Here is a 137291-nt window from a genome sequence, read left to right on the forward strand (position 1 = left end):
CCTGGGCCCCCTGCCAACTTCCCCGCCCTGTGTCACTCTGGACCCCTCAAAACTGGGCTCCTTGATAATGAAACCTGTTGGGCATCCACAGTTGCCGCTTGTCGTTAAATAGACCCCTTAATCCGGAGAGAGGTTCCAGAGGAAGGGGACACATGTACACCTACGGCTGATTCATGTTGATGTTTGGCAGAAACCAACACAATACTGTAAAGCAATTATCCTTCAATTAAAAATAACTAAAGTTTTTTCTTTTTTAACTTAAAAAAGATAGATTCCTCCTTAATCCCTTAGTTCAGTCCAAGTCCTTAAAAGTGAGGAGGGACAATTTTCAGAGCCTGTTTATAGAAACAAAAGTGAAAATTTGGGGGACTTCCCTGGTGGGTTAATGGCTAAGACTCCAAGCTCCCGATGCAGAGGGCCTGACTTCGATTACTTGTCAGGGAACTAAAACCTGCATTCTAAAAAGATCTCGCATGTTGCAAAGATCCTGCATGCTGAAACTAAGACCTAACATAGCCAAGTTTATTTGTTTGTTTTTTTTAAATGAAATTTTGGTCTGATAAGTACTTGGATCTATTTCTTTCAGAGTACAGGATGCATCCTTTTGGGGGACCAAGGTATATAAAAGCACCACTTCTCCCTTGGGTATGACATTCGGGAGGCAGTGTGGTGCAATGGTTATGGGCCTAGGCTTTGGCATCCAACAGACCTGGGTCAACTTCTCAGTTGAAAGTTCAAAGTTTCCTTTTCTTATATGTAAAAATCAAGACATGCTAATAGTGTTCACCTCAGAGGGTTGGTTTGGAGAGTCACAGGGAGCGTCTGAATTAGCAGTTGACATTTTTATTATTGTAACTTACAGGCTTGTTGACCACAAAGCACATACAAAACCTGGACCTGAAGATTACCTCTAATTGTATTCACAGGTCTTAGCGAATAACAGAAGCTCAAATAAATGCTTGTTGAATGAATGACCCAGAGAGTGAATTGGAGGCCTTGACCCAGGGGCACTAGTAGTAAAGAACAAGTCTTCCAGTGCAGGTAGATGTAAGAGACAAGGTTGTCCCTCACCATGTGCTCACTGTACTTCAGTCGACACCCACCACACACACGTTACTGTCATTTAGCTTCTTTGCTTTCTGGTCAGACACACCTGAGTTGCCCTCCGGACCAGCTGTTCTGCACATGGTGAGGGACAACCTATTCAGAGAAGAAATAATCTCTGCCTACCCACCTCGGTGTGTCCAGCTAGGCTATATGCCACTTTAGGGCAGACTGTCTTGTTCTTCTAGGTCCCCTGGCATTGCCCCCCTCAGGCCAGGTACAGCTCTGGCTTCACCAATGTGTCCAGAGTGGAGGAGAGCAGGGGTGTTGGTCACCACCACCACCTCTTCCTCCAAATTCTCACTTGCCCACTTTGCATAGGACCCCAGGGGTTGATGTGGCAATGATCATGTTTACACCCGTGGATCTGGGTGTGGATAAGGTTGTGGATGAGTCTTTTCTCCCCCTGGAGCCTCCTGTGTGTCCTCGTCAGTAGGATGGCATTAGAGTCGTCACAGTCTCTGCCTGCTTCCTGCCTCGGGCTGAGTGTGGATCCAGTGAGATGATGCAGGCCAAACTCTCAGCATAGGTCTGGCACGTCCAAGGCCCTCAGCTGCCACCACTGCTCAACTCCACGAGGCTGGAGTGTGGCTTTCTCAGTGACTAGGGAGCCCTGGTGTTAGGGGAGTGTGATTTCCTCGGTTCTGTCTCATCACAACAAAAATTTGAAGCAACGGACATTAAAGCCCTCGGTGCGTCACAGCTCTCAGACAGTGTTACAGCTCAGTTTTATTTAGAAAATGAAAATACATCCTCAAGGCGTGAGGGCCTGCTGACCCAAAAGACCCAAAGAGAGAGAGAGAGAGAGCATGCACGGGAGAGAGACCCCAGGCCCTTTGGCTCCTCTTTTTATATGTTTTTTCCTCTCCCTGGGCCTGCCCTATGTAAATTGGGCTAGCCAGAAGTACTGAGGTCCTCACCCTGGTCCTCAGACCTTCCTTTGTTCTATTTTCGCGGGCTTTTCCCTTCCTTGTCTTTTAGCCACCACCATTCTGGACTCCTTTTTACTATTCTAACTACCTAACGCTGGCATTCGGCAAACACTTAGAAGGCCTTGATGACATGATTGAAGACTAGTGGGGATTGTACACCAGGCTACATGAGGAGAAGAGGACCATGTAGTGGGAAAAGTAACTGGAAAACCCTGGTGTGCTAGGCTGAGGTGGTTATACTGGGGCAGTGAAGAGCTACTGAAGGTTTTTATATATTTTTAAAAATATTTATCTATTTAGGCTGTGCCAGGACTTAGTGGCAACACACAGGATCTTTAGTTGTGGCATGCAATCGCTTAGTTGTAGCATGTGGGATCTCGTTCCCTGACTGGGGATCGAACCCAGGTCCCCTGCATTGGGAGTTCAAAGTTTTAACCAATGGACCACCAGGGAAGTTCTGGGGGGTTCTTAAGAAGGGCAAGCTGGATGCTGTGGTTTGCAAGACCTGCTGAACTGAGGCTGATCTCACAGCGGGCTCCTTTTCACTGACGTGGCCCCCTATCTGCCCTGCGTTGGGGAACTAACATCAGCACTTAAATCTCCAGACTTAACAGAGATGGACATAAGAACTCATGTGAAGGAATGAAACCTCCCCTGGGGGCTGGAGTGGTTTGCCCTCTGCACAGCCGAGGTGCTTACCCCATAGATGTTCAGCTGTATTTGGCATTAGGACCTCGGAGCTGTGTTAAGTCCTCCTACTTGGAGTGTGTGCAAAATACCTGTGGCTGGACTGTGGACACAGTGACTTCAGAGGAGGCCTTGAAGGGCCTTCATGGGAAATAACAGCTTCCACATGCTAAATTCTTACTCTGTGCTAAAGTATTACACTTGCACGATGGTCCTGTTGTGGGATAGGTCTGTATTCTCCCCATTTTACAGATGAGAAAAACAGAGGCTCAAAGGGTGATGTGATTACTACAAGGGTGCAGGGCTGGTTGGTGCCAGGGCCAGATCTGTCTTAAGAGCCTGTGCCCCCCAAACACAGATGGAGGGAAAGGGAGCTTCCCCTTGGCTATTGGGAGAAGACACAGGGCCTGCACATCCCAGGACAGGCTCCATCACACCCCAGCCATGTGACCCTAGTGCAACTCTGTAGCCTGCCAGGCTCCTGTGTCCATGAGATTTTTCCAGGCAAGAATAGTGGAGTGGGTTGCCATTTCTTCCTCCAGGAGATCTTCCCAACCCAGGGAGCAAACCCGTGTTTCTTAAGTCTCCTGCATTGGCAAATGGATTCTTTACCACTGTGCCACCTAGGAAGCCTCGAATTTGAGAACAGTAAAACATATACTTCTGCTTCATTTACTGTGTAAAAAGCCTTTGTGTGGATCACAACAAATTATGGAAAATTCTTAAAGAGATGAGAATACCAGACTACCTTACCTATCTCTTGAGAAACCTGTATGCCAGTCAAGAAGCAACAGTTAGAACCTTACATGGAACAATACACTGGTTCAAAATTGGGAAAGGAGTACAACAAGGCTGTATATTGTCCTCCTGTTTATTTAACTTATATGCAGAGTAGATCATTCAAAATGCCGGGCTGCACTCTCACCACTACTATTCAACATAGTTTTGGAAGTTTTGACCACAACAATCAGAGCAGAAAGAGAAATAAAAGAAATCCAGATAGGAAAAGAAGTAAAACTTTCACTGTTTGCAGATGACATGATCCTCTACATAGAAAACCCTAAAGACTCTACCAGAAAATTACTAGAGCTAATCAATGAATATAGTAAAGTTGCAGGATATAAAATTAACACACAGAAATTCCTTGCATTCCTATACACTAACAATGAGAAAACAGAAAGAGAAATTAAGGAAACAATACCATCCACCATTGCAACAAAAAGAATAAAATACTTAGGAGTATATCTACCTAAAGAAACAAAAGACCTATATATAGAAAACTATAAAACACTGATGAAAGAAATCAAAGAGGACACAAATAGATGGATAAATATACCATGTTCATGAATTGAAAGAATCAATATTGTGAAAATGACTATACTACCCAAAGCAATCTATAGATTCAATGCAATCCCTATCAAGCTACCAACGGTATTTTTCACAGAACTAGAACAAATAATTTCACAATTTGTATGGAAATACAAAAAACCTCAAATAGCCAAAGTAATCTTGAGAAAGAAGAATGGAACTGGAGGAATCAACCTGCCTGACTTCAGACTATACTACAAAGCCACAGTCATCAAGACAGTATGGTACTGGCACAAAGACAGAAATATAGATCAGTGGAACAGAATAGAAAGCCCAGAGATAAATCCACGTACCTATGGACACCTTATCTTCAACAAAGGAGGCAAGAATATACAATGGAAAAAAGACAACCTCTTTAACAAGTGGTGCTGGGAAAACTGGTCAACCACTTGTAAAAGAATGAAACTAGAATACTTTCTAACACCATACACAAAAATAAACTCAAAATGGACTAAAGATCTAAATGTAAGACCAGAAACTATAAAACTCCTAGAGGAGAATATAGGCAAAACACTCTCCGACATAAATCACAGCAAGATCCTGTATGACCCATCTCCCAGAATATTAGAAATAAAAGCAAAAATAAACAAATGGGACCTAATGAAACTTAAAAGATTTTGCACAACAAAGGAAACTATAAGCAAGGTGAAAAGACAGCCTTCAGAATGGGAGAAAATAATAGCAAATGAAGCAACAAAGGATTAATCTCAAAAATATACAAGCAACTCCTGCAGCTCAAGAAAAATAAATGACCCAATCAAAAAATGGACCAAAGATCTAAACAGACATTTCTCCAAAGAAGACATACAGATGGCTAACAAACACATGAAAAGATGCTCAACATCACTCAATATCAGAGAAATGCAAATCAAAACCACAATGAGGTACCATTACACACCAGTCAGGATGGCTGCTATACAAACGTCTACAAGCAATAAATGCTGGAGAGGGTGTGGAGAAAAGGGAACCCTCTTACACTGTTGGTGGGAATGCAAACTAGTACAGCCACTATGGAGAACAGTGTGGAGATTCCTTAAAAAACTGGAACTAGAACTGCCATATGACCCAGCAATCCCACTCCTGGGCATACACACCGAGGAAACCAGATCTGAAAGACACATGCACCCCAATGTTCATCGCAGCACTGTTTATAATAGCCAGGACATGGAAGCAACCTAGATGCCCATCAGCAGACGAATGGATAAGAAAGCTATGGTACATATACATAATGGAATATTACTCAGCCATTAAAAAGAATACATTTGAAAAAAGTAAAAATACATTTGAATCAGTTCTAATGAGATGGATGAACCTGGAACCCATTATACAGAGTGAAGTAAGCCAGAAAGATAAACACCAATACAGTATACTAACACATATATATGGAATTTAGAAAGATGGTAATGATAAACCTATATGCAAGACAGAAAAAGAGACACAGATGTAAAGAACAGACTTTTGGACTCTATGGGAGAAGTTGAGGGTGGGATGATCTGAGAGAATAACATTGAAACATGTATATTATCAAGTGTGAAACAGATCACCAGTCAGGTTGGATACATGAGACAAGTGCTCAGGGCTGGTGCACTGGGATGACCCAGAGGGATGGGATGGGGAGAGAGGTGGGAGGGGGGTTCAGGATGGGGAACACATGTAACTCCATAGTTGATTCATGTCAATGTATGGCGAAAACCACTACAATATTGTAAAGTAATTAGCCTCCAACTAATAAAAATAAATGAAAGAAAAAAAAAAACTAACATCTTGAAAGTTAAAAAAAAAAAAAATGCTGGGCTGGATGAATCACAAGCTGGAATCAAGATTGCTGGGAGAAATATAAAGAACCTCAGATATGCAGATGACACCACCCTTATGGCAGAAAGCGAAGAGGAACTAGAGCCTCTTGATGAGGGTCAAAGAGGAAAGTGAAAAAGCTGGCTTAAAACTCAACATTCTAAAAACTAAGATCATGGCATGTGGTTCCATCACTTCTTAGCAAACAGATGGGGGAAAACTGGAAGCAATGAGATTTTACTTTCTGGAGCTCAAAAACCACTGTGGACAGTGACTGCAGCCATGAAATTAAAAGACACTTGCTCCTTGGAAGGTTTGTCTGTGACAAACCTAGACAGCGTATTAGAAAGCAAAGATATCACTTTGCCGATAGAAGTCCTTATAGTCAAAACTATGGTTTTTCCAGTAGTCATGTATGAATGTGAGAGTTGGACCATAAAGAAGGCTGAGCACCAAAGAGCAGATGCTTTTGAATTATGGTGCTGGCAAAGACTGTTGAGAGTCCCTTGGACAGCAAGGAGATCAAACCAGTCAATCCTAAGGGAAATCAACCCTGAATACTCATTGGAAGGACTGGTGCTAAACCTGAAGCTCCAATACTTTGGCTGCCTGATGCGAAGAGCCAACTCATTAGAAAAAGACCCTGATGCTGGGAAAGACTAATGGCAAAAGAAGGGGGAAGCAGAGGATGAAATGGTTAGATAGCATCACTGACTCAATAGACATGAATTTGAGCAAACTCTGGGAGACAGTGAAGGACAGGGAAGCCTGGCGTGCTGCAGTCCATGGAGTCCCAAAGTGTTGGACACAACTTAGCAACTGAACAGCAAGAAGAGGTAAAATCCCATTGGCAAGCTATATCATTTCAAAAGCTTTACACACTCAAAATTTTGATAGTTACTGCCAAACTGCTGCTCAAAAAGATAACACTGATTATACTTCTAAGAAGTTTCCATTATTTTACATTATAGGCAACTGTAAATATTCCATTATTTACATTATAGGCAACTGAGAACATTTTTCACATTGGTTACTAATAAAAACATACAAATAAACCACTCACCAGAAAATCTTCAAATCTCCCAGAAAAATAAAACACCCATAATCATGGAAAGTCTGTTGTGTGTGACCCTAGGGTGCTCCCCAGACCTGAGACCATCACTGCAAAATGCGGTTGTTGTGGGGACTGAATGAAATCTTGCCGGCAGGGTGCTCAGCACCATTACTTCAACCACGAAGCAGCAAGCCCCGACTGCCAGCCAGGCGGTGGTTCCCAACAGTGAAGGGAAAGGTCACTGCCCTCCGGGAGCACCCAGCTCCTAACAAACGCGGTCATCCCAGGGTGTGGTGAGCACTGTAAAGAAAACCCCGGATGAGACGGCTTCAGACAGGGTGGTCTGGGAAGTACCCTTGGAGGTGATGTTTGAGTACAAGTGTGAATGACAAGGAGCTGACCACGTTAGGACCTAGGACGTGGTGTTCTCAAAGGTAGGAAGAAGGCCGCCGTGGTTTATTCAGACGAAGGAGGGAAGATTCTGGGCCTCCGAGGCTGCGGTAAGTGCTCAGTAAGTGGTAGCTATTGCCACTGTCATTTTTTTCCCACCATGAGCTGGAGACCAGGCCCCCTCGCCAGCTCATCCTGACGCCCGGGGCCCATCTCTTGAGGGTCATAAAGGCCCAGGGTCATCAGGCATGGAGCGGCTGGAGCAGGTGAGCTTGCCAGCTGGGCAGAGAAGACCACCTGAGGGTCTGACCTTCCCCCACAACTGTCAACGTTTCCAGACCTCAGGGTGGAGGTGCTCGGGGCCCGGGGCAGCAGCTGGTAGGTCTGGAAAGGTGGCCTGTACTGCGAGGATGAATGAAGTACAGGGAGCTCGCCCCGACCTGCTCCTCGTCCTGCAGAAGTTCAAAGTGCTTAGGACGAGGCTTCCCTCTTGAAAAGGCCATGGTTTCAACATAGGCCTCCAGCCTCCCACTCTCCCTCTGCCACTGGGAGTGCTGGACTGGGTACATGGTGGGTGTGAGGAAGGCTGAGGCGCCAAGGTGGCTGTGCCAGCCAGGTCTTCGGACAGTCCCTGATTCCAGCCCTATCTCCGCTCCTACTGCCTCAATGAAATACAGGTGATGGTACCACCTCTGTCCTTGCGTTGTTGGAGGTGATGTGGTAATGCACCTGGGGTACAGCCGTAAACTCCAGCCCTTATTATCCACAGGGAGGCTGCGGCACAACCAGCCAGGCTGTGTGGCCTGTGTTCTTTCTCCAGACACCTCCTTGCTTACGTCTGGGACTTCCATCGCCCTGCCCACACAATGAGGGGCTAGCCTCCAAAACTTCTAAAGGTTCTGCCACCCTGGGAGTCTTTCTGGCTGTAAATCCCAAGACAGGGCCGCCCACCCTTCTGACAACGCTCTTCACCCTGCCTGTCCACAATTCTTGGCTCTGACTCGAGGAAAATGCCTGGGTGCTACTCCAAAGGGAGCCTGCAGCCTCACAGTCACCTCCTCCCACTGAGAACACAGCAAGAATAGAACAGCTCCTACTTGGGCCCCTTCTCTGGGCATCACCTCACGAACCCCCAGAGCAACCCTGGGAGGTGGGGGCCACTTCAATCCCTTCTACTGATGATGCAACAGATCCACAGAGCAGAAGAGATCTGCCCTAAGTCCCTCTGCTAGAAGGTGGAGGAGAAGTGGGGAATTTGAATCCCAGAGCAGCAAGGAAAAGCAGCAGAAGCTCTGGCTGGAGGGAGTGTCTGCCCTCAGCGCTCGATGGTCCAAGCCTGCCAGGGTCATGGGCAGCACTGGGCAGAGACGGGAGAAGCAGACTCGGGACCTGATGGGAGCCTTTATTCAGACAGCAGAGACCCACCTGCCCCTCTGCCTCCCTCTTCGTCAGGCCTTGGGAATCAAGGGCAGCCCTTCCCCCTGTGAGGACCCCCCAGCCTGGCACCCAGAGAACACTGGCAGGCAGGGAGGGCTCGGGCACATGCGCTGTGGACCTGAGCAATCCCTGAGCACACGGGGTTCGCTCCTGGCTCCCCTTGGAGCCCCACTGGCTGCTCCCTCCCAGGTTGGCCTTCGAAGCCGCTCTGCGGCGGTTATGATAAATTATAATGAGTGACGTCCAAGGGTCAGAGTTCACAGTGGAGGAACCCAGGTACTGGCAGAGGCGTGTTCCACTCCTGGCAGAAGAGGGGGGTGGGGTGGGGTGGGGTGGGGCCTCAGGTGCTCAGGGCCTACACCAGGCCCTCCACACGCAGGGGTGGCTCCGTGATGCCCAGCTCCTGCCGCAGGGCCTGCAGGGGCTGTTCCCAGCGCCGCTCATAGTACACGTTGAGGACACATGGGGCTCTGCGGCCATTCTCAACTGCCCATGGGATCAGCTCCGAGATCAGCAATCTCAGGCTCCTGTGGGGCCACAGAGGAGAGAGAAGACAGAGGACCCGGGGCCCTAAGCGCCGGGCACGCCACCTGCCTGGAGCCAACGTGTGTGTCCTCAGTTAATCCACACACAGACCCAAGAGGAGGCAGTTCCCAGCCCCACTTCAGATGAGGAAACAAAAGCTCAGTGAGGTAAAAGCCCTATGCTCAAAGCCACACATTCTGAACACACCAAAGCCCAGTTTTAAATCTAGGGCTCGCCCCACCTCCAGAAACTAATGCCAGACTGTGTCCCCAGGGACCCGCACCCCCACCCCACCAGCCCCAGGTTTCCTGACCCAACTGTTCTCACTCGATACTGGGGCCTGGCCCGTGAAACCCTCAAGTCCTATGAAGCGTCCAAGCTTCACACCTCATCCTGGAGCCCCTGCGCTAGGCCAGGTTCACGCTCTGCCCCAGCCTTCCCATCCTGGCTTCCTGAGATCCACTGGGGCTGCTCAGAAAGGCTGTGGGCTCTTCCCATTTCCTGGAGCCCTGAACCTTCCCCTGACCCCTCAGCCCTTGAGAACTTACTGGGCACTGAGTTGGATCGGTCCGAAGAGTGCACTCAGGACGCACATGGGCAGGCCGGTCTGGACAGCCTCAAACCATTTCACCACGATCTCTCCTGGCAGGCAGGGTGAGGAAGTGGGTGAGAAGTGAGGACGGGCCGGGGGAGGAGAGGCCAGTGATGCTCAGGGCAGGACACGGCGAGGTGTCTGCTCCACTCTGATCTCTACCGGGGGTCGGCAGTGCCCAGTCCTGGCCTGTGCTGGGCCTTGGGGCACTTGGTTTGGGGTGGGGGAAGAGGGTCCAAGAAAGAGCAGAAGGAGGTAAGGGCTGGAAAGGAAGCTTGGGGTCAGGGTGCGGGACTCCAAAAGCCAGGCTGAGGAGTCCAGGCCCCCGGGAACCGCTGAGGGTTTCAGAGCGTGGGGAGCCCAGGTGTCTGGACGCTGCCACGTCAGTGTAGGAGCCATCAGAGGCACTGGGGGTGGAGATGGGGATGTGTGGCCCAGATACACCACGATGTTCCGGTAAAGCGAAAAATGAGGCACTGGGTCAGCTAACTGGTGAGTGGCTGAAACAGGTGTGCCCTGACCTGGCCCTGCAGATAGATCGGGAGACAGGCTGAATGGAGGGCCCGGCCCCAGCCAGGCCCCTCACGGGGTATGCTCCACCCCACCCCCACTCTGGAAGCATCCAGGGGCTGCTGGCTGGCCAACACTCACCCAGGATGTTGGTGGGCATGCCCAGCAAGGTGTGGAGCATGTCGTGGATCTCCCGGTACCGCTGGATCACGTATGCCAGCTCCTCATCGTCCACGAAGCGGGTGGGTGCGCGGGTGTCTGGGGAGACCCTCTGAGGATCATGAAAGTGAAATCAGTCGTGTCCGACTCTGCGACCCCATGGCCTGTAGCCTGCCAGGATTCTCCATCCATGGGATTTTCCAGGCCAAGAGTACTTGGCCTGGAGTGGGTTGCCATTTCCTTCTCCAGGGGAATTTTTCAGACCTAGGGATTGAACCTGGGTCACCTGCATTGCAGGCAGATTCTTTACTGTCTGAGCCACTGGGGAAGCCCCCTGACAACCATGAGCCCTCCCTAGACCCCTTCCTCGTGGTTCCCGAGGTCCAACTTCCCAGCCTCCCCTCGACTCTCAACCATGCCACCAAATTCACACTGCACCAGAACTATCTCAGGACTTTAGGTCTGTCCGCACCTGCTGACAGGGGAGTCTACAGGCAGGGAATATAGGGGGCGGCCCCGTGGCCTACCCCAACTCACACAGGATGTACACCCCCTGCTGGAATCTCAGAAACCCCTGGCGGGGAGGGGGAAACAGAGGTGTTTACTGATATTGAGTTTCAGTTTTTACAAGATGAAAGAGCTCCGGTGATTGGTTTCACAACAATGTGACTATATTTAACACACTACTGAACTGCCCATTTAGAGATGACTAAGATATAAATCTTATGGGTTTTTTTTTTTTTTGAACCACCATTGGAAATAAAATGAGGGGGGGGGAGAAAAGATGCACCCAAGGCCCCCCCTTCTTCAGATGAGCTGCTCCCGGCCTAGGGTGCTCTTTCCCTTTGACAATTCCTACCTGTCCCTTACATGCGGGCTTAAGTGTCCCTTCTGCAGGAGGCTACCCCTGACCTCCAGACAGATCAGGTCCACGTTATGGTCTCTTATAGCACCCGGTACTTTTCTGTGGCATCTGACATGACTGTATCATGATGTCTGGTGCACGTGATCGTCAATGTCTCTTGTTCACACCAGCACTGTCGGGTACAGCAGCCAACTGTGGCAGCCACCAAGCCTTGAAATGAAACAAGTGCTAACTGAGATGTGCTGTATGTGCGAAATACACACTGGAGTTCCAAGACTTGGCATGACAAGAATAATGTGAAATCTCAATAATTTTATAGTATCAATTACATACTGAAATGGTATTTTAGTACACCAAAACAAGATATGTTATTAAAAGTAATACTACCTGTTTCTATTTTGTTTTTGTTTATCTGATAGCAGCAGATTTTAAATTCCCTTCATGGTAAGCCTGCTATCGCCGTGAACAGTGCTGCAGTAGCCTGTCATCAGCCCAAGATCGGGCTCTCTGTTCTGTCTCCAAGGCCTGGGAATCAATTCTTGTAAATGCAGGAGTAAAAGGCCAGCCCCAGGCACTTTCTGACCCCAGGCAGGGATAGCAACTGTCCTTCTTTACCTGCCCACCAGCAGAGATGGCAACTGTCCTTCTATACCTGCCCACTGCCTCTCTGAGTTCTCAGCGGCACCATGCAGAGTAGGTCTTCCTAGTTTCAGAGCATGAGCTCAGCCTGTCCAGAGGTCAAGGGATTTGGTGCCTCTATTTTGGGGGCTGCTAGCCCAGTGCCATGGTCTGTGTTTGTGACTTCATTGGGTCCCTGGTTCTAATTTCTTCTATAGAGTTCTATCTGCCGTGTGAAGCTGAAGGTGGTCAGTGAAGGCCGACATCTACTATGTGCCAGCACTGTATGAAGTCCTCCATACATATTGTCATGCCACGTCCTGAGAACACCTGGGGGTAGATATTGCTATCAGCCTCAGATACAGACAAGAAAAAAAGGAGAGATAAAGTAACTTTGTCAGAGATCACACAGCTAATCAAGTGGCTGAGTCAGGATTCCGAACACAGCCTGCTGGATTCCAAAGCCTTAACATCCATTATTAATCAGCCATATAAGTGCCTTGGAAGATAAACATGAGGTTTCCTAACCTCAGATAAAGAGTCTGAGGCTCAGAGGTCAAGTGATTTGCCCAGGGCTTTAAAGATGGAAAGAAAGGCTAGTAGTCAGTCTCAGGGGAGGTGGCCTCACCTTGACCTTTGAGCTAAACCTCCACTGGGACAAAGGTGTTCCCTTACATTTTGTAGGCTGCCGGGTTTCTATACTCTACAAGTATCACAATCTCCAGGGCTGTTACTTAAGGCTGTGGCTAAGCAAGGTGCCCAGGGAGGCCTTGGCAGTCCCGTCCTGTCTACAACAACAGGACAAAAGGCTCTGGGGGACTTCAGAAGGAGAATATCCTTTTCTGGGTGGTACCTGGAGCCAACTTCCCATTGATGAAATAAACTTGCATCTTGGTGAAATTTCTGGGTGACAGTATAAGATGGGCACGGGCAATAGGGAACAGTATAGGAGAGGATAGGAAGATGATTATTCTCTCAAGGACAATAATCTAAAGCAGATGTTCTCAACCGTCTACCTGAGGATAGCCGCAGTGTCTGGAGACATTTAAGGTTGTCACAACTTACTGGGGCAAGTGCTACTGGAATCTAGTATGTAGAAGCCAGGGATGTTTCCTACAATGCACAGCGCTGCCCTACAACAGAGAACTCTCCAGCCCCAAAAGTCAACAGTGGCAAGGCTGAGAAACCTTGCTCAAGAGCAACCGTGGCTCACTCTTTCACCTCCTCCAGGCTGGTTGGCTCCTGCAGCTGGACTGGATGGCAACTTGACAGAGGTGCTCTAATGGGATGTGTATGTGCTGGGGGGGCAGGGAAGGGTAGGAACAGAGATTCTGCTCTGCTATAGCCTAAGGTCCTTTTATAAAGCAGAACATGTTACTATCTGGTTCGAAACCTCAATGGCTTCCTATTGCTTCTATTACAAAATACAGACTTTGTCTCTAAGCAGATAGGGTAGGGGGCCCATGGAGAAAGAGAACCAGGCATGACATTCTTGAGATTAGAGAAGCCATTATAAAGCCTAAGTCAACTTGTGATCTAAACCTGGACACAATGCTTGCCCTTCAACATGTCTCAGTAATTAATGATCTTAAAGGAATAAAGGGATGTAGGAACTGAGGAAAAGCAGTTAAGAAACAATGAAAGAGAAGTGAAAGTGTTAGTTGCTCAGTCATGTCTGACCCTTTGTGACCCCGTGGACTGCAGCCCGCCAGGCTCCTCTGTCCATGGGATTCTCCAGGCAAGAATACTGGAGTGGGTTGCCATTTCCTTCTCCAGGGGATCTTCCCAACCCAGGGATCGAATCTGGGTCTCCAGGACTGCAGGAAGACTCCTTACCGTCTGAGCCATCAAGAAATAATAGTTCAAATATAAAAGAGTCCCAGCTCCTCCTCAAAGAATATACATTAACAATCTGATATGTATCTTTACACTTTTCTATAGGAACTAAGGTCCCCATCCAGGTGGAGAGTGATATCTACATGCTAAGATCCCAGACTAGTTAAGAAATGATGATGTTGACCTGACTCTCCTGACATCAATCAACTAAGACTTGGACCCTGTCGACCTTTGCTCCAATTCTATGCTGAATTCTCTGCTCAAGATCTGATAGAATGCCTGAAGAACTATGGACGCAGGTTCGTGACATAGTACAGGGGGCAGTGATCAAAACCATCCCCAAGGAAAAGAAATGCAAATAGGCAAAATAGTTGTCTGAGGAGGCCTTACAAACAGCTGAGAAAAAAAGAGACACGAAAGGCAAAGGGGAAAAGGAAAGATATACCCATCTGAATGCAGAGTTCCAGAGAACAGCAAGGAGATAAGAAAGCCTTCCTAAGTGAACAATGCAAAGGAATAGAGGAAAATAATACAATGAGAAAAACTAGAGATCTCGTCAAGAAAATCAGAGATACCAAGGGAACATTTCATGCAAAGATGGGCATAATACAGGACAGAAACCATATGGAACTAAAAGAAGTAGATGATATCAAGAAGAGGTGGCAAGAATACACAGAAGAACTACACAAAAAAATCTTAATGACCCAGATAACTACCATGGTATGATCACTCACCTAGAGCCAGACATCCTAGAATGCGAAGTCAAGTGGGCCTTAGGAAGCATCACTATGAACAAAGCTAGTGGAGGTGATGGAATTCCAGCTGAGCTATTTCAAATCCTGAAAGATGATGCTGTGAAAGTGCTGCACTCAATATGCCAGCAAATTTGGAAAACTCAGCAGTGGCCACAGGACTAGAAAAGGTCAGTTTTCATTCCAACCCCAAAGAAAGGCAATGCCAAAGGATGTTCAAACTACCGCACAATTGCACTCATTTCACACGCTAGCAAAGTAATGCTCAAAATTCTCCAAGCTAGGCTTCAGTAGTATGTGAACTGACAACTTCCAGATGTTCAAGCTGGATTTAGAAAAGGCAGAGGAAACAGAGGTCAAATTGCTAACATCGGTTGGATCATAGAAAAAGCAAGAGAGGTCCAGAAAAACATCTACTTCTGTTTCACTGACTATGCTAAAGCCTTTGACCGTGTAGAGCAGAAGAAATGAAAATTCTTCAAGAGATGGGAATACCAGATCACCTTACCTGCCTCCAGAGAAACCTATATGCAGGTCAAGAAACAACAGTTAGAACTGGACATGGAACAACAAAATTGGGAAAGGAGTATGTCAAGGCTGTATATTGTCACCCTGCTTATTTAACTTATATGCAGAGTTCAGTTGCTCATTCATGTTCGACTCAGCAATCCCATGGACTACAGCACGCCAGGCTTCCCTGTCCATCGCCAACTCCCAGAGTTTGCAAGAGTATATGCAGAGTTCATCATGCAAAATGCCAGCCTGGATGAAGCAGAAGCTGGAATCAAGACTGCCAGGAGAAATATCAATAACCTCAGATATGCAGATGACACCACCCTCATGGCAGAAAGCAAAGAGGAACTAAAGAGCCTCTTGATGAAGGTGAAAGAGGAGAGTGAAAAAGCTGGCTTGAAACTCAACATTTAGAAAAGTAAGATCATGGCACCTGGTCCCATCACCTCAAGGCAAATAGATGGGGAAACAATGGAAAAAGTGAGAGACTTTTATTTTCTTGGGCTCCAAAATCACTGCAGATGGTGACTGCAGCCATGAAATTAAAAGATGCTTGCTCTTTGGAAGAAAAGCTATGATAAATCTAGATAGCATTATTTAAAAGCAGAGACGTTACTTTGCCAACAAAGGCCCATCTAGTCAAAGCTATGGTTTTTCCAGTGATCATGTATGCATGTGAGAGCTGAACCATAAAGAAAGCTGAGTGCAGAAGAATTGATGATCTTGAACTGTGGTGTTGGAGAAGACTCTTGAGAGTCCCTTGGACTGCAAGGAAATCAAACTGGTCAATCCTTAAATAAATCAGTCCTGAATATTCATTGGAAGGACTGATGCTAAAGCTGAAGCTCCAGTACTTTGGCCACCTGATGCCAAGAGGTGACTCATTAGAAAAGACCCTGTTGCTGGGAAAGATTGAAGGCAGGAGGAGAAAGGGATGACAGAGGACAAGATGGTTGGATGACATCACCAACTTGAATGAAATAAGTTTGAGCAAGCTCTGGGAGATGGTGATGAACAGGGAAGCCTGGCGTGTCGCAGTCCATGGAGTTGCAAAGAGTCGGACACAACTGAGTGGCTGAACTGAACTGGACTGTAGCCTGCCAGGCTCCTCTGCTTACGGAATTCTGAACAACAAGCCCCTTCATGAATATGAATATACTGTCAGCTTAAAGTTTCCCCCAATTTTGCTGTTAACAGACAATGCTTTGGGAAAGATCCCTGGTGTTCTCCATACACACTGCAAGTAATAAATCCTTCCTTCTCCTGATCTTTGGTTTGGTTGTATCTTTAGGCTCAACACCCACCAAGAGTGGCTTTGGGGGTAACCCAGTTTCGGGGTGACACTTCCTGTGGCGTGCAGGGCCTGGCTGAGCTAGGCCGACCTTCCAGCCCACTGGCGGCCTCCCCACAACTCATTCCCCTGAAGCTATACTGGCCACATGGATCAGTTTTCCTTTTCCTAAACACACATAGCCTCGCACTTGACAGTTCCTCTGCTCAGAATGCTCTTCCCCAGCTCTCCTCAGAAGTGACTCCTCCTTAGCCTCCTGGAAATCTCCACCCCTTGCCCAAAATAGTTGGAATAATCCTCCCACTCATTAGCCTATGAAATTACCCAGCCCATAAAAAAACAAACCCTGCCACATTTCGAGGCCACCACTCTCAGCTTCTGCGGTGGCCCACACTCTGTCTGAAGTGTGTTTCTCTCTGAATAAACTCACTTCTTACTTATCACTTTGTCTCTCAATTGTCTGTGATGAGACATCAAGAACCTGAGCTTCAAGACCGTGGGTTTTGGCTGGGTTCGAGTCCCAGTCTGAGGTACACAGTGTTTCAGCAGGGCCTCCTATGACCACCCTGTTGGAAGTGGCCACCAGCCACCCCGACCCCACCCTTGCCCTCTATCAAGTAGACTGTTGTCCTCACAGCACCACCCGCGAGGACAGAAGCCCCACAAGGACAGGCGCTTTCCTAGTTTGATGCAGTGTGTCCCAGCTGAGGACATTGGTGTGATTTTTCTTCTTCTGGTTGCACCGTGAGGCATGCGGGATCAGTTCCCTCACCGGGGTCTGAACCTGCGCCCCTGAACTGGAAGGCAGATCTTAACCAAACCACAGGAAAAGTCCCATCTGGTATGTTTTAAGTACTAAATAAATATTTTGCCTGAATTTTCACATAAAAGTTTTCTTCTTTTACTACTTTACGGTCTACCTGTTTCCTCACTAGAATATTAGTTCCATGAGGGCAAGACCTTGTCTGTCTAAGTTGCCACTATATCCCCACACTTGGATCAGCGGATGGCACATGACTGATTCTGAAGAAATGAATGAGTTCCTCGGTAGTTGGGGGTCCTGCCCACCTACTCCCTGTCCTCTCTGGCTGGGGTTGGAGAGTGTCACAACTTGTCACACCCAAGGGGCACACTGTCTCTACAACAGGGGACACAATGTGATAGTTAAGAGCATAATCCTGATTTGAATATTGCCTCCAATAATACAGGCCTGTGAAATCAACAAGTTGCTTAACCTCTCTGAGCCTTAGTTTCCTCATCTTGGCAGAGTTGTTGGGGGGAATTCAGTGAGATCACATGTGAACCTGCCATGTGGCACACAGCAGAGGTTAGTAACTGCAGGGCAGTGTAATTGCTTGGAGCGATGCTCCTGGCCCACATGCCTGCACCACAGAAAATGACAATGCCTTGGCACGAGAGACTGCAAGGCAGTCCTGCCTATGGTGGAGGCGCAGGCCCCTCCTTCCTCAGGACATTACTCATGAGCCATTCATCTGCCCTCCCTGGTGACTGCCAAACGCACAGAAGCTAGAGACTCACATTCACATCCAGGAAACGGAGATACGCGCAGCCAAAGGAGCCCTCAGGAAGACCCCGGAGCTTGCCCATGTCAAGGGTGGACAGCGAGATCCGGGGACGCTCCCTGTGAAGCAGAAGGCAGGACTCAGATACTGGGAAGGCACCAGCAAAGGCAGGTGAAAGGTCCAGCTAGATCAAGGGTGTGAGAGGTGAAGGGGCAGAGGGCAGCAATGGGGTCAAGTCCTAATGGAGACCCTATTACTGGCCAGGCCGGTGGCAGGGACTGAAGAGACTACCACAAGCTAAGGCTGTGGTTTGTGCCTTAGGTAAATAGAACTCAGATGTGATCTGGGTAGTCACACAGGGCACTGCAGGGGTGGGAGTTACAGGCAGCCTATGTTATGGGAGGCACAAGAGCCCTGTTGTTGGAACTGGGCTGAGGCCACCATACTGCACTGTCCAGAGGTCATCAGAGTTGTCTATGTGAATGATACCTATGGAGTTGAGCAGTGCCCAGCCTGTGCAACCATCCACGGCCATGGTATCAAGAGAAGTTTCCTAGAGGAACACCATGTGATTCCAGAGAAATCAGAATCCCCAAAGAATGCCCTCAATCCCCCAGGCAGAGCTGGGACCTACTGCAGGATCTGGGCACCCTCTGGATCCCTCTTCATCTGGTCCCTGAGGACCTTCAGGGTACGGTGTCCTGTGGTCTCTCCCAGAACTGCAACCATGTCTGAAAGGAAAAAAAAATGGGGACAAATGGAGGCTGTGATCTTAGGTAAATTATCTGACTTGGTCTAAACCTTAATTTCATACATGGTAAAACAGAGTATCTAGCTCTTAGTTAGGAAGATTCAGGTTAAACAGTGAATCACCGGGCACACAATAAAGCTATAGTTACTATTGTCATCAGTCTAACGGGGTGAGGTGGCCCTGGCTAGCACAATGCTCCAAAGAGTTAATAAATCACTTTCACATCCATCATCAGGACAGAATGTCGCGTCTCTGTGGATGGGCAGACTGGCATCAGACAGCGCTGGGTTCGAGCCCCATGTGGATCACTATGTAGGTGACTGGGTGCAAACTGCTTCACGTTTCCAATCTTCAGTGTCCTAATATGTGAAGTGCAGGTAATACCTTTCTTTTAGGGTCAATGTTAAAAGTCAAGAAGGTTACGCATATAAAACACTTAGTATAGTGAGCACGTAAAATAAGGGTTCAGTGAGCAGTCAGCATTATCATTTTTACCGGAAAGAAGAATAGTGCTTTCAGGCCTAAGAATCCTAGAGGGGATGAGAAAAACACTGCAGGATCCCAAAGTGTCCTATTAAAACATCCAGCAAACATTTATTGAACGTTTATTATGAGCCATGCACGATCCCAAATGCTAACAGGATGCTATCATTTGATGGGTGCTCATAAATTGTCTAGTCCAGAGGTTCTCAGTGTGTCTGGGTAACAGAATCTCCCAGGAAGCAGTTTAAAAAGGCAGAAGCTCAGATCCCACTTCCCTTGCATTCTCCCCTACTCACTCCTGCTGCTGCTGCTAAGTTGCTTTAATGTGTCTGACTCTGTGTGACCCCATAGAGGGCAGCCCACCAGGCTCCCCCTTCCCTGGGATTCTCCAGGGGAGAACACTGGAGTGGGTTACCATTTCCTTCTCCAATGCATGAAAGTGAAAAGTGAAAGTGAAGTCGCTCAGTCGTGTCTGACCCTTAGAGACCCCATGGACTGCAGCCCACCAGGCTCCTCTGTCCATGGGATTTTCCAGGCAGGAGTCCTGGAGTGGGGTGCCATTGCCTTCTCCGCTACCCACTCCTGGCAGATTCCGATTGTGTAAATTTAGGGTGGGACCCTGGTATCTAAATTTTTATGAATGTTTCAGATGATTATGACTTGCAGCCAGGTTTGGGTATCCTGGTCTAGTCTAATCTACAGTTAACCAAGCAAACGGGGAGGCTTTGACAATGGCCGGGACCTGCCAGGCTTTAAAGGCAAGGGCGCATCGGGCCCTGGATCCCCGTGGTTGTTGTTCAGTCGCTCAGTCCTGTCCGACTCCTTGCGACTCCATGAACTGCAGCAGGCCAGGCTTCTCTGTCCTTCACTATCTTCTGCAGTTTGCTCAAACTCATGTCCATTGAGTCGGTGATGCCATCCAACCATCTCATCCTCTGTGACCCGCTTATCCTCCTGCCCTCAATCTTTCCCAGCATCGGGGTCTTTTCCAATGAGTCGGCTCTTCGCATCAGGTGGCCAAAGCATTGGAGCTTCAGCATCACTCCGGATCCCTAGTTGCCCCAGTAAAGCGCCGGCGGGGCGGGCTGCCTTACCGTGGCGATAGGGATCGTAGAGCGCCATCCCAGCAGAGCCGGCAGCCAGCAGCACCTTCTGCAGCGGGGAAGTGGGAATGTGTTCGGGGTAGAGCAGGCCGGCGCCATGGCTCACGGCTCTGAGGGGAACACCTGCGGGGCAAGAAAACAGCCGCGCGGTCAAAGGAGCGGAGCGAGTCACGTCCCCGGCCCTCCTTCCCGCACCCCCGCCGCTTGCCTGTAGAAGAGCCGGGACTGCCTCGGAAGGCGCAGAGCGGGCGCAGAAGCCCGTGCAGCAGCGTCGCCATGGCAGCGGGCACCGTCGGACGTCCTGGGGGGATAAGCGGGGCAAGGCCGACTTCGCCCCACCAAACTTCTCTGGAGACGGCGCGCCGGAGAAGTCAAATGGACTCGAGCCCTACTGCGCTGAGTGGGGAGGGCCTTTTGGGCGGGAAAAATAGCACGGACAGGAAAAGTCTCTCGCTAAGCATGAGAAAACCTAGGCAACCCCTTTGTAACCTACACCCACGGATATAAAATCCTCCTCATTTCACCTCACCCCCAAGAGAGGTCTCCAAGTAAGCCTCGCCAGGTTTGAGGTTCAGCACCGGACCCTACGTCCTTCTCCGTAGCATGTTTTCCCCCCGAGGACAATAAGAAAAGAACCTCTTCCGGCCGTGAAACATGGCGGCGGCCATTGGTAGTACAATTATGGGGGGCGGGACCATACAGCACTTCCGCCCGAGTTCCGCTGTTCGGCGAACTGGGGCCGCGCGGGCTTCAGGCATGGGGTCAGCAGGCCTGGCTCGGCTGCAGGGGCTCTTCGCCGTCTACAAGCCCCCAGGGCTAAAATGGAACCATCTACGGGATACTGTGGAGCTGCAGCTTCTGAAAGGTGAGTGCCTCGAGCCAGACCTAGGATCCCGCTCCCGTTCCCCAGGAGTCCATCTCAGCTTCTGATCCTTGTTGCAAAATAAGATCGTGTGACCCAGTCGTCTGGGCAGAGCGATTTCCTTGTCTGTTCGGTTCACAGTACCTCGCTTTCTCCCGTGTTCAAATGGGTATACAGATTCAGTACTGCCCGTGGTCATAAGTAATTAATAAGTGGTAAAGTCAAGATTTGAACCCAAGTCTGTTTCTTAACTTTTGCTCTTCTCTGCACCGTGGGCTTTCAAGCTGTCTTCTACAACAGAATCGATGAAATGTTCTTTACGTGTATTCAGGTCTAAATGCTGGGAAGCCTCCTGCCCCTAAACAGCGTGTTCGCTTCCTGTTGGGCCCCGTGGAAGGCAGCGAAGAGAAGGAGCTGACCCTCACAGCCACCCGTGTGCCCACACTCATCGACCATCCCCTGGGTAATGCGCATTCAGGAAAGGGGCTGGGTGTCGCTTCCCCGGGAAATCCCTGCCCAAAGTCCGTGTGTCCCAACCAGACTCCTCTTGTCCCAGACCAATGTAGGACCACAGTGGCAATGAAGTGTTTGACCAGAGATTGGCAGAATTTCCTGGAAAGGACCAGATAGTCAATATTTTAGGCTTTACAGTTTTCTGTCATTGTAGTGCAGAAGCAGCTGTAGACAGTGTGTAATGAGCCTGGCTGTGTTCCAGTGACACTTTACCTGTGGATTTGTTGTTGTTCAGTCACTAAGTTGTGTTCTCTAAGTTGTGTTTGATTCTTTTGGGACCTTGTGGATTGTAGCCTGCCAGGATTTCCCAGGCAAGAATCCTGGAATGCGTTGCCATTTCCTTCTCAAGGAGATTGAACCCACATCTCCTGCATTGAGCCACCAGGGAAACCAGGCATCACCGACTGAGTGGACTTGAGTTTGAGTAAACTCCAGGAGTTGGCGATGGACAGGGAGGCCTGGCATGCTGGAGTCCATGGGGTTGCAAAGAGTCGGACACGACTGAGCGACTGAACTGACTGTGGAGGCCCCTTACTTGTGGATACTGACATTTGAATTTCATGTATTTATCATATATCATGAAATAATATTATTTTCATTTTTTTAAAACCACTTAGTAACATAAGAATCATTTTAACTGTGGGCCATAAAAAAGCAAAACTTAAGGATTTGACCTGTGGACTGTAGTTTGCTGACCCCTTTATTATTCTGGGATTCCAGGTAAAAATTGAGACCCTCAGGTAGAAGTCCTAAGGACAGAATTTGGAGCTCCTGTGAAAGAGTGACTTAAAAATTTTTTTTTTATTTTATTGAGGTATAATTGATTTACAGTATTGTGTTAATTTCTGCTGTACAGCAAAGTGATTCAGTTATATGTAAGTATACATTCTATTTCACATTCTTTAACATTATGGTTTATCACAGGATATTGAATATAGTTTCCTATGCTATACAGTAGGACCTGGTTGTTTATCGTTTCTACATATATGTGTGTGTGTGTATGTGCTCAGTCACCCACTTGTGTCCGACTCTTTGCAACCCTGTGGACTGTAGCCAGGCTTCTCTGTCCATGGAATTTTCCAGGCAAGAATACTGGACTGGACTGCCATTTCCTTCTCCAGGGAGTCTTCCGGGCCCAGGGATCAAATGTGAATCTCTTGTGTCTCCTGCATTAGCAGGTGGATTCTTTCCCACTGTGCCACCTGGGAAGCCCATTCTATATAAAATAGTTTGCATCTGCTAATCCCAAACTCCCAATTCATCCTTCCCCTACTTCCCTTCCCCTTTGACAACCACAAATCTGTTGTCTGTGTCTGTGAAGAGTGACATTTTATAGTTGACGAAGCTAAACAACAGTGAAACTAGTTTTGATAATGAGCCCCCATCATTAGATATAATTAAAATATATGTTTGGGAGGCTATGGGAAGGCTAAGGAGCTTAGAGGCCAGGAACCTCTAAAACCCCTTGGACAGAAATATTCAGTGAGTCTACAGTATTCAGTTCAGTTGCTCAGTCATGTCCAACTCTTTGCGACCCCATGGACTGCAGCAGGTCAGGCTTCTCTGTCCATCACCAACTCCCAGAGCTTGCTCAAACTCATGTCCATCCAGTCGGTGATGCCATCCAACCATCTCATCCTCTGTCATCCCCTTCTGCCTTTAATCTTACCAGCATCAGGGTCTTTTCCAGTGAGTCAGTCCTTTGCATCAGATAGCCAAAGTATTGAAGTTTCAGCTTCAGCATCAGTCCTTCTAATGAATATTTAGGGTTGATTTCCTTTAGGATTGACTGGTTTGATCTCCTTGCAGTCCAAAGGACTCTCAAGAGTCTTCTGCAACACCACAGTTCAAAAGCATCAATCTTTGGCACTCAGCTTTCTTTAAAGTCCAACTCTCCCATCCATACATGACTACTGGAAAAACCATAGCTTTGACTAGACGGGCATTTGTCGGCAAAGTAATGTCTCAGCTTTTTAATATTCTGCCTAGGTTGGTCATAGCTTTTCTTCCAAGGAGCAAGCATATTTTAATTTCATGGCTGCAGTCACCATCTGCAGTGATTTTGGAGCCCAAGAAAATAAAAGTCTCTCACTTTTTCCATTGTTTCCCCATCTATTTGCCATGAAGTGATGGGACTGGATGCCATGATCTTAGTGTTCTGAATGTTGAGTTTTAAGCCAACTTTTTCACTCTCCTCTTTCACTTTCATCAAGAGGCTGTTTAGTTCTTCTCCGCTTTCTGCCATGAAGGTGGTGTCATCTGCATATCTGAGGTTATTGATATTTCTCCTGGCAGTCTTGATTCCAGCTTGTGATTCATCCAGCCCGGCATTTCACATGATGTACTCTGCATATAAGTTAAATAAGCAGGGTGACAAGATACAGCCTTAATGTACTTCTTTCCCAATTTGGAACCAGTCTGTTGTTTCATGTCCAGTTGAACTGTTGCTTCTTGACCTGCATACAGATTTCTCAGGAGGCTGGTAAGGTGATCTGGTATTCCCATATCTTTAAGAATTTTCCACCATTTCCAAAACCCCTTGGACAGAAATATTCAGTGAGTCTACAGTATAACAACAGCAATAGCAAGTATGATGTGTTGAGGGCCTACTCTGTACTAGGTACTGTGTTAAGCTTTTCCCAAGTACCATCTCACTGAATCCTTTGAAGTGGGTCCTAGTACCATTTCACAAATGAGAAGATGGAAGTTCAGTGTTGGAAATGTTAAATCATGTAGCCTGGATTCAGTAGGCTCTTAACTACCCCATACTGTTGCCCTAGGTTCCTCTTGATCTTCAGAAATGTAAAAGCTGCTAGCTCATTCCTGCATTCATTCTTTGTTTCTTTTTTAAACCTCTTTCTTGAGGTATAATTGATTTACAAAAACCTGTATATACTTAATGTATATCAGTTTGATGAGTCATTCATTCTTTTGGGAAATGGATTATTTCCTGAGCAGTCAGTGAGTTCTGGGCTCTGTGAACACACAGACCCAGGAGCTCACAGCCTCCATTTTCTCACTGGGAGACTGTCCAGAACCCACCTTCCACAGGAGCTGGACAGGGAACCCCCCAATATTGATTTCCAGTGTTCTGCCCAGTGCACTCAAAACCTTTCATTGAGGGAATGGTGACAGGCAGACTTAACAGGCCTCTTGGGTTGCCTTTTCTCTGGGCCCCGGAAACTGAAGAAATGGTTTGGAACCCCAGGTTCCTTGATGGGGAACCTGAAAGTCCAGCTTGATGCTGCTTTGGGCTCCATGAGGCAACATTCTAGGAATGAGATTGCCATGCAGCCCAAAGCCATCCTGGAGGCTGGGTTCATCGAGCATAAAGACCTCATTTGTTTCTTTCCAGTTCGTGGACTTGCATTCACCAGCCTGAAGGTTGGCGTGGGACACCGACTGGATTCCCAGGCATCTGGGGTGCTTGGTAGGTGGTGTGGTGAGCCTGGGGTGCAGTGACAGAGGCCTGGGGAGCTCTGAGGAGCCCAGCCCACTTCTCACCTGACTGCCACTTCCCACTCCTGCCTTCCTCCCCTGATCCCTCCCAAGTCTGATCTCTAGGAAGATGACTGGTGGAAAGAGGGATGTCCTAATCGCCCACCCTTATCAAGTGACTCCTGCCTGTGACATGTGGTTTGAAACCCTTTGTACACATGTACTCACCATAACAACGTTGTTTGGTAGATCCTGTGTGATTTTAGGAAAAAAAGTAAGCCTCGAGGAGCACAGATGATTTGTCTTGGGTTAAGTATCGAGTGATAGTCCTTGGACCAGAGAGGAAAAGCCTCTTGCTTGTGTGGGGTAGCCAAGCGCCTGACCCTGGCCCCGCTGGCAGAGCTCTAGATGTCGCTGGGCACACAAAGCCCTGAGTCATGAGCCATCTGTGTCCCCCGGGTCAGGCGGTGGCCACGTCCTCCACGCACAATAGTCACAGCAGCTTGTCCTGCTTCCTGGGACACAGGCGGGCGGACGTGATCTCATGCGCCCCTCCCGGTATACCCTCTCCAGGAGTGAATGGAGGGTCATTCTTTCCTTCAGCCAGAGAGAAAACAGACCCCGGGAAAGGCAGGGAGTGGCCACAATGCCCCCGTTTATTGGGCCTGTCCTTTGTGCCGACCGCTTCCTTCCCGCTCATTGCCTCGGTCATCACAACACCCACAGGGATCAGGCAGTAATTTTATCCCCATTTTACTGATGTGGAGCCTGAGACCCCAGGAGGTTAAAGGGCGTGCTGAGAGCCATCCCCAGATGGGAGTGTAGGTCTGTGTGACTGGGCTGGTGGTCTGTTACTTTTGAGTGTCAGGATCCGCAGGGAGCTTGCTAAGGATCCTAGCCCCCCACCCTCACCCCCACTTTGAGTCATAGTCAGGATATGTGGCTGGGACCCGGAAATCTGCCTTTTCGTACACGTGCCCAGGGGCTTCCTTGCTCCCAGTAGAAGATGCTCTCCTTGCCCCCCTGGCTGCCACATCCATCAGCAGTGGGAGTGTTCTGCTGGAGGGGGTGGGAGTTGGAGAGCCCAGGGGAACCGGAAGGGGGAGCTGGGTGTAAGATCAGGCTGGGGTACCTTTCAGTGCTCGGCGTGGGACACGGACGCGGGCTCCTCACTGACATGTACAACGCTCACCTCACCAAGGTACCGGGGCTGGGGACCGCCTGCTTATCCCTCCGCCCTTTCCCTGGGGGTCACTGGTAGGATTCTGAAGCGGAGAGGATTCCAGGAGGAATACCTAGAACATCAGATGGCATTTTGGGGAGGGGCGGGTCTGTGCTAGGGGAAACTGTAACAACAGCATCATCGTGACAGCTGGCGTTGTCCCATGCTGACTGCTCTTTGCCAGAGCCATATGTGCACCATGTGTGGACTCCCTTGTGGATGCCTTACAGCATCCTGGTGAGATGGGATCTACTGTTAACCCATTTTACCGATGAAAGAATGAGGCCCCAAAGAGGAGATGGCACTTGTTCTGGCTCACACAGCCTTTATTTCTTAAATTTTTTTGGCCACACCCCTGGGCTTGCAGGATCTTAGTTCCGCAACCAGGGATTGAACCCTTGGCCCCAGCGGTGAAAGCGCAGAGTCCTACCCATTGGACTGCCAGGGAATTCCCTCACATGGCCTTTAAGGAGGCAGAGCTGGGATTTGAACCTGGGTCTCTCTGACCCCAGAGCCTGATCTTGACACCACTGCACTCTCTGCAGTGCTGAGAAGTGGATACCACCATCTGGGCCTCAGGGAGCTTGCATCCCTGCTGGGCTGTGGGGCCTGGCTTCATGAGCGTGTGCAGAGATGCCACATTAGGAGACCCAGGGTGTTTGTGGTTAAGAGCAGAGACTGTGGAGCCAAGTGGCTTCACTTTAAGACTCCAGCTTGTAGCACTCTTGTAGCCATCTCTGTGTCCTAGGCCCGATTACTTAACATCTGTGTGCATCCATTTCCTCATCTTTGAAACGGGAGTGAAGATAGCACCTCCTCCGTAGGCTTACTGTGAAGATGAAATTAGTGGCAGTGTGTAACGGGCTCAGCACAGCCGCTAGCACGTGGTGGATGCTCAGTCGGTGTCACCGTTGTCATCCTCTCTGTCATTGTTGTTGCTTTTATCTGAGGCAGAGGCAGGTAGCTGCACAGATCATATTTGGAGGGAAAAGAGAAGCCGACAGTTTGCTGGGAGGGGCCCGGGAGGCTCCAGCGTGGGTTGGATGGAAGTGGAGAGGCGTGGAGGCCGGGGTGGTCGCAGGGTGGCTCTGGGTGCCCTGTGCAGACTGCCGATGCTGCTTGCTGTCACAGGAAAGTCCGGTGCCCTCCCCAGGGGCAGCCGGGCAGGGGCCGAGCGCCCGAGCTCCCTGAGCGCCCCCCACCCCCAGCCTCCGTCTAGCACCGGGGGGGTCTGAGCTGCTGGACACACCTCCTTCCTCTGTGCAAGGCTTAGACCATACCTTCCCTCCCTGTCCTCCAGGATTACACCGTGCGCGGCGTCCTGGGCAAAGCCACAGACGACTTCTGTGAGGACGGGCGGCTGGTGGAGAAGACGACATACGGTGAGAACCCAGGGGAGTCCCGGGGGGCAGGAGGAGTGGGTGCGCCCGCCCTTCACCCCAACGTGGGCCACGAGGGTCCCTCAAACACTCTCAGACACACCAGGGAGGGCTGCCTCCTGGGGGCGGGGACACGTGACTCTGTCTCCTGAGAATGCCCTGTCCTCCCCAGGCTTTCTCACCTGGCTTAAATGTCACCTCCCCAGGGAAGCTTCTCCAGCCCCCAGGCTTGGACCAGGTGTACTGTCAGAGAAGTCATCAGCTGACAATCGTTGGTTTCAATGTCTCTCCCACCAGCATGTCACCCATGAGAGCAGGGATGGTATAGTTCCGCTCCTGTGTTCCCACACAGCACTGGACCTGGGATGTGGGAAGCACTGGATGGATCCATGGATGGGTGGTGGATGGATTATGGATGGGTGATGGATGGATGGGTGGTGGATGGATTGATGGATGGGTGGTGGATGGATGGATGGATAGATGGGTAGATGGATGGGTGGCTTGTTCTTCACTTCTTACTCTCCCCATGTTCTAAACTGTCCTGTAGAATCTGTCGCATTTGCTTGTTTGACATGTTTCTGAGCACCAACATGCGCCAGCCATTGTGGGGGGCACATATGGTGAATCAGGTGGGGTCACCAGTCTCAGTGAGTGATCTCACAGTCTAGCAAGGAGAGCAGACACACCGCTACGCCTTTCGGAGAAGAATAAAAACACGGCAGAGCAATGCTATGTATTTGCACTTGTAGGTGTGTGTCAACTACCAACAAAATGTTCCGAAGATAGCTACCAGGTTGACACTTTAGGGGGAACAGAAGCTGGAATTTGGAGGAGGGGAGGTGTTTGTTGGTATTGGTCTGAATTTCTGGAAGAAGATTCTTAAGTCATTAAAAACTATTGTAAACACCCAGAAAAATTAAGTGCTGGGAAAGAGAAGCAGGTAGAGAATGTCAGGAGCCAGGAGGAGGAAGCTGCTGGCTTCCAGATAAGACAACAGCATGAATGAAACCAGACAGAAGGGATGAGAGGCCCACGCCCTTCCCAGCTGGCCAACCTTTAGTCCCTACACCTGCTCCCAGAGCTCTGGCCAGTGGAGTCAAAAGTTGGCGCCTGTCCCAGCTGGCCCACAGGCTTGGCCTCCCTGCGGGTTTGAGCATCCCCAGGCTTTGCTGCTTCCTGCCCCAGAATCCCTCGATGGGACCAGTATGCAGAGCCGCTCCCACTTCTTGCCATCCCACTTCTGCGTTTGGACAGGTGGCACCCTCCCTCCAGGGATCCCTGGCATGAAAAACCTCGGACTGGGGCTCAGGGGGCCTGGCTTAGAAGAGCAGGCAAGTCATATCATACCTTGAGTCTCATTTCCAGAAGAAAGTGGGATTTTTTTTCTTTTTGGTTGGATGGTTTTTTTGGGGTGACGGAGTGTGGGTTTTTTTTTTTGCCAAGCCACGTGGCATGCGGGGTCTTAGCTCCCTGACCAGGGATCAAACCCATGCCCCCTGCATTGGGAGAGCAGAATCTTAATGACTAGATCAATCAGGGAAGTCCCAGGAACAAAGTGTTCTTAACCTGGAGTCTGTGCATCCCTTGAATTTGTCCTCTAGACGTTGAATTCATGTGTGTATTTCTGACAAGAGTGGTCCAGAGCTTTCATAAGATTCTCAAAGGACTTTCAACCCCTCTACGTGGGAACCCTGGGACCTAAGGATGCTGTGGGACCCCCTCTCGGGTCCAAGGACGGGGCTGGTTTGTGGGAAGGAAATTTCTAGTTTGCTGTCTCAGTGGGCACCTGTGTGCTGACCATTCCCTGGCTTTTCCAGACCACGTGACCAGAGAGAAGTTGGACCGCATCCTGGCTGTGATCCAGGGTTCCCATCAGAAGGCTCTGGTGACGTAAGAGAGGCCTGGCCCACACCTCCCTGCAAGCGGGACCTCAAGGAAGCACTGGGTGGTTGTTCAGTGGCTAAGTCATGTCCAACTCTTTATGACCCCATGGACAACAGCACGCCAGGCTGTCCTTCACCATCTCCCAGAGTTTGCTCAAACTCATGTCCATTGAGTCAGTGATGCCATCCAACCATCTCATCCTCTGTTGTCCCCTTCTCCTGCTTTCAGTCTTTCCCAGCATCAGAGTCTTTTCCAGTGAGTTGACTCTTGGCATCAGGTGGCCAAAGTATTGGAGCTTCAGCTTCAGCATCAGTCCTCCCAATGAATATTCAGGGTTGATTTCCTTTAGGAAGTGCTGGGGGGCAGGGAGCATTGGGGGGAGGAAGTGCCCGAAGGGTAAGAAGTTAACCATAGGGCTCTTGTAGTCTGCCTGCCCTGGGGCAGAGTCCATGGATCTTTCTTTCTGAGCCTAAAACCAGACACAAGCACCCACTCCTTTCAGGGCGTGCAGAAATGTTTCCTTGTACCAGGGCATGAGCCAGCCCCTTGAGAGACCAAGGGGAACAAGAGACCCTGGCTGGCCTCCTAGGGAACATATGAGCTAACAGAAAAGACAGCCAGGGGACCACAGCGTCTCAGCACAGAGTCAGGCGGAAGTAGTCAGTGCAGTTGCGACTGAAGAGGGGCAGAGCCTGCGGTTCAGGATTGGAGGGGACAGGAAGAGGCTGCTGCAAAGGTGGCTAGAGGGGCTGAGAAGGTGGGAAGCGAATGAAGAGCTTCAGGAAAGGCATGAGTGGGGCAGGGCTGGGCTAGGCAGTCAGCTGCCTGCTCTGGCCCCTCCTGATCCCCAGGTACTCCAACCTCGACCTACAGACCCAGGAGGCCTACGAGATGGCCGTGAGCGGCGTGATCCGGCCCATGAACAAGTCCCCGATGCTGATCACCGGCATCCGATGCCTCCAGTTTGCACCTCCGGAATTCCTCTTAGGTAAGTTGCTCCAGGAAGTTGGAGCAGCGCCACGGGGCTCCTGAGTTCATGTAGTCACTGTGGGAGACCCTTGCGGAGGCCAGCATGTGTGAGCACTGATCTCAACTGGTCAAGACAGCAGGGGCCCGCTTCCTTCCCAGCCTCAGGCTGGACTTGGCTGATCACACGGCTCACAGAGCAGATAGATGTCTCCTGCCAAGTGCCCCTTTGAAGCCAGACCTTAACAAACAGAGGTTATATGTAGTGGCTCCTCTCCAGAGCCGTCCAGTGTCTCAGGTCATTGTAGGGCATCAGACACCACTTTCCACTCCTCCCTGATCCCACCCAGCTCAGCACCCGCTCCATCATCACTTCTTTCCTTATTTATTGTGTTAACAAGAGCTCCTTTCTTGAGTGCTGACCAAGACTCTCCCGATGCTAAGTGTGTTACAGAAATGATTCCTCGCAACCACCTTTTTTTTTCTTGGCTTCACCATGTTGCTTGCCAGATCTTAGTTCACTGACCTGGGATCGAATCCGTGCCCCCTGCAGTGGAAGCATGGTGTCCTAACCACTGGACCACGAGGAAAGTCCCAATCTGGGGGTTCCTCTGAAAAGGCAGATTCTGATTCAGCAAGTCTGGATAGGGCCTGAGACTCTGCCTGTCTTAAGAGACTTTCAGGGCCAGTCCTGGGCTACGCTTAGAGGAGGAAGGGATCTGGCTAAGGTTATTACACAGCCAGGAGGGCTCCCGGGGTGTGGATCTACGTCAGTGACACCGGAGGCTGTGCTCCTGACCACCACCTTTGCTGTGTGTCCCTGGCAGAGGTGCAGTGCATGCATGAGACGCAGAAGCAGCTGCGAAGGCTGGTGCATGAAATCGGCCTGGAGCTGAAGAGCACCGCTGTCTGTACCCAGGTGCGGCGGACACGAGACGGCTTCTTCACCCTGGATGACGCCCTCCTGAGGACCCAGTGGGACCTAGCGAGCATCCAGGATGCCATCCAAGCTGCAGCACCCCGGGTGGTGGCAGAGCTGGAGAAGAGCTTAAGGCCTTGGCTGGGCATCCAGGAGCCCCCTGGTCCAGGCCAGCCCTGGGACTCCGAGAGGCCACGCTTCGCCTTGGGGCCAGAGAGCCATGTGGGGCACTGACAGGCCAGCAGCTGGTGGAACAGTGGATGTCTAAAAATAAGAGCTGGTGGAACAGTGGGTGTCTAAAAATAAGAATTGTTCATGGCTGGAACTGCTGACTGCAGAACTTGAGAGCAGGAGGGGCTTTTTTGCACTTGACAGAAAACCCTGAAGCTGTAAAAGAAACCATTAACAGGGAGCTCCCTAGTCAGGGAACGAAGATCCTGCAAGCCGTGTGGTGTTGGCAAAGAAAAAAAAAAGATCAACAGACTTGGCCCAGTTAAAAACTTCTGTACAGAGGAAAAGACGCTAAATGAATGACAGATTGATAAAAAATAGTTGTTATAAGTTTAAGCAATAATATTTGTAATATATAAAGAGTTCTTATAAAACAGTAAGAAAAATATGACAAGAAAGTTGATCAAGTGACGTGAGTTGTGTGTTTGTATAGTAAAAGCAATCCAGAAGGCTAGTAAACCTGAAATGATGTTCAGCCTCTCTAATGATGAAAGACATTCAGATGAAAATGAGATGAGTTTTCCTTGCCTTTCAAATAAATTAAGAAAAAGATAACATCCATTATCGGGGAGGATGTGAGAAGATGGGCAATTTATACACTCGGTGCCAAGTTCAGTCATGTCTGACTCTTTGTGACCCCATGGACTGTAGCCCGCCAGGCTCCTCTGTCCATGGGATTCTCCAGTCAGGAAAACGAGTGGGTTGTCATTTCCTTCTCCAGGGGATCTTCCCAAGCCAGGGATCGAACTAGCGTCTCCTGTGCTGGCAGGCAGATTCTTTACCACCAGAGCCATCTGGGAATACGCTTGCTAGGAATACACAGCTGTGTAACCTTTTAGGAGTAATTCGGTGGTATGTATCAGCATTTAAAATACTCCTGCCCTGGGACTTCCCTGGTGATGTAGTGGTTAAGAATCCGCCTACCAGTGCGTGGGACGTGGATTTGATCCCTGCTCTGTGAACTAAGATACCACATGCCCTTGGGTAACTAAGCCCCACAATGACTGGTTCCTAGAGCTTGTGCTCCATAACAAGAGAGGGATCAAACTTGGGCCCCCTCTATTGGGAGTGCAGAGTCTTATCCACTGGACTGCCAGGGAATTCTGGAAGGAAATCATTCTGAAAAGAATGAAAACAAGGTCGTATTCTGTGGTCCCAGGGATTAGGACTTTGACACGTGAATTTTTCGGGGACATGACTTGGCTCATAACAGGTGGTTAGACACTCACCTGGGCTGGTCCAGTGCTTCTCAGAGCCCTGCTGTCCTATAACCAGAAAACTCCCCCTAAGGTCAGTGGAGGCCCCTTCTTCCCCTCCACTACCCCTGTTACCACCGCAGCAGGGGCTGACTGCGGCACGTGTTATGCTGTGGTTAATAAACATTACCCCAGAACTTCTCCGTGGGAGCGCTGGGGACCAGGGCTGCTCAAAACGTTCCTTGCTGTCAGCCCAGGGAAGCAGCGAGGGCGCAGGGCCCCAGAGGCTCTAAGAGTGGCTCCCTGGGCATGGACTATAGCTGATCCCTCCAGGGCCTCTCCAAGCAGTTCCTCTTCCATGGTCCAAATAGGAATTTAAGTCTTGATTGCCTATGTATAAGAAGTGTATCTGGGGACTTCCCTGGTGGTCCAGTGGCTAAGATTCCACACTCCCAATGGAGGGGGTCTGGGTTTGATCCCTAGTCAGGGAACTAGATCCCACATTCCACAACTAAAAGTTGGCATGCTGCAGCTAAAAGTTCCCCTATGCTGTAATTAAGACCTGGTGCAGCCAAGTAAAAAATAATTATTACTTAAAGCAATGGAGACAGTGACAGACTTTATATTCTTGGGCTCCAAAATCAGTGCACATAGTGACTGCAGCCATGAAATTAAAAGACGCTTGCTCCTTGAAAGAAAAGCTATGACCAACCCAGACAGCATATTAAAAGGCAGAGACTGGAGAAGGAAATGGCAACCCACTCCAGTATTCTTGCCTGGAAAAGTCCATGGACAGAGGAGTCTGGCGGGCTGAAGTCCATGGGATTACATGACTGAGCATGTGTGTGCGAGGGTGGAGGGAGATGGGTTGGTAGCAATAAAGTGGTAGAACTAAAAAAAAAAAAGCAGAGACATTACTTTGCCAGCAAAGGTCCGTCTAGTCAAAGCTGTGGTTTTTCCAGTAGTCAGGTATGGATGTGAGAGTTGGACTATAAAGAAAGCTGAGTGCTGAAGAATTTATGCTTTTGAACTGTGGTGTTGAAGAAGACTCTTGAGAGTCCCTTGAACTGCAAGGATATAAAACCAGTCAGTCCTAAAGGAAACCAGTCCTGAATATTCATTGGAAGGACTGATGCTGAAGCTGAAACTCCAATACTTTGGTCACCTGATGCAAAGAGCTGAGTCATTGGAAAAGACCCTGATGCTGGGAAAGATTGAAGTCGGGAGGAGAAGGGGACGACAGAGGATGAGATGGTTGGATGGCATGACTGACTCGATGGATGTGAGTTTGAGCAAGCTCTGGGAGTTGGTGATGGACAGTGAAGCCTCGCGTGCTACAGTTCATGGGGTTGCAAAGAGTCGGACACGACTGAGCGACTGAACTGAAGTGATTATTTTCTGGTTGTGCTGAGTCTTCATTGATATGCACAGGCTTTCTTCAGTTGCACTGAGCTGGGGCTACTCTTCATTGCGGTGCACCAGGTTCTCATTGCAGTGGCTTCTCTAGTTGCGGAATACAGGCTCTAAGTGCATAGGCTTTAGTAGTTGTGGCTCTCAGGACTTAGAGCTTGGGGGCTTCATTAGTTGCGGTACAGAGGCTTAGTGCTCCATGGCATATGGAATCCTCCTGGACCAGGGATCGAACCTGTGTACTCTGCAGTGGCAGGCAGATTCTTCACCACTGGACCACCAGGGAAGTCCAGAGTATAGTAATCCCTGTTTTACAGATGAGGAAACTGAGGCATGAAGGGGGCAAATGACAGGCCAAAGGACACCTGACAAGGGAGCCCCGAGCCCGAGACCACATCTTTGCTGTTCGGAGTCAGCATTACTGACCGCTGCACTGTCCTGCCTCTTCTTGAGCTATTGCTGCTTTTGTGGGGTCGTTTTCTAACCAAGTCCCAGGCCAGGCACATAATAGGTGCTTAGGAAATATTCGTTTAAGGAACTGAGTACCTGGGCTTCCCTGGTGGCTCAGTGGTAAAGAACCTGCCTGCCAGTGCAGGAGTCATGGGTTCGATCCCTGGCCTGGGAGGATCCCATATGCTTCAGAGCAACTAAGCCCATGCGCCACAATTACTGACCCCACACGCTGCAGCTACTGAAGCCTGGGTGCCCTAGGGCCTGTCCTCCATAGTAAGAGAAGCCACCTCAATAAGAAGCCTGACCAGAGACTAGCACCTACTAGCTGTAACTAGAGAAAAGCCTGTGCAACCATGAAGACCCAGCACAGCCAAAGGGACAAAAAGGAACTGAGTATTTATTGTGATACTGTCATGTAAAAGGAAGTATGTTTTTGGGTCTTCCTCCGCAGCTCCCAGCCAGAGCTCCTAAAACCCTTGTCATTTCCTAAGTGACAAAGGTGAAAAGAACATCTTGAATATTTTTTGTTGTGTGTTTTATGCCCAGTTCCTGAAAGAGCTGCAGAAGGTGAAAGTGGCAAGCATCTTTTCTTACTCATAACAGGCCCCTTTCGGAACTTCCCTAGTGGATCAGCTGGTAAAGAATCCACCTGCAATGTAGGAGACCTGAGTTCGATCCCTGGGTTGGGAAGATCTCCTGGAAAAGGGAAAGGCTACCCACTCCAGAATTCTGGCCTGGAGAATTCCATGGACTGTATAGTCCATGGGGTCGCAAAGAGCCAGACAGGACTGAGTGACTTTCACTTTCCAGTGGTTAAGACTCTGCGCTTCCAGTGCAAGGGACTCTGGTTCGATCCCTGGTCCAAGAACTAAGAATCCCACTTGCCTTGGGACAACTAAGTCTATGCACCACAACTAGAGAGAAGCCTGCAGGCCACAACAAAGAGCCAGAGAACTAAGGCCCGACACAGCCAAATAAATAAAAAGAAGCCCCTTTCAGTCACACCTGCCTACTTAACAGAAGCTCCATAAAAAACCTAAAGGATGGGGTCCTGAGAGCTGAGTTAGCCAACACATCTGGGTGCTGGGGAAGGGGTGCAGCCGGCGAGGCCTTGGAAACCCAGCACCCTCCCACGTGGCTTGCTTGCCCTGTGGACCGCCACCATTTGGTCCTTCCTGAGTTGTATCTTCTGTAATAAACTAGCGAACATAAGTGTTTTTCTGAGATGTGTGAGCTATTTGAGCAAACTTTCAAACTTAAGGAGGGGGTCATGAGAACTCCTGGCTTCTAGCCAGTCAGTCAGCAGTGCATGTAGGGGACAACCTAGGACGTGTGGTCAGTGTCCGAAGTGGGGGCAGTCTCATGGGACTGCGCCCTTGACCTGCATGGTGTGGGTGAATTCCAGTCAGTGTCAGAACTGAGTTAAATTGTAAGTCACCCAGTCCTGTCCATTAGGAATTACGAATTGCTTGGTATGGAAAAGCCTCCACATTTGGTGTCAGAAGTACTGTGTACAGAAAGGAAACAAGAATTTTTACTTGTATATGTGCTCAGTATATACATATTACCTGAATAAATAACCAAAGTGGTTACTTTTGTATTTCCTTTGGCTGTGCAACATGAGGGACCTTAGTTCCCCAACCAGGGATAGAACCCATGCCCCCTGCCTTGGGAGCACAAAGTCTTAACCACTAGACTGCCAGGGAAGTCCCTCAAGTGATTAATTTTTTAACAAATTGGAATTACAATATACACAGTTATCACAATTGGCTTCTTTTATCCAACAGTAGAGTGTGGCCCTTTCTGGGCCTTCCCTATTCTGGGGTAAAGACCCCACCTGCCAATGCAGGAGACACGGGTTCAATGCCTGGGTTGGGAAGATCCCCTAGAGAAGGAAATGGCAACCCACTCCAGTATTCTTGCCTGGAGAATCCCGTGGACAGAGGAGCCTGGCGGGCTGCAGTCTATGTTGTTGTTTAGTTGCTCAATCCAGACACAACTGAGTGATTAAGCAATGACAACATGGCCCTCTCCCTATCTGTCCATCAGGTATGAGTGTTCCTTCCTCCAGACCCCAGTGGGGTGCCTAGAGACAGAGGGCTCTCTTAGAGGAAAGCCCTGACCTCTTCCCTCCTCTTGGGCTGTGCCTTCCCATTGTACAAATTGTGACTCCAGGATGTGGCAACTTTCCCAGAGGCCTGGGTTTCAGCCAGTTTGGCGCCAGTGCTCAGTTGCTAAGTTGTATCTGACTCTTTGCGACTCCATGGATTGTAGCCCACCAGGCTCCTCTGTCCGTGGGATTCTCCAGGCAAGAATCCTGCAAAGGGTTACCATCTCCTCCAGGGATCTTCCTAACGCCAGGATTGAACCCTTGTCTCCTGCTTGGCAAGCAGATTCTTTACCACTGCACCAGCTGGTCTGTCAGTTTATTCAACATTCACTCAATAAATAGTTCATTAGATGCCTACATAGTATTGGCCAGATGCTGGTATAGGCACCAGGAGTATATCAGTAAAGAAGATAGCCTAAATACTATGTGGGGAAAGGGAAGTTGGTGACATTAACTAGGGCTCTCTGAGAAGTCTTTTGAATAAAATGCTGAAGAGGGTGAGCCACTGAGTCAGGAAATGATCTGGAAGTTGTTGTTCAGTCATTAAGTCATGTCTGACTCTTTGTGACCCCATGGAATGCAGCATGCCAGGCCTCCCTGTCCTTCACTATCTTCTGGAGCTTGCTCAACCTTATGTTCAATGAGTCGGTGATGCCATCCTACCATCTCATCCTCTGTTGCCCCCTTCTCCTGCCCTCAATCTTTCCCAGCATCAGGGTCTTTCCCAATGAGTCGGCTCATCACATCAGGTGGCCAAAGTATTGGAGCTTCAGCTTCAGCATCAGTCCTTCCAATAAACATTCAGGGTTGATTTTCTTTAGGCTTGACTGGTTTGATCTCCTTGCAGTCCAAGGGACTCTCAAGAGTCTTCTCCAACACCAGAGTTCAAAAGCATAAATTCTTTAGCACTCAGCCTTTTTTATGGTCCAATTCTCACATCTTTACATGACTACTGGAAAAACCATAGTTTTGACTATATGGACCTTTGTCAGCAAAGTGATGTTTCTGCTTTTTAATATACTGTCTAGGTTTTTCATAACTTTTTTTCCAAGGAGCAAACGTCTTTTATTTCTGTGGCTGCATTTACCATCCTCAGTGATTTCGAAACTCAAGAAAAGAAAATCTGCCACTGTTCCCACTTTTTCCCCATCTATTTGCCATGAAGTGATGGGACTGGATGTCATGATCTTTGTTTTTTGAATGTTGAGTTTTAAGCCAGCTTTTTCACTCTCATCTTTCACCCTCATCAGCCAAGAAAACAGCCAGTGCACTTCAAATGGTGTCTGATACATTCAGGGCCCACAGTGGCCCAGGTGGAGACGAAGTGCCCACTGATAGCTTGACTGCCTGTCAATAAGAATCCTTCACACCCAAGGTGAATGTTCCAGTATTCCACATTCTCAGAAACTGGGGCCTTGGACCCTTTGTATCAGAATTTCCCTTGAGTCAGAAACTGCTGCAGGGGCCAGGATGGAAGATCTGAACCTGGCTTCCATGTGACTTATTTAACCTCATAGGGATAAGAGTCAGCATGACTAGTGTTGGTTCCTTCAAAGAGGCCCCAGCGCTGGGGGCATTTCTTCTGGCATTTACACCAGTGACTTCTACAGATGGTAAGAACTAGCTGGCCACTCTGTTCTTCTTAATGGTTGGACTGATACCATCACTATAATTTGTTTCCAGGGCGCAGTGCACAGCCCAGGGCCTGGGTAGGTTTGGCAGACAGTAGACCAGTGAACCTGAAGGGACAATGATGATATCACTTCCTAGGGGCTTCTGGTGTGCTGGGCTCTGTGCTAAGACCCTTACAGGGACTGTCTCACGTAGTATGGAAGTTACTATGATTACGTCCACTTCACAGGTGAGGAAAGCTGCTAGGGAGGGAGTGACCTCCCGTCCAGCTGAGCATCTGTCTCTCAGTAGGTCCCTGCCGCCCCCACCCCCATTTCTGAGCAGATAGTTACTCAAGACATCAGTTTAGCCTGCATGCCTCCTGCAGCTCTGCATTGTATTCCATGCAGATGGAAATGAAAAGAAAGCCGAAGTAGCGATACTTTTATCAGACAAAATAGACTTTAAAATAAAGACTGTTACAAGAGACAAAGGACACCACATAATGATCAAGGGATCGATCCCAGAAGAAGATATAATGACTGTAAATAAATATGCACCTAACAGAGGAGCACCTGAGTACATAAGGCAATAGAAGGATTTGGCGGGCAGAGAGAACCTGGAGTCATGGCCAAAATATTCAGTCAATGTGTAGCCCCAGTCTGCCAGGAAAACTACCCCAAGTCCCTTGTTTTCCTTAGTTGATGTCTCTAACCTTAGAGTACTTAACAACGATTGTTAAATTGTACCAAGTATGTAAGCAACACGGGATTTGGGAATTGGGCTTTCAATTTTACATTATGTGATTGAGTTTCTTATTTCAAGAAATAGACCGTTTTGAAAACAAAGTGCCAAATCGTCCTTACTGTGCTCAGAGTGGGCTCTCAAGAACATCAGCGTCACTGACAAACCCGCTGGCCTCCACACTGGCCAGTCGCCAGTTGAGGTAATGGGAACTAGGGTGCAATGGAGGGGAGAGGGTGCAGCCCTAGACCTTGGTGGTGGAGGGGCCTGGGTGTGAACCCCGACTTGCCTGGTTTACTGACTGGGTGATTTGACCTCTGTGACACCTGCTACGGCATAGATGAACCATAAAGACATTATGCTAATGATGGATATCAATATATTCGTTGTATTGTAAGTGAAATAAACCCATCACAAGAAGACAAATACTGTTTGATTCCATTTCTGAGTTACTTAAAGCAGACATTCAAAGGGCCAGAAGATAGAATGGTGGCTGCCAGGGGCTGGGAAGTGGGGAGTTCATGTTTCATGTGTACAGAATTTCAGTTTTGCAAGATAGAACTATAGAGAGGGGCTTCCCAGGTGGTCCAGTGGCTAAGACTCTATGCTCCCCATGCAGGGGGCCTGGGTTCAATCCCTGGTCAGGGAACTAGATCTCACATGTTGAAATGAGAAATCAATCCTGTGTGCTGCAACTAAGATCTGGTGCAGTCAAATAAATTAAAAAAAATTTTTTTTAAGTTATAGAGATAGTTCCTGGTTTGATCCTGGGTTTTGGCACCAACACACACACACACACACACACACACACACACACACACACACACACACACAACAGCAACAAAAACAAACTATAGAGCTAGAAAGTGGTAGTATTTGCACAATGTAAACGTATTGGGTTGCATTGGGTTTCCATAATGGAAAAACCTGAACAAACTTTTTGGCCAGCCCAATACTTAATGCCACTCAATTGTACACTTAATGATGGTTAAAATGGTTAATTTTATAAGTACTTTATGTATATTTTACCCCCCAGTTTTCATTCCAATCCCAAAAGAAGGGCAATGCCAAAGAACATTCAAACTACCACACAATTGCAATCATTTCACATGCTAGCAAGGCAATGCTCAAAATCCTTCAAGCTGGGCTTCAACAGTATGTGAATGGAGAACTTCCAGGTGTACGAGCTAGATTTAGGAAAGGCAAAGGAACCAGAGATCAAACTGCCAGCATCCGCTGGATCATAGTAAAGGCAAGAGACTTTAGCTTATCCAGAAAAACATCTACTACTGCTTCATTGAGTATGCTAAACCCTTTGACTGAGTATTAGTAGTGAAAGTTGCTCAGTCGTGTCTGACACTTTGTGACCCCATGGACTATACAGCCCATGGAATTCTCCAGGCCAGAATACTGGAATGGGTAGCCTTTCCCTTCTCCAGGGGAGGCTCACAACAAACTGTGGAGAATTCTTAAAGAGATGGGAATACCAGACCACCTTACCAGCCTCCTGAGAAACCTGTATGCAGGTCAAGAAGCAATAGTTAGAACCAGACATGGAACAACAGACTGGTTCAAAATTGGGAAAAGAGTACATCAAGTTTATATACTGTGACACTGGTTATTTAACTTATATGTAGAGTACATCATGCGAAATGCCCGGCTGGATGAATCACAAGCTGGAATCAAGATTGCCAGGAGAAATATAAAAAACCTCAGATATGCATATGATTCTATCCAAATGGCAGAAAGCAAAGAGGAACTAAAGAGCTGCTTGATGAAGAGGAGAGTGAAAAACCTGGCTTAAAACTCCACATTCAAAAAACTAAGATCATGGCATCCAGTCCCATCACTTCATGGCCAATAGATGGGGGAAAAATGAAAACAGTGGCAGATTTTATTTTCTTGGGTTCCAAAATCACTGTGGACAGTGAATTCATATTCATTCCATGTTACTTGTTGAATGAATGAACATCAATATCCAGATAACTGCAGTTCTCAAGATACTAGTTTTTTTACATTTCCCAGCTCACTCCCCCTGCCCCCCACTATTGTACCAAGAATGTTAGCTCATTAAGGCCCCACTTTGAGCTACAAGGACCTTACTTTCCCAGAGGAGCCAGGAACATGCCTAGCACACACAAATGTATCATTATAACAATGAGCTAACATTTGCCTATTTCATTACGGTCATTAAACCAGCTTTTATATCTGTGATCACTTGTGAAGTGGCCACAGCAGGTATTATTTTACCTACTTTATAGATGTAGAAACTGAGGCCTGGGGTGTTCAGCCACTGGCCCAACCTCCCACATCTGTCTATACATGACATGGCTGCTAAGCATTAGCTCTGTTTGGCCACAGAATAAAAACAAATAAAACCCCATTTCCATCACTGTATCATCATCTGATTTCCTCTGCAATATCCTGTCAGATACCCTGGCTGATCCCCCCCACTTTGAGCACTTCAGCAGGAGGCATGGGACTCATCTGGAGGTGGGCTGGATAAGCAGAGGGACCGATATTAGTCACTTTAAGAAGTTCCCCTCTGGGTGAAACTTGGCTCACCATGCAGTGAGGGTAGTGGAGGTTGACTAAGAGAGGCAAGCATCAGGTGGGCGGTCAGGTGTGATGGATGGGGTGATGGGCTATCCCAGGGCCTTCTAGCCTCCTCAGGGGTCTGCAAAGCAGCCCATGATCAAATTGACCCCCGTTGCCCAGCTTTCTTTTTGCTGACCCCAACCCTATCAGTACTTCCTGATCCCCTAGAAAATCAGAAGCCAGAAGAGCCCTAAGATGGCAAAATAGGCCAGCAAGTTCCTCCCAGGTAAACCAGCTGGGCAGGTCTGCTGGTGCCAGGGTGAAGGGTGGAGCCGCAGGTCAGCTCCAGCCCAGGAGCAGAGCTAACTAATGTTGGGCCTATGAGGGCCTATGAGAAGCCTTTGGGGAGAAGCCAGATACAATCTCACTTGGTTTTGATCCAGGGCTGGCTCTTAGGGTCCAGTGGCTCTCTAAATGAGTTGCAAGATGGCCAGTTTAGAGGTAGCATTTGATTGGACGTCATTGCTAGTGGTTAGAAGCAACTTGTCAACTATCCAGGAACACTCACCGGGGAGATCAGATATCAAAAACACTTGGGGAGCTTGTTAAAAAAAAGGAATACAGCCCTGTTCCAGGCCTGCCAAAGTGCAATCCCCAAGGAGGGTTTAGAGACTCAAATCTTTTTCTTTAAAATCCCTCTCAGGTAATTGTGACACTCAGAGGTTTGGAAATTATTGTTGTTGTTCAGTCGCTAAGTTGTGTCCCACTACTCGCGACCCCATGGACTGCAGCACACCAGGCCTCGCTGTCCCTCACCACCTCCCAGAATTAGCCCAAGTTCACGTCCATTGAACTGGTGATGCTATCCAACCATCTCATCCTGTGTTGCCCGCTTCTGCCTTCAATCATACCCAGCATCAAGGTCTTTTCCAATGAGTTGGCCGTTTACATCAGGTGGCCAAACTACTGGAGCTTCAACTTTATTATCAGTCCTTCCAATGAGCATTCAGGGTTGATTTCCTTTAGGATTGACTGGTTTGGGGCTTCCCTGGTGGCTTAGCAGTAAAGAATCTGTCTGCCAATGCAGGAGACAGGAGTTCAATCCCTGAGACAGGAAGATCTCACATGCCATGGAGCAACTAAGTCTGTGTGCCACAACTGTTGAGCTTGTGCCCTAGAGCCGAAGAAGTGCAACTATTGAGCCCATGTGCTGCAACTACTGAAGTCTGCGCGCTCTAGAACTTGTGCTTTGCGACAAGAGAAGCAACTGCAATAAGAAGCCTGTGCACCGCAGTGAGAGAGTAGCCCCCGCTTACGGCAACCAAAGAAGAGCTGGCATAGTAACGATGACCCAGCACAGCCAAAAATAACAAATAAATAATTAAGGGGGAAAAAAGAAGATTGACTGGTTGGATCTCCTGTTCAAGGGACTCTTTTATTTTTTTTTGGTTTTGAACCTTTAATGAGAAAAAAAAATATATAATATCGAGCTCAAAAACACTGTGTGTGGTGTGTCACTGGGTCAAGGGTTAGGGATACACAGGATAGGACTAACAAACAAGATAACGTGTAAACAAAGATTCACACAACCAGAGTGAAAAACCGGCGCCTGGCACAGTTTATGTCTCAGTTTCCTCATCACTCAGCAGCATATTGGGGATCCCACGGCTAATGGGGAACAGACGTCCCGACTCTGGGCATTGCAGGGTGCCCTCCAAGACCTCCACCTCCAGCAGCACGTGGTGCATCTTTCTCAGAAATTCCTCGTTATGCTCATATCCCTGAATCGGCTCTTTAGGCACCTCGATGAGATGCAGTGTGTCCGCAGCCTCCAGAAGCGCCGCCCACTCCACTTTGGGTATCATACGCGCTATGAAGTCGGGGTTGAACTCCACAGGGTTGATGCGGACCTCCGTGGCCTGGAGACGCAGGGGGAAGCCACGGGGCCCCACCCCCCGCACGTGCGAGCTCAGCAGGTTGTCAAGGGACTCTTTAAGAGTCTTCTCCAGCACCAGAGTTCGAAAGCATCAATTCTTTGGCGCTCAGCTTTCTTTATGGTTCAACTCTCACATCCATACATGACCACTGGAAAAACCATAGCTTTGACTAGACGGACCTTTGTTGGCAAAGTGATGTCTTTGCTTTTTAACACCCTGTCTAGGTTTGTCATAGCTTTCCTGCCAAGAAACGATCGTCTTCCAATTTCATGACTGTGATCACCATCCACAGTGCAGTGATTTTAGAGCCCAAGAAGGGGAAATCTGTCACTGCTTCCACCTCTTTCCCTTCTCTGAGAAAGGAGCAAAACCTCCTCCTCAGGAATCAGGACAGAGGGGCCAACGCCAAACTCAAGGCTGAGTGAGGCTGTTCATTTTGGTCACTGGCCTGGCCTCTAGGTCAGATCTTTGGTCAGATACGCGAGTTGCTTCAGTTGTGTCCAACTTTTTACGACCCTATGGACTATAGCCCACCAGGCCCCTCTGTCTATGGGATTCTCCAGGCAAGAATAATGGAGTGGGTTGCCATGCCCTCCTCCAGGGGATCTTCCTGACCCAGGGATTGAACTCATGTCTCTTAAGTCTCCTGCGTTGGCAGGGAGGTTCTTTTCCACTAGCACCACCTGGGAAGCGCTTGGGCAGGTATAACCTTTTTTTAAAAAAATATTTGTTTATTTATGGCTATGCTGGGTCTATGTTGCTTTCCACAGTCTTTAGTTGTGGCGCGAGAGCTTCTCACTGCGGTGGCTTCTTTTGTTGCGGAGCATAGGCTCTAGGCACGCAGGCTTCAGTAGTTGTGACTCACTGGCCCTAGAGCTCAGGCTTAGTAGTTGTGGCTCAGGGGTCAAACCCGTGTGTCCTGCTTTGGCAGGCAGATTCTTATTCACTGCGCAACCAGGGAAGTCCCAGGTACAACTTTTAAGAAGCATAGCAGAGATCTGTGGCTAAGACCTTGGGCTTAAAGGCTCAGAGTTCTGGATTCAAGTTCTGACTCCTTCTATTAATGTGTGACCTTTGGTGAGACTCAGCTGGGAGGCAGGACAGCCCACCATCGGCTAGGCTTTGGAACCAGACAGTTTGGTTGCTTATTGGATCTGTGACCTTGAGCAAGTTGCTCCACCCCTCGGAGCCTTAGTTTGGAAATGGGGACACTCCACCTCCTGGCAGTCTGGTTGGGAGGTGCTGGAGACGGAGATGAAGTTCTTATCTCCCAGCTGATCCAAAGGGTTTCAGAAATGTTAGGTTGTTACTGCCATCAACCCTGCTCTGGGGAAACCAGCTTCTGACTGGTTTGGGTGGTGGTTGTCACCTTTGCCCTGATTTGCTACCCACGTGGCTGACGGTAACCAGAGCTTTCATCACACTGACCCCAGGCTTGATGCCTGGGGCCCCACAGGCTCCGTTCTCCCATAGAAGATGGCCCCAATCTGGCCTTCCTCCCCTCCCCAAAGTGTCCTACTGTTTGGTGACACTGCATTGGTGATGTCAGGCTGCCTGGAAATGACCTCTTTCAGCCCTCAGGAATGAAAATACAGAATGCCCTTTGTTAGTGTTTTGAACTCCAGCGGACGTGTCAAATGACAAATGTTTTGGGGTAAGGTTTACACTGGAGGTGATCAAACATTTCCATTCTCACAGTGTCAGCTGGCAAACTGTTTTCTAGCACCATCTGGGCACGTCCTGAGCAATGAATGGCACCCGTCACGGTCCACATTCCACCACCAGTTGGCTCCTTACTGCCTGGGATGGCGGTTGGGATCACTTCAGACTCGGGGTCGGGGGTTGCTGCCACAGAGAACCCCTTCTTCTCTGTGGGGCACTCTGAGGATCTGCGGCCAGTGGCTTGGTAGGACCAGACCTTCCCAGCCAGGGCCCTTTGGGAGGCAGCTTCCCTGGCAGTCAGGCATATCTCTGAGTAGACACTGCCCCCTTGAGGCCTCTTCCCACCATGACACCTGGGAGTGCTGGCCTCACACAAAGGGACCTGGGTGACACTTTCCAAGAATCCTCCAAGGGTGTCTTTAAAATTGGCCCCAAATGCAAAAGTCTCTGGAGCACTGGTAGTGTAGTCCTTCTCAACTGGAGAACTTGGAACCTACCTTAGTGCCTTATATTGCCTTCCGGAAGAAATACAACTCAGGGCAATCATCAGAAAACAGGCCCATAGGACTTCCCTGGTGGTCCCGTGGTTGAGAATCCTCCAGCTAATGCAGGGGACACGGGTTTGATCCTTCATCAGGGAAGATCCCACAAGCCCTGGGGAAACTAAGCCCATGTGCCACAACTACTGAGCCCATGTGCCTAGAGCTCTGCTCTGCAACAAGAGAAGCCACCGCGATGGAAGCCCACCCACTGCAACTGGAGAAAGCCCATGGGCAGTGACAAAGACCCAGCGCAGCCAAAGACAAACAAACAAAATACAGTCTTTAAAAAAAAAAAAAAACAACAGGCACATAGTCATTAGAGATCTATAAGTTGCAAAGAGACAGGGGGAATTCCCTGGTGGTCCAATGGTTGGGGTTTTGTGTGCTCACTGCCCAGGGGCCCGGGGTTCATCCCTGGCTGGGAAACTAGGATACCACAAGCTAGGTGATGAAGACAAACAAAAGAAAACACGACAGAATGTGAAGAGGCAGGGGTTTTAGTGGACTAGGGAGAAGTGTCCTTGCTTTCTAGTAATTTTTGGAATTGAAGATAAGGTTAAGAGTTAAGCAAAATGACTAGCATCAAGGAAAAAGGTAAAGATACCCTGTTGTAAGATTTGAAATTAGATACCAAAATGAGGTGGGAGAAATAAAAGAAAGGATCAATTAACTACAGAAAGGTCAACATGAGCTAGATTGAGAACTAAGCAAGTAAGAAGTGGTGGAGGTGTGGAGACATGGTCCTGTAACTGTCATACTGATGACAGTGTAACAACTGTGCATGCTGTATGTGGCACTTGGGATCTTTAGCTGAGGCAAGCGAACTTTTGGTTGCCACATGTGGGATCTAGTTCTCCAAGCAGGGATCAAACCCAGGCCCCCTGCGTTGGGAGCACGGAGTCTTAGCCACTGGACCAGCAGGGAAGTCCCTGTCAGCGCTTCTTCCTTCCTGCTGGCAGATAAGCACTGTGTGGCAGAGACCCAGGTCCTTTTTGTTCAGACAGAGGCAGGACAAGCCAACTGTCTGCATTCTGCCACAGGACCAGAGCGTGGGCCTGGGTCATGCTGTCCCCTGAGCAGGACAAGTTGTTGTCCAGCATTTAAGAGGAGCTGGACTCACGGTCCCAGGCTCTGGGTCCTAGGCAGGTGCTCATTAAATCCCTGAAGCACTCTTTGGAGGTAGTACTTGTGGCTCCGACAGCAGCTAGTCCCCATCAAATATCCGGGTGCTCAGCCTCATTTCCCAGGTGCCTTCAGTCAGTTTAGGCCACATAGCCAGCTCTAGAACATTTGTCTGTGAGAAGTGACGTCTGCCCATTTGGGAGTGAGTCAGTTCAGAGCTGATGTGTCTTCTCCATTTCTTTTACTCCACTGTGGATTCCAGCAGTGAAGCTCTGAAATGTAGGAGGGCTACCACATACTCATCTGTTGTGAGACAACAGAACCTTGATCACATTCAGCCAAGGAGTCTGGTGGCTCAGATAGTAAAGAATCTACCTGCAGTGCAGGAGACCCAGGTTCGATTCCTGGGTCGGGAAGATCCCCTCCCTGGAGAAGGGAATGGCTATCCACTCCAGTATTCTTGTCTGGAGAATCCCATTGACAGAGGAGCCTGGCAGGCTAGTCCATGGGGTCACAGAGTCAGACATGACTGAGTGACTAACGAGGAGGTCTGACTGTTAAGGCAGCTAAGGCAAATTGCCCTGATGCGTACAGTACTATTATAATTTCTATTTATGGAGGCCAAGCTAGCTGCCCATGGTCACACAGCTTCTAAGTGGACAGAGCTGGAATTCAAACCCAGACCTGACTTGCATGGCTGGTTTTTATAGAGACTATACCTACCTCATGACAGCCTGTCCCCAAGCACTGCTATCGCATCTGAAATCTTATGAGAATGTTCAGCACGGACAGGGCAGAGGGGCAGTGGGAATAGCCAGGATAACTAGTTAATAGTGAGATCCTGCGATTCTTGTTTGCACTGAGCAGTCACAACAATCAGGTTGCACTTCTGCCAGTTGATGGCTGTTCATGGTGAGCAGAGCGCAATGAAGAAATGACCATGGCTCGCCCACACTTGGCAGAGGGTTTCAACAGGGGACTGGAACCCCAATTCTGTGGATCAGGGACCAATTCCTCCCAATGTTGCTATTTCACTCTCAGCTCTTACCTGCTCATTTCCCAGCTCACAAAGGCAGAGTTGCACACTAGAAGCTTCGGAGTTAAAGACTTGGGCTCAAATTTCTGCTTGGCCACTTACTGGATGTCTAACCTTAGGCAAGTCACTGTGCCTTTCTGAGTCTCAGTTTCCTCATCTGTGAAATGGAGATAGTAATACTAATTCCTCATAGGATGGATTGGAGCATTGGAGGTAATGGATATAAGGCACTAAGCAGTCCCTGGCATGTGGAAGTCTGTTATCACATAGGGCAGGCCCTCTTTTTCCAGGTTAGCATCAGGGGGCTATCAGAGGAGAGGGAATCAGCATATAGATTTGAACCAAAATCGCTCATGTTTATTTATAAACAGGATACATATACACATACACAGGTATCATTGGAATGTTTCGGGAACCTTGGAGTTGGGGTCCCTTCCTGCTCCCCTTCTTCTCTGGCTCCCTCCTGACTCGGCTTGGGCTCTCTAGAAAGAGGGCTTCTGATGTTTTCTTGCTGGAAAGCCTGTGGGTTCGCTGATTGGGCTTTCACTGCTTCTTCTCATGTCCGCATCTGCCTGTCTCAGTGGGCTGTGGACAAAGGGCTGTGAGCTCAGTCATTCATGTCTAGGCCAAATTCTGGATACAAGTCCTTGGTGGTGACACCTCGGATCACAGCTGGAAGGAAGGAAGGATGTCCAGTGAGCGAAGTGGGAGGGAGAATGGCCAAAGCCCTGGCCCACCCAGGACCCCCTCCTGCACTTTTTTCCTGCTCCCCTTCTTGGCCACATAATCTTCCTGCCATTCCTTCCAGGCTCCTCCACTGTGAGCCCTGTCCACTCACTCCAAACTGGATTCACTGAATCCTCACCCACTTGGCAGAGGAGGCAAACAAAGCTCCCCCAGAATCCTTTCTCCACCCAGAGCAACAAGAGTCACCAGCTGAAAATGTAAATCTAAACTGACATTGTATCTGTGACACTGCAAGCCCTGGCCCATGTGCATGTCTGACCACTAGGTTTTTTTTAAGATTTTTTTTTTTAATGTGGAGCAGGTGGCAAAGAACCCACTTGCCAATGCAGGAGATGTAAGAGATATGCGTTCGATCTCTGGGTCAGGAAGATCCCCTGGAGGAGGGCATGGCAACCCACTCCAGTAATCTTGCCTGGAGAACCCCATGAACAGAGGAACCTGGAGGGCTTACAGTCCATAGTGTCACAAAGAGTCTGACGTGACAGAATCAACTTAGCAGAGCGCACAGCACATTTTAAAAGTCTTTATTGAATTTGTTACAATATCGCTTCTGTTTTATGACCTGGAGGCATGTGGGATCTTAACTCCCCAGCCAGGGATTGAACCCGCATCCCCTGCATGGGAAGGTGAAGTCCTAACCGCTGGACCACCAGGGAAGTCTCTGCCCTTGCCATTTGGTGATGCCATTCCTCCTGCTTCCTCAAAGACTCGTCTCTCCTCCCACGGAAAGGGGTCTGTCTCCTGAGAGGCCTTCCCTGACCACTCTCTCATCCCCACTTGCCACCCTGTGCACACCTCAGTATTTTCCATCTCTGACCTTTGTTTCCTTCAGGGCACTTCACACATTTTATAATTCATTTATTTGTGTTTGTTTAGTTCGCAACTGTTCCCCTCTCCAACCCCAACATCAAAACATAAGTCATGTGAGAACAGAGACATTCAGATGTCTGGTTCACCAAAGTGTCCCCATATCCAGTGGAGTAGCACAGAGCAGGTGCTCAGGAAATACTCACTGAATGAATGAAAGAAGGTAGGCTGCCTGCTCCAGGTCCTATGACCCAGAGGGACAGGTCTCAAGCTGGGTTCTGTCTACCAAGAGCTTATTCCCCTTGGCCTCTAGGCTACAGTCCCCTCGCATTCCTTTCTTCTTTTTTAAATATTTATTTGGCTGCTCAAGCTGGATTCTGTCTACCAAGAGCTTATTCCCCTTGGCCTCTAGGCTACAGTTCCCTCACATTCCTTCCTTCTTTTTTTTAGTATTTGGCTGCACCAGGTCTTACTTGCAGCACACGGGATCTTTAGTTGCAAACTCTTAGTTGCGGCATGTGGGATCTGGTTCTCTGACCAGGGATCGAACCTGGTCCCCCTGCATTGGGAGTGCGGACTCTTAGCAACTGGACCACCAGGGAAGTCCCCACATTCCTTTCTTCTTGGGCCGAGATCATCCTCCTCTTTTCACTTCTTTTTCCCTCTTTCCGTTTTCTCCCTCCCCTCCTAAGGGACCCATTCTCCAGTGAAATACTGAGAAGCCCTTTCTGCTATGGAATCTTAGATGTTGATGGGGAATCCTGTGACAAGTGCTACCAATGAGGCAGCTGGTGGTCAGACAGCCCAGCTCTGAGCACTGTCCCAGCTGGACACTGGCAGTCAAACATCAGCATGTCCAACAATGGAGGCCAGGTGATGGGACCGAGGTCATATACACATTTCCTTACCCCCAGGTGCCTGTGCCCTGGCTCAGATCTCTGGATAGTGGGTACTGTGCTCAAAGAAGAACAAAATACCCCTTTAAGCCAAAAGTCACCCTTGCACTTTCTGCCTCTGTAGCATGCCAGCCACTTGAGGCAAGGCTGGGGTCTCCATTGGTTTAAGTAGACTCTGGGGCACTAGGAACCCGAGTCCTCAGGCAGGCGGGCAAGTCCCAGACTCCAACCTGCCTGCAGCTCCAAAGCAGGCTCTACACATGAGGGGAAGAACCCCAGGGACTCAATAAGAGCCGTACAGCTGGTCTGCTAGTAAGGGCAGGGGCGTTCAGGAAGCACGGCAGCTGAGAACACTGGGGGTGGGGTGGGATGAGGGTTGGCAAGTCAAAAGACCCAGGGGCAAAATCCCACCAGCCTGGCCCATGGGGACTTTCTCACCTAGCCTTCCCAGCAGCATCTGGGCCACATCCTTGATGTCATTATACTCGTGGAGCTGGGAGATGTGGTCCTCCAGTTCATCTACACTGTAGCCTCTGGGGTGGGAAATGGGGGGAGAGAGAAGACAGAATCGCTAAGAAAGCTGATAAGGCTTCCAGCTGCAGAGGTAATAAGGCCCTTACTCACTAAGGGCCGACTGGGTGCTCAAAACTGGGAACACAGCAATGCCAAGACAGACCCTGCCCTTGTGAAGCTTAAGGTAGGGCAGGGGATCTGCCCACTGTTTCACTCCTGGCAAATTCTCCCTGTATCCTTAGGGAGGGGTCTCCAGGCACACTGGTACTATGTAACCCTGGTCACAGCTGAGGGATTCACAGATGGGCACATGAGTGGTTAGTCAAATCCCCTCAAGTGTGACACAGGTATTCAAAGGTTCTTTGGTCTGTGGCTAGAGCAAGGAGCGTGGGAAAACGCAGAAGGTATGAAGAGCCAGCGTCCCCTTGGCACTGAAAACCCACCTTCAGAGGGGAGGCAGAGCCCACCTGTGGGCAGAAGCAGAGGTAGAGACCATGAGTTCCAGACAGAGAGTGGGAGAGCCATAGCTTTTCAGCTCCCAGTTCCCCTAGTCCTCCCGAGCCTGACCACACCTTACCTGAGATAGCTGTTGAGGCTGCTGGATGCCAATGGCACAGTCCTGTTTTTATGCTAAGCTAGGTTTCAGTTACCATTGCTGTTGTTCAGTCGCTAAGTCCGGTCAGACTCTTTGAGACCGCATGCACTGCAGCACGCCAGGCTTCCCTGTCCTTCACCATCTCCCTGAGTTTGCTCAGACTTATGTCCATATCGAGTCAGTAATACTATCTAATCATCTCATCCTCTGCCACCCACTTCCCATCAGGAAGCTTGAGCAAGCCTCTTATCCTCATCCATGAGTTACTGGGCACTAGTTAAAAGTTTTCTAGAGGTTCTCTGGTGGTCCAGTGATTAGGACTCAGTGCTTTCACTGCTATGGCCTGGGTTTAATCCCTGGTTAGGGAACTAAGATCCCACAAGCCACATGGTGTGACCCCCGCCCACGCCAAAAAAAAAAAAAAAAAAAAAAAAGTTATTCTAAGCACACTGAAGAACCCAACGAGACTTACTCTGATAATAGTTGGGTGATCTCCTTGTCCAACATGTCCTTCTTCTCCTTGAGTTTCTGAACATCAAGGTGTAGAGACTCCTCGCTGGCCCTGTCAGCCTGGCCAGGTTTGGGAGATGGCCGCTGAGTGGCACAAAAAGTCACAAGCCAGACTGACCAATTATCTACAATTGAGAACCTTCACGTTGTCCCCCCAAAAGCCACTCCCTGCTTCAGGGTGGTAACAGACAACCTCCACCCAGAATAAGACTACATTTCCCAGCTTCCCTTGGAATTAGATGTGGTCCTATAACTAAGTTCTGCCAAGTGCAACTTAATCAGAAATAGCGGATTCTATGTCTGGGAACTGTCCTTCCGGGGAGAGGGTACACCTTTATATGGCCCTCTTCCTTCCTGCCAATGGAGGGACAACGGAGTTGAACAGTGCCTTGGATGCTAGAGGCATGGGTCCCCGATGACTGTTTCAGCCACCATTATTCAGGGTTTCCTTTCACTTTCAGCTAAACCCAAATTTAACTAAAGGGCCCATCCTGGTTCCCAATCTGACCATAGAGAATCCACTTCAGGTCTACCTCTTGGATGCTCCTCTCCAATCTATGATTATAACCTCACTGGGGGATTTCCCTGGTGGGCCAGTGACTAAGACTCCATGCTCCCAACACAGGGAACCAGGTTTGACCCCTGGTCATGGAATTAGAAGCTACATGCTGCAACTAAGACATGGTGCAGCCAAATAAACAAATATTCAAAAGAAAATCTAATTGGGTAACAAAACGCTTCCTTGGGGCTACAGTTCATCTTTGTCCTTTCTGCGTCTAAAAGCTGTGAAGGCAGTGCCTGATATGCTGCTAATCTTCAAGAAATGTTGGTTGGAGCCACACTGGGGTTTTTAACCAGTCAACAAATCATGAGTAAGTACTAGCTGCCAGGCACTGCCAAAGACTGCAGGGGTTTAGCAATGGATAAGACGTTAAGCCCGGCCCCCTGCCTTCATGGAACATAGAGTTTAGTCCCAGACATACAACACTCAACAATGACGCTCTTCCTCCAGATATTTCCATGGAAAGCTGGGCTCACCAGTCACACTTCATCAGAAAAACCTTCCCTGACCACCCCATCTAACTGGCCACTCCTCACACACTACCCCTTGTCCTGATGTTTTCTAACATCTATCACCACCTGACACACTGTACATTTCATTAATAATATTATTTTCACTGATGGACTTATACCACTGGATGGTGAACACCATGAGGGCAGGGACTCTGTTTTTTCACAGCTGATGGCCCTGTGTCTACAATAGGACCTGGCACATAAGTAAGGAAGTCGCTTCAGTCGTGTCAGACTCTGTGACCCCATGGACTGTAGCCCGCCTGGCTCCTCTGTCCATAGAATTCTCCAGGCAAGAATACTAGTGGAAAAAAAAAAAGAATACTGGAGTGGGTAGCCATTCCCTTCTCCAGGGGATCTTCCCGACCCAGGAATTGAACCTGGGTCTCCTGCATTGCAAGCGTATTCCTTATCATCTAAGCCATCAGGGAAGCCGGGACCTGGCACATAGAAAGCACTATTTCGAATGAATTCATCAAATGAATGAATGAAGGAAAAACAACCAATCAACTAACTAGCAGTCTGGAAAGTGTTTTGAAGTACGGTGTGCTAAGGAGGCAGCTAACAGAGCAAGTGGCCTGAGCCTGAAGTGGAGCTGAGACTCCTCTGAGGAAGCTCAACTTTAAAGGTTGAGGAGGCATCAGTTTGGCAAAAATCTGGAAAAAAGTATTCCACACAAGGGACAGCATATGCAAGTGCTGTAGGGCAGGAGAGAGCACCTGTGTTTGAGGGAATGAGAGTGGTTTCCACGTGGGTGGAATGGGTGAGGGAAGGAGGGTGGTGTGAAAAGAACAAAACCAACCAACCACTTGTGGCGATGTCAGGGAGGAGGAGAGACAGAGCCCCTTTGTAGGGTCTGGGGTAACACTGACAAAGGACAGGAACGCTGTTTCTTCTCTGAAGCCTGGCGGGCAGGAGGAAAAGATGATGGGGAAGGACTGAGAAATGACCTGGAGTTTCTCTGCGGAATAAGGTCAGCTGGGGGGTGGGTCAGCCGCTGTTAGGGAAGGAGGGAAGGGCTGGGAGCAGCGTACAGGGTGGAGGGCAGGGAGGGGGGCACAGGTATACTCACAGGGGATCGGAAGGCCCCGCCGCAACTTCTGGAAAGTCCTGGTTGAATCCTGGAGAGGAAGCCGAAGGAAAAGTCTGATTGGACCTAGAGGCCGCCTGGGGAGGAAGGGGGTACTGTGGGGGCATGGAGAGGAGGAACAGCTGAACAGAGAATGGTTCTGGGATCAGGGTAGGGATTCTCGAAAAAGGGGAGTTTCTGACAGGGCGGAGTGGATGGCGGGGCGGGGGGCGCGTCTCTGGAGGTGATCTCTGAGGAGAGAGTCTGAGGCAGAGCTACAGGGGTGTCACGAAAAGGGACTGGGAAGAGATGTGCTTTCCCCCTGCTATCAGCTCCTCGCCCACCTCCTCAGCCCTGGCGTCCGGGGCCCCCGACTGGGGGGGCACTGCAGAGAAGAAGGGTCCAGGGCGAGGACGGAAAAGAATCTCCTCAGGTCTGCCAGGTACTTGGAATCCTGTGACGGAGACTAGGAACGTCACAAAGCGTAGCTGCGCGCGCACCCCGCGAGAGCCGGCTCAGTCCTCTCCGCCGAGGTGGGCAGGACAGAGGCCGCTTACTCTGCGGCTGCGCGTTTAGCGTTTTTTGTGACTCCACCCTCTCTTTCGGGCTAAGCGGCGGCTTTAGCCGTGCGTCTCCGCCCCGTATCTTTCCCATTAACCAATGGTGTTAGAGAATTGAGGCCACGCCTACACACCGCGGCCTCCTAGTACCGCCCCGGTACCGCCTTCTCTTGGCTGAGTGGCACCGCAGCGCGGTGGCTGCCGGAAGCGATTCCGCAGAGGTTGACGGGATCGTGCTGATGTGGCCCCCCCTTCCCCCGCCCCGTCCCGGGATGTCGGAAGAAACCCGACAGAGCAAATTGGCTGCGGCCAAGAAAAAGGTAAAAACGTGCGGGCTCGCGGCTCCCTGACCCCTCCGAAGGCCGGGCCATGGCCAGAGTTGCTGTGCTGCCTCCGAGGCACACGGGGCGAGCCCCTCGGCGCCCCTTGGCGCCCTCCCCAACAAAGTCTTCGCAGCCAGTCCCGCCCCCCCCACCCCTACACTCCCCTCTCCTCCCCCGGCTGTCCAGTCTCCGCCGCCTTCACTAGTCACCCCCAGGTGACTTTGGGTCGGTGACCCCCGGGGCTTCCCACACCAGGCTTGGCCTTCGTCTCCTGTAGCCCAGAACCGGACCTCCGCAGCTCCCTGGTCTCTCTAACTCCCGGACTCCGAAAACATCGGTCCTGGCCTTGGCATTTCCCCCCCCCCCCCACCACCACCTTCAACGCGGAGCGGCGACTCGGGCGTCGCTAGGGATGAGTGCCATGTGGCTACGTCATAATGCCCCTCGGAACTGTAGTTAATGCCGAGAAAAGTCGGTGTTAAATTTTACCACCCAGTTCCCACTGTTTTCTCATAACCTTTCCGGTCCTTCTGGGTCGCGGCACCAGCTTGAAAAAGGGGACTCGGGGGGCTGTGGGACCTGGGTCGGACCTGGGTTTCAGGCTCCCTCACCTCTAGACTTGTACCCCCATCGTTTGATGCTGATAGTGTAAAAAGCCTACACTTGCCCCAGTGATCTCCAAACATTGACAGTATCTCTGGGTGGCCATGGGGAGAAGGTGTTTGGTTTTCTCCCAGGTCTCTATCCAGAGAGACTTTCACATTTTTAATCGGAAGTTTCTACTTCACATTCTAATTCCTTGTGTTTCTGAGACCCGTCACTCAGCATTCAGTGCTCCTCTGAGGAACAAATCCAGGGAAACTGAACTTCACAACTGGGAATCTTTCACAAATGATCACCTCAATGTGGGGCGGCCCAAGTGCCACAGGATGATTATGGATGGATGGATCAGTTATGGACTGATCGATTATGGACTGATGGATCAGTTTTGCCTGATTTTCTTGAGAGAGAAAAAATCTTGTATACTAATATACTTAGGGATTACATTTGCATAGATTTGAATGATTATAATGGTCTTCTCTCTGAAATGTGTTTGGGTTGTCCTCTTTCTTTTATGTTCCCAGATTCACTAGGGGTGTGTGTCTTCTCTGCCTTCTGCCATTAGGATATATTGATGTAAAATTTTGAGAGCTGCTGGTGTGCAGCTCTAATAGAGATGGAAGAAGGGACCCTGATGTCTGATTAAATGTTTACTTTTCCTCTTCTGCTGCTGATTTTGCCCCCTAGCAGCTGCTGATTGATGTTGTAATCCCAGAACTCAGAGTCAGAAGGCTGGGTTTAAATTCCGTTGTTGCCTTTTATTCCCGCCTTTTGCTCCTAACCATGTTATCAGTCCATTTCAAATCATTGAGGACGACAGCCCTTGTAGGGTTGTTGTGGCATTAAATCAGAAGGCGAAGAGTGTTTTGTAAACTTTGTAAAGTAGGCTGTGGATCCAGGGGTGCGTGTAGTTCTCATGAGCCTCACTGCTTTTCCTTTTTACAGTTACGGGAGTATCAGCAGAAGAACAGCCCTGGTGTTCCTGCAGGAGCTAAGAAAAAAAGAAAGATCAAGAATGGCAGTAGCCCTGAGACAACCACTTCTGGTGATTGTCCGTCGCCTGAAGATGTGAGTCTTGCCTGACCGCTTTCAGGGGATGAGGCACTTAAGGGGCAACAGTAGAGGGTAGTGGTTAAGATTGTGGAAGAAATGTCAGATATTGGCTAAGAAGTTTGGGTTTGAATTCTCCTTTTCCCTCTGTGGGGGATATGGTTTTGGGCAAATTGTTTAAGCTCGTTGGATCTCTGTTTCCACATTAGTAAAATTGGGGTAATGCTGTCTTACACCAAGGAAGTTAAAATGAGATTGTCGTCATTTTTATAATAATCCCTTAAAACAGGGCCTGGTGCAGAGTAAACTTTCAATAAAGCCTAGTTGCTAGTTGACTTACTGCTCTGGTGATCTTCCCCAGCCTCATGGGGAAAGCCAGGCAGTGAAAATAGCCGCTTGCCCTCAGACTTTCCATTTAGAGGCCCCAGTAGAGCCCCAGACTGTGGTGAGGAGAGGGCCTCAGGCACTTGGATTAGGAGACCATCTGAGCTTTAAGACCATCTTTGCCACCAGCTTGCTGGGTGACCCTGGGAAAATCACTTCCTCCCCTGGGCCTCAGTTTCCTCATCTGTAAAATGATACTGGTGGATCAGATTATTGTCTTTCAAGCTTATTTTTTATCTGTAGCCCCTCTCCCCCCAACTTTATTCAAGTGGACCCTTTTTCTGAAGTCTAGTTTTTAAAAGTCTAGGCCTGAGGGTCTAAGAAGCTATTAAGAGCTGCATTGTTCATCTGAGGAGCTATGTGACTGCATTGTTCAGGGGACTTTTCCATCTATTTGTTTCCCTTGATTTCTGCCTTTGGCAAGGCAGCAAGTGGCTACTTGGAAAAATGACCCAGGCCGTGGTATTGATCCCTTTTGACCCTTTTCTCTCTTCTCTGGCGTTCCATTGCCCCAACCTGTGTCTTCTTCCTTCCTTGACTCTCTTGCCTCTCTAAGCCACTTTTCTCTTTCTCCCCCACCCTTGTTTTTCCCTTTTCGCCTCCTGTAGATTCAGGACATTCTGGAGGTGCTGGTGTCCGACCTTAACCGCTCCAATGGGGTAGCGATCCCCCCATTGGACAAGTGGAAGGTGAGGCAGTGCCAAGACCCCCTCTCTGGCTTGCTCCCTCCCAGCTCTGCATGCCCTGAGGCGTCTTTGTTGTGGGGGAGACTTTGTCTCTGGCTTATTTTATGTTGCTGTCATTAACCCTCGGCCTGTTCATGTCTGCTTTTTCACCTGCTTGGTTGATTGGGTTCTTCCCCTTGCCTCCCCCCACCAACCCTGCCCCCCGACCATCTTTTATCATCTTGGAGAAGGTGAGATGCTCCTTGGAGGTTAAAGGTAACTTGGGAATAGTTTCTGGAGCAGGTGTGTGGGACTAGGGCTCTTTGAGCCTCTAGTTTGAACCCCTGGTGGTGGTCTCAGACTAGGAAAGGTTAAATAAAACCAAACCTTCAAGTCTTGCCCCCTGGGCATCTATTCCCAAAAGACCAGTAGACCACAAAGCAGTTTGTGATTTTTTTTTTTTTTTAGTTCATCGGTTCCTTTTGGTTTGGCAGGGAATGTAGGGTTAAGAGAAAAGGAGCTTTAGTTACCAGGATTGAGGTTATTTTTTCAATGGAACTCACTGTAAGGGATGTGAGGTTCACCAAACACATGAGTGATCAAGACATTCTGCCCCTGTTCTCTCTTAAAAATCTACTGGACACAACTGTATTCAGTGGGCCATTGAGAGCAGACAGCTGGTGCTAGGTGCTAGAGAAAACAGGTGAAAGAAGCAGGCTAGGATGTGGCGGCATTCCAAATGCTCAACTGAGGCGGAGGTTCGTTCTAAATGGATTCCGGGCTGGAGAGGGTGGCATTTGAAGTTGGTTTGAGGATTAGAAGTGGGGAGCATTCATCCATATTGTGAGTAGGGGACCCAGGTAGAGGGTGTGGTCACAGGTAACCACCAGGACTATGAGCTCACAGGGTACTTTCCAGAAAGAAGGGGAGCCTGGGATGCACTTGGACTAGGAGATGACCTCCTCTCGACATGATGTTGGCACTTCCTCCTTAATTAACTTCCTTGGGGAACATCTCCCAGGCCAGAGGAGTACGACTGCAAGGGGGCCAGGTCCTGCTGGAGATGGGCAGGGGGAGAGGGGTGGGGCCAGGGCCCTGGTGGCTGGGGTGAGAGAGTCTTCAATCATCAGGACTGCTCACGCCCAGTCACTCAGGTCTGTCCAGGTGCTGTGACTCACCCTGTTGGCTCTCAGAGGAGACGCTGGGTGGCCTGGGGAGGGAACGTGGGCCTCCAGGAGTCCCGAAGCCCTGGCCTGCATCCGTCTGCTCTCCTGGAAATGAAGACCCATAACCCCATGTTCCCTTCTTGTTTTATTTATTTATTATACTTTTTTTTTGCTGCACTGCACGGCTTGTGGGATCTTAGTTCCCCAACCAGGGATTATTGAACCCATGTCCTTTGCATTGGAAGCATGGAGTCTTAACCACTGGACCACCAGGGAAGTTCCCTTGTTGTTTTAAAATCCTCTCTATATCAATCCCTAGTTCCCGCTTAAATTTTCTACTCTAGTAAAAAAAAAAAAACTAGGCCTGTGATTACAGTATCCTAGGCAGAGCTGATGACATTTTCAGAAATGAGGAATGATGGATAGAAAAAAAAAATTTTTTTTTCTTTTTTAATGGAATGGAACATTTGAGGGGAGTGGACAGTGTTTTTTGAAATTCCATACTTAGTTTTATGATTCAAAATTATGAAATAACTTGGTGGTTCACTAAATTGTCATATTCTGTATATTTCAGTTTTCAGACAAGTCCTTTTTTCTCCTTCTTAGCTCTCTTGTTTCTAATGCTAGGGATCCCTGGGCACCAAGATGCCAGGAGGGACCCAGGGCTCCCCAGGGCCCATGGATAAGAGTGTGCTCCTCTCCCCCCAAAGTCTCACGCCTCTCCAGCTGCCGAACTCCTACTATTCTTACCTATTAGATTCAGGAGTACAGGTTGGCAAGGCAACACCAGGTTCTGGGGTCAGAGGTCGCAGTGTGGACAGTTACCATGCCGACAGTTTGATTCTTCTTCAGCTCCCCAGGCTCTGTGGCGCTTGCTCTAAGGAGGGCAGTAGATTTGAGTTTTCAGAGGCCAGGGCTGCGGCGTCCAGAGAGCAGGCTGCCTTTTCCCTCAGGAGAGGTGCAGCCTCTCCCTTCCAGATCCACCTTGGCTGGCCAGGCCTTGGCTGCCTGGCGCTCTTCGCTGGTCAATCTTCAGCTGGTCAGTCCTCTTCGGTCTCACCTATTGAACTCACCTTCTAGAGCCAGCGGCTTGGACTCAATGTCAGTCAGGCCTGAGCCTGGAGAGAGGCCAAGTGGGGCTCTGGTCAAGCAGGTTGATCCACCTGGGTGGGGGAAGAGGGAACTTCTCTGTGGCCTCTGGTCCTCAAACCAATGATTCTTCTCCAGGAGGCCAAGAGTAGATGTCTTCTCTCTGGTTTCTCAGCTGTTCTTGGTTGGGTAGGTGTTTAGGAGCTAGGAGCTTGGGGTGGGGTAGTCGCCATTGTTTTCTTTCTACCTCCAGGGGCAGGAGGAGCCTTCTTGTTTGGCGGCTTCTTTCCCAAAAAAGGCATGACTCGAGGACACACCCAGTGGTTGGGAGGGGGAAGGAAGGGAGGGCAAGAAGGAGGAGGCAGATGCTCTCTTCCTTTATCACTGCCATGTTCTGCCCAGCAGGGTCCTGGGGTAGGGTCGCTCTGGCACAGACTGACCCTCTGGAGAAGTAGTGACTGCTTCTCCCTGACCTGGCACACCTTCCTCTTACCTGCTGCGGCTGCCGCAGGGCAGCCTGGCTCTGCCTCTGGCTGAGCTCCGAAGAGGATGACGCCCCATGTTCAGGAAGCCCGCCTCATGGCCCTCGCCCTGAGCCTCAGTCCAGAAGGTGGCAGAATGGCCCGAGTTCTGGACGAGCCGTAGCCACACCCCAGCAAGGCTCCCAGCACGTGTCACTGTCACTGACTGCGCAACACCGGTCCTGCCCGCTCTGCACCCCTGCGCTCATGGCAGCGAGGCGCTCTTTGCCCTGCATGACCCCCTAACCCCCTGCTCTGTTCTGTGACAGGCGCCCAAAGACTGCGCCGCTCCTGTTACACCGTCTGCTGATGACACCGTGTCACCTGGCGGTGTCCCTTCCCCCAGTGCTAGTCCCCCCCGTGTCACTAGCATGGCATCAACTCAGGTTTGTGCCTCTTCTCCCTTGGCCGCTCTGTGTTCGCCCCCCTCCTCTTTCCCGGAGGACTGGACCTCCTGTGGACCCTCATCCTCTTTTTCCAGGTAGCTTGGCTCTGTGAGCCAGGCGCCCTTCCTGAGGACTGGGATGGGGGAGCCCCAAACCAGACTCCCCTTATGCTTCAGGGAGATGGAAAGTGGTTGGAATAAGCTTGGTGCCTATGGGTGGTTCTTACTAAAAAGTGAATGACCGATTCCTGTGTTTCTTCCCAAACAGAACCATGATGCCGACAACAGTTCTGGTCCCATTGACGAAAGCACGTGAGTGTCTCCCATGGGGGCAGAAGTCCCTAAGCCACTGCCCCGTGACCCCCTCTTTCCCGTCGAGCCTCCTGCACCCCTGACTGCTGTGTTCATCCCCAGATCCTTTTCATCTACTGAGAGCCTGCGACAGCTGTCTCAGCAGCTCAACGGCCTTGTGTCCGAGGTACCCCCCAAACTGGAGCTCAGTGTGGGTTAGAGTAGGAGGGAAAATATGATAGAAAGAAATTGAGGCAGAGACTCCCCAAAGGCAGGGAAGATCCGGACCGGGCAGCTAGGCTGGATAATGTTTAGCTGATCATTGCTTCTCTGAGTCTCCTCTTTGAAGCTGTGCAAATGAAGGGGTTAGACGATGAGATTGGTTACATCGTTTGATCCTGCAGATGAGAGCTCTTTGGGAGGGGAGGGACAAGGGGGAGCTAAGAACCAGGAGAAACTGGCATAGGGAGGGATTAAGGGGCAGGAGGCAAGTTAGGCAGAAGAGGAAATGTTGCCAGTTGATGGGGAAGGCAAGATGCTGGAGGGGGTCAGAGAACATCTCCATGTGAGCTCTTTCGTCTCTCCTAGTCTTCGTCTTACATCAATGGGGAGGGCCTAGCATCTCCTGCTAACATAAAGAATCTGGAGGTAAGTGGGCCTGCACCATGGCCCAGTGACCCTGCAGGCCAGCCCTGCCCTCCACCTCCTCCCATGGTGGGGGCTGGGTGCCCCACCCAGCTGAGACAGCCCAGACACCCCCCAACCCTAATGATTGCTCTCTCTACCTCTCCCCCACCCCTCCTCCACCTCCTCTTCCTCCTCTCTGCATGCGCCTCAGAGCCGGTACCAAGAACTATCAGTAGCCCTGGACTCCAGCAATCTAACAAACAAACAACTCAGTAGCAAGATAGAGGAATTGGTAAGAGTCCGGTGTTGTCCCCTGATCCATGCTGCCAGTGTGGGGCTCCGGTCTCACCTTGGGGCTCTTGAAGAAAGGGGCTGGGGATCCCTGGTGCCAAGGGAGAAGAGGGTGCTGGGGGGCCTAGGTCTCAGCTGGAGGGACCCCTAAGCATGGCATGTAGCATGGCTCTCTCTGTGGCTGCCCTCTTTGCCTACTCTGTTCTCCAGACACCTCTGCTCGAGTCCTCCCCACCTTGCCATGGGTCTGTTGCCTGTAGGGGAGGCACTAGCTTGACTGGTGTGTTCCAGCCCTGACCCGGCCCCTGATTTGTTCCGACTTCGACCTTGGACAAGTCACCTCTCCTCCTTGGCCTTTAGTTTCCTGAGGAGGTAGAATCAGAGGGTGTCCAAGGTCCCTTTTAAGCTCAAAAAAAGGTTTCAAGGTCCTTTTCATTCATGTCATATCTGTGTTAAGAACAGAACCTGGCCTGTGGTGTGTGTGCTCAGCAAACATACTTTGAGTGCGAGCTGGCAGAGGGTGGTCTTCACCTTCTCAGAGTCCATTTCTAGAGGTTTATATGATTGTCCCTTCAAGGGAATTAGATCCAGACTCTCGCTGCTGTAGCCATGAGCAAAACCTCCCAAGACTCAGTCTTAGCTTGAGAAGCGTTCGTTCATTCGTGTCCCTGTGAACCCTCCCTTTCTAACCCCTTCCTGGCCCCTGCGTGTGGCCCCTCCTCCTTGGTCTGAGGATCGTGGGGAAGGAAGACAACCTCAGTCACCTTCCTTTGCCTCTCCCCACAGAAACAAGAGAACCAGGAAACTTTGGATCAACTGGAAAAAGTAATGCGATTTCTTTGTTTCTTCCATGGCTGATGGGGCTTCCCTGGTGGCTCAGTGGTAAAGAATCCACCTGCCAATGCAGGAGATGAGGATTCAATCCCTGGGTCAGGAAGATCCCCTGGAGAAGGAGGTGGCAACCCACTCCAGTGTTCTTGCCTGGGAAATCCCATGGACAAAGGAAGCCTGGCGGGCTACAGTCCATGGGGTCGCAAAAGAGTCAGACACGACTTAGCGACTAAACAACCCATGGCTGATGGGTTTGGGGGAGGATTCGGATGTAGAGGACCATTCTCCTCTTGGCTGCTCACAGCCTGGAGGAATAGGGGGCTTCCCCCTTGCCCTCCTCGCCCGTCCTCCATTCCCGGGGCGCTGATTATCTGTTCTCATTGGTGGGCCTGTCCTGCACCTGTGGTGGCATCCCCAGGAGGGGCACATGTCCTTGTCTTTCACTTTTGCCTCCTCCCAGTAAGACTTGTTTCTTCTCTGTTTCTGAAGGAAAAGAAGGAATTTGAGCAGAAGCTCGCAAAGGAACAAGGGGCTCTGAGAGAACAACTGCAGGTGAGCGGGCTTTTCCAGGGTCCCTTGTGGCCCCCAGGAAACATCGCTTTTCCACATTCTCAGTGCTCATTTGGCCTTTCTCCCAAAGGTCCACATTCAGACTATCGGGATTCTGGTGTCAGAGAAGACGGAGTTACAGACAGCTCTGGTTCACACCCAGCAGGCAGCCAGGCAGAAAGCAGGTGGGAATCTAGGCACCCTTTTACCCCTGGATCAGCTAGGCCTTTGGTGGGATTCCTTCTCTGGACTTCCCCTCTCTGCTGTCCTTTCAGGGGAGTCAGAGGATCTTGCTAACCGCCTGCAGTCTTCCAGGCAGCGTGTGGGAGAGCTGGAGCGGACACTGTCTGCTGTCTCCACACAGCAGAAGCAGGCCGACAGGGTGAGCCCAGCAGCCTGCCCATCCCCTGGAGGTCATGTGGAAGGGTCGTGAGCCTAAAGGTCTCTGCGGCAGGATGGAGTGACTTGCTGCCCAGACGGCAGCACTGGCCGTTTCTTGCTTTAGAGTTGTGTGGTTGTGAAACGCAATCTGGACACGAGTTGGTTGCCCTGGGCAAGTTGGGGGAGGGGTGGGGAAATGCTACCTAGAGCGAGCACTGGATGAGCCCAGAGCCTGACTGCCAGCCAGTCCTGCCTTTAACTGAACGTGGGCTCTGGCTCAGGTGCTGGGTGTTCGGGCTGTGAAGGTTCAGATCAGTGTTTTTAGTCCGTGACAACACTAAAAAGGGAGAAGTACATGTGTGTAATATATATGACATGTCGGAAAGGACTCATATAAAACCCAAGGAAGGGACTTCTGTGGTGGTCCAGAGGCTAAGACTCTGTGCTCCCAGTGCAGGGGGGAACTAGATCCCACATGCTGTAACTAAGACCCAGCGCAGCTAAATAAATAAATAAATATTTTTTTAAAAAGCCCAAGGGAGAGGAATAGGGTGGCTTAGAGACCTGTCACTTTTGTACCTTCTGAGTTTGGGGCTGTGTGAGTGTCCCATCCATTCAAAAAATGAACAAAAGATTGCAACGCAATTTAATCCATCCCTCGTATCCATGCCCCAACCCCAGGGCAGAAAACAAGGTTGAAGAATCCCAGGTCTAAGTGATTTTAGGCGAGCTCCTTAACCTCTAATATTCCGCATTCACCGATAAAATGGAGATAGTAGCTGCCTCCCACGGTGATTGTGAGTTGGAAATGGGAATGTTGGCTAGGAAAGTGTTCAGAAGAGGTTTAGATGTGATGCTGCTAACAGAACGGTGGCCAGCCCAGAGTCAGACCGCCCCACCTGCCTTTTCCAACCTTTCCGAGTTCTTACTAAAACCAAAGGAGAGCATGAGCTTGGATGTGCTTTGAAAAAACGTAAAGCCTCACACCAGGTGAGGATGTGTTGCTGGGAGTTGTTCTGTTGCTGCTGTTGGTCTGCATTTTCTGCCTGCCTTCTCCTGACCTCCTGACCTTTCTGTGTTCGCAGTACAACAAAGAATTAACCAGAGAGCGAGATGCCCTCAAGCTGGAATTATACAAGAACAGGTAGGATGGGGGGTAATGGTGGGGGGGGGCTGGGAAGTGGGGGAGAGCCAAGGGAGTGGGGTGAGAAGGAGTACACGTGTGGACGTGTGCCCAGCCAGGCTCTCGGTCAGCCATGCCCCTGACCCCTGCCATGGCCTCAGGCAGCTCGTGTCTTCTCTCTGGGCTGCCACTTGAGACTTCTGGTGCTGGGGTCCCTTCCAGAGCGACTTCTCTGGCAGGAGTCGTGGGTGGATCATGGGAGCGTCCCTCTGTTCAGTACTTATGCCTCCCTCTGTCACCTCTGGCCACAGTAAGAACAACGAGGACCTGAAGCAGCAAAACTCAGAGCTGGAGGAGAAGCTGCGGCTCCTGGTGATAGAGAAGTCAGCTATGCAGCTGGGCGTGGAGGAGCTGCAGAAGAAGCTGGAGATGTCAGAGCTGCTGCTGCAGCAGGTGGGGCTGAAGCCCTGGGGTGTGCGCGTCCCACCTGGCAGGGCCAGGGCCTCTCGGGGTCATTGTGGTGCCCTCTGACCAGGAACCAGAAAGTTTGGATCCTTGTTCTGGCTCTGCCATAGACTTCTCTAGAGACAGGAGAAAAAGTGGGACCTTGCCCAGATCTCTGGAATCAGAAGCTCAGGGATACGGCTTATTTATTTTTATATATTTTTTTAAAGCATCCTAGTTGAAAACCGTTGTTTTATGGATGATATTGGGTTGGCCAAAAAGGTCCTTCGAGGTTTTCCATGGCATTGCAAGGAAAAACCTGAACAAAGTTTTTGACCAAACCAATAGTTGTAAGGCCAGCCCATGAGTTTCTGCTTCCTTCCTCTCGGATGCCAAGCCTCTAGGTAGACCAGAATGCCCAGGTCAGTTTCCTCTTCAAGTTTCTGCCTTCCTGCCATCTGTAAGGGTATGGTTAAAGTATGCCATGTTCATATATTGGAGTACTATGTAACCATTATAAAAACTAAGTTATCTTGTTTGTGGCAAAGTGAAATTAAGTTGCAGAACCATATATGATACTATACCTGGTAACTGCACTGTGAAGCATGAAGCATGTTTGCATACCTGTGGAAAAGGGTCAAGAAGGATACACACTGGATTGGGGAGGTTGGGAGAACTTTGAACACTTACTATCAGGATTGTTCACACTGAGTATTTAGTGAAAATAAAGCTTGTAGACATAGTACTAACAATATTAAGGATAACCCTGAGTTGTATGTTGACCTTTTGGGGGTGGGCATTGTGTGGAATAGCCTGGGCCCCCCAGATCTAACCTCGTTTTCTACCATCCAGTTTTCTAGTCAACCTGCCCCTGATAGCAGCCAGCAGTTACAGCAGGCCCTGGAGGAGAGGGCACAGCTGGAGACCCATGTGGAGCAGGTGAGGCTTTGCAGAGGGAGGGGTATGGGAGACCCCAGGTGACCAGGAGCAGGTGAGGGCCCCCCCTGTGACAGCCCCTGCTAACTTCTGCACCCCTCTCACAGCTGAAGGATTCGCTGAAGCAGCTGCAGGCAGAGAGAGACCAGTATGTGATGAATCTGAAGGAGGAGAATGCCATATGGCAGCAGAAGATGCAGCAGGTGTTGGAACAGGTGAGGTGTGACCTTCGATTCCCCCTTGCCCCACCCCTCCACCTTGGATAGGTCAGTTGGTCTTCCTGGGCATCATGTCGTTTGCTCTGCATGGCTGGAGGTGGATGTGTGTATCTGGAGGTGGGGGTACGGTCACCTAGCCCTCCCTTGACCTCTCCCTCCATGTGCACCCCGCCCCCACCCCCCTACCCCCCCATCTCGGTGCTTTGAGCAGATGAGCAAGTTGAAGGAAGAAAAGGAGCGCAGTGTGAGTCAGGCTCAGGAGCTGGAGACCAGCTTGGCCGAACTGAGGAACCAGATCGGTGAGCTGGGCCCCAGGGACCTGGGGAAGAAGGCCGGTGTTGGGGCTGGTGAGAGCGGCCAAGATTGCAGGTGGGTGGGTGGAAGGGCATCATGGCCCAGGGAAAGAGGTCCATACCAGGAGTTGGCAAGGCTTGCAATTCTCAGTGTCCCAAACTGTAAAAAGAAGAAAGAGGTGAAGTGTGCCCACTGTGGTCTGAAGCATAAAGAGCTTTGAACGTGTCTTGAAAGATTGAGCCAGGAAGCCAAGATCCTGGGGGCAAGGAGGCCGAGTTAGGAGCTGTGGACCCCGAAGAGGGTGCTTTGGACACAGTCCAGCCAAGAGACTCTGATGGCGTGTTCCCTTCCTCAGCTGTGCCCCAGCCCCAGGAGCCCCCGGCGGGGCCCTCGGAGACAGAACAGTGGCTGCAGGCGGAGACTGAGCGGCTCCAGAAGGAACTGGAGAGCCTGGCCGGGCAGCTGCAGGCGCAGGTGAAGGACAACGAAAGTCTGAGTCACCTGAATCAGGAGCAGGAGCAGCGGCTGCTGGAGCTGGAGCGGGAGGCTGAGTGCTGGGGGGAGCAGGCGGAGGAGCGCAAGCAGATTCTGGAGAGCATGCAGAGCGACCGCACCACCATCAGCCGCGCGCTCTCTCAGAACCGCGAGCTCAAGGAGCAGCTGGCCGAGCTGCAGAATGGATTCGTCAGGCTGGTATGCAGCCCCACCTGGCCAGCCCGCTCTCCTCCCTGGCCAAGCCCTTTGGGGTGGGGTGAGACACTTAACCCCTCTAGCGGCTTTGGTTTTCCCACCTGTAAAATGGGTGATATGGACCTTTCATGACTGGTGCCCACAAAGGCACCCTGGGAGCCAGAAAGCCCCACTTGGTGGGACATGGGAGGCTGTGCAGGGGGGTGGACTTTCCTACCTGGCTCCACACTTTGCTGAGCTGTGGGAGCCAGACACCAGGTTCTGGGGTCTCCAGCTGCATGGGGTGGCCACTCTGCCCCTCTCTCTGTGCAGTCCAATGAGAACATGGAGATTACCAGTGCACTACAGTCCGAGCAGCATGTCAAGAAGGAGCTGGCCAAGAAGCTGGGCCAGCTGCAGGAGAAGCTGGGGGAGCTGAAGGAGACGGTAACCCCTGCCCTCAAAGGAAGGCCTAGGAGACAGGAACCCCCCCCAGGCAGGGAGGTGGGGGGCAGCCAGAACAGATGACCCCAGGGTCTTTCAGAGCCTGTGACTGATTACCCCTGGCCTCTGACTTTCAGAGTTGGGTAGCCCTATGCCGTAGGTCCTTGTCCCTGCTAGAGGCATCAAGCCCCTAATTAGAGAAGAGAGGATAGACATACGGTGGCTGGCTCCTTGGGTTCAGCTCTGGATTTCAACCTCGCATCTCTAAGGCTCAGTTTCCTTATATTAAAAGGAAGTTAGCATTTTTCTCCTAGAAGCATTGGGGATTAAAGGAGAATCCTTCAGGTAAAGCTGCAGGCATTCAAGTGTGCACCTCACAGCTGTTGGCCAGAAAAGCTCTTCTGCTTTTCCACTCATCCACAGCCTTGAGTTAAGATAGAAAGAAGCTTGCTATGAGGGGTGAGGCTGGGTGAAGGCAGCACGGGGCTCTGGGAGAGGAAGCCGGGGCCCGGGAAGCTGGCAGAGCCCTGCAAAGTGTCTGTCTCCAGCCGAGGGGTCTGCACCCGGCCTCCCCAGCCCAGGGGCTCAGACTCTGGAAGCAAGCCACCACCCGCCCTCACCCCCTGGGGTCTGCCTGCAGGTGGAGGTGAAGGGCCAGGAGGTTCAAGATCTGCAGCAGCAGCGGGACGAATACCTGAACCACCTGCAGCAGTATGTGGCCGCCTACCAGCAGCACGTGGCCGCCTACCAGCAGCTGGCCTCGGAGAAGGAGGCGCTGCACAAGCAGGTGTTACTGCAGACCCAGCTCCTGGACCGGCTGCAGCACGAGGAAGTCCAGGGCAAGGTGGCGATGGAGGTGGCCCGCCAGGAGTTACAGGAGACCCAGGTGAGGGCGTCGGAGCGCTGGGCCCCTGAGAGGGAAGGCCTGCGGCCTGTGTCCCTCCTCACTCCTTTCCCTGGCCCCTTAGGAGCGCCTGGAAGCTGCCAACCAGCAGAACCAGCAGCTTCAGGCCCAGCTGACGCTCATGGCTGTGCCTGGGGAAGGTCAGTGGGAAGGCCTGGAGGGAGGACACTGGCCCGAGGAGCAGGGGGACGTCTGGCAGCATGGCACTGAGTTGTTCAGCCCTGAGTTAGATGAGGCCACGGGGATGGCGAATCCTCTTCCCCCGGCCACTGGCTGGCCCAGGGCTGCAGAGTGAGGTTGGGGGGCAGAGCTGGCCTCCGAACTTTCTTCCAGGCCTGCTCCACCTCCGTGGTCGGGGGGGTCTGAAGACCCCCTGTCTGTTCCCAACAGGAGATGGACTGGACAGTGAGGAGCAGGATGAGGAGGCCCCGAGGCCTAAGCTGAGCGTGCCGGAGGAGCTGGAGAGCCGAGAGGCCCTGGTGAGTGGACCTCCATGCTCCTCACCTGTCTCACGCCCCGACCTCCACCCCACCCCACCCCCAGTGGTTCCTCTCAGACACTCTTCTTTGCAGTTTTCTCCCTCCAGCTTCTCTGGTCATCCCCCAACCTCCCCTGGGAGCCATGGTCAGCCACCATGTCATCCTCCAACCGCAGGCATGCTCCCCAAGACCCCGAGAAGGGGCGTGTCTCTCTGTCTGCCCACCCACCCCTCACTGGTCCTGCATGCCTGCCACAAAAGCACATGTACCCTCTCCCCCACAGGTGGAATTTTTCCACTCGGCCTTGGCCAGCGCTGAGGATGAGCAGGCCCGGCTACGCGGGCAGCTGAAGGAGCAGAAGCTGCGCTGCCAGCGCCTTAGTCACCTGGCAGCCGCAGCCCAGGACAGGGTGGAAAAGGAGACCCCCGCCCCCAGGATTGGGGGAGACAGTGTGCCTGCGGAGGCCCACCAGGCCCTCCAGGTGGCCATGGACAAGCTGCAGGTGTGTGAGCTGCCCCCCAGCAGGGTCCAGGAAGGGTGGGGGGCCCTGTGGGAAGGTCGCTGCTGAGCCCCGACCCTGCCCTTCTGGCCTCAGGGCCGCTTTACGGAGCTCATGCAGGAGAAAGTGGATCTGAAGGAGCGGGTAGAGGAGCTGGAGCATCGCTGTATCCAGCTGTCTGGAGAGACGGACACTATTGGTGAGTGGGGATGTGGGGCCGGGGCGAGGGGCTGGCTGGGGGCAGCTTCGCATCACATCTGAGCCCCGTCTGCCCTCCCCACCTCCCGCAGGAGAGTATATCGCCCTCTATCAGAGTCAGAGGGCAGTGCTGAAGGCCCGGCATCAGGAGAAGGAGGAGTACATTAGCCGGCTGGCTCAGGACAAGGAGGAGATGAAGGTAGGGGTCCTTCTGCCTGTCTCTGCAGGCGGGGGTGGGGTGCGGTGGAGCTGCTGAGCACCTTTCCCTCCAGGTGAAGCTGTTGGAGCTCCAAGAACTGGTTTTACGGCTGGTGGGTGAGCGAAATGAATGGTATGGCAAGTTCCTGGCTGCCCAGAACCCTGCTGGTGAGCCCACTACAGCGCCCGCCACCTGCCAGGAGCCCGGCACTGCCAATAATGAGGGTGGTGAGTAGCGCCCTCGGGGGACTGGTGGGCAGGCAGGGGTGAGCTGGCATACCACTCCAAGCCCTGCCACCTTCTCTCCCCAAAGGTCTCCAAGAGGTAAGCCTTGCCGACAATGTGGAGTCCCCCCAGGGTGCCCTGCCAGGCCAGGCCACCCCTGAGAACCCCACCGCGCAACAGATCATGCAGCTGCTGCGTGAGATCCAGAACCCCCAGGAGCACCCAGGCTTGGGCAGCAACCCTTGTATCCCCTTCTTCTACCGAGCGGATGACAATGACGAAGTGAAGATCATGGTGATCTAGTGGCCTGACACTGGCAGGCAGAGAAACTACAGACGTGGGGCCGGGGGCTTTGCCCCCACCCGTCCCTGCCTCCCCGTCCCTCCTTCCTGGCCCCGCCTTATCCCTAGACTAGCACGCTGAAACCCTTGAAGAAAGGGGTATAAGCCCCCCGTCCAATGAGGGGAGACAAACAGGTGCAGACCCCTTGCCATTTTGGTCAGGGCTGTGTCTTGATCTCTGGGCTGTTACTAGTTCCAGAGAAACAAAGAGCCAGAGGCTCAATTAAAGGCAGTTTATTTAAGAGGCAGGCCTTCTTGGGGAGCAGGGGCTCCCTGGTGGCCTCCTCACCCCTACCAAGCAGTCCTTTCAGAGGGGCTTATGCATCCTCTATTCAGAGGCACTTTGGGGCCAAGTGCCCCCTCCTTGCCCAGCTTGACAACTGGGCAGCACTCTCACAGGCCTTGGGACAGTTGGGCAAATTGAGGCCAGGCAAGGACATAAGCTGGTGGCGGAGTGGGTTCCCTCCCCAGTGTTTATACTGTAACTGTGTAACATTTTGTATATTCTGGAGGTAGGGCAGCCCCCCGTATCTCAGTGGAGGTTGGAGCTGGTGAATGGGGAGGAACTTCTATTAAATATTTGGGGCTGGGGAAACTTATTTATTAATAGTATAGGGTAGAGAGAGAAGGTGGAGGCGGGGACGGGTTTGTGCCCGGGTGATTCGACTCCTGTTTCATTTGTTTCACTTTTTATTTCTGAATAAATGAATTTAGCCATAATGCTGGTTCTGGTATGTGCCTTTTTTCTGTCACTGGGTCCTGGGTCTGTGCCATGAGCACTAAACAGGGAGCGGGCCATGCGAGCAGAGGGCAGGCTTCTGGTTGTGCCAATCTCCAGGGTGTCTGGGCACGTCCAGCTGGGCTGTTAGAGATCTTTTGAGGTCTGTCACCCATTGCTGCCTGGTGAAGCCTGGGGGACCCCAGGGGGACTCCCAAGGGGCTCTCAGGGGCCGTCCTGCCTTAATAGCGGAGTGACTCAGAAGCTGGATCTGATCTCAGGGAGGGAAAGCAGAGTGCCACAGCACCAAGTGCTGACTTCCAGCTCAAGTGTTTTCCATTCCATCACCCTGTCCCTCCACAGTGCCTGGCCGGCTGGCGCCTCTCCTCCCGGGCCCCCTGGTGGCCAGAGCAGGGTTCGCAGGATCAGCTGACTCCAGGTGCTTTCCCAGTAGGCCTCAGAAAGGATGGGGCTTTCCCCGCCCCCCAACATCTTAAAGCATTGTATCAATAGCTGGGCCCTTCCCCATCCCTCACCGCAATGTTTAAACCTTTACCTCCCCCCAAGCGCCACAGCAGCGAACACAAGGCCGCAGAGGACACGCTGTTCCCCATTGTCCAGAAATGGGTTTTATTCTCAGCCGAGAGACAGCAAGACTGGTAGCGGTCAGAGAACCATATAGGTGCCAGCACAGCACCCCCACGCCCGAGGAGGGGGTTGGGACAGGAGGAAGGCAGAGGGGGGCTGGCTGTCCACAGGCCGGGCATGACACTGGGGCTCATTGGAGGTGGGACGCTTTGGAGGGGGATGTCAGGGTGACAGTGTTCCCTTGTAGTTGGGCTACAAGATTCCTCAAGGACAGCACGGTGATTGATTCCCAACACCAGAGGCGAGGCTTGGCCATAGCTATGTTTGTATATATATATATGAGTATTTATAGATATTTATAGAACGGGGCAGGAGCAAGACCACAGAGGGGCACGAAGTTTCACCAACGTCACGCCTGGATGTGTCAGCTCACCACTACAACAGACTAAGTCACAGGTGGAGGGGAGGCTCTGGGGGCTGGGTAGCCACTGTCAAGTCACAGAACAGCCGTCCGGGCAGGCTTGGAAAGGGAGGTCTCCGAGGAATAGGAGGGATCTGATTAGAGGTCGAAGGGGGGCCTGGGGCTCTCAGGACGGGATGGACTTGCCTGACCCGATCGGCTGGCAGTTGGAGAGAAAGCAAAGAGAGAATGGGAGAGAGAAAAGCAGGAGAGAGCTGGTAAGGCAAAGGCAGCCAAGTCCGGAGGTGGCGGGGGGAGACGAGGGCATGGGCAAGGGTTCTAGAAGAGAGGAGAGAGACGAGAAAGGGAAGGTGGAAGGGAAAAAACTGGAGATGGGCAGGGGCCAGAGCTTCACGGGGGCCTGGAGTAAAGCTGGGGGCAGCCCCCACCCCACCACTCACGCTGTTCTCTCACACACCAACCAGGCAGTGCACCCACAGCTCCAGACACGTGCTTGGCCCCCTCTGACATCCCTCTTCTCTGGCCTCCCTCCCCATGTCTTTCAACCCACTGGCCTGGGGCCATCCCTAGCCTCAGGGGGTGTGGGGCCGTGAGCCCCATGCAACAGCCCCCAGACCTGATGGAGAAAGACAGGAAAAAAAAGAACACTGTTCGAACCAGGAGGCTAAAGCTAACAGCATGGCTGGAGGGAGCACTAGAGGCCCTTCTGGGTGGGCGGAAAGCCCGTGAGTCCCCCGAAGGGACCCTGGGGAGGCAGGGAGGGCAGGCGGCCGGATGCCAGTGGCCACAGGCTTATAAGTCTAACAGGGGAGCCTCAGCTGGTCGGGGGACCGCAGGTCGTGTAGGTGAGGCTGGGCCCTTCCTGCTGGGGAAAAGCAGAAGAGCAAGAGTCAGCGCAGGTGCAGAGCGGCAGGCGGGTTCACTGGGTGAGTTGGCAGAACTCGGAGAAGCCAACTTGCCCAGGTCCGCAGACACTGTCACCCCTTTGGCCAAAAAGGGTAGGTCACCCTCTAGGAGCAACAGGTCCAGGTTGGGGGGAGCCTGCGTGCTACCTAGCGTGCTCCACCTGGGGCCGAGGAGGATGCTGGAGTGATGAGACTACGGAGGCCGGGGAAGGGGCTGTGAGACCTGCCTGGCCTGTGAAGTGTGCTCTGGGCTGATGGTGTGGATGGGACACCCAGGCCCTCCAAGAACATTTGACCATCAGAGCCTTCACCCCTAACTGCTGCTCAGCTGCTGGCACGCTTGAGGAGGTGGGACTTTGGACCTCCCCTGCCCTGAAACTCTTCGGGTCTGAAGAGCTCCCAAGCAGAGAGTCGGCTGCCCCCGTCCGGGCAGCAGGGCTCACTCAGGTTGGGGAAGGAGTGTGGCACCCCAGGGTGAGGTTCCAAGGCCTCTCTGCCACCTGAGTCCAGCCCTACACACCACCCTCGCCAAGCTCCCTGCTCCTGACACCGTGAACCATGAGCTCTGCGCTCTTCCTGACAGCTCCAGAGGGCACCCCGGGGGGCTGCCAGCTTGGGTGTTGAGCCTGACCCAGGACCTCCCCAGGCTCTTGCCAAGGAGCTCGTGGGCCGCGCTGAGTCCCGAGGCTCGCTGAGAAGGGAGGTGAGAGAGCCAGCTGGCAGCGAGAACAGGAAGAGGAAAGAGTAAGTCTGGAGCTACGGAAGGGAGAGGGAGGGGGTCCTGCCTCTGAGGTCCCAGGTGCACCCTGCAGTGCGGAGCTGGTGCGGCAGGGGGCAGACACACCGTTCATGCAGCAGGCGGAGAGGCCTGTACCTACCGTGGCTGACGCTCCTCAGGGGTCACTGATAGTGATTCTGAAAGACAGCACGAAATCAACATGGCAGTTCACACGCACGGACGGGGCGGGGCCTGGGGTTGGGGGACACGCACACGCACACGCCCGGGCGTGCACACACAGGCGGTGAGGCCCCATGGCCCCGCATGCACACGCTGACACACATGCCCACAAACAACACGCATACACCGCCCCCCCAACCCCACCCAGGCCCAGCAACCTTGCTGGCCAGTGGCACGTGCAGCGTGGATCTGGGGCATGCAGCCACTGGGCACACTGAAGCACACGCAGCGCTGCGGTCACAACACAGAAGCTTGCTCGCCTGCCCGCACACAGGAGGCAATTGGCACCAGCTCCCTGCACACTTGTGCCTGGCGTGCTCAGAGGGCCACCTGCATGGCTCCAGAGGGGACAGGCCTCGCTTTCTTAGGGTCCCGCTCTCACATCTCCACCCAAGAACCTTATGTGGCTCCCTACTGCCCATGGCATTGAGTCCCAACAAGACAACCTCTTCAGTGGACTTTGAAGTTTCTCCAACCTGCTCCACCCCACCCAGGGCAATCTTTCTCGATTCTTCCTCATTCTATCTGCACCCTGCTCTGGCCAGCAGCTCTTAATGCATTCCACACTAAACCTTTGCCCACCTGCTGCTCCTTACCCCAAAGCACTCCTGGCTCTTCACCACCTGAACCTTATCTCAATCAACTCTGGGATCTCACTGAAGTCAAGCTGCCTGAAGCTCCCCAGACTGCTCTCTCCCTGAGGCCATGACTTCCCATGTGTCAGTCAGACCAGAGTTGTAGCAGGTACCAAATATTACAGCTCTCATGTCACACCTCAGCACAGGCTTGGGCATCTCAAATACCCTTAGAGATCTGAACTCAGGTTGGAAGTTGGCAGAGAGTTTCTATGGCCACTTTTGCAGTTAATGTGGTATCTCTATCTATAGTCACTGTCTCCCCTGATCCCGACTCCAACCCTGGGAAGGCAGAATGTTAAATATCATTTTGTAGAAGGGAAACTGAGACCCTGGAAGGGAAAGCAACTTGCCTGAAGGCCTACTCCAGTCCAGTGTCCCTGAACACCACCATGCTGCCTGCTTTAACCCCTCCACCTTGGCCATCAGGTCATCACAGAGCAAGCCCCATCTCTGCTTCATTTTAGATTCATGGATGTTAGATCCATGGCCCTCCCCTCCAGCCATCTGGAAACATAAATGGATGCTATTGGTCTGATGTGTGCTTCCTCAGAGAACAAGGCCAGTGGAAACAGGGCAGACTGAGTTAGACATCAGAGTGACCTTCCTTGAAAGAAGATCATGGGTCAAGTAGGCAAAGGCAAGGGATGACACAGAATCCTTTTCCCTGGAAATTTCTGGGAATCGGCAGCCTTTACCCAACTTCTGCCCTCACACCCACCACCTTGGTCCAGGCTGGGTGGGGCCAGAAGCAAGGAGAAGGAAGAAAATCATCAGGCTCTCCCATGGCTCCCAGACCCCTTTCCCAGCTGCTCCATGCCCTACCACATGCCTGGGTGCCATTCTTACACTCTCACACCTGTGTGCACGCCCACACACACATATCACACACCTTGCTGGTCACACAGTCACAACCTGGCCTCTTTTCCTGTGGGACAGAGGCCGGACAACCTTGAGGACAGGTCCAAAGGTTCAGGACTGGGGAAGTGGGGGCACCAGGGTAGCCCTGAGTGTTAAGTGAACAAAATCTACCCATCCAGAGAGGATTTGGGTTCAGATCCTCAGACCTGAGGTAGGCTCCCTAGGGGCTGGGAGACAGCAGTAGAGGATGGAATGGAGATCGAAGGAGAGCGGCTAGAAAGGAAAGAAGGGATGCAGTGTGGGAGAGAGAGTGAAAAAGGAGGGAAGCGCCATGCAAGTGCTGGAAAGAAGAGGGCAGGTGGGATGAGCCCCACCGCCCCCTTCCCAGAAACGACCACCTGCGGGACTCAGCGCTCCCTGGGGGCAGGCTCCGCCAGTCCTCGGCAACACCCCCAGTGGCTCTGGCACCCACGGTCCGAGTGACTTGGACAGAGAGGCCCGGCTCTGGAGACCCAGGCCGATGCTCCAGGATCCGGCCCCACCTCCCTCCCGGCCACGCCCGCCCGGCGATCTCTGCCATCGCTTTCAGCCCCTACTCACCTGGGGACCCCGGGCGGGGCGCGGTTGGGGCGCGAGGGCACCTGGGGGGGAGGACCGAAGGGGTCAGGGGAAGCCCCCGGCCTGGAGGGCACGGGGGGCGCTCCCCCCAGGGCGGACCCAGCAGGCGGAGGCCCAGGAGCAGGGCCCCGCGACCCGGGCCGGGCTGGGGGCACGGCAGGGGCTCGGCGCTGCGGCGTGGGGCTGGACGTGGGTGACCTGCGGGCGACAGAAACAGAAGGACAAGCAGGGAAGAGATGAGCTGCTCCGCCCCACACCAAGGCCCCGCCCCCAGCCTGGTGCCGATCACGCCCATGCGCGCAAGCCCCGCCCCTCTAGGCCCTGGGTTCCCTCGGGTGTTTAAGCCCGCCCCCCGCCAGAGGCTCTAACTTCCCTGCTCCACCCTGCCCGGCAGCCAGCACTCCACGGCAAGCCCCGCCCCGCGACAAGCCCCGCCCTCTCTAAGCCCCGCCCCTCGCTCCAGGTGGGAGCCACCCCGGCGACGCGGGCGCGCCACTGCCCGGTCCCGGCCCTCCTCCCGCGGGCCCCGGGCTGGGGGGCTTTGGGGCCGTGGGAGCCGGCCCTGGTACCTGCGTCCGGTCGGTACGCTCTGCACCTGCAGCCAGGAGTCGTCCACAGGCGGGGGCATGGGCGTGCTGACAGTGGTCGTGTTGATGTCGCCGATGATGCTGAGCGCCTCTTTCAGTGCGTGGTACATGCGCAGCATCTCGTCGCGCCGCTGCGCCTGCTCGGCCGACTCCTCCATCAGTGTGTTCTGGTCCCCGCACGAATACAGGTTGGCCAGCAGCTCCGAGAAGATGAATTCCTTGGTCTGCGAGTGGGCAAAGAGAGGAGAGGCTTGGACTCCGAGGCCTGTACCAACCAATTTGCCCTCCCCTCCCCGGCCCTTCTAGGAATCGGAGCTCGGGTATGGGACTCTGCCACTGCCTAAACTTAGAGATCTCCCTTGCTTCCCCTCCTCCCCCACTTGCCCTTTTTCTCAGATGATCCAGAGAACAAAAGTGAACTGTTCAGGTCATAGATCTAGGAGGAACACCCAGGGGCTATTAATATCAGGCAACAGGACTGATTACTCAGCTTTATTCAGCCTCAGTTTCCACATCTGTAAAATGAGGTGAATGAGTACTAAGTTGCTTCAGTCGTATCTGACTCTTGGCGACCCCATGGACTGTAGCCCACCAGGTTCTTCTGTCCATGGGATTCTCCCGGCAAGAATACTGGAGTGGATGGACACGCCCTCCTCCAGGGGGAAGCAAACCTGCGTCTCTTATGTCTCCTACATTGGCAGGCAGGTTCTTTACCACTAACGCCACCTGGGAAGCTCAAAATGGGTAGTTACACCCTTTCCAAAGACTTGTATGTCTTTGGAAATACATACCAAAGGAACGTATTTTGGCATGTACAAAATAAGGACCAAAATAAGGAAGATGACAGTTTAAAATGTTCCGAGCCCTTGAGTACCAGGTGTGAATGTGTGCCAGGACTGGGTGAAATACAAGTCTGTGTCTAGGAGGTGGGTTAATGTTCTTAAAAATCCCTCAATGTTACCTGGTCCAGGCTCTGGAATATTTGTGGAGAGAATATCTGTGGAGGTTTTTTATGCCATTGGCTTGTGTCTCATTTATTTGTTATTTAAATATACGTTGAGCATCTATTACATGCTAGGCACTGTGTTGTTATGCACTTTATACTGACTTACTTCTCAATTCTATTACTATCCATATTTTACAAATGAGGAAACAGAGGCTCAGAGAGGGTAGTTGTTTGCTTAGAATCACCCAGGGAATTTGTGGCAAACCCAGGATTTCAACACAGTTCTAATTCCCCTAGGGCCATGCTTTTTCATTAAGCTACAAGTGGAAGTGGTTCTGGGGGGTATGTATTTCAAAACATGGTCTGGGAGTTCTCAAAAGATGCAGATTCTGAGCCCTTCCTGGAAAAATTTAAGCATGTCTGGAACAATTTGGTTGTGTGAATCTACAGAGTAATATGTGAAGCTCACACGACGTTTCTATTGGACAGCTCTGGCTTGGACCCCTACCTCCCTCCCCAGATTCAGTCCCACGTGGCTGGCCTGTGCCTACCCAAGGCCAAGCTGGCCACCCTTTCCCTGGTCCTACTGCCCCCCACTTGGTGGTGAACCCACGTTGTTGATCATGAGATGCATTATCGTCTTGGGCATGAGGTCCCGGACAGTCTTGTTGACGATGGCCATGTATGAATCCACCAAGTTCCGGATGGTCTCCACCTGCCGCTCCAGCTGTGGGTCCATGGAGTGCATGAAGCTGTCTGAGCCGTTCTCCTCCGTCTCACTGGCCTGCCGTTGAGAACAGAGGGCATCAGGGTGGCTGGGCCCTCAAAGCCAGGTTTGAGGCATCCCCAGGGTCCCAGCCCCTTCAAGGATGGCTAGAATGCTAGAGCACAGAGAGAAGCAGCTGGCCTATATACAAAGACACCGGCTCCCCCATAGCTCTGGGTTTCTAGGCCCGAGTGCCCACCCTAGTGCCTCTCAGGACCCCATACTCTCATTCAGCCTCATCTTGGCTCTGACTCTAGTACCTAGAATTTACCTTACTTTTCCAGTCCGTAAATTAGGAAAAGGATATGAAAGGGACATCTCCAAGGTATCTTCCAGATTCTAAAGACCTGACCAGATCTGGCCCTAGGCTAGAGATGCCTGGCAGAGGGTGAGGGAGGGGCACACTCACTTTCTCTTTGTCCTGGGAGGCCCATACCAAAGCCACAGAGGTCACCACACCAGCATTGCCACCACCGCCACCGCCACCAGTGAGTGTAGCCGAAGCAGATAGAGGAAAGAGGAGGGACTGAGTAAGCAATCTGGGCACTGCACCCAAGTCGAAGGCAACTCTCGACTTTGTCACAGTGAAAGAGGGGAAAAAGGCGAGGGCAGTCACAAGAAACAACCATCATATGAAAGGGATACAGGAAATGCCATCTGCAGCAGAGAAAGGTCATGTAAAATGGCATTGGAGAAGGATGGGAGGAAGGCTTAACTCTGATCCCACCCCGGGGCAGGTAGGGGGAGGATCTCTGCTATTTCTGAGCCCAATATCTCGAAAATATGGCATGACTTGACATCACTGAGGGTGGCTCCCCCACAGGACCCCTTATTTTAAGCAGCTTGCCCCTCCCTTACCTCCCCTGCCACTCACCCCAACACGCTCAGGGTACACGCCAGCCCTTAGAAAGGAGGCCTTCCAGCTATCCACCTCCTCCTGTGTCTCGCAGGCCAGCTCCAGCTGCCGATAATCCTTGTAGACATTCCTGCAAGGTGGGGCTGGTGGTGAGGGGAGACAGGGCAAAGCCCCTTCACCTTGGTAGTTAAGGGCACACGTGGACAGGGGTCATCATGCCTGCAGGGCCAGTCCTGGCTTTCTTATTTCCCAGCTGCGGCAAGTCCCTTCCTCTCTCCCAGCCTCAGTTTTCTCATCTGGGAGATGGGTTAATAATAACAATTCCTGGGACTTCCCTGGTGGTCCAGTGGCTAAGACTCCATGCTCCCCATACAAGGGGCCCAAGTTCAATCCCTGGTCAGGAAACTAGATCCCACAGCCCGCAACTAGAGAACTTGCATGCCACAAGATCGGAGATCCTGTGTGCTGCAACTAAGACCCAGCACAGCCAAGTAAATTAATAAAAATTTTAAAATAGGAACAATTCCTGCCTTTTAGGGTCATTGTGAGAATGAGTGACATGAGCAGTGAAATGAGCAGTAAAATAGTCTATTAGAAAGGGACTGAGCCCTCATCAAAGGGGCACCCATGACAGTGTAGTCTCTGGTTTAGATCTCAAGCCCCACTTCCCCCTCCCTGGCTTTCCCCTCTTGGCAGCTGTATTGAATCCACATCTCTGAGTGGGAGAAAGCCATTAGAGTCAGCCCTGGGTTGGGAAGGGAGAGGCCTGGTCCTGCCAGTATCTTACCCAGGGCAGTTACTAACCAAGTGCTTGCAGAAGGGGAGGAAGGAGGGAAGGAGAGACAGGCGGGGAGAGGGAGGGAGGTCAGGTGGGAAGGAGAAAGGAAATGGGGGCGGGGAGCACAGGCCAGGGAGGAGATCTTGACAAGAGTCTAGCACAGAGTAGAAACTCAACAAATGTTTGTCAAACGAATGACTTGCTGGGGGGCTTGGGGCAGGTGCCTCTCCCTTCTGGATCTGTGGGCCCCGTGGGGGCAGGTGGGCACCTCTGTTCTGTGTTGAAGAGGGCAAAGATGTGCTTGCTGGACATGAAGCCCTTCTCCACGTCCCGCAACTTCAGGTTATCCACGGAGAGCATGTACTTCTTCTCTTTCTCCTGAGGGAGAGCAAGGAGTGATGGTGAGTTTGGTGCTGTTCTCTGCCCCCCGTCACTCCATAAGGATGCTCTGCGCTGGGGTGAGGGGTTGGGGTGGGCACCTGGGACTAGGCACCACCAGCCCCCTAGAACTGCGCAGGCACTATCTGGTGAGAGCCTGGCCCCAGAGCCCTGGGCCTGCTGGACACCTTGGCTCAAGCCCTTCCCACCACCTCCGCATCCGTGCCAGAGCTCAAGAGCCCGGGGTGGCGAGGCTGAGCTTGGCTCCCACATCCCGCCCCAAGCAAGCCCTGGATACAAGCCAGGCCAGCCCCAGCCAGGGACCCCCACACTCGGCCTCTCTTGCCCCCGGCCTGGCCGATGGGGCCTGCATTGGATAAGCCTCTGACTTCATTTCCTGACTGGAGAGACAGGGAAGGGGGGGGGTGCCACCAGGGCCTGGCGTCTTCAAAGGGCGGGCTCAGCCCCCTCCCCACAGCCACCCATGTGTTAGCAATCAGACAGACACACAGCACAAGCCTAGAGGTGGTGAGTGTGTGCAAGGTGTGGGGTTGTGTTTGTGCAAATCCATGCCCGCCAGAGCACGTGCCCTCTCACCATTGTCCCTGTGCCCGTGTGTCCTTGTGTGTGCATGAGGGTGCCTGAGGAGGTGCCAGTCCGACCGTGTGGGTGAGCATGTTTGTACGAGTGCACAATTTTTTAGGTGTGCACGGCAATTATAAATATCTGTGTGTTTGCACGGATGTGCCTCTGGGACACGTACATATAGTTTACATAACGGGCTGAACCTGGTTTATCTGTATTGTCTGGGAGGAGCTATGCTTATCTGTGGGTGGCATGTGGGTGCCAGGCCTATGTGCACATGAGTCTGTAGGCTGCTCTGTCCTACAGACAGTGGGGAGGAGCTCGGGGGTCTTCAGAGGAGGTACCCAGGGATGGGGCTCTGGGAGGAGAGGAAGGGTGTCTGCTGCCTGTACCCCTTAGCCCACTGGAGACTCCACCAGGCCCATGCCCTCGGGTGGGGCCAGGTGTCGGTGTGGGTTTGGAGGACTCCGGGCCTCGCCCAGGATCTTGGGCGGCAGGGTCGGGGTGGGGGTGGGTGGCAGGGCTGGGTTTAGGAGGACCCTGCTCCCCATGGCCCTGGTGTCATCCTACCCACCTCCCTCTGCCCACCCCCATCCACCACCCACCCGCCGGGCCCATCCAGCCACATAAAGCCCTCTTTATGCCAGGCGGGTGGCCGGGAGCCCCAGAGGGCGGCTGGGGGAGGAGAGGAGGAAGTCACACACACGGCCAGGGAACATCTGGAAGCATTCGAGGGAGGCCCCGCCGCCACCCGCCCTGGGGTTGGACCCAGTGAGGAGCAGCCTCCTCCTTCCCGCAGGCCGGCCCCCTCCCCAGGCCCCTCCTTCCCAGCCACAGCTCCCGCTCGCCCCTGCCACGTCAAAGGAGGCAGAAGGGGAGTCGGAGCAGAGAGGGGACCCCGGGCTGGTTGGGCTGGGCTGGGGGGCCTTGCATCTCCGGGACACGGGGCCGAACTCACACCCGACGGACAGACACTGCTGCCTGGATGGATCGTGGGACCCCTCCACTCCGTCTACCCAGTGTTTAGACTATCTGTTCAGGACTCCCAAATTGTACAGTAGTCTGCACATTGGTTAGGCTGGGCTGGGTTAGACCCTCGGCGCCGCCGCTGGAGACCTGGACCGACCCCCGCCCGCCATCCCACAGCCGGAGCCTGGAGCCGGGACAGGGGGCTTGGGGGGCACAGGGTGGAGGCTGGGAGGAGGCACCGAGGGCGGTGGGGGTGGGGGGTGCCAGGCTGCTGCGGGATGGGGTGGGGGTGCTGATGGGTGGTGGAGGGAGACTGAGAAGATGGGGGGTCAGTGAGGGCTGGGCTGTGGGTGACCGACTGTCTGCCCAGAGGGCCACCCAAGTCCCGAAGAGCAGATGGCTGGTGGCTGGGTGGAGAAGGGGGACAGATCAGCCTCCCCCCCATGTCCGGACCACCTCCGTGACCCCAGCGGTTTTAGTGCAAAAAAACAAAAAAAATCCACTCACATCCAACACACACAGGCACCCTCACCTCAGCACCAACACCCACCCCCACTCAGAAACATACATTCCCGCATTCAATTTTTAAATCGCACATCCAATGTCCCAGGCACACACACAAGTGCGCACACACACACAAGCTCACACAGACACACACTCACACCCACGCACAATGGAACTCTGGTCCTCTCCCATCCTTACATCCCCAGTACATACAATACATATTCTCAAGCGTGCCACACGCACGTCCTTGCTCCTGGAGCCCATTCGCCACACATACACACCGGTGCTTACACACTGAGCACGGACACACATGGTCTGCCCCCAAACACACACGCAGACCCTCACATACCAAACACGCCCTGACGCTTATAACCCAAACACTCTCCTGTCAAACACCCACTCGCCACGTCCACCCGGCCCCCACCTCCCAGCACTCTCTGCCCACCCCACTCCCACCCCCACAGACAGTGCCAGCATCACACATGACTCAACTCAGATGTACACACAAAGCTCCCAAAAGACACCCCCATGTACACACGCACAAGGCCGGGGGGCCCCTCTCAGATATATACTTCTTCCTCCCCCACAGTGTAGCCAGTCGCTGGCCCTCAGCCCAGCTCACAGTGTCCCCCGGCCCTGTGTAAGGAACCGCAGCACAGGGGCACCAGGAGTTGTGGGGGCCAGCAGTCGGCACCCCCCCATCCACCGCACGTCTAGGGAGCCTCCCTGGGCGGCAGAGCAGGAAGCGACCCCCACCCCCCGCGTGCCCCGCCACCTCACACTCCATCCCTTCAAGGGGCCCCGGGCTCTGGGAGAGGCCAGGGTTGGGGTAATGAGGTCCAGATGGCTTGGCGCCCCCGCCAGTGACGACAGAGGGGGCCCGCCCAAAGTGGGGAGGGGGGCCCTGCCGGGACAACTCAGAGGGGGGCAGGGATCACCAAGGGGGGCTTGGAGACCAAAACCGCAGGCCACCACCCCAAGCTCTGCTTCCCGCTGTCCTTCAATGGCCCCCTCAGGAAGAAGAGGGTCCCTTCCCCCACTCCTTGGCCAGCTGGAGTTCATTACCACAAGCCCCCCCTCGCCCCCCCCAACTCCATCCCAGCCTTCCCTGCTCTCTCTGGTCACCTCTGGAATCCAGATGTGGAAGCCAAATAGACTGGTTCTTAAAGGAGACCAACAGCCGGGGAGGGAAGTGGCAGGGGGGTCTATGCCTGGTGGGCAGGGAGAGGTTTGGTGTGGCGCCTCTGTGGGCCCCATTGGTCTTGGACCCTCTGGCTGGAGGTACCCTGGGCATCTTGCTCGGACTGCGGGGCCTGGGGGACTGGGGTGCAGGGGTTAACAGTGTCTGGCAGCTGGACTGTGTGTGTCATGGGCCTGTGGGGGCCACAGAGGAGCAGGCACGCCCTGGAGCAAGAAAACAGGAAGGCTGAGGGCCTGGTGGGGTCAGAGAGGGACGCTCAGCACCCCTGTTCACCCTCTCTAGGGCGCTCAGCCCCCATGCTCCCCCATCTGGCCAAGCCATCTTCCCCATCCCGCCTGGATGAGCCCCCAGAATTGCCTGCTTACAGTCCTTACTTCCCGCTTCCACTCAGAACTCTTTGATGGGATTTTTAAATACCCCTGTTGGGAGACTTCCCTGGTGGTCCAGTGGTTAAGAATCTGCCTTCCAAGGCAGGGTACAAGGGTTTGATCCCTGGTTGGGGAACCAAGATTCCACATGCCCTGGGGCAACTAAGTCCTTGCACTGCAACTAAGTACTGGACACAACCAAAAATAAGTCAATCAATCAATGAAATAGATATTAAATACGCCAATTTGGTGGTCCAGTCCACTCCAAGCCTGTGGTAGGATCTAAACCTGACTCTGGCCACCAGACAAACCCCTTGATGACAAATGTCCCTTTACTTACCTCGTCATCCTTATACCAGGACAGATTCTCGGCAGTCAGCACAAACCAATACTCCTTGGAGCCTCCCTTCATGATGCCAATATTGTTGATGGTCAGCCAGCCCTTCCGGATGACCTGGAAGGTGGTGGTGGGGGGGACAGGAAGTCAGTGGACAGAGGCCAAGATTCCCCATGGAAGATGGGGTAGGCAAAGAGAGACACTCAAAAGGCCACCCCTCCCTCAGCTCTTGGAGGCCTGGCTGGTCAGGGAGGGTGGGGGCCAGACCTGCCCTGTTTTGAACCACAAATGAACAGAGTAGAAGACAGAGGTCAGTTCAGGATAAAGAGCCTCTGACAGTCGGAGCCATCTGAGTAGGCAACTGGTGGCCTTGGTAGGGGATGAGCTCCCCAGCGCTAAAAAGTGTGCAAGCTGAGTTTAGGTGGCTGAATGGGCAACATGACCCAGAGTATATCTTCTCAGCTTAAGAGTCAGCTTATTCAAAGACTTGTCTCAGGGACTTTGCACATGCTGATGTTGACTCTGCCTAGAAAGCACTTCCTCCTGTTTGCCTGGCAAATCCAACTCCATTCTCTGGGCATAGGCTCAGAATTCACATTCTCAGACAGGCTCTCCCTGGCTCCCAGGATAATCAGAACCCATATTACAATCTTTCATCACTCCCTGACGTTTTCTTCTATGATGATGACTGGGATTTTGAATCTCTGTGTGTGTGTGTGTGTGATTACAAGTTGATGTCAGTCTGCCTTGCTAAACTGTGAACTCTCTCCCCTACTGGTGTATCCTAGTACTTGGCAGTGTGCTCCGCAGACAGTGAGTAAGTGATCAATAAATATTTGTGGCATGAATACATGAAGGCTGCCACAGTGGGGTTCTAGGAGTTTTTGTCTCCAGGTCTCAGACAAGGGGGGCAGTGGTAGAGTGGGAGGCGGGGGTAGGGGGTGCTGAGCACAAATTGCCTAGACTCCTGTTCCCTGGGAAAACCCAGAATAATGGGCAAAGTTCTCTCTTCACAGCAGGAAACAGCTGGCCCTGGGACCGTCCTGAGCCACTGACACAGATCTGGGCCTGTGGATTCTGCTCCAAGGGCAGGGCCATCGACTAGACCCTGGTGGTGGGCCAGACTGAGGGGATGAGGGAGCTGCTTCCACTCCCTCCCCCAAGCCCTGGCTGCCCTGGCTTCCCCCCTGAGCATCCAGAGAAGACAAAGGAGACTGAGGCTAGCAGGAAAGCCCTCTGGGGTCAAGCCTGCTTCTGAGGCTCTCAAAAGCCTGCCCCGCTCTCAGCCCTCCTGTTCCATCTCTGGCTTCCCTGAGAAGCCTGTGGAGAACCCGAGTCACACAGCAGACCACAGATAATAGCTGCCTTAGCGGTTAACAGGGACAAAGAGCCAGGTGCCCCCTTGAGCCTTCTCCCACCCTATCCCCATCTGGAGAGGACCCCCTCGGCGTCTTGTCACTGTCTTTGGAATTGAGTCTGAATACCATACCCTGGCCCTCCATCTCCAGCATCTGACCAGCAGACCTCTGTGCCCTGCTCCTGCCTTGACTCCCAGCCTTTGTGCTCCCTCAGCCACCGCAGCTCTGCCCTCCTCCCTGCTCATCCAAAACCCCTTTCCAGAGCCTGGGTGCCGGGAACCTCCTGTTCCCCCTGGGGCCTGACTGCAAGCCCAGCCTACAAGGGGTCTGCTGAATCGAATTGCTCTGGGATACTGCATGAACTCCTTCCTTCTAATGAGCACCTACTGGGTGCCAGGCACTGTGTTGGGGACTAAGGATTTACTGGTAAACAAGACAGACCCAGCCCTTCCCCTTAGAGGGCTCAAGAGGGAAATGATATGATGTCAGTAAGCACACAAACACCTAGATTATCACAAAGACACTATGGCCTCTGGAAAAGCTCAGACTCTATGGCTATGGGTACAACTGGGGCTGAGAAGTGATGTTTCAGCAGAGATCTGAAGGACAGAGCAGGTGAGGAGGCCCCAGTCTGTTGACATTTCATTCATCTCTTTCCTCAACTCTTTGGTAGGGATGCCAGCTTAAAAACATTCTCTCTCATCCATCCATCCATCCATCCATTGCACAGATATTAAAGAGCTCCTACTCAATGCCAGGTCTCTGCCAAACATTCTGGCCCATTCCAGCCCATGTGGTCTCCCTCTGGATGAAGGAGATGCTTAGCTCATGCACACCAAAGGACAGATTGGTAGGACTCTGTGTGTGGCTAAGTCTTGCCTCTGGCCTGAGTGCCTGTGTGGACACCCATGTGTTGCTGTGTGCAAGCAGCTCAAACCAAAAGGTGTCTTCTTGACCCCTGAGCATCCCTGCTACAAATGGGTCCCCTCCTCCCCCTCACTATACAAACCAAGAGCCCCAGTCCTGGTACTCACCAGAATCTCATCCTGCAAAGAGGTAACCATAGCAACCACGAGAGGCATCGGGAGAGAGGAGAGAGGGTTACTGAGGCCGAGTGGGAGGCTTGTGGCTGGCATCTGACAGGCTCCCTGGCCCCTGTGGGACCCTTCCCCTCGGGGGAGGGGGCTCTCAGAGCTTGGCGTCCATCTGGCACCCTCCATCCCTCCGGCTGGGGCACTGGAGTTCACTCACCTGGTTCCCTGAAGCCTTCTTCTTGTTCATCTGGTTGCTTCTCTGCTGAGCACTAATAAGGAGAGAAGGGAGAGTCCCAGAACCTCTCTCCAGAGGCCCAGCTTCATTGCTACTGTTCAGTGGGCACCAGACCCAGAAGCTTGCCTCAGCAGGCCTGGGCCCTACACACACACACACACACACACACACACAGAGTCACACAAAGTGTCACCTTCTCTGACCAAGGAGCACTCACTTGGCAAAGCCTATGAAGTCCTCATGGTTGGTATTCATGTAAGCCAGCTCAATATCGATGAGGAGCATGACCTTCAAGGATACACAGGTCAGCAGGTAAATGGAAAAGATACCATAGAGTTTTAAAATGCATGAACAGCTGGGAGACGCATACTTGCAGCATATAAAGAATCCATAAGAAATAAATCTATAAACCATAATAAACAAAGATATCCATAATAGTATCCATAATAAATAAAGAGTTCCTAGAAATCAATAAATGGAAGACAAGAAACACAAACTAAAATAGTCAAAGAACCTGAATGGGTGATCCATAGAAGAAATGCAGATAATCAATAAGGATATGTAAAAAATGCTCCCTCTTGCTCACAAAGAAATGTAAGTTAAAATAAGACCCTTTTTGACCTCTCAAATTAATAATAAATATTGGGACCAATGTGGGCACAACTGTAGGAAGACATACCATAGATGGAAGTATAAATGTGTATCACCTTCTTGGAGGGCAGTTTGACAATATATGACATTTTTTTTTTTTTTTCCACTGTTCAATTGACAATCCTTTATTATTAAACTTAGGTAAGAGTCCAAAATCAGCCAGTGTAGATGGGTGAAAAACTAGGCTAAAACAGCAAAAACTGCAGTTTTATTTGGCAAAGGCCTACACTATGCAGAGAAATTCATGGGAAAGTGAGATCCCATTTGATACCATAACGGAAAACAGCAGCCACTATCTCACATGACCACCAGCCTGGGTGCGTCAGCAACACAGAGCCACCCATCCCATCCTCTGATCTGCCAGCTCACTTATAAAAAATGACCATGAATTCTTCAATGAAAAAGTCAGCCAAATATTAAGTTTTCTCTCAAAAGCAATAAAATCACAAAAATCAGCTAAGATTTGAAATTTAGGGTAAGCTAGTACAATTTCCTGCTTTTTAATGTATACATATTTTAGATTTGACAATCTTTTCCACATATAGTCAGATAGGTTTATAGAAGCATTTCAACATATCAAAAAGCTGTTAATTCATACATTTTATGACTTCAATTAATTATTAAAATGTTTAGACTTCAGTGCTGCTAATGACACTAAATTCAATGCCACGTTTGAAAAATATGGAACGCTTCATGAATTTGCGTGTCATCCTTGCGCAGGGGCCATGCTAATCTTCTCTGTTTTGTTCCAATTTTAGTATATGTGCTGCTGAAACGAGCACTATATGACAACATGAAAATGCATATACTTGGGACTTCCCCAGTGGTCTAGTGGTTAAGAATCCACCTTCCAATGCAGGGGATGCAGGTTTGATCTCTGGTCAGGGAACTAAGATCCCACATGCTGTGGGGCAACTAAAGCCTGTGTGTCTTAACTACTGTGCCCACGTGCCATCGAGCTCATGCTCCACAACAAGGGAAGCCCGTGCGTGCCACAGCGAAGACCCAGCACAACCAAAATTAAAATTGAAAAAAGTGAGTGACTGAGGACAGCACCATTGTGGAGAAGGAGTGTATAAGGATGAGGCTGGGGACTGGGAGCCAGAAGTGGGTATAGACGGAAGGATGACAGGGAGATGGACAAGGAAAAAGGACTCACCTGTGAGTTCTGTGAGAGCTGTAAGGGGGCCTGCTTACTTCTGTTCCTCTCAACCCAGAGGAGCACTCAGTGAACATGCCTCTTATTGAATGAATGAATGAATGAGTATTTGATAGATAACTACATAAAAGGAAGGGGGGGTGCCTATGCGGGGGTGTATGGTGACCCAGAGAAACAGGAAATAGAGAGAGAGGTCCAAAGAGGGATGACCAGAGTATAGAAAGTTGAGAAGCAGATGGTGGGACTGTAAAATGGAACAGCTTCTGTAGAAATCTCTATGGCAGATCCTCAAAAAATTAAACATAGAATTACCATATGATCCAGCGACTCCATTTCTGGGAATAAACTCCAAAGAATTGAAAGCAAGGTCTCAAAGAGATATTTGTGCACCCGTGTTCATAGCAGCATTATTCACAATAGCCCAAATGTGGGGTGAAAAAAAACAACTCAAATGGATAAGCAAAATGTGATCTACCCATACACATGGATATGGGGCTGAATATGATTCAGCCTTAAAAAGGAGAGTTATCCTGACACGTGCTACAACATGGATGAACCTTGAGAACATTATGCTAAGTGAAGCAGGCCAGACACAAAATGACAGTTGTTGTTTGCTTCCATTTATATGCGGTACCGAGACTTGTCAAATTCATAGAAACAGAAAGGAGAATGGTGGTTGCCAGGGGCTGGGAAGAGGGTGGGATGGGAGTCATTGTTCTTTTTTTTTTTTGCAGCATGAAGGATCTTGGTTTCCCAACTGGGAATCAAACCTGCGCCCCCTGCATTGGGAGCGCAGAGTCTACATCACTGGACTGCCAGGGAGTGTTTAAGGTGGAGGCGGGCAGAGTTTCATTTTAGGAAGATGAAAAAGTTCTGGAGATAGACGGTGGTGATGGTTGCAATCTGAATGTCCTTAATACCACTAAACTGTACAATTTGAAGTGGGTAAAACAGTGAAATTTATGTGTATTTTTTTCTCACAATAAAAGAGAGTAAGAGAGACGCATAAAGTTAATGTGGGGAGAGAAAGTGTAAGAGAGACAGACAGAAGAGACTAACTGGGAAGAAGGGGGTGAGCCCAGGGGCAGGAGTTCAGGGCCGGGGAAGAGCAGGCAGTGCCAAGTGGGCTCACCTGCTCCTTGGTGCGACCCTCGCGCTCCCGGATGTGGGTGGTCACAATACGCTCCATCTCCTCCCGCAGCCGGGGGTATTGCTGGAGCTGAGAAAGGGTGGCAGGGGAGAGAGCCAGGTACACAGGGGGCATGGGCAGGGGGCACCCAAAGTCCACCAGAATCCAGGGTGGGGTGGGAGGGACACACAGAATGCCCAAGACTTGGGGGCCCAGGAAGCTGATGGCACCAAGCCACGGCCACCCCTTTCCCTCAGTCGTGGGTTCCAAATGGCAATTCAAGGGTCTTCCCGGGTCCGGGCCCTCTTTACTAGCCTACCTGGGCAACTTCATGGGGGCTGGTAGTTCCCATGAGCACAAGTGCCTTGGAAATCAGCCTGCTCCTCGGCAGCCATCTTGCTGGCAGCCATCTTGGAAACAGACCTATTCGATTGAGGCCTTTGTTTGGGGGCACAGTTAGCTCCCCAAACGTTCACTCATCCTCAGGGCTACCCTTTGCCTTCTCAAAGGCTTGCAGGCACACTCAGGTGGGGAACCAGGCAGGTAACAGCCTGCAGATTACTATCCGGGGAGAATCTGGGGAGGGCAGGGCCCAAGGTGCCAGCTGGCCTCCTGAGTCAGGCTGGGGACAGGCAATGCTCCTTGGGAGAGCTGGGGGAGGGAGGCAGGGGAAAACCAACGGTCACACGAGGGACATGCAGGAGGCACAGGCATGCGTGGGGGGAGGGGCGGCATGCGGAGTTGGGGGTGGGGGCAGCAGCATGAGCAGTACCCTGCGGGGGGGCCTGGTTGGGCCCCAGGCCCTCATGGTAGAATCCACCCGACTCTGCTTCCCTTTGCATGCCTTGGCCTGGCACTACCACCCCCCAGACACATTTGTCTGGCTCCGAGCTGGCTGGCCAGCCTGCCTGTGTCTGCCCCACTCCTTTGGGGCAGAAGTTCAGCAGCACCCTTCTCCCGCTCCTAGTCTTTAATCAACTGAGGCCAAAGGGGAAGTTGTTCCAAATCCTTGGCCTATGAACTCTGTCCCCAGCTCAGCCAGGCTCTGGACAAAACCCAGATGGACTCCCCCTTCAAGATTCTGTTGAATGTCACCTCTTCCAGAAAGTCCGCCATGATAACCTCTATGTCCCCTCCCCGACCCCCCACAACACACACCCTCTTCCCTCACCAAACTGGACTGTAATTGCCCTGAAGGCAGAGGCAGGGCTGGGCACACCATGGTGCTCAAAGAGGGCAATGTTGAAGGAATGAGTGAATGAATGAAGGATGGATGTCTCTGCCCTCCTTGCCAGGGTGAGCAGACATGGGCTTCTTTGCCCTGTGGCTCATGAACCAGCAACTCCTCAGAGAGGGGGACTCGCTGCGCTGCTGAGGATGGGAGTCTACTCCCAGGGACCTGCTCCTCTGCTGGGTGGGGCTTAGGCTGGGCAAAACTAGACCCACACCTTGTCCCTCTTCCTAGGGTTGGCTAAGGTCTCTCAGGCAGATCCCCCTATGTGGGAAGAGAGTTGAAGGTTAGTGTGCCTGGGTCACAAGTAGGGATTCTGAGGGCAAGATGGAGGCCAAGGAGATGGGGTGAGGTCTTTAGGAGAGGCAGGAGGGTGGGGGAAGAAAGCAGGGTCCTGGATGCCAGCCCAGGAGAAGCAGCCTTGAGAGATGCCACATCCCCCCAACTGTCCCATGACTGTGCCAAGGGTGTGGCTCATGTGGCCAAGCTCAGGGGACCTGGGAGAGAGGCAGCCTGAGACCAGGGGCTTAAAAACAAATGCTGGCTGGAGGGGTCCAGTGGACCCTGCTGCCCCACAAAGCTCAAGGATGCGCTATCATTCCTTTTCGAGACTGAGTCACGGCCACCAGAAAAGCCTCCTCTGAGATGGTCCCAAGTGCTCCCTCCCAGGGTAGGGTTAGGGTAGAGACAGGGAGGGAGGGGGAGGGAGCAATTTGCCAAAGAGCATGACCAGTTCTCCCACTAACCTCCTGGATGCTACAGTTGTCAAGTTTTCCACGTGTCACAAGTGACAGGGCAGCCTCAGCCCCTTTGAGCAGTTCTGTTCCCTTTGAGCATCTTTTTCCATTCTGGCTGCCTCTGAGCATTTCCAGGACTTTCAGCCAGTTTTTAAAATGGATCTTTTCTCTCTCAGTTCTTGGCTACATGGGGCAGTCAGCCTGGAGCCCACTGTTTAGGAGTCAGGAAGGCAGGCCATGGAGCCATACGGCTCTGGGTTCAAAGCCAGCCCCCTGCCCTGTTGACTGTCCTTGGAAAAGTGATTGGACCCCTCTGAGCCTCAGTTTTCCCATGTGTGAAATGGGGGTAATAATAGCACCTTCCCTCTTGGTATTGTTGAGAGGACTGAGCAGCACAGCCTGTGCTGAGCTCCAGATTTCATCCAGAGATGAAAACTCTAAGCCCAGCAGGGCTAGGAATCATTAGCAGAAGGGGTTTGCTAAATTTGGAAGACTTAGGGAGGAAAAATAAAGATGAAGATGGGTAAATTTCACTATGTAAACCAAAAACCTACTATGCATTAAATCAACAAAAGGCAATTTTTAAAATAAATAATTTATAAGCTTTCCTCTCCGAAGTTTTTGTTGATCAGTTGTCTGCTTACAAAAACTTATCAACTCACTACAAGAAATCTGAATATGACTAAAGTTTGTGAAGTAGAAATGGAAAAATTCCTATGCCCTCTCAAAATAATGGTTAGTAACTATGCCTTTGGAACTTTATAATTTACATAGGTTATTATATTGTATTTTATTTTTTGTATATTTATCATTTATATATATTACTTTCCCCCTAAATTCTATACATTATTTTCTGAAACCTGCTTTTTCCCTCACAGTACATTGTGGAAGGACATATGAATGGAAATAAATATCCCTTGCCCATTTAACAACTATAGTCTTTCATTGTATAATACTATAATCAATATCCTCTTGATGGACATCTGGGTTGTTTCCAACATATTACCATTTATCCTAATTACTGCTTTTTTGGAATGCAATTCAGCAGTGTTTCACAATTTTTATATCTAGTAATCAGTCTTCTAGGAATCTGTCCTAAGGAAATAATCCTAGAGAAAGAAAAATAAAATTCTTTATACACAAAGATGTTCATTGCCAGGGTATTTATAATACTGAAAAACAGGAAACAATTTACGTGTTCATCAATAGGAAAATGGTTAAGTAAACCATGACATTAATAAATCTATTCAATAGAATATCATGCAATCATTAAAAATGCTCACATAGACTTTGTAATAACACCCACCAAAATGTATGTTATTGAGAGAAAAGGCAGGATACTAATAAATTCACAGTGTGAATACCTAATAATGTACGTAAGTATATGTACAGAAAAAATAGTTTGGAAGAATAAATTGGTGAAAACTTTCTGGAGGGCAAATGTTGCAGAAGTTACCAAAAATGTGAATGCTTACATCCATTGACTAGCCAGTTCTATACTAGAAATTTGCTCGAAAGAAACAACAGGATAAGTGCTGCAAATACATTTATAAAGCTGTTCACTGCAGCACTGTTTGTAACAGGAAAAACAAAAAGTCGAGATAACCTGTGTCTGACAATACGATACTGAATATGTAAATCATGTCATATTTCTACAGTGGAATACAATACAGTTGTCCAAGGGCATAGTCTTTATGTAGCTACTGCAAGGATTTCAGTTCATGCTATTCAGTAAAAAAGAAGAGTTCAGGGATCACTGTGGTCAGTGTGATGTCTCTTTGGTTAAAACTGGTGAATATTGGTAATTAGTTAGGGAAGGAGTGCTACCAGCAGTTCTTATCTCTAGGGTTGTGGGGTTATAGGGACTTTTGCACTCTCTGTGCAGTTTGAATATTTTGGTAACAATCATATATGATCAGAATGAAATCAATACTGCTAATTTCATTTTTTTTAAAGGAGCATGCATGTGGCAGTCTGGATGAGAGGGGAGTTTATATATGTACGGCTGAGTTGCTGTGCTATGCACCTGAAACTATCACAACATTGTTAATTGGCTATACTCCAATATAAACTTTAAAAGTTGAAAAAATAAATAAAATAGTTAAATTTAAATAAATAAAAGAGGAGTGTATTTACAGAAAATGTATGAAAATCTCAATGTGGTTTTCTTGAAAGGGAGGGTTGTTGCCTCCTTTTTATTCTTAGGGGTTTTCCAAATTTTCTCTATTTGAGAATGTATCACTTTCATTGGGAAGAACCAAAATTAAAAAAAAAATTAGATATATATTGTCTTCTTTTGTAAAGAGATTTGAAGCAGCTTAAAATAAATGCGTGGGACTTCCCTGGTGGTCTAATTGTTAAGGCTTCATACCTCCATGTCAGGGAGCTTGGGTTTGATCCGTGTTTGGGGAACTAAGATCCCACATGCATGGTGCAGCCAAAAATTAAAAACAAAACAAAACAAAACACAAAAAACCTCAGTATTTTTTAGTTTAACAAAAGTTAAGATCATATTGCTTAGTAGTCATGATGTTGTGGGACCATGATTTAGATATCATGATATATACTCTACAGTAGAGAATCCAGCTCAGATTTGATTCCACCTGGATCAGGCACTGAGTGGACACTAATTTGCTTAATCCATTCCCATCTGGCACAAAAGTGAACAGAAGTGAGACAGGATTGTGAAAGGGGCACACAGGACTAATTATGTACAAGCCACAAAAGCCGTGATACCTTACTTGAGACATGAAGTGAAGGCAGAAATTCCCCCACCTCCCAGCGTAGGAGCTTTCTCAAACACAAGCAAGGCTGGACTTATGCAGGCCTCTGGGAAGGACTGCTTTAGATGAACTGGTGAAAAATCCTCCAAATGCCCCAAAGTAGACAAATAGGAAAAAGGCATCTGAAAGGTCAGACTACTCAAAAGAGGCTGATCCTGGCAAATGTGTATGGATTGCAATCAAGGGAGTAATCCAATATGCTTTTAGGCAAGTTAGTTTTGAGGGACTGGGATGGCTCCCCTGGCCCAGGAGGCCCTGATCCAAGACCTCTTCCCCTGGTCTCTGTAAATCTGAATCCCACTCTGCTGTTCTTTTCTGAGACTCGGTTTTGTCATCTGTAAAATGGGGATAAGACTATCCACTGCTTAGGGTTGTTCAAAGGATGAAGTCAGATAACAAGGGCAGGCACTTAGCCTAGTGCTTAGCACACAGTAGGTGCTCAATAAACAGCATCCAGCTCCTTATTATCATTGTTGTCAAAGGGACCACTGAGGGTGCTTGGGTGAGAGCAGTCTGCCCCTGCAGAGGTGGGGACCTGAAGGAATTATGAGGACTGTAGACCCAAGGTTAGAAGCTGGCACCGGATCTCAGAGCCAGGAGCTACCCGGGCTGGCCTGGGTCCACCTGGGCGGCTGAGAGGCCGCCGGGCTTGCTCAGCAGCTAGTTGCGGCCCACCACAGGAGGCCCGGGCCGTGAGGAAGCGATGGCCAGGCCCAGCCCCTCCCAGGCGGCCATCATACCTTTTCGCTACACTTTCTGATGGTGGCCGTGAGCTCACTGACTACCATATCCACACACTTGATACTGGGCTCTTTAAGCTTCTGCACCTGCTTTTTCACTGTGGCTTCAAAAGCGAGGTCAGGTGTGAAGAGGCCCGTCCTGCACCCGGGAGGAGGAGGGGGAACAGGGCGGGATGCAGCCAGGGGTGGGCCGGCGAGGAGGAGGAGGGGAGTGAAGGCCAAGCGGAGCCAGGGTGTGGGGCGGAGGATGGCAGGGGCACGAGGGAAGAGAGAGAGACACCGACACAGAGAAAGAGAGAGGAGAGAAGACAATGTGAGCGTTGGGCCTGGCCCTCCTGTTACCACCCAGACTGGCACCTCCCGGGTGTGGCCAAGCACCCCCCGCCCCCGCTCCCCAGGGCTCTGAGGGCATGGGAGGGGTCTGAGGGATCAAGCCCCTGCCCCATCCAAGGGCCCTTACTGAATTCATATTCTTTCCCAGGGCTTGGCTCCGCAACTCTTCAGCTACCCTGAAGCCTGCCCCCTCTCTCTTTTCCAGCGCCATCTTTGTCACAGCCCAGGGTCCTGCTGAGGAGCTGACCCAGGCCCGGATTCCACTCACCTCCATTCTGTTCAACGCTAGGTTTCCCAGAACCTCCTGTATTTGCTTCGTCCCACCTCCAGAGCCCAGCACCATTCCCTATGTGCCAAGGTCGTGGCAGCCCACTGCCCAGGCGGTGCACTGCACAACCCCAGGGGGCGCCGTTTACATAGACTACGGGGCAGAGGACACCTCCCGGGCTTGCTGTGTAGCTGCCTGGTCTCCATTCTCTACTTCCTGCTCTACTCCGGCCCTTCCCTTTCTCCTCAAGGGGCATCCTGTGCCTCTCCTCCAATGGAGTCTGGAGGAGCTCAGTTTGGAAAGACAGAGAGAGAAGAGGAAAGACAGAAAAGAGTGAAGATGGTGATAGAGAGGGGCCAGGACGGCTGTGGGGAGGGGAGAGGAGGGGAGGCTGGGGGGTGGAGTCCAAAGCCTTGGCTCGGAGTTACAGCTCTGCCACCTCCGAGCTCACATGACCTTGGGCAAGTCACTTGATCTCCCGAGCCTCAGTTTTCCTGCTGTGAAATGGGTACCATCTTCCCTGCCTTGCTCTGCCCTCCTTGAGTGGTTCTGTGAGGCAGATGGAAGAGGATTCTGTCCCTGGAAGGCTGGATGTGGATGGAAGGGACAGGGAAGGTCCTGAGTGAGGGTCCTGAGTGAGGGTCCTGAGTGAGGGTGGGGGTGAGATGGGGAAGATGAAGGACGGTGAGGAGTTGGGGTACCTGCTTGACCTGGGTCCTCTGGATCCCTGTGGCCGTCCAGGCCCCTAGGGCAGCACCCAAGAAGGTCCTGTACCTCGTCCATCTCCAGGGCCAAGACTTCCCCGAGACCCCTCCCTGGAGACCCCAAAGATGACCCCACCTCTGGGAGCAGGAAGGGGACTGAGTCCCTTCTTCTCCCTGAGCTGGGGGAGCTCTTGGTGGGCTCTCGGAGCAAATAACCACCACCATACCTGTCTTTCCAATGTCTAATCCCTTGGTCCCCCCAGCCTGTGGGCCAGGGCTGGTTGAGGCCCCCTCAGAGAGCCCCGCTCTCCTGGACTGCGGTGGCCTGCCTCCCCCGCCCCGCTGAGGTCTGTACATGCTACCGGGGGCAGTGGGGTGGGGTGGGGAAGGAGCGCCTGGCAGCAGAGCAGGGCGGGGCAGAGGTTGGGGGGTGGCCGGGCTGCTGGTTACCTTCTTGGTGCACTGTCTAACGGTGCTGATTAGCTCCGAGATAACCATGTCCACACACTTGAGACAAGGTTCTCGGATCTTCTTCACCTGCTTTTTCACAATGGTCTCAAAGGCCATGTCTGGGGTAAAGAGCCCGGTTCTGAATGCCCGGAGCAGGAGAAGGGCACAGTGTCACAGGCCAGCTCCTGCCAGGAGCACCAGGCCACGGCCCCATCCCGACCCCCTGAGCTCTGCCCTCGGGGTCCTCCCACTACCCCTCTCTGGGCTTCAGTGTTCCCACCTGTAAAATGGGCAGGAGGGACTCTAATGAAGATCTTTCAATTGGTACTTTTCAAGACAAGACAAGGTTTGCTTATAGTTGGTGCATATGTCCTGCTTTGTCTTCAGATTCTGTTCCTACAAAAGGCTCTGTGGCTAGAAATGGTTTGAAAACTGCTTGTCTCTGAGAGCCTTTCTAGGAAGAAAGCGTTTTATTTTAAGACTAGCAGAGAGATTTTTTTTTTCCTGTGCCTTAGCCAATGCAGTCTGTAAATTTCATGCCAAACCTTGGATTGGAACCTGCATAAAAGCAGTGACATTTCTGTCTGGTTCACTGCCTAGGCACATAGTGGGTGTTTTAAATTTTCTTGTTGAAGCATCAGTGTAGCTCTGGGTCCCTGGAGCAGAGGCTAAGATTTTAAGGACTGGTCTATTTCCCAGTCTTCCTTCCTGCTCCACTGGCCTTGGTGTTGGCTGGAAGGAGAGAAGTGGGGCGGAATGGGGCCAACTTTGGGCTAAGGGGATCATGGGAGGGTCTGGAGGATTGAGAGGCCTCATTTCATCACAAAAGGCTCACAGACCAACACCTGGTGGCCTATCTCAGGCCCTAGCCATTGGTTTGGGCAACGTTGTGCTGGAGACGTCTGGTGGGAGCTGTCTCACCTTGGGGATGGGCAGGGGACCCAAGCCCAGAGAGTGCTTCCCCTGCCACCTGTACCTTGGGCTCTACCCAGCTAGTCTAGCCGCCAAGCCTTGTACCTAGGAACAGGCAAAGGAAGGCAGCAGGCTGCAGGTACTGGGGTAGCCCGGGTCTCCTATCCAGTGCCCCTTGCCAGAGCCTGTCCAAGTTGGAAGCCAGAAAGTCGGGGTTGAGGAGGCTGAGCACTAGGGCTCCTCATCCTTCCCGAGGGGAGCTCACTGCATCACTCTCTCTACCTCTGCGCTAGACCCCTTCTGCCTTCCAGGGTTCGGCTTCCCTCCCTGGTCCCCATACGTGCCTAATGCCATGGATATTCTTGATGGCATAGCTGATCTCCCTTCGGAGTTCCTTCTCGTCAAACTCCATCTGTGTAGGAGACCAAGAGATGGCTGGTCAGGGCCTCTGCTGGTACTTGGGAGGTCAGGATAGGCTCCACCCCACTCCCAGGACTGGCAGCAGAGCCTCTAGTGAAGTCAGCCAACATACGTGTGAGAGAGTTTCAGGTAGGTGAGTGGGTGGGAGGGAGGTGAGCCCTCCTGCCCCGGGGTGGGGTGGGGGGCCTGCCTACCTTGACCAACTCGAAAGGGAAGCGCTCATGGAAGATCCGGTTGATGCGGGCGCCCCCCGACAGTTCATAGGTGTCAATTTGGTCCCCTGAGCCTTCGATGCGCTTCTCAAAGTCTACAGCGAACTGCTGGACCATCCTGGGGAGAGAGTGGTGTCATCTGAGGGGGCAGCAGCAGCCCAGTGCAGGGAGCCCAGGAGGAGCCCTGGTGGTGCTGAGAGGCTGCGGGAGGGGCAGCTCCGCGATGGGGAGTCAGGGGTTGGGGAAGGCCTCACTGCAGCAGAGCCTTGGTCTTGCGCGCTGGGTCATCAGGGCGGAAGTTTTTGTACTCCTCCACCTCCTTCTCGATGGACAGCAGTTGGCTCTGGAGTTTGTTTCGCAGCCCTGGCAGGGTGTCCCGGATGTGGTTTGTCAGTTGCTGGGGGTAGGGGCGAGGAAAGCATGAAGACCATGGTCACAGAGACCCAGAAAGCCCACAGGACCAGGCAGGGACCAGGATGTCTGGGGTCCGCGGGACATGGTGAGGTGCAGAGCTACAGCCCTGCCCACCACTGCCCTGCCCACCGGAATGAAAGCTGCCTGGCACACAGTAGGTGCTCACAGAGGTGTTTTAATTGAACTAATGAGTCAATAATGCCATTTTTAATAGAAGCCAGAAATTTAGATTTTTATTGGAAGTCATTTGATTTTGACTAATTCAATAGTGTTAGACACCACAAGAGCCAGGTGAAATAAATCAGGGGCAGTGATGACTGGAAGACTGCCCCCTTGTGCCCTCTAGGTTTAAGGCCTCCCTTAAGGTAATTCTCAAGTTCTGGGACTCACTCTGGTTAGGTTCCCCCACACAGTATCTCCCTGAACTGCACAATGACTGTAAGAAATGGGTCTTATCACCATTTGACAGATGCAGAAATAGAAGCTCAGAGAGCTGGAAAGTCTTGGTGGGTGAGTGTCGAAGCTGAGATTGGAAGCAAGGTGTATGGCCTCCAGGGACCCCAATTTTGCCCCACGTCACACTGCCTCCCTACTGTCAACACCCCCCCCCCCCTCAGTGATTCTGGAAGCCCCATTCCAGGCAGAGAAATATCCAAGGAGTCCCCTGGGATCACCTGTCCCCAGATCAGCCTCTCCCCATTTCAGAAGGAACCAAGGTTTTCAGCCAAGCACGCTCCAGTCCTAGCCCCTAAGCCCAAGCCCCTGTCAATGCCACCCTCCATCCTGGGAGGGTGCCAGGGCTCCCCTCCTGGCCCCAGACAGGGAAGGGGCAGCAAAGCTCGGGTGCTAACTTGCTGTGGGACAGTGGGCAACCCTCCCAAAATACACTTCAATGACTTTCTCTCATGCTGGTTTCCCAGACTACATCCTGGCCTGAGCCCCTACCTGGTTGAGGACCTTCTGCAGGTAGGGCGTGCCCATGCGGTCAGCCAAGTGGCGGTAGGAAGGGTGGGAGAGGAAGAACTTGCGTTCAGCAGCCAAGGCAGCTGTGATATCTTTCTTACCATCGATGTCCTTCTGGCTTCGGTTCACGACTCCAATGTAGCCTGTGGGTGGGGTGGAGGTCAAGGGTCATTCAGCCTTGCCGGGAGCGAGGGGCTGGAGGTGAAAGGGAAGGGCTGTCACGTGGGTCAGGGGCATGGCCTGCCTACCTCTGCGCAGCGGGAGCAGCTTGTTCTCCAAAACATCGCGAGCATCTGTGCCCTCGTCCATCAGGTCCAGCTTAGTGATGACCCCGATGGTGCGCTGACCTGGGGGGGAGGGTGTGGCAGGAGAGGGTTGTCTACACCTGCACTCGCCCTCATACAGGAGACCCCAGGCACTCCGGATCCCACCACACTCCCGCTATCTCCCAAGTCCTCTCCCTCCTTCACTCACTGCCTGCCTGTGCTCCGCCCCCCACTCATTCTCCACGGTGGCCCAAACGACTTTTAAAGGCATAAATATGATCCCACTGCTATTCGCTTAGACCCTCCAGTGGCTCCCCCTTACACTGTGAATAGAACCCCGGGGCCCTGCGTGTTGGCCGCCTGTGGGAACCTACCCTGGGGGTCCACCTCCTTGGCGACCTTGAGGGCATCAGAGTTGGCCAGGTCGGAGTTGGCCGGGGACACGGCCAAGATGAGGCAGTTCTCCTTGGTGACGAACTGCATAAGCATGTCCCGGATCTGGAACTCGATGTCGGGAGGTTGGTCCCCCACCGGGACCTTGGTCATTCCAGGCAAGTCCACTAGGGTCAGGTTCAGCACTGGACAGGGCGGCGAGAGGGCGGGCTCAAGGCGAGGGGCGTGGCCGTGGGCGGGCGGATTAAGGAACAGGGCCAGGCTTACAGAGGACGCGTTTGGGGGCGTGGCCGTAGGTGGGTGGGGTTAGGGAAACGCGGAGGGCTAAAACGGAGACCCGTTAGAGGCGTGGCCAGAGGTGGGCGGAGCCACGGCTCGGTTGGGGGCCCAGAACGTGACGCGCGGAGGAAGAGTGAAGCCCTGAGGCGTCGCTAAGGGACGGGGCCAAGAAGACAGTTCCCCCAAGGGGCGGGGCTCGGCGGGGGAGCTGAGAGGCTGGGGGCGGGGCCAGGGCCAGATCTCACCGTGCGGCGAGTAGACGCGGAGGTTGATGGGCACTGGAGAGATGCCCTTGTTAGTGCCTGTTACCCGGTCGGTCTCAGCCTCAATCTCCAGGCGCACCTCTTCGAAGTCAGTGAATTTCTTCCCCTTGCAGTGCAGGAACTCGGCATATTCTGCCCCAGAAGGAGCCGGGCGCGGGAGAGAAAGCATCATAACCAAAGCTTAACTGGGTCTCATCTCCCACTGGGAAAAGACCCTTCACACACACACACAACACTGCCTTCTTCTTCCTCCCCCGACAACAAGGCCACCTCTCCGTTTTGCATTTTTATCCCCGCTGTTCAGATGGGGAATGAGGTCCAAAGAAGGGAAGCCCATACCTGTGGTAGCATTGACCAGCTGCAGGACCAGGGGGCGTCGCGTGACAATGCCAGATCCTCGGGGCAAGAAGTCCCTGCAGTGAATTGGGGGTGAGAGGAAAGTCAAGGTCTGAGGAGGCTCCCTGTGTCCCAGGGACGCCTGTCCTGTCACCGGGGACCTCAAAGCTCCCCAGAAGTGCCTCACCGCACCTCAGCCCAAGAGATTGACTAAGGGGAGACGGCAGCTGAGAAAGGTGGAAAAGATCACCCTCAAGTCCTCTGGGTCACAGAATTTGTGAGTCTGAACTGACCCCCAGACCTCTCTCACAGTCTGCCCTGTGTTGGTTCTGAGCCAACAGGAAATCCCTGCCCCAACTCAGTCACTGCCATTCAACTCAGGAGAAACTGAGGCATGAGGTGCCCCATGCCAATGCCCAAATGTCCAGTGGCCACAGAGTGGGTGCCAAGGAAACGGAGCCACACTTCCTCCCCTCCTTTCCGCTGTGGGGAAAGGCATCATCTCACTTCCCCTTCTCCTGGCCCCATCTGGCTGTGGTTGAGGATGAGGGAGATGAGGGGAAGGAGGAAACAAGGAAAAGGACTCATGCTTCTTAAGTGCCTACTGCATGCCAGACTCTTTGTGGGCAATATTTCATGGACTCTACACAATAGCCACACTAGGAAGACAGTATTATTATCCCCATTTTACAGATGAGGAAACTGAGGCTCAGAGATATTCATGTTGTCCAGCCCGTATCTACCAGACTCTGCAGTAGATCTGTTTGACTCTCTGGTGAAGGCTTTCTGCCCATCATCTCCCAGCAGACCCAGCTCCTTTTGAATGACTGGATGGAGGGGGTCCCAAAGTCACTTCCTGCCTGTAGACCTGATGTCTATTCTTCAGACATCTGCTATGTCAATTTCAGCCTCAGCAGTCCTTTTGGCTAACTCTTCAGGGTGCCACTTCTCTCTGTCCTGTCAGCTCTTTTCATCACCCCACCCATCCACCCACAGCCCCACCCAAGCCAGCACAAGTATGACGGTGGAGGCCTCTCCAGGGATCAGGCTACCGGGATTGGAATCATGGGATTGCCAGGATTCAGGAAAGAGGGGAGCTGAGGGGCCACAGAGATCTCCTTCATGGTGAGGCACATGAAGGCCCAGGGAGAGGAAAGGATATACTCAAGATACTATAGGGCTGGGACAGAGCCAGAGCAGAAACCTGGATGCCCTATCCTGAGCTCAGAGCCCAACCTGGACCCACAAAGCTTTCTGTGCTCAGGTTAAGGGCAGAGGGTCCCAGGAACAACAGAATCGGCCCAGGCTTCTGGGTTGAAGGCCTCATCTGGGGGCCCTGGGGAGGGCTCTTCCATTCTCTGTCCTCACCCTGCCCCACCTCTGGGGAGAGCAGAGACTAATGAGGAGGAGTCAGCCACTTTATGGGGAAGGAGGATGACAAATCCTGCATTTATCCATCATTTCTAGATGCCAGGCAAATGCTTTTCATTTGCGCAAGACTGTGAGGCTCAGAAGGGCAGGGCTCGCACTTTCCCGTCACAAGAGGTGCTTAATAAATGGGCACTGAGGGGGCGCGGGTTCAGTTCCTTGTCAGGGAACAAAGTTTACATGCCATGTGGCATGGCCAAAATATTAAATTTAAAAAAGGGCACTGAGGACTTCCCTGGCGGTACAGTGGATAAGAAGCCCTCTATCAATGCAGGAGATGCAGGTTTGATCTCTGGTCAGGGAAGATTCCACATGCCACGGAGCAACTAAGCCAGTGCACCACAACTACTGAAGCCCGTGCGTCTAGAGCCCATGCTCTGCAACAAGAGAAGCCACCGCAATGAGAAGCCTGTGCACTGCTATGAAGAGTAGCCCCCAGTCACTGCAACTAGAGAAAGCCCGCGAGCAGCAATGAAAACCCAATGGAACCAAAAATAATAAAAGGGAACTGAATCCCCAAGTCCTCAAAAAGTGCTCTCATATGGAGAAGATAACTTTACAGATGAGGTAACCAAGGCCTCAGAGAGGTGAAATAACTCATCCAAGGTCACCCAGTCAGAAATGGCAGAGCCGGGGAATCAAACCCGCTGCTGTTGGACCCCAGAGCCTGGGAACTTTCCCATCAAACTCTGCTGCCCCCTAAACCTGAGGAGCCAGACTTGGCTTTTTATGTAATTCAATTAAATTCAGTGTAGAACATATTTGGGAGCAGCTGCTCTGTGCCGGGCCCTGTGCTGGGCCCTGGGGATGGGAGGTGATGAGTCAGACGGCTCCCACCCCGAGGAGCTCACAGCGTGGTGGGAGAGACAGACAAGTAAACAGATAGTGTGATGCAGTGTGACATGTGCTGGAACGGAGGTGCACCAGGCAGCACCGAGGGGGAGGTGGTTAACTTTGGGTGGGGGGAATTCCTGTCTCTGTCTTTGCCCCTTACTCACTGACTGCTTTGCAGGGGTGACCCCCTAGTACTTGGGAACCCCCCCCAGGACTGGAGAGATAGGGCATCTTGGCTCACAGAGGCTGGGGAGGATATGGGGACCTGGGGTCTACCTTCTTCCCCACCTTCTCCTCACCCAGCTATACCATGGCAACAGTAGTTGCCATGGAAACTACAGGCGGGGCTGGAAAGGATGGGACTCCCCACAGAGAGCCCCTCCCCAGGCAGAGACATGAACCTTCCCTGGAGCTCTAGCCTGAGAGCACCACCCCCCCACCCCCACCCCCTTCCTGCACAGATGGACCCATTTGGCCCTGGCAGGCCTGAGGGGAAGAGGTCCCTGAGGTGCCACGTAGAGGGTGTGGAGAACCCAAGGCCCAGCTGGAGGGGTGATCAGGGGTCTGGGCCAGCCTGCTCCGAGTTGCTGCCTCCCAGGGCTACTTAAAGGACAAGCAGCTTATGGGAAGCAGAGATTAGAGCACAGGGCATGTGTGGGAGCAGTGCCTACTCAGACCCAGATCTCCCAGGCCGGGTCGGGGATGGGCGCCCAGGTGGCCAGGGGCCCCATCTTGGCCCTGGCCCAGGCTCTCAGAATTCCCTGGGTGGCTTGTTCAAATGCACATTCCTCAGACAGGCTGGGTTAGAATCTTCAGGGTTGGGGTGGGCAGGGGAGTGGAGGTGGGAATCTGGATTCTAAACACAATCCCCATGTTCCCACCAAGTTTAAGGCTCCTGGCTCAGTGATGAGGAACTGGCGCCAGGCAGAGGCCCTGGGTTCGAGTCCTGACTTGGCCATTCCCCAGCCTGGTGCCCCTGGGCCAGTGGCTTCACCCTCAGGGCCTCAGGGTCCTCAGCTGTAAACCACATGATCCAAATGAGGCATCATATATGACCACGCGTGGCTGCAGAATGATTCCTGGAGCCTTAGCCCATGCCTGGAACAGAGTGGGCACTCAGCAGCTGGAGGGGGCTGCCAAGGAAAGCCTCCTATCCTCAGCACCCCTCCTTTGGAGAATCCTCCCAAAATTCAGCAAGGAATCCAAGATCCTGAAGAACCATCTGCCTCACCTCCTTTGGGCACTGAATCAGATCTCGGGATTCTGACCACATAATGTTGCCTGGAAACGATGGACCACAAGGAGGAGGAGTTTTCAGAGAACATCTCATTCCCCGTCATTGTCCAGGGGGTGGGACGGAGGCCCAGGGAGGGGCAGGGAGCTGTGAGGCCACACAGCAATGGAAGGGATGGCTGAGATGGGCCCAGAACCCGGAAGCCTGCTTCTCAGCTAGGCCCACGCCTGGACAGGCAGTGATGAGCACGATTGTTCCCACATCCAGACTCGGTGCCTCAGTGCCTGCTGGATTCTCATGCTGGGCACAGGATTCTCGTGCTGGGCACAGGATGGGCTATTGTAGGGGCTCAGGCAATCCTGGAAGGAGCGAGCATGGCTGAGCGACTCCACAGCGTCCACCTTTCGCCTGGACAGACTGCCCCATAGCTTCAGTTAAAGTGCCCCCTGGGGACTTCCCTGGTGGCCAGTGGTAGGGGGTCCAGGTTCTATCCTTGGTCAGGGAACTAGATCCCACATGCCACAACTAAACGAAGACCCTTTGTGCTGCAACTAAGACCCGATGCAGAAAAATAAATAAATATTGAAAAAATAATAAGGTGTCCCCTGGCGCCTTTGCACTGGGGATTCGGGCCTGATCTGGTCTCCCACCAGAGCCACCTCTGCACCTCCCACCCAGCTCCTGGTTTGCCCAAGAGAGGACAGAACAGGTGCTCAGAGAAAAGTGTGCTCGGCCCACCAGCCTCGACTGACGTGTGGGAAGGGTGGATGGTGACGTGCCAGTGCCTCCCACTCGTTTGGACAGATGGTGGTTTCCTGGGGAGGCCTTGCCTTGCCATTTGCAGAGACACCTTCAAACCTGAAGCACAGGCAGGTGAAATAAACACATCTCACGACCTCCAGGCCCCACATACGGCCTATCCAAACTGACACTGTCACCCCAGAGGGGCCTGGAGGAATTATACCCAGAGCTGCTGCTCCTAGTCTACAACTGCTCTGGGACCCTGGCTCCCAAGTCCTGCTGAGCTCAAACACCACCAGCAAGTAGCCTGCTTGGACTGGTGTGTGCCCGACGGCGGTCATCCTTGTAAGTCTCTTGTTTCCTGGACTCTGATGTCAGACAGGCCTGGCACTGGATGTCCGAGCTGTGTGACTATGGATAAATCATCAGACGTCTCTGAATCTCAGTTTCCTTATCAGTAAAATGGGTTTCTGTGAGGCCCATATAACTTAATGTCTGTACCCAGGCATGGTAGCAATGATTATAAATAAAACTTGTTGAGTGAGCTGAGCACACAGCCTGGGTTCCCAGGACCATGTCATCCATTGATGCCGCAGGGAGGGAGCTAGAAGATAGGTTTCCTGGGGGCTGGCCAGAAGAGTGGGTGGAGGCCAGAATATTTCCAGCCCAATCTTGCCTTGGAAGTGGAAGGGAAGGGGCCCAACAGACTGTGAGGTGCCCTCTGAAGCAGGGAGCCAGGGTGGAGGCGAGGGAGTGGGTGGGCCAAGAAATACAGTTGGGAGGAGGTGAGACTGCCCCCAAGCAACAAGTCCCTCTCTGTTCCTGCCGCCCCAGGAGGCCCTGGGCTGGCCCATGTCACACAGCCCATGAATTTCCAGCTGAGGTTTGAAGATTTCAGGGCAGCCCTGGCCTTAGCTTCCCCTGGTATTCTAATGTCCTGAGAGCAGGGCCTGGGTTGGCCCTATTTACCACGGTATTCCCAGCACCCAGCTTGGAGCCTGGCACGGAGCAGGCGCTCAGGACACCCCTGTCGGCTGAAAGAATGATTGGAAGAAGTTCCTCCATTTTCCCCATCACCGCCCTCATTGTACAGATGTGGAAACTGAGGCACAAGAAAGAGGGTTGCCCAAGTTCACAGTGCAAGTTGGTGACAGGGTAGGACTGGTGCCCCAGGCCCTGGATTCCAAGCCCAGCACTCTCCACACAACAACTATTCTTCAGTATTAAAGAAAACGTGTCATCTTTCTTTTCACCTTATCCTTCCATCCTTCCTACCATTCTTCTTTGCCTTTTTCCTTCCTGCCTGCCTCTCTCCCTGTTTTCCTCCCGCCTTCCTCCCTTTCTTTCAAGTGTTGACGACTTTATACTTTCAAAATGGAAACGATTTCTTTTGCCCCTGCTTTAAAAAAATCATATGCTCTCTCATTTTTTCAGAAAATACATAAGATGTTGAAAAAATAAAAAGCGACCATCATCACCAACACCTGGGGCTCAGCATTGTAAACGTTTTATCACTTATAAGAACAGTCATGACAAACCCCGATGGATTGTTGATTGCAGGCCAGGGATGCTTCCAGGGGCTCTGAAATCTGCATCATCACGAGGTTTCTTTCGGGGGTGATGGAAGAGGTCTAAAATTAGATTGTGATGATGGTTGCACAAATATGCTAAAAATCATTGAAGTGTGCACTAAAGATGGGTGAATCTTACAGCATGTAAATTCTACCTTAATAAAGTTGTTTAAGGAACCTGCAGCCTCTTGATTGATGCTCAAACGGCTATGTGAGGTTGGCCTGGCCAGTTTCCCCAACTTGAAGGGGAAGAAACAGGCACAGAGAGACAAAGTCAGGTGCCCCTCACGGACCCGGGCTCCGAGCCACACTTGGGTAGCAGCTCTGCCTAACAGCTCAGCGTGGACCTTTCCCAAGTCGCTCAATATGGAGTTACTTCTGGATCCTTATTTCTTTCATTTATTTCGCGATGCTGGGTCTTTGTTGCAGCATGCGAACTCTTAGTTGTGGCATGTGGGATATAGTTCCCTGACCAGGGATCAAACCCGGGTCCCCTGCATTGGGAGCGCAGAGTCTTAGTCACTGGACCACCAGGGAAGTCCCTGGATCCTTATTTCCTATCACGAACAGCCTGAGGTGAAGGAATCTCAGCTCCACTAAATTATCTCCCTGCTCTGAACCTCAGTTTCCCCATCTATGAAATGGGACACAATCCAGCAGCTCCCTCCTATGGCCAAGGAGGGGATGCCTCAAGACCCTGACTGTAGAAGGATCTAACTAGCAGGCTGCCCATTGGTGCTGCCCGTGAATCACCTGAGTGCCCATCCTGGGCTTGGTGCCTACGTGTGCCAGGGAGCATTGCATTCACCTGCTGAGATGTTTCTCCCCATCTGGGCTGATGGCCTCGTTTCCCTGTGCTAAGATTGGGAACAAAACAGTGGCGCAGAGATAAGCAGGTAAAACATTCATAATAACCTTGGTTGGATCTCCTCTGCCAGGAGCTCTCAGCCCAAGGTCATGGGCCTCTTTCTTCCTCTGTGGTCCCTCATTCTGGGAGAAAACTGAGTCCTGCCCCACATGCCAAGGTCAGAGGCTGGAGGGTGGTCAGGGAAGGCATCCTAGAGGAGGTGTTGGATGATGTGAGATCTGGAGGTTGAACCAGGGAAGGAAGAAGACAGAGGTGGGGTGAGGCACCTTCCTGGCAGAGAGAATAGCAGAGTGAGGGAGAGGGACAGCCCATTTCCCCATGAGCTGCAAGATACTTAGGTGGCCGCGTGAGGGGAAGCCTGGCTGGGTAAGGCCAGCCTCAGGGTCCCAGCTCAGGAGATAAGGCTCTGCTTGGAGGGCAGGGAGCTAAGAAGGGCTTCAAGCAGAGGCATTGGAATGGGAAGCCCTAGAGAGTTCTGAGCTGCCCGACGGAGAATAGCAAGAGAGGAGTCTGTCCTGGGTGGTGGGTAGGACAAAGGTGATGGTGGCCCAGGTACGGAAGGGATGGACTGGGGCAGAACCCACAGGGTCTGTAGACTACATTGGATGGAGATGATGCGAAAGGAGCTGGGAGCTGATCCCGGGGCCTCTGGCCGGGGCACTGGGAAGGTGACGGAGGATGAGATGGTTGGATGGCATCACCAATTCAACAGACATGAGCTTGGGCAAACTCTGAGAGATGGTGAGGGACAGGGAGGCCTGATGTGCTGCAGTCCGTGGGCTCGCAAAGAGTCAGACACGACTTGGTGACTGAACAACAACATAGGAGTTCCAAGTGGCTAGAGCTGACTGCTGCAAATGGTTGGTGTTCCTTAGCCAGAGTTCAGTCCAGGAGGGGGTAGGAGTGCTTGAGAGATAACCAGGGAAAGCAGAGGAGGAGAAGCTGAGGCCTATGGAGAGGCCAGCACAGGGGCTGGGGTGCAGAGGGTGGACATTCACGTGGAGACGGAAGATCCGTGCTGGTTCCTGTCCTGCCTCCGATGCACCGCTGTGTGACTTCAGGCGGGTCCCTTACCCTCTAGGTGCCATTTCATCACTTGAAAACTGGGGATGATGCTCCTCCTACTAAGAGGTTGCTGGTTCCAAGAAGACAATAATCCGCACTGCCCTTGGACCTGGGGGCGTGGCCCCATCCTTGTTGGGATCTTTGGCCTCACCTTCCCCATGAAGCAAGGGGTTCCGGGGACCAAGGGAAGGTGCTCAGCTGGAGCCTGTGCACCCCTCCTTGTTGTTATTGTTGTCTTGGTTGCTCAGTAAGCCTGACTCTTGGCGACCCCAGGCCTGTGGCCCGCCAGGCTCCTCTGTCTCTGGGATTTCCCAGGCAAGAATGCTGGAGTGGGTGGCCATTTCCTCCTCCAGGGGATCTTCCTGACCCAGGCATCAAAACCGATCTCCTGCATTGGCAGGTGGATTCTCTGCCGCTAAGCCACCAGGGAAGCACCTGAACAGCCCTCCTAGGCCACACTTAAGGGCCCTGGAACTTTCTCTCAGTCTCAAGGGTACCTCTAGGTTCTCTCCCACCTGCGGGCTGCCCTCAGTGCGAGGAGGCAACCTCGAGGCTACAGTTGATGGAGCTGGAAGATGAGGGCAGCCCGGGGAGTCCCCACCCCATCTCAGAACTCAGAGGAGTCTGAAATTCTAAATTCCACACCATCCTGCCAGGTTGCTTTGAAGGTGTGTTTGTCAAGGTGGGAGGGCAGAATGCATTGTAGTTAGCAATTCCTTAGCTTGATTTATAACTGGAATATTTAGACATATGGCATGTGGGCTCCACTTCTGCCTGTTCCAGGCCTGATAACACCGCGTCTGTGACTGGCGGCCTCCGCTCCCACCTGACCCCTCTGCACCGGCCTGCCTGTGTCCCCTCCCCCTGTTTCTGACCCTCCAACCCCAGCCAAGGCCAGGGAAACTCAATTCTCCTGACGCCGGGATCAGATGCTGTCTGCCAGAGTCACCTTTCATTCCCAGCTCCTTGGGGCCACTGGGTGGGGCAGAGGGTTGGAGAAGACATCCTCTAGCAGGGATGGGCACACAAGTCTGGCTGAGGCCATGTGCCAGGAGCGTGCTCTGAGCAGGGAGGGGCACAACATCATGGGTTCTCTGGGTTGGGGTGGCTGAAGGGCCCGCAGTGCCTTCCAGACCAGCCTGATCTCACTGCGATCTCTGCTCCTCACTGCCCTTCTCTCCTCCGGGTTCCACCTCCGGCCTTTCCTCAGGGGGGACCCTGCACCTGGAGTGGTTCACTCCTTTGCCTGACCAAGTCCTATTTTCGCTCAGGCCCAGACCTAAACGCTCAGATGCCTTCTCTGGCCCCCTGACGACTCCTGCTCCGTACAACATCAGGGTCCTGGTACACTTCTTCAAATCCACAACATAAGAGCTCTTTGTGTAATGTAGCCTCTGTCTGTCCCACTCAGCTGTGAGTCCCCCAAGAACAGGGATGGGTCTGGCTTGTTCACAGTTCTATCCTCAGGGCCTGGCGCACTGCAAGTGCCAAGGAGATGTCAGTTCCCTCCGCCTCTCTACTTCTGATGTCTCAATTATGCCCTAATCCTCTTTGGCCTCAGTCTCTGAATCTGGGAAATGGGATGTAGCCTGAAGTGTTCAGAGGAAGAGACAGATCTTAGTAGTGGAGGATGGTTTGTCCCCCATGGCAGGGGCTGGGTCTGACCAAGAGAAGGGCTCTCAGAGGCCAGAGACTGGCATAAGGTCTGTGCTGGGACCAGAATGCAGAGAAAGGGGATTGGTAGGAGGCAGGGAGCCTGAGTAAAAGGTTTCCCAGGTGGATCAGGGGTAAAGAATCTGCCTGCCAATACAGGAGCCACAGGAGATGCTGGTTCAATCTCTGGATTGGGAAGATCCCCTGGAGAAGGAAATGGCAACCCACTCCAGTATTCTTGCCTGGGAAATCCCATAGACGGAGGAGCCTGGCAGGCTACAGTCAGTCCATGGGGTTGCAAAGAGTTAGACACGACTTAGTGACTGACCAACAACTCAGTGAGCCTGAGCTGGGGTAGACAGAGTCAGCAGAGGAAACCAAAACCCTATCCCCCAGGCTGCCCTTTGGGCTCTGGGCAGAGGCTCACTCACCAGGCTCCCTGCCCCACCTGCATCCTTGCCCCTCCTCCCAGCTGGTACCTATGCCCAGGCAGGAACAGAATGGGCACGTCCTCTGGGCCAGACCTGACCCTGAGTGCTTCAAGGGCATGATGTCAACACTCGCCACAGTCCCGTGATGGAGGTGCTATTATTATCCCCATTTTACAGATGAGGAAATAGCAGCTGGGCAGGGTTTAAGAAACATGCCCAAGTTTGCCCAGCGTGTAAGTGCCAGAGCTAAGCTGCAAACTCAGGTCTGATTCCAGAGCCTGAGCGCTCAGCCCCTCTGCCACACTCCTGCCAGCCCTGGCCTCCCGGGGGAGCCAAACAGGAGGGAAGATGGACAGTGCCCAACAGTCAGCACGCCTGGGCCTCAGAGTGAGTGAGGCCAGGGGTGCCGGAGCCTGGAAGCCTGTCCCAGGACACCTGACTTGGTGCCAGATGGGTATAGTGGGGAGGGGACATGCATCTGGGGGCAGACGAAGGGAAACCTGGGGCACCAGACATCTGCTCACAAAGGGCTGGGGTGTCCGGGGGCCCACGCACACTCCGCTGTCTGTGCTCACCACTGAGATGATCTCATCTACGCTCACGAGTTGACATCCCATCTCTTCCAAATTTATATTTCCAGCCCGCCTTCCCTCTGAGCTTCCGACTTGCATCACCACACTGCCCACCTGACATCTCAGACTCAACGAGTTCAAAACCAAACTCCCGATCTTACCCCCCGACCCCCAGCCTGCTCCTCCCAGACTCCGTTAATGGTACCAACACCCACCGGGGTCACAGGTGCTAAAGTCATCCTGGATTCTTCTTTCCTCACCGTCTATATCCCATCTCCCAGCAGGATTCGTAGGACTGTCCTCCAAAATACATCCTGAACCCCACCATTCTCCCCTTCTCTCTGCTAAAGCCCTGGTCCAGGCCACCTGTGTCCACCGCAGCAGCCTCCGCACCTGTTTCCTGTCCCCCTTCCCAAGTCACACACTTGCTGGAAGCAGCTCAAGTCATTCCACTGCTTAAGAGCTTCTGATAATAATAGAAACAAACATAGTTCCTCAGCTTAATCTGAGACCCCTGCCTACCTCTTCCATGCTGTGTCCACCTTGCTCACCAAACGCCAGCCACAGTGCTTCCTTTCTCTTCTTCAAAGATACCAAATTCGTTACTGCCCCAGGGCCTTTGCATGCGATGTTCCCTCAGCTTAGAATGCTTCTCCCCAAATAGTCACATGACTTCTTGTCCCTCAGTTCTCATCTCAGATGCCATGGATTCCTAGACACCTTCTCTGACCTCCCTGTGGAAAGTGGCCCTTTTCCCTCCCAGCATTGACCATGGCCCCCCGTTTTCTTCTTCATGTCCATCTGCTGGACGCCTGAATGAATCAGCCTTAGTCTTCCTTTCTGTAAAAGGGAGACAAAGAAAAAGCATAGACCCAGAGCAGCCCTGCCAGGGTCCTGGGCAGCTGCCTGGGCCACCTCCACTACAGAGATTACAACAGGGCCCTCTTGGGTGCCCGGAAGCCTGGAGCAGCCTCGGCTTCCTCTGATATATTTTCCACTTCCTCTCCATGGGGGGTTGACTCCCGGGAAACCTCAGGAGACAGAGTGGCTGTTACCATGCATACGGGTCTGGGGAGCCAGCCCAGGGTGGAGAGCAGGCCATGCCCCTACCCTGCCCCAGACCTGCGCCTGGACACCCTGTGTATCCTCCCATGCGGCTGCAGTCAAAGGCTATTTGATTGTGGAGGGCAGCGAGAGGGTCTAGGCCTCTGGGGGCCGAGTCCGAATCTCACTGGATCCCTCGACAAGCTAACAGTTGCGAAGTCAGCTGTGGCCAGGCTGGCCTGCTGTGCTGTCTACCGGTACCTCTCTCTGCTGGATGGTGGACTCTGAGAGGGCAGCGGCTAGGTCTTCTGGCCCATGTAGGCCCCAAACCTAACTGAATATCGGTATCTCCCTTCCACGTGTCTGTAAAAGGGGGCTTTTACACCCTGAACTCGCTGGAGCCCCACACCCACGTCTCCAGAAGGCGGGGCAGCAGCTGTCAGTGGGCCCATTCCTCGGATGGGGAACATGGGGGCCCATACACCTGCACGCCCTGTGCTCCACGCTGAGCTGGGCTCTGAGAGGTGGTGCAGGCCCCAGGTTGGAGTCTGACAGATGCGGTCCTTCTTGGCCCTGTGACCTTGGACAGGGCCTCTAACCTCAGCGTCTCAGTTTCCTCCCCTGCAGGGTGGTCATCACAGTACCCGCCTCACCGGGCTCTTGTGACCCGTCCCGTATAGGCTGGCAGGGGGCACAGGGGAAGGGCCCGGCAGATGGTGGCTGAGGTCAGCTGCCCCCCGGTGCCCCCTGTCCAGAGCACACAGCAGGCACAGAGCACGCGTGAGCAGAGGGAAAGGCAGCCCTACGGTTTGTACCCTGAAAAGGGCAGGATGGCCACGACTGTCATCTGAAGCATGAGGGCCTCGGGGGCTTTATTGCCTCCAGGGTCCTTCCACCCCCCTCGCTCTGACTGTCGGGCCGTAGGGACAGGGACCATCTCTATGTCTCTTGTCTGCATCTCTGCAGCTTTGGTGGGGGGGTCACATGAGCAGGAGAGGGGTTCTCTGGAAGCCCTTCCCCGGGAGACAGACGGCGTCCCTCCTCTGCTGAGCAGATGGGCCCGGCCGCCCCCACAGTGGCTCTCCCGCGTCCCACAGATATATCGCTCCAGGCAGTATCCGTCTCCCTCACCCCTGAAGCTGACACTGGGCTTCCCAGGTCATTTGAGGGGCGGGGACGACAGTCGAGTCTAACCGACCATATTAGAGGTGGGGAAACTGAGGCTGAGACAGGGCAGTGACTCGCTGGAGGTTTCACAGCAGAACCTGGCTTGGGACCCAGGATGTCTCAGCCCAGAACTGTCCTCCCTGGGATGGGGGAAGGAGGAAACCCTCCTGCCTGCCTCCCTCTCTCCTACAGGTCATCCGCTTCTTTACCCATGAAGGTCATTGGAAGAAAGCTAGGGTTTCTGAAAGAGGTGAGGGTGGCAGATGACAGAGTGGGGAGGTCAGTGTCAATTCTCTTGCCTCCTCCCTCAGTCTGCCCAGCCCCTCCACTCCGCCTCCAGCCCCCCGCGAGAGGGCCCGCCTCTCTCTCCTTCTCAGCCCCCGGAAAGCCCATCTCTGTCTCCCCTTCTTGGGGGAGAGCCTGGGGGGTGGTCACGACCCTGCCGGCCTCCCTAAACCCAGGGCTCTTTGTCTTGGTGGTTGCCCCTGACTCCTTGCCACCTGGCCCTCCCGGCGCCTTGTGGGATCCGAGGCAGGAGGGGGATTAGGTCGTGCAAATGGCTCCCCCCACCCCTCCCCGCCAGCCTGCCTCCCTCCCTGTCTTAGTCATCTCTGTCCTCCACCGCCTTCTCCCTCCATTCCAATCCCTCTGCCAGGCCAAGGGGAGGACGGCACTGACAGGCGGCCCCCCCCACCCCGCAGGGGCGGCGGCAGGGCCAGGGGCCGGCGGCTCCGGGGAGGCTCAGAGGCGCTGGCTCCCCCCACCCCCTCTTCCTCATCCTGCAGTCGCGCCTCCCCCCTCTTCCGCGCTGCGCACGGATGGCGGCCGGAGCCGCAGAGGTGTGTGTGACGGGGGAGACTGTATCTGGTCCCCGATGCCCAGGGGGCCATGTCCTCTCCCAGGGGCGACGGGAGGGGTGTCCCCCCACCGCAGTCCAGGAATCCCTATGAGAGGAGGGGGAGCTGTCCATAGAGCCTGCGGGCACGGCCCCCGGGTGCTGCCCGCTTCAAGAGACCACCCCCAGAACCGAGGGGAGTCATGCAAGCCCCTCGGTGCCCATGGGGGGTATGGGGGGGAGGTGGTGGACAGCCCTTTGCCCGGGTCTGCTGTCTTCCTAAAGGATGGAGCAGAGGAGGGGGGCGTGAGCCCGCGGCCGCAGGCTTGACGTTTGCGGCCCAGCGGGGGTGAGGGGGGTGTGGGGCGCTGCGCCCCCGAGGGGCTCTCGTGGCTGGGGAGGGCCGCCTTCTCCTTCTGGCTGGAGGTGGGGGCGGGGGGCCCGCGCCGTCCGCGGTGCAGCGCCCGGGGCTGCGAGGTCGCGGCGCCGTCGGGGCCGGGTCCCGAGACCCGGAGGACCCAGGAGCTGGGAGTCCGCGTTCCAGGGGCGCGCCGCTTCCTACCTGCCTACGAAATTCTCGAGCACCGAGCTCTTGCCGGCGCTCTGGCCGCCCACCACGGCGATCTGCGGCAGATCGAGGTCCGCGTTCTGGCCGATGGCGGAGAAGGCATCCTGCAGCCGGTTGACCAGCGGGATGAGATCCTCCATGCCACGGTTGCCCATGGCTGCTGCTGGCCCAGTGGGCTGCGATCCGGCCGCCGCTTGGGCTCCCGGCTTCGGCTCCGCGGATGCAGCAGCGCGCTCAGACGCTTTTCTGCGCCGCGGATCCCCCCGCCCCTCGGGGATCGGAGCGCCGAGCTGCGCCGGGGTGCCGCGAGGGGGCGCCCGCAGCGCCGCGGATCGGCAGCCGTGCGCAGGCGCCGCCCGTGGCACTATGGGGACTGTAGTTTTCAACTTCTGCGGCTTTTGGGGGCGCTCGAACCGTGTTTGGGGGAGGCACAGATGCTGCACCGCACGTTATCTTTCCTGGAAACGGGCAAGGTCTCCTAGGTACCAGGTACCCTTAGTACCAGACCTCTTGGAGAGTAGTCGTGGCTGCTTCACTCCCTCTTACAAATGGGGAAACTGAGGCTTGGAGGCACGGGCCTCCTCCAAGGTCATAGTCTTCTGACCTTCAGTTTCACTCGGCTTCATTGCCTTCTACTTTGGTTGTAGCACTAATTTATCTCCGGCATTTCCCTTCCCGCCTTTGGGCTTCAATCTCCCTGTTTCTAGAAGGAAAAGATATAGAGCATTAATTCAACAAATATTTACTGAACAGGTTCTGTAAGTCATACCCTGTTCTGGGCGCTGGAGATATAGCAGTAAACAAGACAGACCAGGTCTCTACCCTCATAGATCTTACAGTGAAGACAGACAGTAAGTGAATAAACAGATAAATGAAACGGTACAAGTGAATATAGTGTACACTAACAGTGATGCGAGAAATAAACATAGCATATGAAGAGTTCTCTTTAGCCTGGCAGGTTAGAAGGGTTCTCTGTGGAGGTGACAGTTGAGAAGAGACCTGAATAGTGAGAAGCAGCTAGCCAGGCCAAATGAACAGCAGGTACAAAGGCCCTGACACTCGGAAGGGCCTTCTTGGGACAGTTGGAACGTCTTGTCCTGGTAAGTGAAGTCTTCTCCCCAAACCATCAGGGTGGTGGTAAAACAGTAGGGCTCGAATCCAGAACTCTTGAAACCCTACCCTATTTATTTTTTTCACATGGAAAGACCATGGGTCCCCAAGCCAAGTTGTCCACCTCTGCATTTAAGGAACCTAACTGGGACTCCCCACAAGGAGGCTAGGAAAGAGAGAACAGAGAGAGAACCCTGGAGAACAGAGGAGCCTGGCGAGCTACAGTCCCTGAGGTTGCAAAGAGCTGGACATGACTTAGAGACTGGACAGCAACGACAACCCTGTTCTACTGGGGATCAGTAGGTCACCGTCTGTGAACAGAGTGGAGGCCACTGCTGGGAGATCAGTAGTCTGTAAATTGGAGACTGTGGTTCATTCACTCATTTAATACATATTTATTAAACCAGGAACTTTGCTAGGCCTCAGAGATAAAGCAGGGAGCAAAATGGATGAAGCCTTTACCTTCATGTGGCTTGTAGTCTAGTAGAAAAAGAAGGACAGATTACAAATGAGCCAATAAATATGATTGTCAGATAGTCATGAGTGCTTTGGAAGACAAGGAAGCTGGAGAAGTTGGAGGTGGGGACTGTGTTGCTGTTTTGCATACAGTGGTTGGAGGAGGATTCTGGTAAGGTAAAAATTTGAGCAGACCTGAAGGAAGTATGGCAATAACCCATGTGGACATCTGGGGAACATCTGGGCAGAGAGGAATAAGTGGATCCCATTCCAAGAGCCTGACCTGGGTCTTAGATGAGCTGTGTGATCCAGGTCCCTCCATATCTTTGAGCCTCAGTGATCTAATCTGGGTCATGGGGATAATAGACTGGAATGCCCGTGAAGGGCATGGCCCCGGTCTGAGGCTCAGGCAACCCTTATTAAACCACTGCTCTGAGGATGCTGATGATCACAACCTTCCAGAGAACTGGATGTGGATGTGGGACTGCACATCTTGTGTGGCTGCTCCTAGCCAGCCTGTTGTTATGCTCTGAGAACCAGAGAGGGCAGAGATGAAGCCTGGATTGGTGCCATTCATTTGGTTAGAGGGTGCCAGTTACAGATGTCTGCCTAGAGGGGCGCCATCGTGGCTGGTTTGTTTTTCCTAATTACAGTAGAGAAATGTATTGTAAAAATCAGACTTTACACAGTATTTGAAAACTTCTGGTCATCCTTCCACCCAGAGATAACCACTGTTTAGAGTTTATTCCCTGGTCTATCCCATGTATATTCATTTTGTTTTTTACAGAAATGGGATCATACTATAAATCCTGTCTTGCTGAATCACCCATGCCAGACGAGCAGCCTGGGTATCACCCTGAGTTGGTCGGAAATACACAATCTCATGCCTCACTCGTGACCTGCTGGATCACAACCTGCATTTAACAAGAATCAAGAGCCCCGGAGATTCCTGTGCACATCAGAGCTGGAGGAGCTCTAATATATATTATTATATACAACTTGTTTTTTTAGCAACAGTGAGTCTTTGAGGTCTCTCAGTGTAAGAACAGAGTGGTCATGTTCCTTGTTCGCAGCTGCATAGTTTCCCACTGTTTACTAGTGCTTTGGTTTTGTTCTCTGGTTTGGTAAAAATGATTGTGCTGGGCTTGAAGAATGGATCAATACAATGCCACCTGGCGGTGTGTGTGTGGAGAAGGGTTGATGTTCTGGGCAGAGGAACCAGCATAAGCAAAGGTGGAATCAGAAAGGAAATGAACCTGATATCGACACTGGCCTCATTCCCGTGGGGCTTCCCAGGCGGCTCAGTGGTAAGGAAACCTCCTGTCAATGCAGAAGATGCAGGAGACAAAGGTTTGATCCCTGGATCAGGAAGATCCCCTGTAGGAGGAAATGGCAACCCACTCCAGGATTCTTGCCTGGGAAATCCCATGGACAGAGGAATCTGGCAGAGCTACAGTCCATGGGGTCACAAAGAGTCGGACACGACTGAGCAACTGAGCACACACACACACACACACACACACACACACATACACACACATGCACCCACACGAGTCATTCCCACAGGGCTTGGTGAGGACCAAAGGAGGGATACTGCAGATGGTTCTCCCAGGTGCTGAGAAGCTGGGAGTCCCGAAGACCAATGAGTTAAATGAGAGTCTTAGAAATGGCTTAGACCCTCTACTTTGAGCACTAACGAGGGAGAATTCTCTCTGGAGCCCTTGAAGCTGTAACCACTACCTGTTCTGGCAGATCAGCAGCAGGAACACTCATTGGGCATTTCTCCCTGGGCCAGATTACTGTGCTGAGAGAGTCAACCCTCAGGAGCGGGGAGGAGTTCCTATTAGTTCTCCTTGACAGATGAAGCAACTGAGGTGCAAAGAGGGATGTGGCTGAGGGCACAAAGCCAGAAAATGATGGCGTGAAGATGTGAATGGAGCTTGGTGAGACTTCGGGCTTCCATGTTTATATCCTATACTGCACCAGCTATTGTAATCTGCATACTTTTAATGCACATGACATAAAATGCTAGCCCCTTCTGATAGGGTTTTTGTTGGGCGTACAGCAGGTGCTCAATAAATGCTGATTGTGTTGAACTGCACAATGGCTTTATTATGCAGCACTTGAGCCAAGCCATTATATTTAGTCATGAAGTCTGCTCCGAGTCTGGCCCTGTGGATTCATTCATTCTTCTACAACTTTTTTTAAATGTTTACTTATGTGTTTGGCTGTGCCAGGTCGCAGTTGTGGCACATGGGGTCTTCAATCTCCGTCGCAGGTGTGATCTTTTTTGTTTTAGTTGCTGCATTCAGGATCTTTAGTTGTGGCATGTGGGGTCTAGTTCCCTGACCAGGGATCAAGCCTGGGCTCCTGAATTGGGAGCTTGGAGTCTTAGCCACTGACCACCAAGGAAGTCCCTCTTCAACAGGTATTGATCAGGTACTTCATGCCAGACCTCAAGCAAGACATAAGGGGATGAAGAGGTTAACAAGATGCAGGAGTTGAACCCTCCTAGAATTCGGATCACAGGGGAGAGAAAGACAAGAAAGTAGTCCAGGTGGATGAAGAAGCCAAGACACGTAACTGTGTTGGGCAAGGTCACTGCTGAAGCCAGCTAGGCCAGGATGGGGGCCCACATAGTGCCCTTCTCTGTGTGACTGGGGGCTGGGCACCAAGATTTCCCAGGGGCTTTGGGGCACCAGTGGTCCAGGCATCTGTGCTTGCATTGCCCCATCTTACAATGAGGAGCTCTCCATAAGCCTGGAACAAGGCAGATACTCTTGTGTACTGAGGATCAAGGGCACAGTTCTGTTGCTAGACTGCCCAGTGTTCAAATCCTACCCCAACCACTGTCTAACCCAGTGACCTTGGACAAGTCATTTCACCTACCTGGCCCTGTTTCTGCATCTGCAAAAAGGGGATAAGACTATTAACTACCTCATAGGATTATATGAGGAGGATTCAATGATGTAATAATTCAGAGAAAATATGAGAACAGTGCCTGAAACAGTGAATAATTAGAGCCACGATTATTGTGATTATAACCATCATTACCACGGTACTGTCTGAAGAAACTTCAACCTCATGAAGGTAGCAAAGGATGTCACCTCTCTTTTTTAAAATTTATTTTATTCATTTAGCAGTGCCAGGCCTTAGTTGTGGTATGAGAGATCTTTAGTTGCAGCATATGAACTATGAGTTGCAGCATGTGGGATCTAGTTCCCCGAGAAGGGATCGAATCTGGACCCCCTGCATTGGGAATGCGGAGTCTTAGCCACTCAGCCAACAGGGAAGTTCTGGGCTGTCACCTCTTGGTGGGAAGGTTAAAGGATTGTAGACACACCAGGATTTGTCCAGGAGAGACAGAGCTAGGTCTGGAGGCATGGATTGAGGGCCAACTCTATCCCTGGATGGCTCAGCTTGTGAGAATCTCAGGCCCCAGTGAGCCCTAGATTGTCCAGTTATTCCCCATGTGGACAGAGAGCTTTAAGGGTGTACCTGACAATCAAGAAAGGCCTCTTGGGCTTCTCTGGTGGCTCAGTGGTAAAGAATCAGCCTGCCAGGGCAGGAGACATGGGTTCGATCCTGGAAGATCCCACATGCTGCAGAGCAACTAAGCCAGTGTGCTCAACTATTGAGCCTGTGCTCTAGAGCCCAGGAGCCACAACTCCTGAAGCCCACGAACCCTAGAATGTGTGTTCTACAGCGAGAGAAGTCACTGCAATGAGAAGCCCGAGGATCACAACTAGAGAGGAGCCCCTGCTTGCTGCAACTGCAGAAAAGCCTGCACAGAAACAAGGACTGAGAATAGCCAAAAATAAATAAATAAAAATTTTTAAAAGGAGTTAAAAAAAAGAAAGGCCTCCTGAGAAGGTAATGTTTGAATGGAGCGGCAAAGACTGGACAGGAATCAGCCTGGTGATGAGTGCGAGGAGAGGGGAGATTGTGAGGGAGATTTGGTTCCTCTGGGGACAGAAGGTCACCACTGTGGCTGAAGCTGGTAAGTAGGGGGTGGGGGCTGGGCGAGCCTGTTACACACTCAGTCCTGTCCGGCAGAGATGGCCACACTCAGATCCCACGTAGGCGGGGTCCTGCCCCAGGTCACTCTGAAGGGTAGGAGCAGCAACAAGGGCCTGCCCACCCTGCCACTCCTTACCTCTGCTCTCTGTTCCCCTCAGCTCACTTAGTAGCAGGTAAAGGCACAGGTGGATGACAGCTTCTTGCCTAGAGACTCCATGGACAGAGGAGCCTGGCAGGCTACAGTCCATGAGGTCACAAGAGTCAGACATGACTTAGCAACACCACCACCACCATAATAATCACACTATATGATATCATAATGAGAAGAGACAGATTCCTGGAGCAAATAGGTCTGGACATAGTGTCACCTGAGTATAAGTCTATTTCATGGTGAAGGTGCATCTCAACGTGGAGGCAAGAATGAGGCCTCCAGGTGATGCTACATCCTCAGACCTCATTTGGGATGCAGAGATGAGGCCTCTCTTCTCCCTCTGAACATACTTCACTGGGGGCTTTGCTTGCAAGGGATTGATTTAAAGGAATTAACACGAGGGACTCCCCTGGCAGTACAGTGATTAAGAATCGGTGCTTCCACTGGAGCGGGTCTGGGAACTTAGATCCCATATGCCCTGATGTTCAGCGAAAAAAAAAAAAAGCAATTAACATGAGTCTAGCCCCAAACAATGTCCTCAGAGCATTCTTTGATCTCCAGGGAGGCAGCACAAGGTCCCATACATTCCAAAAAATGTCCACATCCTCCTCATGAAAAAGTCATCCAAACGGATCATAGCAAATTATTTTTTTAAAAGGAAAGTGAATCTTCACCCCCATGAACCCACTATACACATTTATTCTTTCCAAAAACCGGGATCATAATGTGCATGCAGTTTTGTAACCTGCTGAGTTCATGTCATACCATATGTGTTTAAATATCTTTTGAAGACATAATTTCTGAAGGCTATGTGCTATTCCTTAAGAGGCAGACACTATGATTTATTTAGCTATTCTCTAAAGTTGATTATTTCCTGGACCACTATTATAGATGTTTCTATGCAACTGGTGGCTTTTAAAAAGACTTGTTTCTGATTATTTTCTTGGGCTAGATTCCTACAAGTGGGGTTACCAGGTCAAGGGGCAGAACACGTTCAAGAGTCTTGATAGATAATTTGCAGATTACTTTCCAGAAAGATGAACCAACACAAGAAGCCAGTGCTGGCATCCCTATTTTCACCAAAATGAGCATTAGTTTCAGGTTTATATATATATTTTTCAACTGTGGTGTTGGAGAAGACCCCTGAGAGTCCCTTGGATGGCAAGGAGATCCAAACAGCCCATCCTAAAGGAAATCAGCCCTAAATATTCATTGGAAGGACTGATGCTGAAGCTGAAACTCCAATCCTTTGGCTACCTGATGCGAAGAACTGACTCATTTGAAAAGACCCTGATGCTGGGAAAGATTGAAGGCAGGAGGAGAAGGGGACAACAGAGGATGAGATGGTTGGATGGCATCACCGACTCAATGGACACGAGTCTGAGTAAACTCTGGGGGTTGGTGATGGACAGGGAGGCCTGGCCATGCTGCAGTCCATGGAGTCCCAAAGAGTCAGACAGGACTGAGCAACTGAACTGAACTATATATATTTTTAATTTTGGCAATTTGCTAAGCTCGCCCTGTGAGAGATGCCAGTGCGAAACATTATGTAATAACACACACACATACACACCCGGGAGGGGGCACTCATTTTACAGAGGAAGAAACAGGCTTAGAGAGGACTCCCGCGTCTGCCAGGGTCGCTTAGCCAGGAGGCAGAGGAGCCCCAATTCAATGCTGGCCAGCGCCGAGATCTGCTTGGTTGGGAAAACGGGGGATCTCGATCCGTGTCCGAATCTGGGCAGATGTGATGCCGTCACACACTTCGCTGTTGCTTCCTGCCCTTCAGGTATAAAAAACCAGGCTCTGCTTCAAAGCCCGCAGCGCCCAGCCGCCCTTCCACCCGTAGGCGGGACATCCCCTTAGTCCCACCCACGTCCAGCCCAGTTGGCGCCTAAATCCAGGCCGAGTTTAGGCACCTGTGAGGCCGCCCCAGGGGCTGTAGTAGCGCGGGTCCCTAGCTAGCTTTAGGGCAGCGCTGGCCACGTGATTGCGATGACTGGTTGACCCTCGGGTCTCCGCTGGGCCGACCTCGGGCCCTTGCGCCACCGCGTGAGTTGCGCGGCACACCGTCGGCGCCGGATACAAAGCGAGCGCGTTGCCCTGGGCTGTTACAGCCGTGGTCCGCTTTGCGTTACGGAAAAGGGAAAAGGGATCGCTCCCGAGTAACCGCACACTGTTTGTGACCCAGTGTAGGGACCGAGGAGCGAGGCACCGGGACACCGGACAAAGGCAAAATTAAAGGGTCCTTGAAAGCAGGACGATGAGCGCCGTTTTTTAAATCTTTGAACTCTGCCCTCCTCCCCGGCTCCGCCGCCAAACCCGAGTAAATACGAAAAAACACTTTCAAACCGAGCCCCCACCCCCACCCCTCCCCGGCCCCACCACCTCTTCTAGGGCAAATTCTTGTGCCGGGGGCGTCCCCTCGCTGGGTCTCGGTCCCCGAATGTACAGCGGGCGGCTCCTCACCCCCTCCCACCCCCAGCCCCACGCGGGGCCCCCGGGATCGCGGGACAGTGGGGTCCTCGGGGAAGTCGGTTGGGGACGGTCCTCCTCAAAGCCCCCCGCCAAGTCCCTGCCAGACTACAGACCCCCTTCTGGGAGACAGACGGACCTGGGGCTCAGAGCCGCCCCTTCCTGATGCGGAGGATGCGGAGCGGAGGGTCTGCTAGGTGCCCGGCGCCGGCTAGCAGCCGGGAACCACTCCCGCCGCCGGCCGCGTTGCCGGGTGAGCAGTCTCCCCCCCACCCCCACCCCCACCCCGCACCGCCGTCCCCGCAGCGTGACCTGGACCTCCCGTCCTCCAGGGGGCGCTGCCCGGTCCCGGCCCGCAGACCGACCTTCCGAGTGGACAGGCCGGGGCGGAGCCGCCGGGAGACTGGGACCCACGAAGCCGCGAGCCGGAGCGGCCCGGCCCGGCCCGGCCCACCCCGCCCCGCCGGTGAGGGCTACGAGACGGCGGAGGGGGTGAGGGGAGGTGGCAGTGAGGTTACCCGGGCGGGGACGAAGTGCGCGGGTCGGGCACGGCTCGGGGGGACGGCCGAGGACCCAGGGGCCACTCGAATGGAGACTGCGGGCTTCGTGGGCAGGTGGGGACACCGCATTTGGATGTGATGCTGGATCTGTCCGTAGAGGAAGAGGCTGGTGGAATGTTGGCGGGGGGGCGGTTAGAGTGGAAGGAAGCCTTCCTCCTACTTTGTTCGCGGAAGACAGTCAAAGGTTGCAGCGGGGTGGGGGTGGGGGTGATGTTATTGACAGAACGCGCGCACCCGGGACGGGGTGGGAGCTTCAGAGGGGTGTGAGTGGCCGGGGGCTTGGCTTGTTCGGCAGGTGATTGGCCTAAAGAAAGGCCGAAGGGCGGGGTGGGAGGTGTATCAGTGTTAGGCGCCGCTCCTGGAGGGACCGGAGCGGAGAGAATGGAGAGACGGAGGGCGGGATTGGGCGTTTGGAGGAGGAACTGTTGGGAAGATTTGGAGGCAGTTGGCGGGAGGGTGGTTAAACCTCGAGGCTGGTGGGATTGGAGGGATATTGAAGGGACGGAGCGCACGCGTGGCGCGCTCTGGGCCGGACCGGGAGAGTAGCCTTGAAGCTCAGTCGGCAGCGCGCGAGAGCCGCGGGCTGGGGCTGGGCGACCGGGATCCCTCCGGCCTGACTCCCTCCCTTCTCGCAGCCACCATGTTCAACCAGCAGCAGCCGTTCCAGCAGCTCCAGCAGCAGCCGTTGCTGCAGCTCCAGCAGCTGCTCCAGCAGTCCCCACCGCAGGCCCCACTGCCCATGACCGTCAGCAGGTGAGCTCCCCACTGGAGGGCAGGGTGACTCTGGCCCATGCCTTGGAGTCGCCCCCTTCCAGCCCTTTCGCCCAGGGGCAGTCCTGTCTGAGCCCTGGAGGTCATCAGTTCCCACCCCAAGGGGATCCTCTGCAGTAGAGAGGGGAAGAGAAGGGAGGGGAGTGGGGTCAGAGAAGAGGGAGGGTCTGCCTCTCCCCATAACCCTTTGACCCCGCTCTCAACACACAGGGGGCTCCCCCCGCAGCAGCCACAGCAGCAGCTCCTGACTCTCCAGGGGACCAGCCCCACCTCCCTCCTCAACGGCTCTGTGCTGCAAAGAGCTTTGCTTCTGCAACAGTTACAAGGTATGGCTGCAGGCCCACTGAGTCTCACCCGAGCTGCACAGCGACTCTGAGAGGGGGCTACTGTCAATATCCCAGTTTATAGATGAGGACACTGAGGCTTGGGGGAGGTGGAAGTCCCTAGGTTGCTCAGCTGAATGCAGGTCTGTCTGATCACAGAGGTGGGCCCTTGGCTGTGGTGCTAGCTCTGTGGGCACTACTCAGCAGATATTTTGCTGACACTGAGAGATTTGATGATATGATGGATGGAAAGATCTATTTTGACCACCCTCCTTTGCATCCTGTTTGACAGATGAGGACACTGAGGTCCAGAGAAGGGAAGTCATTTGCCCTGGGTCACACAGCATCAGCAGTGGCTGAGCTAGATGGGGGCCTGGGCCTCCTGACCCCTGGATCTCTGAGTGGGTGTCTCTAGCCCTCTGCATTAAGCCTGTGCCCTCACCTGGGTTTCTCCACATGGAGAGCAGTCTTTCAGCTTTTCTTTCCATGATGCTGCTCCCAATACTTCAGCCACTCTGGGAGGAGGCAGGGGTCTAGAGACATGGAGCCAGCTCTTCTTCAGACCTAGCCCCTCCCACAGGGTAGCTGTGACATGCTGACTGGTCCTTCAGGGCTGAGCACTGTGCTGAGCCCCGTACAAATCCAGTTTCTTGACTCTGCTGACAACCCTAAGGGGAGAAACACTCATGGCCCCATTTTACAGATGAAGAAACTGAGGCCTAGGTGTTCATTAGAGGTCTTACTACAGAGCTTTGTTCTGAGACCCCAGGCTATCCTGACTCCCAGCAGGGTATGCAGCCAGGTCAGAAGATGTGATGTTGTCACTCTTCAGCCCTCGCATGGGCACATGGGTGTGGACGATCCTGGGAGCCGGCTTATAAATTATAGAGGGATGGATAGAGGGATAAGACCACATACAGGAACCCACAATGTTTACATACTTTTTTTCACTCTTTTCTTTCTCATTTTATAAGTCATGCTCTTCAAAGAAGAGCGAAAGAAATATTTTAAAAAGAGGACAAGAAAATCCAAACCATATGTAGACTCACTTCTAGAGAAAAAGAACACCCATTAAAGTGTTGGTATATTTCCTCCCTTTTTTTTTTTTTTTTTTAGGCACAGACTTGGGGATTTATATATGATTGTGATTACTGATATATATGAAAGGCTGTAGTTTGTTTCTTTTGCACTGAGCAGAATGGCATGTTCATTTACCATATGATTTGACAGTCTCGATAAAGATTATTTTCAACAGCTGTTTAATATTCCCCTGGAGGTGTGCGCCCTTATGTCCTTAAACTTTCTCAGCTGTTTCCTTCTATCTCTTTTCTTTTTTTTCCTTTTCTTTCTCCTTTTTGCTGCTTTAGATAATGGGATGAATATCATGTTTGAGAATATTTTCTTAGAATGGATTCCCCAAAGTAGAATGACTGGGTCAGGGAGGATGGGTGTTTTATGGTTCTTAGTAAGTATTGCCAAATTGCTTTCCCGAAGGACTGGACCAGTTTGCAATGCCACCAGCCACGTATGACAGTGCCGGTCTCACCATGCCCACGGCAACACTGGGTATTATGCTCTTTTCTAATATATATGTATATATACATCTAGTCTAATTTGCTTGGCAAAAAGGCTATATCACTAATGCTTTAGTTTACATTTCTTGGAGTGCTTTTAGTTTACATTTCTTAGTGTGCTTGAACATTTTATATGTGTCTGCTGAATGTTCGTAATTCATTTTGTGACTTGTCCATGTCCTTTGTCCATTTCTCTTTTAGAGTGTGCCATCTTTTATCTCACTGTTTAAGAGCTGGCTGGCGTTCTCTCTGCACATATGTGTATATGTATTTAAGTTAATGTTCACAAAATGCTTAGTAAATACCAGGCACACTTGTATATTTCACTGAATCCTCATAAAACATTGTGAGTCAAGCACTATTACTATTCCCATTTTACAGATGAGGGAACTGAGGCTAAGACAGGGAAGCTTATTTGCTCAGGGTCACAGAACTTGTACTGTAGAGCCTGCATTTGAACCATTTCTCCCAGCACATCTGACCCATACATGCCTGTAACCCCTGTGTTTCCCATCTCAGCACTGGGGTAAGGATTTAAACTGTCCTTTATTGGATCAGATACTTCCCCAGTGCTCTGAGTCAGATGAAGTGCCTGCCCTTAAGGAGTTCCCAGGGTGGTTAAGTGGTGGACAATGGGAAGCAGACAAGGAATTGTGCAGCTGGCCTGGAAACAGGGAAGCTGGGTTTCTGGGGACAGAGAGAGGGTCTGAGAAGCCCTCTCAAAGGAGAATCACCTAAAGGGAGGAATGAAGGATGACTGGAATATGCAGATGCAGAACAGTCCAAGCAGAAGGAAGAGCATGTGCAAAGGCCCAGAGGCAGGCAGAGCCAGGCTTGTTTGAGGCAGACCCATGCATGGGAGCATGTGGCTGGAGTACAGTGTGTATGTGTGTGAGAGAGAGAACTGCAAGAGAGAGAGTCGAGGGGGCCAGGGCTGGACCTTGCAGAGTGAGGAATGGGCTTCCTTCCTGAGCATCAGGAAGCTATGGAAGGGTTCAGCAGGGGAAGGGGCAAAGTCAAAATGTGGTTTTTAGAAGGATCACAGTACAGAGACTGTGGCTGAAATTCACATGTGGGATGAAGCGGCTTTGGAAGGAAGAGGGGCGATAGGAGTGGAGATCTGAAGGGGAGTCAGGCTAGACTGCGAAGAAGGGTAAGAGTCAGGGTTAAGAGAAATGGTGTTGGCTCACATGGGGGAGGGTAAAGAGAGAGGGGAGTCAAGGGGACCCCCAGAATCCTACCCGGGAGCCAGCGAGTGGACAGCAGTGCCGCTCCCAGAGATCCTGGACAAGCCACCCCTTCACTTTGTGTCTGTTTTATCATCAGTAGAGAGGATAATAGTTACCCTGATGGTGGCTGGGTGGTGTGACTAAGGCTGTTTTTATAGCAAGTGCCCGGTCACCAAAAGACATTTCCTTTTTTTTTTAGACATTTCCTTGTAAAAAAATATTTATTTATGTATTTGGCAGCACCAAGTCTTAGTTGTGGCCTGTGGGATCTAGTTCCCTGACCAGAGATCGAACACAGGCCCCCTGCATTGGGAACGTGGAGTCTTAGCCCTTGGACTTCCAGGGAGGTCCCCTAGGAGAGTTTTGATGACAGGTAGCTGGTGTTGGTAGGAGAGTTATCTTGTTATTCCAGGGACCAATCATCTTGCTGGTTCTCCCTTTGGGTCCTGTGCTGAATCTTTTATATACCTGAAAGTGTACCCTAAAGCACGTCTAAGGGTGAGCAGAGTTTCTGGGGGTGCCCAAGCCACTGAGTAGGGAGGCATTTGAGGAGGGAAAAGGGCCCCTTCCCTCACAAGCTGGAGCAGAAAACCAGCCCGAAAGTCCCCTCCCACCGGTGCTTCAGGGGGGACTGGGCCTTTGGCTCTAATCTCTTCCCCTCCAGCTGCTCTTGGGTGGGAAGGATCCCCTTTGAAGTTATCCGTGATCCCCAAGCATCATGGGGGCACTGACCCCTGACCCTAACCTTTACCACCCTACCACAGTTGTAATCCCCCTTCTGCCCTCTTTTCACCCACAGGTAACCTCCGTGGCTACAACCTGGCAACCCCCAACCTGACACCCCCCAGCCTCACACCCCCACAGCTGGCCACCCCAAATCTCCAGCAATTCTTTCCTCAGGCCACTCGGCAGTCCCTGCTGGGCCCTCCTCCCGTCGGGGTCCCCATCAACCCCTCCCAGCTCAACCTTTCAGGGCGAACCCCTCAGAAACAGGCCCGGACCTCCTCTGTGACCCCCAATCGCAAGGTGAGTGGTGTCTGGGTGCAGAGCAGGTGTGGATTGGAGAGGACATATCTGGGGACCCACCAGTAGTACCCCCTCCAGCTCACATTGGCCTTGGGGCTGATCATCGCCCTCTCTGTCCCTCAATTTCCTTATCAATGAAATGATAGGGGGGGAGAGTTAGACTTGTCTAGTGTTTCTAAAGCTTTAAATATTTCTGAACCCCAAAGTGATTTTTGCTATATCTGAACACCACTCGAACTATTTATTCCCTTTTTATTTACAATTTCTATTATTTACTAATACTGTTTGCTAACAATTCTCTCTTTTTGAAAAGACTGAGGTGTAATTGACATATAACACTGTATTCACTGTAGGTATATTTTACCAACTTTCTTTAAATCAGCACTGCCCGGTGGAAATTAAATGTGAGCCACATATGTAATTTAAAGTTTTCTGGTAATCACAGTAACAAAGTAAAAAGAAATAGGAAAAATTAATTTTACTAACATATTGTATTTAACCTACTGTATTAAAAATTATCATTTCAACATGTAATCAATATAAAAAATGAACAAGGTATTTTATATTCTTTTGAGAGTTTTTTAAAAAAATACTAATTCTTTAAAATTGGTATATATTTTATGCTTACATCTTGACTCAGCTTGCCACAATTCCAGTGCTGGAAAGTCAGGCATATGTACCTACTAGCTACTGTTTGGGGTAGTATAGCTTTAAATGAACACTGCTTTTCTGTTACATTTATTTAAAAAAGAAACAATCACTATCTGAAATTTAAAAAAAAAAAAAAAAAGCAACACAGTAACAGTAACTCTGAATTAATCCCCAAGCATAGAAGTAAAAGAAAAGTGATTGGGATAAAACAATGTTGTAAAATCCTAAACTCTACCCTGTTGCCAGCTCAGTTTCTGAGCCTTTAATGAGCGCTCCCTGATTTGAGCAGGAAGAACCAGAGAGGTTTTCAAAGGAAATAATATGCTTCCTATGTCTGTCCTGTCCCCGGATGTCTAGACAGCTCCTCACACACACCACACTCCTGAGAGCATCCCAGTTGGGAGAGGGGGCAGCATCCACCTTTTCTGGCTCTGACACCACCCACATCCAGAGGTGAGGCATTTCCCTCCAGAGAAGGGTCACAGCCTCTGACCTTCCAGTTGGGCCTGTCCTAACATGGTCCTGTCAACTGTTTCCCTCCTTGCTCCCATTTTACATATGGGAAGACTGAGGCTCAGAGAGAAGGGTGGAGATTGTCCTGGGCTGCACAGCTGTCCAGGCAGACCCAGAGTCCGGCCCTCCTGACTCTCAGACCAGTGCCTGTGTCATGCAGGGTGAGAGCTGGGTAGTTTGCGAAGGGCGTGGAGCGCTGATGTGGTGCATGTTTCCACTCACCGCTGGTCCCTTGGGCTTAGTAGGAGTGAGGGAAGCAGCAGGTGGACCCCTGGGGCTCCCTGGGGTACCCTGGAGCCATTTGGAACTGTGTTCACTTAGCGGATGTCTGTTAATGCCCGGCAGAGGACTCTCTGGGGCAGAGAAGGCATCTGGCCCGGCTCTCCTGGAGATCCTGGGCTGGGGAGGAGGGTGGTAGTGATGATGAGACCTTAATATACATAATTCTCCAGCTGATGAATGATGGCCGTGGGAAATGCTGCAAAAAGGAAGTCCAAGGCCCCGGGGAACCTGTACTATGGGTTAGGAGGGCTTCCTGCAAGAAGCGCCTCTGAGGCTCTGGGAGAAGACCCAGAGCTTTGGGGAGCCAAAGAGGCCAGCGTGGACACAGAGAGGAGAGGGAGAATGAGAGCTGAGGCTGGAGGGACAGGCCTGAGGTAGGGTCCAGACTGTGCAGGGGCGTGGGGAGGGGAGTTAGTTTCAGGCTTGGGGTAAGGAAGGAATAGTCCAGGGCTACGGGAAGTCATGGGAGGGTCTCAGCCTGAAAGAGACAAGAGACATGATCAGGTCTGCATTTGAGAAGGGTCCCTCTGGCTGCTTCGTGAAGAGGGTGAGGAATCAGGGGGCCGCATCATGGAGAAAGTATTGCATCGCCCAAACCTGCGTTTACTTAACAGGCTGGCAGCTAGATGGAACCCCTGGATGTGATTCCTGGGGTGTTTAGGGTCTTCCCTTGGCAGCTCTGGGGCCAGGCTCCTTCATCCCCTGGAGCCTACATGTTGGAGCTGCTCTTGGGCAAGGGCGTGATGGCAGATATCAGAAATGGTTTCTGAAAGGAAGTAGGATTCTTCTTCTCAGACAATGCCTGTGGAGGACAAGTCAGACCCCCCAGAGGGGTCTGAAGAAGCCGCAGAGCTCCGAACAGACACACCTGAAGGTGAGGGAGAGAGGGAAGCTGCTGGCCCTTTGGAGGGGCATGGGCTGGGGGGAGGTGGGTGTGGGGGGCAGTCATGGAGGCAGATCTGGGAGGCAGGGTTCTTGCAGGGGGCGGGGGGAGTTGTGAGCCCAGGCCCCACCTCCTGGAACTGGGAGCTCATACGTGCTCCACCTGGCGTGGCAGTCTCTCACCTGCCCTCCATCCCAGACCAAGAACCTCCCCAATGCCCAGATGACATCGCTAAGGAGAAACGCACTTCAGCACTTGAGCCTGAGTCTTGTGAAGCCTCTGAGCCACCAGCTAAAAAGTCAAAGAGGTAACTGAGGCTGAAAACCTGCCTGGTACCCAGGTGTTCTATACCCTCATTCCTGCAAAGGCAAAGGGTAGGGGGAGGTGGGGTGAGATCCTTCAAGGGAACAAGGCAAGGACCTTGGTTTCTGGCGTGGGGGGGAGGTCAAACCTAATTTTGCATCTTACCTGGGAAGGCCCTTGGCCAAATGGACTCTGGCTTCTTCACTGTGGCTGGGCCACAGTGAGGTGAGGGGGCCAGTGTGGAGGGGTAAAAATGTGTGCCTGGAACCTCAGAGTGTGGCCAGAGGGTAGGCAGGCTTCCAGGGCCTTGAATACAAACTAGTAGGCTGTGGGAGGTGGAAGCAAGGGATCAGTTTGCTTAGGGGAAGCTGGGGCCCGGAGAGCCGAAGGGGCTTGCCCAGACCCCAGCTTGTACATGGCAGAGCCAGGACTGGAGCCTAGGTCAGGGCCTTTGTTGGGATCCTGTGGGGCCAGTTGGCGGACATGAATGTGATCTTCTGACCCTTCCCAGCTCAGAGGAGCCCGCAGAGAAGGGGCCCCCAGGGCAGCTGCAGGCAGAGGTCCAGCTGCAGACCCGGATGATGGCACCCAAGCAGACACAGACACCCGAGCTGCTGCCTGAGCCCCTGGAAGCCCGAGTGCAGCCACGATTTCAGCCCCGGGTCCTGCAGATCGCAGCCCAGGTGCAGCCACAGACCCAGCCGCAGACGCTCCCCGTAAATGTCCAGGTGCAGCCAAAGCTGCAGAAGCAGGCACAAACGCAGACCTCTCCAGAGCACTTAGCCCCGCAGCAGGTGCAGCGGCAGCCGCAGAAGGAGGCAGAGCCACGGAGACAGGCGCAGCTGCAGGCACAGCCGCAGCCCCCCAGGCACGTGCAGCCACTGCTACAGAAGCAGGCACAGACGCAGACATACCCAGAGGTCCAGACGGAAGCACAGCCGAGGCTCCAGCCGCTGGAGCAGCCACCCAAGCAACCCCCGGTGCGGTTCCCGGTGCAGCCCCCGGAACCGACCCAGGGACGGCCTCAGACTCAGCCACAGGCGTCGGTGCCAGCGTCGGAGAAAGCCCCAGTTCTGGTTTCCTCCACAGCGCCGGAAACTTTGCCTGACACAGTAGAAGCTGGAGCAGGTAAGTGAGCACTGACTCCCAGCTGGCCCGGTGATGGGACTTGCTCTGCTGGGACCCTGCTCCTCCCCCAGCCCTGTCCAGCCCTGACTGGGTGCTGCCTGGGACCGAGGGCTGGGCCTGGATCCAGGATTCCAGTCTATGTGCACTGGACGCTTCAAGGTCCTGGCTGTGGGCGGAGAAAGTGACTCTCAGGCCTGCATCCCTCAGGGCCCAAGTGGGAGATGGGCCCTGGGAAATGGAGCACATCTGTCATTTCAGGCCCAGAGGAGGCCCCGCCAGAGCCAGTTGGCGCCCAGGTCAGCGTGGAGGAGAGCCAGGAGGAGTTGACTGGTGGCCTGGATGTGGCAGAATGTGAAAAAAGAGCGAGAGAGATGCTGGGGGTGGGTAGAGATGCTGATGAGGACCACACGGTGCGCCCAGTGGTGGGAGGGCCTCCTTCTGCCCCAGCCATGCCCCCCCTACCCGGGACCCCCTTGTGTTTCCCCTCCTATGAAATGTGACGGCAGCCCTCCTCCTGGGTTTGTGGGCAGACCAGATTGGGTTTGACAGCGTTCATCAGCTCTCATGTGGGCCTTTACGTGCCTTTGCTCTGACAATCTGGAGGCACTTTTGGTGATAAGGGTCCATTCCAGCTTGCTCACCCCAAAACTAGAGCTCTCAGAGCCCCACATGGCTTACATTGCTCCAGCGGAGACAGCGTGGTGTGGAAGCCTGCATCTGGGGCCTGGGGCCCAGTCCTGCCTTCTACTCTGTGTGCTAAGTTGCTTCAGTCCTGTCCAACTCTTTGTGACCCTATGGACTGTAGCCCACCAGGCTCCTTTGTCCATGGGATTCTCCAGATAAGAATGCTGGAGTGGGTAGCCATGTCTTCCTCCAGGGGATCTTCTCGATGCAGGGACTGAACCTGCGTCTCTTATGTCTCCTGCATTGGCAAGCGGGTTCTTTATCCCTGGCGCCACCTGGGGAGCCTTATGGTATAACTGTGGCCAAGCCCCCTTCCCTTCCTTGCATCTGTCACAGAAGGCAGTGGGAACTGAGGGGGACCTGGGTTTTTGAATACTGACTACAGTGCTGCCTGGTTGAGCAAGCCTGGGTGATCACCTAATGGCTCAGAGCCTCAGTTTTCCCGCCTGTAAAATGGGCTGTCAGGAGTGCTCCTAGAAGTTCAGCACAGGGCTGACCCACCATAAGTGCTCAGCTGGTGGTAGCTCTGTTCATGCTCCCCGTGCAGGTGTGGGGGGCTGGGGGCTCCCTGAAGGTCACCATCCTGCAGAGCAGCGACAGCCGGGCCTTTAGCACCGTACCCCTCACACCTGCGCCCCGGGCTGGCGACTCTACCTCTGCCACCCCTGCGGTGGCCAGCACACCCTCTAAGCAGGCCCTTCAGTTCTTCTGCTACATCTGCAAGGCCAGCTGCAGTAGCCAGCAGGTACGCGCCGGTGGGTGGGTGGGAGATCTCGTGGGTGGGTGGAGGGTTTGGGGTCTGTATGTGATACCCAGCCTGCCTTTCCTGCCTCTGTGTTCACTTGGGCCCCCAAGCCCCACCTCCGGCAGCTGTACCTTTGCTCACAAAACATCTCTGGACCAGCCAAGGGGGCAGGATTTCAGAGTCGGGTGGACCTGGTGCAAATCAGCCCTGACCGGCTATGTGGGTTTTGGAAGGTGAATTCTACCTTCCAAACTGAGGCATTGGTGCCTCAGTTTCTGCATGCATCAGAAGAAACATTTAGAACCCACCTCTAGAAAAAGAAAAACTACCTCCCAGGGAGGTTCTGGGGATTCAACAACTTGACATTGAAGTCATGAGTCCCTGGGCTGGCCCAGAGAGAGTGCAGCCTTAATAACAGCATCACACTGGTATGATTACTGTCTCTATTGTTAGCGCCACCCCTCTGTGCCTGGCCTGAGCAGAGCCACGGGGACCTGGAATTTGATCAGACTGCTCCTCACCTCCAAGGTGCTCATGGTCTCCAGCAGGAGCAGAGGCTCTGGCTGGCGTGTGCTCACTCTGGGCCTCAGTTTACCATCTTTCTCTGGCCCATACAGGGTTGTAAGAGAAAGGTCCTCCCAGAGGCGGTGGGGTGGCCAGGAAGCCCAGGTTGGAGGCCTCCTCTAGCCCCAGTGTTCAGGGGCTCACTGCTCACACCCCTTTCTCGCTCCCACCTGCTGCAGGACTTCCAGGAGCACATGTCGGGAGCCCAGCACCAGCAGCGGCTCGGCGAGATCCAGCACATGAGCCAAGCCTACCTGCTTTCCCTGCTGCCTGTGCCCCGGGATGTCCTGGAGAGAGAGGACGAGTGAGTGGGGGGTCCCAGAGGCTCTGGACGGGGCAGGGGAGGTGGTCTCACAAGCCAGCCTAGGCGGAGGGGGGCCCCTGATCTACCATCCACAAGGTCTTAAGGGATTATGATTGCCCTCTCCCAAATACTTCTTCACTGTGTGGCCTTGGCCCTCAGTTTTCCTGATCTGTAAAATGGCCTGGCGAGGGGTGTACGGCAGGAACTCATGAACTAGACAGCCTCTCTGTTTTTAAAAGAAAATTTTTATTTATTTATTTTTGGCTGTGCTAGGTCTTTGTTACTGAGTGCAGGCTTTCTCTAATTGTAGCAAGTGGGGCTACTCTCTAGTTGTGGAGTACAGGCTTCTCGTTGGGGTGGCTTCTCAAGCTTTGCAGAGCACAGATTTCCTAGAGCATGCCAGCTTCAGTAGTTGTGGCTCATGGACTTGGTTGCCCCATGGTATGTGGGATCTTAGTTCCTGGATCAGAGATTGAATCTGTGTCCCCTGCATTGGCAGGCAGATTCTTAACCCCTGGGCCAGCAGGGAAGCCCCTAGACGGTCTCTTAAGGCTCCATCCAGGCAGGAACAGTGTGACCCCCTATGTGGGAGGGAATTGGGTTGTGGCACAGACCCCCCACTCCCCTGGCATATGTGTTGCCTCCAACCACAGGGCCTGATGGTCAGGCAGGACATGCTCATCTAATGGCCTGAGATTAGAACTTCCCTGGGTTTCCTCCTTTCTTGGTCATGGGGGCTTGGTCCATTAGAAATGTCAGCCCTCCAGAGTCTGGGACTGGCTCTTGGGATGCTCAGTGGGCAACCACTGAGGCCTGCAGGAGCCGGGAGGCGTCAGCAATGAGAGAAACAGGACGACATTGGCTCAGTCCACTCTAGGGTACACGGGCTCTGTCTCACCAAACAGCTGCCACTCAGCTCCAGATTTCCTGGTTTCTCAGAAGCATCTAGAAACCGATTTGTATGTGATTCTCCCAATTTCATAATGTTAACAGCTAGTTCAGAATTAAAACCAGAACAGCAGACCTGGTGGTCCAGTGGGTAAGATTTCACCTCCCAATGCAGAGGGTGTGGGTTCGATCTCTGGTTGGGGAACTAAGATCCTATGTGCCTTGTGGCCAAAAAACCAAAACATAGAACAGAAGAAGTATTGTAACAAATTTAACCAAGACTTTAGAAATGATCCATATCCGCCCCCCCAAAAAAAGTCTTAAAAAAATAAGAAACGAGTCCTGTGGAGGCCAAATCAGATCCTTTCCCTGGTCAGATAGCTCTGAGTCAGTGGTCAGGGGCTCTGCCATGAGGATTTACAGAGAGTCACAGTTT

The 137291-nt window shown here is 52.2% G+C and overlaps 7 protein-coding genes, 2 long non-coding RNA genes and 1 other non-coding gene across 43 annotated transcripts in view; 5 read left to right on the forward strand and 5 right to left on the reverse strand.

Moving 5' to 3' along the window:
• Positions 1 to 8717: 8717 nt before the first annotated feature.
• COQ4 (coenzyme Q4) lies at positions 8718 to 20876 on the reverse strand. The gene is made up of 7 exons (XM_043916727.1): positions 20496 to 20876; positions 20279 to 20410; positions 18585 to 18681; positions 17967 to 18069; positions 10535 to 10664; positions 9840 to 9933; positions 8718 to 9293 (listed from the first exon to the last, which is right to left on the reverse strand). Exons 1-7 carry the CDS (start codon positions 20563 to 20565, stop codon positions 9122 to 9124), a joined length of 798 nt encoding a protein of 265 aa, XP_043772662.1. The 5' UTR covers positions 20566 to 20876; the 3' UTR covers positions 8718 to 9121.
• A 109-nt stretch (positions 20877 to 20985) lies between these two features.
• On the forward strand, positions 20986 to 32108 carry TRUB2 (TruB pseudouridine synthase family member 2). 2 transcript variants are annotated; one of them, XM_043916725.1, is made up of 8 exons: positions 20989 to 21152; positions 21481 to 21612; positions 25018 to 25092; positions 26240 to 26301; positions 27623 to 27704; positions 29519 to 29591; positions 30437 to 30573; positions 31379 to 32108. In XM_043916725.1, exons 1-8 carry the CDS (start codon positions 21044 to 21046, stop codon positions 31702 to 31704), a joined length of 996 nt encoding a protein of 331 aa, XP_043772660.1. In that variant the 5' UTR covers positions 20989 to 21043; the 3' UTR covers positions 31705 to 32108. The 2 variants fall into 2 exon arrangements, with proteins under 2 accessions (XP_043772661.1, XP_043772660.1); XM_043916726.1 differs by lacking the exon at positions 21481 to 21612 and having other exon boundaries at positions 20986 to 21152.
• An 11093-nt stretch (positions 32109 to 43201) lies between these two features.
• LOC122703070 (multifunctional methyltransferase subunit TRM112-like protein) lies at positions 43202 to 45429 on the reverse strand. The gene is made up of 2 exons (XM_043917165.1): positions 45397 to 45429; positions 43202 to 43763 (listed from the first exon to the last, which is right to left on the reverse strand). Exons 1-2 carry the CDS (start codon positions 45427 to 45429, stop codon positions 43383 to 43385), a joined length of 414 nt encoding a protein of 137 aa, XP_043773100.1. The 3' UTR covers positions 43202 to 43382.
• Positions 45430 to 48393: 2964 nt separating this feature from the next.
• SWI5 (SWI5 homologous recombination repair protein) lies at positions 48394 to 54924 on the reverse strand. Its single transcript, XM_043917166.1, has 7 exons — positions 54828 to 54924; positions 54615 to 54784; positions 54274 to 54322; positions 54008 to 54105; positions 52093 to 52214; positions 50951 to 51045; positions 48394 to 48734 (listed from the first exon to the last, which is right to left on the reverse strand). The coding sequence occupies exons 1-7, from the start codon at positions 54922 to 54924 to the stop codon at positions 48670 to 48672; spliced, it is 696 nt and encodes a 231-aa protein (XP_043773101.1). The 3' UTR covers positions 48394 to 48669.
• On the forward strand, positions 54733 to 71675 carry GOLGA2 (golgin A2). Of its 10 annotated transcripts, XM_043916728.1 has the most exons (27): positions 54733 to 55150; positions 56699 to 56821; positions 57796 to 57876; positions 60898 to 61014; positions 61282 to 61325; positions 61428 to 61491; positions 61893 to 61952; positions 62143 to 62223; positions 63009 to 63047; positions 63543 to 63605; positions 63694 to 63787; positions 63878 to 63984; positions 65069 to 65127; positions 65418 to 65559; positions 66403 to 66489; positions 66594 to 66701; positions 66916 to 67003; positions 67354 to 67691; positions 68001 to 68114; positions 68752 to 68997; positions 69080 to 69155; positions 69406 to 69494; positions 69778 to 69996; positions 70090 to 70192; positions 70284 to 70390; positions 70464 to 70617; positions 70703 to 71675. In XM_043916728.1, the coding sequence occupies exons 1-27, from the start codon at positions 55070 to 55072 to the stop codon at positions 70915 to 70917; spliced, it is 3099 nt and encodes a 1032-aa protein (XP_043772663.1). In that variant the 5' UTR covers positions 54733 to 55069; the 3' UTR covers positions 70918 to 71675. The 10 variants fall into 10 exon arrangements, with proteins under 10 accessions (XP_043772663.1, XP_043772664.1, XP_043772665.1 ...); XM_043916729.1 differs by lacking the exon at positions 63009 to 63047; XM_043916730.1 differs by lacking the exon at positions 62143 to 62223.
• Positions 71676 to 72279: 604 nt separating this feature from the next.
• Positions 72280 to 116485, reverse strand: DNM1 (dynamin 1). 20 transcript variants are annotated; one of them, XR_006343351.1, is made up of 23 exons: positions 116210 to 116485; positions 102208 to 102281; positions 101851 to 102000; positions 101308 to 101511; positions 100916 to 101014; positions 100650 to 100810; positions 99545 to 99687; positions 99273 to 99408; positions 99003 to 99070; positions 97747 to 97885; positions 90504 to 90590; positions 87779 to 87849; positions 87544 to 87595; positions 87327 to 87338; positions 84938 to 85051; positions 80861 to 80970; positions 79833 to 79944; positions 79368 to 79379; positions 78806 to 78976; positions 77255 to 77470; positions 76642 to 76857; positions 74466 to 74502; positions 72280 to 72881 (listed from the first exon to the last, which is right to left on the reverse strand). XR_006343351.1 is itself a non-coding variant. In XM_043916749.1 (23 exons), exons 1-22 carry the CDS (start codon positions 116368 to 116370, stop codon positions 74481 to 74483), a joined length of 2556 nt encoding a protein of 851 aa, XP_043772684.1. In that variant the 5' UTR covers positions 116371 to 116485; the 3' UTR covers positions 72280 to 73547; positions 74466 to 74480. The 20 variants fall into 20 exon arrangements, 13 of the variants coding, with proteins under 13 accessions (XP_043772684.1, XP_043772686.1, XP_043772685.1 ...); XR_006343348.1 differs by having other exon boundaries at positions 72280 to 73544; XR_006343346.1 differs by having other exon boundaries at positions 72280 to 73547.
• LOC122702852 lies at positions 73482 to 83951 on the forward strand. The gene is made up of 3 exons (XR_006343353.1): positions 73482 to 73612; positions 81514 to 81520; positions 83926 to 83951. It is a non-coding gene; the product is annotated as an uncharacterized LOC122702852 (long non-coding RNA).
• LOC122704085 lies at positions 88888 to 88994 on the reverse strand. The gene has a single exon (XR_006343717.1). It is a non-coding gene; the product is annotated as a U6 spliceosomal RNA (small nuclear RNA).
• LOC122702851 lies at positions 115207 to 118952 on the forward strand. The gene is made up of 2 exons (XR_006343352.1): positions 115207 to 115651; positions 118569 to 118952. It is a non-coding gene; the product is annotated as an uncharacterized LOC122702851 (long non-coding RNA).
• A 5850-nt stretch (positions 118953 to 124802) lies between these two features.
• CIZ1 (CDKN1A interacting zinc finger protein 1) overlaps positions 124803 to 137291 on the forward strand; it is a 17768-nt gene continuing 5279 nt past the window's right edge. The window contains exons 1-11 of one of the 5 annotated variants that reach the window (XM_043916753.1): positions 124803 to 124893; positions 125623 to 125740; positions 125969 to 126084; positions 127576 to 127647; positions 129684 to 129910; positions 132137 to 132230; positions 132414 to 132546; positions 133054 to 133670; positions 133929 to 134050; positions 134902 to 135099; positions 135843 to 135967. In XM_043916753.1, coding sequence (XP_043772688.1) covers positions 125628 to 125740; positions 125969 to 126084; positions 127576 to 127647; positions 129684 to 129910; positions 132137 to 132230; positions 132414 to 132546; positions 133054 to 133670; positions 133929 to 134050; positions 134902 to 135099; positions 135843 to 135967 — 1817 coding nt within the window. In that variant the 5' untranslated portion in view covers positions 124803 to 124893; positions 125623 to 125627. Of the gene's footprint in view, positions 125042 to 125622; positions 125741 to 125968; positions 126085 to 127575; positions 127648 to 129683; positions 129911 to 132136; positions 132231 to 132413; positions 132547 to 133053; positions 133671 to 133928; positions 134051 to 134901; positions 135100 to 135842; positions 135968 to 137291 lie in introns of all 5 variants that reach the window. The other 4 variants (XM_043916752.1, XM_043916755.1, XM_043916754.1 and 1 more) reach the window with 4 other exon arrangements.

This window comes from Cervus elaphus, chromosome 11, assembly GCF_910594005.1.
Source record: "Cervus elaphus chromosome 11, mCerEla1.1, whole genome shotgun sequence".
In the NCBI taxonomy this organism is placed as follows: domain Eukaryota; kingdom Metazoa; phylum Chordata; class Mammalia; order Artiodactyla; family Cervidae; genus Cervus; species Cervus elaphus.

Coding starts and splice junctions, on each gene's coding strand:
- COQ4 (XM_043916727.1), bottom strand. CDS start 20,565: ATGGCGACGCTGCTGCACGGGCTTCTGCGCCCGCTCTGCGCCTTCCGA. Junction 18,682..20,278: donor CTACGATCCCTATCGCCACG/GTAAGGCAGCCC, acceptor TTTTCCTTTCAG/ACATGGTTGCAGTTCTGGGA. Junction 18,070..18,584: donor GAGGGTGCCCAGATCCTGCA/GTAGGTCCCAGC, acceptor TCTGCTTCACAG/GGAGCGTCCCCGGATCTCGC.
- TRUB2 (XM_043916725.1), top strand. CDS start 21,044: ATGGGGTCAGCAGGCCTGGCTCGGCTGCAGGGGCTCTTCGCCGTCTAC. Junction 25,093..26,239: donor CCAGGCATCTGGGGTGCTTG/GTAGGTGGTGTG, acceptor GGTACCTTTCAG/TGCTCGGCGTGGGACACGGA. Junction 29,592..30,436: donor CATCAGAAGGCTCTGGTGAC/GTAAGAGAGGCC, acceptor CCTGATCCCCAG/GTACTCCAACCTCGACCTAC.
- LOC122703070 (XM_043917165.1), bottom strand. CDS start 45,429: ATGGTGCTAGAAAACAGTTTGCCAGCTGACACT. Junction 43,764..45,396: donor ACAGTTTGCCAGCTGACACT/GTGAGAATGGAA, acceptor GTGCTGGAGAAG/ACTCTTAAAGAGTCCCTTGA.
- SWI5 (XM_043917166.1), bottom strand. CDS start 54,924: ATGGGAAAGATACGGGGCGGAGACGCACGGCTAAAGCCGCCGCTTAGC. Junction 54,323..54,614: donor CGGACGCCAGGGCTGAGGAG/GTGGGCGAGGAG, acceptor CTTCCTCTCCAG/GATTCAACCAGGACTTTCCA. Junction 54,106..54,273: donor GCGGGGCCTTCCGATCCCCT/GTGAGTATACCT, acceptor CCTGCCCGCCAG/GCTTCAGAGAAGAAACAGCG.
- GOLGA2 (XM_043916728.1), top strand. CDS start 55,070: ATGTGGCCCCCCCTTCCCCCGCCCCGTCCCGGGATGTCGGAAGAAACC. Junction 65,128..65,417: donor CTGGAATTATACAAGAACAG/GTAGGATGGGGG, acceptor CTCTGGCCACAG/TAAGAACAACGAGGACCTGA. Junction 70,193..70,283: donor TGGAGAGACGGACACTATTG/GTGAGTGGGGAT, acceptor CACCTCCCGCAG/GAGAGTATATCGCCCTCTAT.
- DNM1 (XM_043916740.1), bottom strand. CDS start 116,370: ATGGGCAACCGTGGCATGGAGGATCTCATCCCGCTGGTCAACCGGCTG. Junction 90,591..95,991: donor TCAGAAAGTGTAGCGAAAAG/GTATGATGGCCG, acceptor ACCCTTTCTCAG/CTCCAGCAATACCCCCGGCT. Junction 87,596..87,778: donor GACTTCATAGGCTTTGCCAA/GTGAGTGCTCCT, acceptor TCTCCTTATTAG/TGCTCAGCAGAGAAGCAACC.